At 28.5% G+C, this 120,278-nt stretch overlaps 3 protein-coding genes across 3 annotated transcripts; 2 read left to right on the top strand and 1 right to left on the bottom strand.

Moving 5' to 3' along the window:
* Window positions 1-11,633: 11,633 nt before the first annotated feature.
* LOC101238090 (exonuclease 1) lies at window positions 11,634-66,026 on the top strand. Its single transcript, XM_065794101.1, has 12 exons — window positions 11,634-11,977; window positions 12,234-12,357; window positions 18,086-18,223; window positions 18,377-18,586; window positions 22,775-22,956; window positions 29,857-29,947; window positions 30,077-30,371; window positions 38,547-38,709; window positions 54,053-54,887; window positions 55,739-55,766; window positions 57,587-57,731; window positions 65,839-66,026. Exons 1-12 carry the CDS (start codon window positions 11,697-11,699, stop codon window positions 65,864-65,866), a joined length of 2,520 nt encoding a protein of 839 aa, XP_065650173.1. The 5' UTR covers window positions 11,634-11,696; the 3' UTR covers window positions 65,867-66,026.
* Window positions 66,027-70,983: 4,957 nt separating this feature from the next.
* LOC101237992 (methionine-R-sulfoxide reductase B1-A) lies at window positions 70,984-77,788 on the top strand. Its single transcript, XM_065794100.1, has 3 exons — window positions 70,984-71,109; window positions 71,240-71,403; window positions 77,659-77,788. Exons 1-3 carry the CDS (start codon window positions 71,055-71,057, stop codon window positions 77,770-77,772), a joined length of 333 nt encoding a protein of 110 aa, XP_065650172.1. The 5' UTR covers window positions 70,984-71,054; the 3' UTR covers window positions 77,773-77,788.
* Window positions 77,789-80,379: 2,591 nt separating this feature from the next.
* On the bottom strand, window positions 80,380-84,443 carry LOC100202494 (conodipine-P1). The gene is made up of 2 exons (XM_065794099.1): window positions 83,964-84,443; window positions 80,380-80,899 (listed from the first exon to the last, which is right to left on the bottom strand). Exons 1-2 carry the CDS (start codon window positions 84,138-84,140, stop codon window positions 80,495-80,497), a joined length of 582 nt encoding a protein of 193 aa, XP_065650171.1. The 5' UTR covers window positions 84,141-84,443; the 3' UTR covers window positions 80,380-80,494.
* Window positions 84,444-120,278: the final 35,835 nt, after the last annotated feature.

Below are 120,278 nucleotides of genomic sequence, written 5' to 3'. Positions count from 1 at the left end.
GTATGATAAATGAAATCCCTTGAGTTCAAGTTAATAAAATATTTTATTGAATAAAATACGTTACTAAGTTGTGGTGTTATTTCGCAGCGTTTAGTGCCGAGCAATGTTACTGATGTAGAGTCAGGTTGGTTTGTCTAGCTTTTAATTAAACACATAATAATGTTCTTTAATATTTAACGTAATCAATGTTTAATCAATGAATAAACAATGCGTAATTATTGCTATGTTTACATTCAAATATCATAAGGTATGTGCTATTGTTGCAGTGTTTTGTGTTGATAGAGCTAGACGATATGGTATGATAGCTATTTTTTTATTTTTATCTCTTTGTTTTTCGGTATTGGCTGGCTGTACTTGGTTTTTCTTAATTGAACTTTACTGATGTTGAGTAACCTTTTAAGTTGTTGTCGTTAAGACATTACTGAAAAGGAGCAAAACTAAAAAGATTAATTTTAGATAAATTTGTATTCAGTTTTCAGATAGTATATCAAGATATATCAAGTTATTGTTGTTAATGATTCATTCAAAATACCCGCCTTACAGGTTGCTTGCTGCTAGTATATGGTGATAAATATTTTAAGTATCCAATGTTTTTGATGTAAATTCATCAACACTGGATTTAAGTTATTTTTCATAACTTATATGGCTCTTTTAACGTTTGTTAGAATCCATGTTTTTTTAAACTCATGTTGAATTTTTTTACTTTTACTTTTCCGGTAAGCACATTGTAAAATCCTAGGCCGTGGTCAGAGAAATGAAGAAAAGGAAGTATATAACTTACTGCTATGAAAACTTTATATGTAACTCTGAGCCCAATCACTCTCATATGTGTCATGCACATAATTAATCAAATCTGTATCAGACATTTTCAACACCACAACAAAAGTTTCAATGTTATCTTCAACTATCACACAAAATTCTCCTGCTTACATGCATTTCAACTTTCTATGACAGTTTATATCTGGTAATAAATCATACATTTTATTATTTTTAATATATCTCTCAAGTAAATCTACTATTTTTATACACATGCTTCCATTATATATGTTAAATCTTACACTTTGTTATTCTCAAAATATGATTTAATTTAAGTGTAACTGTTGTTCAACGCATTTAGAAGCCATTTTGTTTTAAAATATTTTCATTACTTATCAACAACTTCAACGTTTTTACAAAATATTGTTCGCTATATATAGCATTTAAAAATATAACTTGTGACTCTTGTCAACAATTAATGATCGTTATACAAAACGTTATAATAACAAAAATATGCAACGTGTGACTTTACTTAAATTATTGACGCACATTAAAATCTCCCCCAGCCCAACATTAGCTCATACATAATCATGATACTTTCGGTTAGGAAGCACTCTTCTCCCATAGCAATTGAACCAAACAGGCTGTAACTCTGTCTCACAATTTGTTGGATAGTTTTGATCAGAACGGTTCATACTATTGTCAGTTTCCCCATCGTCTAGGGAATTTATTTGAAAACTTGGATCTTCTATTACGTCGTGTTTTAAGTTCGTTTCGGGAGGTTTAACCAGTGTCAGATTGTAATCGTCATCAGTTGTTATATTCTTTTTTGTCTACACGACAATGCTGCAGATGAGAAAAATGTCGGAGCAAAGTATGTCCGTTGACTTCAACTTCAGCTTTCAAACCATTTTGCAGTGCCACTATACTTCCTTTTAACCATCACTGTGTACGCGGCGTCAAATGCTTGGGCTTCACCCACACTTTATCGCCAACTTTTCATCCTTAAAAATTTGTTAGGAATTTTTGTGTTGATTCGACTTTATCGATTCCAGGAATTCAGACGCGTTTGTATTGTTGGTAAAAGATTTCAAAACGTGTGCCGTGTTTTGATGAAACGTTGTTAATTAAGAATACAGACATGGGTATTCCACATTTTACTCTCGTATTTGTTCTTTTTACCGTACGATGAACTCTTTCAACAATTCCATTTCCCGATGGTTTTTCAATAGCTCAATAAATAAGTCTTATTTTCCACTTTGACGCCATAGCTTGCATAGTCTAAGATCTAAACGACTTAAAATTATCAAGGAGAACTTCGGAAGGAGGTCCAAGCAATGATCATATTGTTTCTAACGATTGAACAACCATTGTTGCACTTTCGTCGCCTAATGGTGTCCACAACGTGTATCTGCTTGGGCTACAGTCAATACAAGTGAGATATAGCAACGAACCAACGTGAGTAACATCGCTGACTACTCTTTCCCAAACTTTGCCGACAAGATTTCCTTTATCCCACGAAATCACATTAGAATCAATTGAACTGCATTCATCACATTCAGCGACAACTTGTTTTACTGTGCCTCTGTTAACGTGGGTTCCAGCACGCGAGCATAACTCCAACTCTTGGAAACTCCCATACGTGCTATTAAATGAACTTATTTAATCTGCTAATTGTTGTCCTTATAAATGATATTACGTACTTGCGTTGCAACTTTGTTTTTTATCCATTTTATTGGCACTCGTGTGAGTTCATCAGCGATATTTTTTGTTATTGGTACCCATTTGACATTTACATTTATGGCGTAATCCTTGACCAATTATCCAAATATTTGAAGCCTTCGTCAAACTAGCATTTCACATGCTAGTTTTTTAATAATGACAATCTCGCGTCCTCTCTTCTAAAACATTTCCTTTGTAAATGGATTTACTGTTACTCCCAATCCTAGTGGACGAATTGGGTTTTCGCCAAAATATTTAGGTGTTTTTGCGTGAAGACCCATCTCTTCATATGTGCCAACAGCTTTCTTCCATTTCCATTGGTTGCTAAGGTGTCATCAATGTATCCTCTTGTTGATTTTGCCAGTGCAGAATTTTGTTGGAGAACATATCGTAGTATTGAGCTCATCATCACAGGTGATAGGTTCAAACCAAAACCCAAACGTGTCAGCGCATATCGTTGATCTTTGTAATTAACAGTTTAATAAGGCCAATGTCGTTTGTGCACATGAATTTGTAGGCTTGCTCTTTTCAGATCCATCACCGAGTTGTTGCTATTTTATTCATGAGTCTCTAATCTCTCATTGCATCGTTGATGACATCCCTATCCCCTGTAGAGGCTTTTACATAAATGTTATCTTCTTTTTATTATCTTGAATGACACACATCAACGGTAGTAATCCTTCAGCTTTTCGCATAATTTTGTCGTCATATTTGATAAACATGACTTCTTTGATCCATTCATTAATTTCGTTGTTGAACGCCTCTCAATGTTGGTAAGATACGTTATACCGACTTGTATAACAACTTCTTCACATCGAATTATTCCGCCCATTGTTGCAACATCCACTACAAGATTCACTTTATAGTCAGATGGCAGTAACTTCTTGGAGATAATTGATTGCGAACAACCAGTATCCACAAGCGATGTAGCTTTTCTTCCGTTTATTACCAAGTCAATAGTTGGTAGTATTGTTTCGGGACGAGTTCTTGTAGAAATACCTAATACGAATTCGTCCCATTTAAGTTTTCTTAGTTTTGTCGACGTTTGTAGCTGTCCTTCGCAGCATGTTTATGCGAGCATTTCTTTCATAAAGAAGTACATTCACGTGCAAAGTAACTTAACGGTTCGCAGTTGAAACATGGCATTTCTTTCTTCTTATATAACTTTTTATTCTAGTCCCAGTTGTTCGGTAACTTGCATTTACTTCTTCATTTAAAGATAGCCATGCCGCATCTAATCTAGTTTGTACAACCACGGATGCAGTCTTGACACAATCGTCAAAGCTCAACGCACCTTCTCCCCAAAGATCATTGTTTTCATTAGTTTATTCATCCTACAATACATGCAGAGGCGATTTTAGAGAAGGAGGGGGTTTGCGGGGGTTCCATCCGCACAAACACAAAATAAAAAAATTAAAATATATGTATAAAAATCATAATATGTTCCACACCCACGGTATAAAAAAATTCACAATGTTTATTATTCAATCACATAAACTTATTAGTTTTGCGGATTTTCAAAGTTTTCGTTAAATCAAAGAGTTATTATATTATTGATAACTTAAATAGTTATATATAATATATATAATATATAATAACTTAAATATATAATAACTTAAAAAGTTAAATAATAAATAAAAAAGTTATTATATTATTAATAACTCTTTGGTTAAACTTTATAAACATTTTTTTGATTTAAAATAGAAGTTTTTAAAGAACAATTTTTTGACTTTGTCCAACCCCTTTTAAATTTAAATGCCATAAAATGTGCTAACTAATGTATGCCTAACTATTGCAAAAGAAAAATTAGGCCTGGGATACAACTTACTCTATTGGTAACTGTGGTCCACAGAATCAGGTTAGAAATCTTATAAAACATTTGGCAATATATACTATGCAATGCAATATTGCATAGTAACGTATAGCAGCTGTGGTATAGTAGTTAGAGTTCTGGCTTCAGCTCTGGTCTGCATCTGATAAGCATCATTGGTAAGGAAAGAGGCGTGAAATTCCCGGGTAAATGCTATTACGCGGTGCTCTGTCGTAAGACCGCTTGGACTACTAAGAGCACCTAAATCACTAATAAATAAATATTATTTTCTTTGTTGACCAGTGTTGACACAAAATCCCAGTCAATATAAAAACTTACGCGTAACATATGTAGTTGATTATTTGTTTGTTTAATAATGGCTAACTTGTGTTTAATTGAAATTCGCGCCAATTTAATTTAAAAAGATGATAAAGCTTCATGCTCCACTCAAATAACTTCAAATAAAATAATACATATATTATTATATTATTTTAAAAAACTCTATAACTTTTTTATATCATTTTAAAATAATGGGTAAAATTTGCAAAATAATATTCCGATTATGCGATTAAATATTACAATTTAATTGCAACTTAGCAAATTTTACATAATAGCAACACAGTATTTGCTCATTGTTTTTATTTTCTCTCCGAAAATTTCTAAAATAACTTTTACTGTAAAATAGGTGACTAATAAGTTTTATTTTATTTTTACATATTTTTTAATTCTAGTAATACAAGTGTCATTTTTTTCCAATATATTGAAATATGTAACATATTTTACGGAAAACTTTAAATTTCTAAACAACCTCGTTATGCAGTGTTTTATTAAACCTAATGAATTGTTCTATTTGCTATATAAAATAAATCATATTATCAATCATGGTATGGTTTGGGGGCCAAAATTGACAATTATTATCTGCCTATCTATTTTTCTATAATAGACTATTTCTAAATTATCTTATCAAAACATATATAGCAGAAAATTTTTATTTAAAAGTTTATGGTCTTTTTTCAAAAAAATATTTCTTTATAAATGTGTTAGTATAATCTGAACTTAGTTTAAGATATAAATACTCATGCTTTTTTATCATCAATTTTACACTGGTTCTCCTAAAAGGAGATCAAATTTTTCTGTTGGGGTTGTTGGTATGATAGTTCAGTATATTTTATTGTCATTTTGAGGACCTTTTTCACGTTCTCACTGTTTGAGCAAAGACTACTTAGAAGACTACATAGAAGGTTTAAATATCTTTAATATGAGTTGCAAAACAAAACAACCCTAATGTTTGTTGTAAAATCTTTAATAAGGAGTTTGTGTTTTATTTGGGGCATGTAGAACTCCTTAGCTGTGTTGTTGATTTAATTAGGTAAATAAAAATCTAAATCTACTCTTGTTTTTGTATCACAATAAAAATACTGATTGTGATCTGAAAATTTAGTAAACACCCATTTTTCAGATCATGGGTAAATAGCAGTTATTAAAAAAATTTAAGGCTAATACAGTAATGGCAAATATTGCATAAGTAGTTAGAAAATAGCATTATCCTAATATATATACATATACATTATGTATATGTATATATATTAGGATGTTGACTTTTGAGTAAATTTTTAGTATCTTCAATTTCCTGTATAAAAAATAAACAAACTATTATTTCAAAAGGTTTAAGAGTAACTGAAAAGTCATTCGTTTTGTTTACTTTTTAAAAATGGTCACCTTCCATGACCCTTGATTACTGATATATATATATATATATATATATATATATATATATATATATATATATATATATATATATATATATATATATATATATATATATATATATATATATATATATATATATATATATATATAAATATATATATATATATATAAATATATATATATATATATATATATATATATATATATATATATATATATATATATATATATATGTATGTATGTATGTATTTATTTATATATGTATATATATCACAATAACAAAACAGTTGGATCAGCATAATTATCATGTTCGTCTATCTAATTTAGAAAATCTTTAGAGCAATTAGTATACTTATTAAATCTGGCAAAAATAAATAGTTAAAGTTGCCATGATACTTGAAAATAAATAAAAGAAGTCATTTTTCTAAACATAAGTTGATGTATTAATTGCTACAGTTTTGTCAGTTCAAAACAATTGGTCAGACACATCGGCAATCTACATTGATTTTTTTGGAACAATCTCTTTTCCCACAAAACAAAGACCCTCTAGGCATGTTTCTTTAATGTCTGTGTAGTATCCAGAATTCCCAGACAGGTTATCAGGTGCAAAACAGTTTTTCTCATCATTGATGACTGTTTCTCATCATTGATGACTGATTTTGTGTTATTAAGCTAATTAAAAAGTTTTCTGCTTCTTTTTCTTCTTTTATTTGTTGTTCAATGATGTATTTAGGAATCTTGGATAAATATATTTTTTGGAAGTTAGATATATATTTTTTTTATTTAATGATTAATTGTTGATTGATTTACTTCGAATTTAGCACCCAATTTTCTCTGACTAATCCTTTTTCTGTTGTTGACAACTTAAGTTTTAAAATTTAAAATGTTTAAATTTAAAAAAAAAATGTTGACAACTTTAGTTTTATATTTAAAATGTTTTGAAAAAGATTCTTGTTCTGCTGCATTTAAAATCATTTTAATAAATTTATTTTAAATAATAAAATAAATATTTAATAGATTTTTTATACATGCACATCAAATCGTATGATTGTTTAATTAACGAGAAAAAGTAAACTAATTTTTGTCCAATGGCTTATGCAATTTTCTAATATGCAACCTTACTATGGTGGAACAGAGACTCAAACTTTGCAGTAAGAGCAGATCCAACAACATAAACAATATATTTTTGAACCTTTTATAGAAAAGAAAAGACGTTACAAGAACCAACCCAAATACGGCAACAGTATTCCATACAAAGGCGATTAAGAAATTTGTAGAGGTAGAAAATGATATCAGGAGTTTTATTAATATACATGGGAAAGGAGTTTTAATAATTTTCACAATTTTTTCACTCATCAAGCTTTAATCTCCAAAGTTTATGTAAAAAATAATTTCAATAACAAAAGCAGTTGGCATTTAAATGTTTAACAGTAAGTTAAAGTTTAAATGTTTAAATTTTTAAGTTAACTAAATTCTTTTAAAAGTTTGAAAATTTTGTGGTCATTCAAGAGATGAAGTTTTTTGTAAATAAAAATTTGTAAATATTTTTGTCTATTGATGATTGAGTAAATCTGAATAAAAAATACAAGCTAAAAATTTTAGGAAAGATTAAAAACTTAAATAAAACTCTTTTTTTTTCCAGCTAATCGTTATTGCAATAATCTAGATCTTCCTATATTTATGAACTCTAACATACTCGATGAGTCATCTACCCTTTATCTTCTAGGATTAACTCTTATTTCCGATCTTTCTTAGAAACCATACAGCAAATTGATTGCAAAATTAGCATCTGCTAAGGTTGCATCTCTTTATCGTGCTTGCCACTTTCTTATTCAGAATTCTATTTATCTCTATAAATCTCAAATCCGTCTTTGTATCGAATACTGTTGCCATTTCTGGGGCGGACCTTCTAATGATGCCCTTTCTCTTTTAGGCAAGATGCAAAAACACATTGTAAACATAGTTGGACCTGCTTTTGTAGCCAACCTCCAACCATTATCACATCGTCATAATTTAGCTTCTCTTTCTCTTTTCTACAAATACTATAATGGGCACTGCTTTAAAGAGCTAGTGTCTCTTGTGCCATCTACTAAAATTCATTTTTGTGTTACTCATCATTCAATTAAGTCTAATCTTTATACTGTGACTGTTGTACTGTACACTGATTAAATGCTTCAAAAATTTTTATATGTTTAGTTTTTTTCCTCGAACATCAGTTCTTTAGAATTTGCTTCCTTTGCCTTGTTTTCCTTATTCATATAATTTGCAATCATTTAAGTCGTCTGTTATACCTTATCTTTCTCTATAAACTTTATCTTTTCTCTTTCAGTAACTTCCAACTCTGATAGTGTTTGCTTGCAGCCTTGTTGGAAGTGAAGATTTAAATTGGATGAATTTTTAATAATTTGTTTTTTGTGGATAATATATTTAGTTACTTTTTTCAAGTTTTTAATTAATACAAAACTTGACTTAATGATTAATAGCTTATAACGCCATAAACAATAAACTGTTAGGTTTCCTCATTCATGCTAATCAATCAAGTTGTAACAACCAGTTCCTTTTGTGCCTTAACAATACACACCCAAAAAACTAATAGTGACACCAATGTGCAATATTGTACTTTTAATACATTGATATTTTACAGCTGTTTATGGAATTCTCTGAATAGCTACCACAGAGAGAATCCTATAATAGGAGATAACAGAAAGAGTTGCATAGCCACTAACAGGGTTAACTAACAGGCACAAGCAAAAACTCATGAGTAAAGTCACAATAATCAAGCTTCCATCATCCTATCAGGTAACAGTTATACAGGTTTTATATCTATGCCAGTCTGTTGAATGAAGAAGGGCTCATTAACATAAATTTTCTGTATACCACTAAAGTCTTTACCTAGGAGGTTTTCAACACCAAAGTAATCAGATGCCTTCAACATCCACCTGGTATGAATTTTTTTATTGATACAGAATCTCTAGTCTTTACCCAGAGCACCAAGGCCTTTAGATATATAAAGTCAGAGTAAACTTCTCCTTCAGCTAGAAAAGCAAATCTTAAGTGGCATATATACTAAAAGTATATTTGCCACTTAAGGTTTTTAGTTAATATTTTTTTATTTTTCATTTGTACTTGGTTTATGTTTATCTAATTTAGTTCATATAAATTTTTTTGTTACCTTGTTTTTTTATTTTGTTTTATTTGTCTATTTTGATTTTTGTAATTTTGTCTTTAACTTGTTACTTTATTTTTTTGTTTTTAAATATCTTATGATTAGTTTTTAACTATTTGAGTGTCTCCTGATATCCTACATTGATTTTATTTCAAATTTTTAACTATTTGAGTGTCTCCTGATATCCTACATCGATTTCATATTTTATGTTTGAATAAATAAATGAATGAAATGAATGTAGATAAAAATAACTTGTTTCAATTCAGATTCTAAAAATACAAAAAATAATTTAGATTCTAATATGAAAGGTTTATCAAATTTAAACAACTTTGATGAGAAAATAATAATAATATTAAATGTATAAAAAAGTAACTATACTAACTTATACAAATAAATTAATATAATTAATTACACAGCAAACAATTTGTTTTTTAAATTGCATTTCACATTTTGATTTCAAATATGCAACTAATTTTTTACCATCACGTCAAGTTGTATAGATATTTGGGTTCAGATCTTTAATATATGGGGTAAAGTCCCTAATATTGTCAAAAGAAAAGTTGTGCAAAAGTATGTTAACCTGGGTCTCAAAAAAAGCGTATTTTTATAGAGATTTTAGAAAACATGCTAGACATTCATATCACTCTAGCATCTATATCTAAAGTGATTTCCTGTCTAGACTCTTCTACAGCTTGTAGCCCGGACAACATACCTGTTATTGTCTTGCAGAAGTGTTCTCCGGAGCTGTCATCTATACTCTCAAAACTATTCAACAAGTGTATATCAGAGTCTTGTTTTCCAGCCTGCTGGAAAGCGGCATCTGTTATCCCTAATTTCAAAAATTCTGGAGAGCGATCTGATTCGTCTAACTTCCGTCCCATAAGTCTTCTTCCTATCATAAGCAAGGTTTTTGAATCTTTAATTAACAAACACTTAATTTCTCATCTTGAATCTAATGACTTACTTTCTGACCATCAATATGGATTTCGATCTTCTCGTTCTACAGCTGATTTGTTAAAAGTAATAACTGACAGGTTTTATCGTGCATTATATGAAGGTGGAAAGGCCATCGCTCTTAACATTTCATAAGCTTTTGATAAAGTTTGGCATGCTGGTCTTCTCCATAAGCTTTCTTCTTATGGTGTATCTGGCAACATCTTTAAGATTATTGAATCCTTCCTTTCCAATCGTAGCATAAAAGTTGTCCTTGATGGACAACACTCTTCTTCTTGTTCTGTAACTTCAGGGGTTCCTCAAGGTTCTATCCTTGGCCCTATACTCTTTTTAATTTACATTAACAATCTTCCAGATATTCTCACATCAAAGGTGGCATTGTTTTCTGATGATACTACGATTTATTTTTGTCGTGATAAGAAACCAACACCCTCTGATTGCTTGGAGGGGGCATTTGAGCTTGAAAAGGATCTCACTTCTGCTACAGCATGGGGCTCACAGTGGCTGGTGAACTTTAATTCAGATAAAACTCAATTTTTTTCAGCCAATCGTTATCGCAATAATTTAGATCTTCCTATATTTATGAACGGTGATGTACTCGATGAGTCATCTACTCTACATCTTCTAGGATTAACTCTTACTTCCAATCTTTCCTGGAAACCATACATCGGATCTTCTAATGATGCCCTTTCTCTTTTAGACAAGGTGCAAAAATGCATTGTAAACATAATTGGACCTGCTCTTGCAGCCAACCTCCAACCATTATCACATCGTCGTAATGTTGCTTCTTTTTCTCTTTTCTACAAATACTATAATGGGCACTGCTCTAAAGAGCTAGCGTCTCTTGTGCCATCTACTAAAATTCATACTCGTGTTACTCGTCATTCAATTAAGTCTCATCCTTTTTCTGTGACTGTTCCTAAGTGCTCCAAAAACGCTTATTTGTCTAGTTTTTTTCCTCGAACATCAGTTCTTTGGAATTCACTTCCTTCATCTTGCTTTCCTGATTCATATAATTTGCAATCTTTTAAGTCATCCATCAATCGTTATCTTGCTCTACAATCTTCATCTTTTCTTTTCCAGTAACTTCCAACTTTAATTAGTGGCTGCTTGCAGCCTTGTTTGAAGCAAAGATGTTTAAAAAAAAAAAAAAAAAATTTTTCCTTAAAATTTTTTGGCAAAAAAATTATTTGAAAAAATGCTAAAGACTCTTAAAAAAATTTTCTCTTTAACATCTCTAAAATCTCTATGAAAATACGCTTCTTTTGAGACCTGGGTTGACATTATTTTGAACAACTTATTTTTTTGACAATGGTAGGGACTTTACCCCAAATACTAAAGATTTGAACCCAAATATCTTTACAACTTGACGTGATGGTAAAAAATGAGTTGCACATTTGAAATCAAAATAAGAAATGCTACATAAAAAACAAATTGTTTTCTTGGCACCAGAAAAAAATTTTGTTTTTGTTGACCTTTTTTATTAATTGCTTTAATTTTTTAATGACATTTTTTTATAGCAAACTCATTTAATTCAGAGTATTTTTAATAAACAAAAATAATGGTTCCTGCACTGTAATGGGAATACTTGGACTTTTGCCCCTTTTAAAAGACATTCAAGTTAAAACATCAGTTTCAAGTTTCAAAGGACAAACAGTTGGAATTGATGCATATTGTTGGCTGCATAAAGGTTGTTATGCATGTGCAAAAGATGTTGTTTTGGGGCAACCTACTAAAGTTTATATTCAATATGTTATGCGAAGAGTCAACATGCTTATCAACTATAATATAACGCCAATACTTGTTTTTGATGGTGGACATTTACCTGCAAAATCAGAGAAAGAAAAAGAGCGAAGGGAGTAAGTAAAGATTTTTATAAATTTAAAAATCTTGTTTCTGCTTATTGAATAATATTCAGATGTAACATTTTAGTAGAATTATTAAAAAAATGTAATTTTAAGAAAACATAAAGATTGTCGATATTTATTTTTTTTAATGTAAAGAATATTGATATTTTTAAAAAATGTAAAGAATATTGATTTTTTTTAAAGAAAACATAAAGATTATTGATATTTATTTTAAGAAAACATAAAGAATATTGATATTTATTTTAAGAAAACGTAAAGAATATCGAGCACGAGCATTAGAAGCACTAAGAAATGGCAATTCAAAGGAAGCATTTGAAAGTTTTCAAAAATGTTGTGATATCACACCAGAGATGGCTGCTAATGTAATTCAGGTACTTTTTGTTCCCACTTTTTGTGCATGCTAACTAAAATTAAAATTTTTTATTGAGGCCAAGTGGGTTGATCATAACAAGTTGTCTCAAATTCTGTTAATTTTATTTTATTTACTCTTTAGGTCATGTGTTTTTTATTTTTTTATTTTTTGGTTGTTATTTTCAACATAAAAATTTTTCAGACTAAAAATATAAATAAAGTGCTATTTAAGTTAAATAAGTTTTAAATATGTTATAATAGCATATATAATACCATATATCAAACTGTTTGTATTATGTCTAGCTATTACATGAAATTTCTGCAGTATCTTTTTATAGTACAAATTTTGTTAAAATTATCTTTTTCAGTGCAAATATGGGGCCGTCCATAAATTGTTAAGCTTTGAAAAATGTTAGTTTTTAGGTTGGCATTTTTTATACAAGTAAAAAAAAATTTTTCCCCGCCCGACATAGTATTTGACCTTTGGCATTGTAGTTCTGTTTACTCTTTTACTTCTGTTTTCGTCCTTGTTGCTATATTTTAATTAAAACCTGTTTTTTTGATTTGTTAGCAACATTCGATCTAGCTATCTATGACGGTGTTAAACTTTGTATGGTTTTGTTGTTTCTATAATTTGTATATATTTCTATATCTTATCGGTACCAATTTTAGTAACTTGTTGTATTTATAATAAAGCTTTATCTAACAGCATGTATCACATTGGTAGTGCAATTGAGTATTTTGTGGTTTTCTATTAAAATATAATAATTTTATATTATCATTTGTATTTTAGTCTGTTGTTTTTTGTCATTTTGTTAAAAAAATTTTTATTTATATTTTGTTCTATATATTTATCTTATTTTATATGTATGTGTGTGTATGTATGAGTGTGCGTGTGTGTGTGTGTATATATATATATATATATATATATATATATATATATATATATATATATATATATATATATATATATATTATACATAATAAGAACTACATACAATTGATACTCTCAAAACTTAACATGCATAAGCCTAAAGATATAGACGGCATTCACCCACATGTTCTCAACAAATGTTCTTCATCTCTGATGTGCTAATTACTTATATATTTATAAAATCAATTTCTGAAATTCAAGTCCCAGCCGCATGGTTGGAAGCTAACATTGCACCGCTTCACAAAAAAGGATCCAAACTTGATGCATCAAACTACAGACCCATTTCTTCAACTTCTGTCTGCTGCAAAATCCTAGAACATTTTGTAAAAGATTGTTTGACTGAGTATCTATGTGCTAATAATCTTTTATATCAAAAGCACGGTTTTGTGCCAAATAAATCATGCATTACAAATTTATTGGAAACAGTCAGTCAGATCTCATACTCAATGGCAAGAGGCTATAGTGTAAATGCTATATATCTAGATTATGAAAAAGCATTTGACACACCTCCTCATAATCTTATGCTTCACTAACTTTCTGATTATGGTATCTCTTAAATGCTTCTTAATTGGATAAATTATTTTCTTTCTAACAGAACACAATGAGTTGTCACGGGTTCCGCTACTTCAGATTGGTTACCAGTCACCAATGATATCCCACAAGGATCTGTTCTAGGACCTTTTCTATTCATCATATACATCAATGACATTACAGACCTTATTAGCAATCCAATGAAGTTATACGCCAGCAACAGCAAAGTTATTTCCACCAACTTGACACCTGAGAGCCCAGCTTTGCTCCAGAGAGATATAAATCATATCATGTCTTGGACTCTAACCTGGCACTTACATCTTAACTACAAAAAGTGCCTTATTGTATGTTTTAATGAAAGTAAAAGTCCTAATCACCAATACTATATCTTGACACAGTAAGTGATGCAGCTTCTCGATTCCTCTTACAACAAAAGAGATCTTGGCATTTGCATTTCACACAACCTCAAATTGGACACTCACATTGAAATAATATCATCAAAAGCTAACTCTGGTTCAACCAAAGAAACCTTTTATCTATAAAAATGCTCATGTTTGGAAGAGACTATACACATTCCTTGTCAGACCTCACCTCGAGTATGCTGCTCCTGAATGGAATTCTCTTACTGCATGCAACATCAAAAAACTTGAAAAATTCCAAATCCGGTGTTGGAGTTGTCTAGTAAACCTGTTGAAAGTACATTTTCTTGCACAATTTGCTCTAAGAAGTGCTTACAAGGCTTACAAATTCAAAACATCAAAGTATTCATTTGGATTTAACATTAAAAAATCCTTATCTTACCTTATCTTCTCAGCAAATTTAAAAGTCTGCTTGATAAAAGCATTACTACCTTGGTTGACGATGAATGCTATCCTGATTTGTATAGAAATGAGTTAAAAATTAATCATGCAATACTATTAGAAATTTCACCACAAACCCTATCTCTATTAGGCAACAATAGCTAGTTTTAAAGATAATGGCGATGCAGGAAAGTTTTATCCTCAATTTTACAAAGATATTATTCATGATAGAGGAATTTTCATTAACAGTCTCACTAAAAAAATAACTAGACTTCTTGGCTATGAACTATGCAATCATGTTCTTATTTACTGGTAAAACAGAACATTCTTTTAAGAATCCTGAAACATCCACTGAGTCTAACCAAAAATTTTCAAATGCTAAATATCAAGGTGGTTTGTGGATAGTGTCTCCTCCAGTTTTTGAAATCTTTACAAAAGTTGAGGTTCTCTCTCTCAAAAAAAAAAAAAAATCAGTTCTAAATCAAAAATTGATTTAGAACTGATTGTAACAGAAACTTTAAAAAATAGTGTTGTTATGGCAAGCATATCTGAACTTCGTAGTCTTTGCACAAATCAAGTATCCAAAGAACTGCCTCTAAACTTATTTTATTATCTGGTTACATTTTATGTTAGAGTAAGATCTTTTTCATATGCAAAAGAAAAATTAAGTATCCACAAACTTAAAAAGAATTAAACAAAGTCAAAATCACTTCATTCATAAATGAAAATAACATCGATTGGATTCAAATAAATTCTTTATTATCACATTCAAAAACAGCTATTTTCATAGCCATAAATTTCTCAAAAGCATACTTGGCATAGTAACTCTGTTATTTATTTGTCATAAAAAATATTAATTTAAAAAATGTTTTGATTTGTTTATCTCCAAAGGATCCTTATAAAATGTAGTACAAAATTATAATATACACACAATAGTTTGAAATTTATAATAAACAAATATTTTCAGGTTAACTTTCTGCTTTGACTGACTTGTAGAGAGAGAGTGTTGTTTCATTAAGATCAGAACTGGGTATTTTTATTGTGATACTACCTCTAGGAAGATGGCCATCCAAGGTTAAGGAGCTCTTACCTCGGTCAGGTATATATATATATACTCACATGCTTAATACATGCAGAGAATGTATAATAATTATTTGAAAATATTACCATCCTTAAACTCATGAAGAATAAAACTTTAAATGAAATTATGACTAAAAATCAAAACAAGAAAACAAATATTCAAAAAATTTAGAATTTATATTAAAAAATATTTTATATATAAAAAAAAATTCTAGTCCTCTCTTGTTTAACCATTTGAGATTATATGTATATAGGACAGCTCTGAGCTCAATTAAGTCAAGATGAAATTATGACACCATACATCTAAGTGAATAGGTATCAAGTAAACGTTTTTGTTAAGGTTTCTTAATTTAAAGATAATGTAAATATGCTAAAAGCAGACATTGAACCAATGATCTATTGCTTCCAATGCAAGCGATCTAACCACTACACACATAAAGGCTCCCCCATACACCCAATAAGGGGATGGGACAGCAAATTTAAGTAGCTTTTTTCAATTTTTAGAGGTCCCTTAACCAAATTTGAGGAGCTAATAATCTAATACCTAATACTTGAATGTTTTTTAAAATTATGGTGTCCTAATGACAGGTTTTGGGAAAAATATATTTTTTATATATCCAGTGGTACCTATGAAAAATAGATGAGCTTTAAGAAAGTCACCCAGTATCACCCCTCACAAATACAATTTCATTGTTATCAGAGGTTCTATAAAAAATCCTAATATTTAAATAATATCCTTATTAGAGGTTCTATAAAAAGCATCATAGGTGCTTGTTTACATTATAACTAAAGTGAAACAAACAAAAAAACAAGTCTGCAAAATAAAATTTTTATTTATTATTTTAACAATCAATTAACTGATCAATATTTTATGCCATTTATTGTTTTTTAAAAGATTTGTGGCTATGAAAAATGCCCTTTTTATGCAAATTCATTTATTTGTTTTCAGCAGTACAAGGAGAAGTAAAAGTTTGTCTGCCTGTTCTAATGTTGCAAAATTAACAATAGAATTGCCCAAATCAACATAACCAGTTATTTCTCTAAAATGTTTATCCCAAACAAGATTTTTTTGAATTTTCTTGAACTGAAAAATGTTTGACTTTATCTTTTAAATCTTTGATTATATTTTTATTAAATCCTAACTTCGGCTTCATGTAATTTTTATAGTCACATAATCGCCTTCAACTTGGTAAAACTAAGAAACCAGAATTATTTTTCTCATTTAATTGTACTGCTTCATAAGCAGCTGGTGATTTTGCAGCTAATCCCTAACAGTAACGTTAGGGATTAGCTTAGCTTTTTTTTCCCCTTAAATCATTCCCTAGCAGGAATGATTTAAGGGAAACTCATTTCTAGATGAAAATAAATTAAACTTTTTTGAATAACGATGTTTAATATATAGATTTGATTTTAATGCAAATGCATCAGTTATACACAGACTAAATGAAGTACCAACATAAATAAGATTTGAAGCTGAAATAGATCACATTGATCTTTTATATTTTGTATATATTAAATGATCATCTGGAGCTAAGAATATACACAAATGGTAGAAGCAAGACTATCATCAACATATATTTCATATCGAGGACATAAGTGGATTGTGTCATAAAGTTTAAATTCTGCCACAACAGGACTCACACTCACTGTCCAGTCACAAATCTTCAACTTGATAATACGATTTAGGAACTCTTCGTATGATTTATATATAGTTTTAAAAGTAATAATACTATTTGAAATCATTGAAGCATCTCAATGATTTAAAATAGTATTTGAGCCATCAAATTTATATCTTTAATACGATCTTTAAGAATAATGGCTATTAGATTTTTCCTCCAAGAAGTATTAAAACTATCGTTAGATGCAGGAATTTTAAATATTGAAACTCCCTTATGCCTCCTAGAAATACTGGATCCATAAATAGAACAATTAGCGCCGGGCATTTAAAGATGGCATAAGAATTTAAAATATAGTTAAACGTGCCATAAGAATTTAAAATATAGTTAAACGTGCCATAAGAATTTGAAATATAGTTATATGTGCCATAAGAATTTCAACTATATAAAACTAATAAAATCTTTTACTTTTTTTTAATTCATTTTAAAAATTGTTTTAAACAATATTTTTGTATATAATTCCATAGGTTTTAAATCTACTAGATCTTAAACAATATTTTCGTATATAATTTATTATTTTTTTTGATATCTTATATATAATAATGATTTGTTGTTTATCAATAAAACTGTATTTTACTAATAATGAAGACTTGAAAACATGTCTTTCTTATTTGAACAATATATATTGTATGTATGCAAAATGTTCTATTTATTTAAAACATGTTGATTAATGAAAATAATTTTAATAGAAAAGGTGTATCAATATTTTTAAGCATTCTTATTGCAGGCTTGCTTTGAGATAAATGTGCAATGTATTGTGGCTCCTTATGAAGCAGATGCTCAGCTTGCTTTTCTTATGAAAAGTGGAATTACACAACTTACTATTTCTGAAGATTCTGATTTGTTATTATATGGGTGTAACAAGGTTTTTAATTTTTGTTTTTAAAGATTCACAGTTTTTTATCGAACAGATCAAAATTAAAAATTGAAGAATTTTTTACAGTTTTAAAAATTTAATTTCTTTACATTTATTTATAAATAAAAAAAGATTTCTTACAATTTTAATTTTTTTAAATAGGTATTATATAAGATGTCTTCTGAAGGTGATGGAATGCTTGTTGATATTGACAACCTGTCAAAAGTTCGCTCTGTGCAGCTGTCTTCTTTTACTTTGGATAACTTTCGTCAAATGTGTATGCTTTCTGGCTGTGATTATCTTCCATCAATTAAAGGTATGGGACTAAAGAAAGCACATCAAGCTCTCAAAAGACATTCTAATATTAAACAGGTTTGTTTATGTTTAAATATTAAAACTTTGAATTTTTTAATTTTTATTTGGTAACTTAATTTTTATATACAAATATTATAGAAAGATGGCTATTCTAGATAAATAATAGAGAAGTGTGGCAGAGCTGTACTGCCCCCAGGTACTACAGCTCTGCCCCATTCGTTTTTAAGTATCTTGTGCATTTTTGTTGTTGTTGTTGCATTTTAATTACAATATTTAAAATCAACAAAGATTCATCAGAAATGATTTCTGATGAATCTTTGTTGATTTTAAAGTTTTTGATTTTAAAGTTGTTTAAATATATATATATATATATATATATATATATATATATATATATATATATATATATATATATATATATATATATATATATATATATATATATATAAATATATATATATTTATATATATATATATATATATATATATATATATATATATATATATATATATATATATATATATATATATACATACATATATATCATGTTGTTAAAAGCATGAAGTTGTAATCCATAAGCACAAGGTTCGAATCCATTGAAGATTTATTTTCATGACATTATTATTATTTTTTATTTTTTCAATATTTGTACAACAATGTAGATATTCTACTTAATGAAATGAAATATTAACTAACTTTTTTTTAAGATCCTTATTTTCTCACATACTAAATAGAATTTTATATAAAGTTAGTATAATATATTATAACTTTGCAATATTTCTTTATTATTGTTTTATTCAGCTTTTTACATAAAAATAAAATTTAAAGTAAAATTTTGTTTTAAGTAAGAAAAGGTTTTTTTGTGTAATTTATTTATTTTGAATTTCTCTTTAACTCAATAAATTGATTTAATGCATCATTAAACCATGGACTTTTATTATTATTATTATTATTATTACTATTATTGTTACTTTTATTATTACTATTATTATTATTACTATTATTATTATTATTTATTATTTATTATTATTATTATTAAACCAGAGGTATTAATATTTTTTCTTCATGATCTACTTTTGTTCATTAAAACAGTTTACTGATGTTTTCGCAAGCAATGAATGAAGGTTTTTCAGGAATAATTTGACTGGTTTTAAGATACTGAATCAGCAGCCTCCATTTAGTAACAGACACATTGATGATTTTGGGAGTAATCCATTGATTGTTTTTAATTATAAATGGTTTGGTGGTTGTTTGAACATTTCTGTTAATAGTTTTATTATAATTGTTTGTAAATGTATTTTCCCAACCGAAAGCGTGACTCCATATAATTCTCTTAATTGAGGTTCAGTCATTAAGAACATTATCAATGTTGATTAAATTTAATTAAAGTACAAATACATATACATTCATTCCTATTTGTATTTGAATTCCCAAATTCAAATACAAATACATGTAATTGTTGTTTTCAAAATACAAAAGTATTATTTGTATTTTATGTTAAGAAAAAGATCAAATATTCTGAACTTTATTTTTTAGTTTTAAACTAAAGATCAATTTTAATTAACTTTATTAAATCTTTATAATATAAAAATTTAAGTTCCAATCTTGTGTCTATATACAAAATTTATATTCCAATCTTGTCTATATAAAAATTTAAGTTCCAATCTTGTCTCTATATACAAAATTTCAATAAAATATTAGTTTTAGTACTTTCAGAGCACTAAAGCTATATAATATATACTTTGACATATTTTGATGGTCAAAATGGTGATGGCACTTTAATAATTTTTTTTTTACCTTTATTAACTTTATTAATTTTATTTACTACTTATCTAAAAATTAGGTAATTTTAACTTATTAAACATTTGTTTTTAATTTTAATGGAAAATCTTCAAGATATTTTCTATTTAAAAAAACATAAAAAACAAAAAATAGACTTTCTTTGACTTTTTTTAATGGTAATTAACCTTCCCAAGCCTGAGAAGGCCACATGAAGTGGCTACTTAATTCTGGTTATAACCCTCTCAACTCTATAACTCCAAAACACGAAGATAAACAAGACCGCTGCACAGAGAAACAAGTTGAGTGCGGAACCACCAGGGAAATGTGGGAATCAAACTTGGAACTTTTTGCTTATGAAGTGAGCGCTCTACACCACTATTTAAATTGTTACTGTTTTTTACGAGGAAAATGTTTCTTTAAATAATTTTTTTTTAATTTTTTTTTTTTTTTTAACTTAGTAAGAAGTAATTGAACAACAATTACTGAAATCAACAATTACTGAAATGATTTGATGAGCAATTAAAGAACTTGAAAATACTGATAAAATATAAGAATAAAAACTAGTCTGTTTTAAATAAAATAATAAAAACAATTCTTTTGAGAAATATATCTTAAAAATAAGTTTTAAATTATTTTAGTGTTAAAAATAAAAAAAATTATTTGTTACAACAAACAAAAATGATTTTTAGATCCATATTGATTCCACTGGTACCCTCATCATGCGATTTGAACTCTTAGTTGCATTTTCATACTTTTTGCAAGTTGATTTTCTTTATCACACATAAAATAAAATCACCAAGAATTTGGTGATTTTATTTTATTTCTGGGTAACTTGATTTAGTTGACCTGAAGAAAAGGAAATTGGCATTTAAAAACCTTTATCAGGATTATGCAAACTTTGAAATCCAATTATTATATCCAAGGAATAAATCGACTTTTGAAGTGTGTTGTTGACTTTAACATTTGCAGTGTAATCATAATATTTTTCCAACAGAATTTCAAGAAGTTAGAATTGTTATATAATGTAGAAAAATTTATAAAGTATTTGTTTTTGTTATAGCTACAAAATTAAAAATTAGTTTTATATGCTTGGATATAATAGTTGAATTGCAAAATGTGCATCATGTCAATCCTGATATCATAGAGTTTCAAATGCCACCTTCCTATTTTCCAGGACAGCAAATCAAGCTATAATGATTTTTTGACTGGGGCGTAATAAAAATCTATCGGTTAATCAAAAAATATTGATTGTTAGTTCCTAATTCAAAACATATAAAGTTTTTTTAATTAAACGTATATATAGCTATAATTGTTTATGCAACACAATGATCGCAAAAGGTGATCAATGAAGTCGTCCAGTTACATAGACCGTTATGTAGTCATAAAAGATGTGATAATAGAAATAGATTGTATATGATATTATTGGGTGAGAATCAGCAATAAATGTAAAAACTATATAATAGGAGGAATAAACCTATGCTGCTCAGGGGGAGGCGACACACTCTTATCTTTAAACTTTACTCACTCACACTCTAATCAACTTTAACAAATGATAAAATAATGGCTTATGAATTAAAATGTCTATATAAGTCTGCAGATACAAAATGAGTGCTTGTGTGACTAAAAGTATTGTACAATATACAACATTAAAATAAATAGATTAAACTGTAAGAAAAATTATAATAATATAAAAAGAAAAATAGAAAATATGCTACCCTTATGGTTTGAACTCTGAATCTTCCGTTTACGATACAATGCACTACTCCACCAAGCTATAGTGTTGATATATGCATGTCAAAAAAAAAAAAAATGTAATTTATAAATGTAGTATAATTCATAGTTTAAAAACAATACAAGTAATAATAGATAAAAGCTGACTGCTACCTGTACTATATCAGTATAGATGTAGTGACCAACAGTATAGATGGTGCGTCAGTATATTGTTAATATCATTAAAACAAGCCATGCATTATTGCCATTACATTTTTTTAACCAAAATTATGAAAAAGTTTCAAATATTTGTTATACGTTTATTACCAAAATACTGGTTTAAGGCCAATCCATTACCTGTGTTTCAGTACTTGAAAAAAGGCAGAAATACTGGTATCAATACTACTGATATTAGATGCACTAGTTGTTGGCTAATTTAGATGACTCAAAGCTCTGATCAGTTAACTTATTAATAAGCATGCCCAATTGAATGCATCAAGAGCTACGCTAAAAGCATTTTAGTGGCAGTACTTGTTATTACTGTCATATGACATTTAATTATAAATTAGTCATTTAACAGAAGTGTTATTTACCTTTGTTTGGAATTTTCTTGATATGATTCCATGGTTTTTTGTAATTTTTTTATTCTCTTTATTTTTTTCATGTTGTTCATACTCTGTACCATTTTAAATTTTTTTATTTAATGTAATCCACAGTACTTTGTATCATTTTTTTTTTATTTCTCTATTTAGTGTATACGTTCTTTCAAATGTAATCCACAGTACTCTGTACCAGATGAATATGAAGATAATTTTCGTAAAGCTGAGCTAGTGTTTAAATATCAATTGGTATTTGATCCTATTCGTAAATGCATTGTCCCTCTTAATGAACCTGATGAAGAATTAAATCTTGAAGACACTCATTATTGTGGACCGTATCTTTTTTGTTCTTAAAAGTTTTTTGCAAAAACTTTATTAAGTAAATAAATAAATTAAAAGATTTCTAACCCAGTCTCTAAATTAAAGCAAATATATAATGCAATAATAATACAATTTATATATATATATATATATATATATATATATATATATATATATATATATATATATATATATATATATATATATATATAGCAGCCGTAGCGCAGTGGTAGTGCACTTGCCTCAGAAACAAAGGATCGGTTGTTCAAACCCATCTTTTGGCAAGTTTTGCGACATCGGTTAGGAAGGAGGCTAGAACTTCCAATTAAATGCTTATCTGCGGTACTCTGTAATAAGACCGTAAGGACTTCTTAGGCCACTTAAATTTTTTTTGTTATTTCACCTTCCCAAGGCCCAGAAGGCCACTACAGATGAGGAGGCTACTTAATTGTGGTTATAACCCTCTCTCACCTCTATAACTCCGAAACACGAACCTTGACGAACAAGGCCGCTGCGCGGAGAAACAAGTTGAGCGCGGTACTACCAGGGACATGGTGGGGATTGAAATCGGAACCTCTCGCTTATGAAGCGAGCGCTCTACCACTACACCACTACCGTATATTATATATATATATATATATATATATATATATATATATATATATATATATATATATATATATATATATATATATATATATATATATATATATATATATGTATAGAGTGAGAGTTGGTTTGCTGGAATGATTCATTTTTTTTGTCTGAAAGCAACCAGTAATGTTTTTTTTTTAATTTTTATTTAAGGAACAAGAAGTTTTTTTAAAGAATTTAAAAAATAAATATATACATGTTTGAACTTCAACAAAAATGAATCAATAAAAGAAGCTTTTCTAGCATATAACTTTTTTTTTTTAGGCCAATATATAGCAAAAATTAGGAAACAAATAAGAAATATATAGGGCCACCATGCCAGGCTCAAATAATTCTATGATATTTTCAAAAAACATGTGAAATACAAGAAAAATGTTTATAAAGTTTAAATTTTGCAATAAGCTTCTAAAAAACTGCAATCAATATTTACTTTAATACAGTGCAAACTGTATACACTTAAAAGTTAGAAAATACAATTTCCTGTTTTAGAATGCATAAACATATCTATAAAGTTTTTCAATTAAAAATCATTAAAGGAATATTTGAGGCTCAAAGTTCTCAAATTTTTGGAAACCCAAAATTTGAGAACTTTGACCTGTTTTATTAAAGAAAAGTTTATTGAATTGTTTTTTTGCAAAGTTTGTCACATATAGGGGAGACCGGGGCTCGTTGGCCCACGGGGTAGGTTGGCCCATTCGAGTTTATTCAAAGGCTAGACGCTTTAACTAGCTGGGAATCTAAGTGAAGGTTGTTAGTAATTCAATCCTTTTTTCAAAAAAAAATCATATTTATTGGACCATATTTGAGTGTGTAATGCCGTTTTAATAATTTTTCATACATCATAGTAAATTTTGAAAAACTTGTTTAATGTGTTTATACTCACTGACGTTTGACAGTACAGCATTATTTAAATGCCATATTTAAAGGTTATAGTGTAAGGATTATTTTAGTATATAATGTTCCACAAAATTAGTTGACAGTTTAAGGCGAAAGTTGTTCATACTCTAAACATGACAATGGGGCAGATTGGCCCGATGCAACTGGGGCACATTGGCCATGTGGCCGACTTGCCACGTAGATTTTAAAAATAATTGGGGTAAATTTGTGACGGAAAAACTGTTTTTGTTATAAAAGTATTAAAACTGGTAAAACATATTAGATCCGAAATTAGCCTCATAATCAAATAAACATTTGTTTTTATACGTTTTTTTGGGTTTTATACGTCGATTATAAGAAAATATCACTGGAATACATTAGATTTAAATTTAAATAAATTATCTCATTATAAAATGTAATTTTATCTTAGATTTACATGTCTAAACTTAAATATTGTATATATTTATATATTTTTATTATATATATATTATTTAACATATAATATAACTTATATATGTAAATTTAATTGATATTTAAACTTTTACATACTAGTTATACTTACATATATAAATTTAATACTTTATACATAATACACTTAACTTTTCATGCTTAACACTTAAATTTGTATATGATGTATAAATTTAATATGGCATGAGTTATGTAAATTATTAATGATTAAAAGTAAATAAGTATTTTAAAAAATAAAAATATAAAATGTAATTTTTTAAATATATAAGTATGCGGGTGGGCCAACCTGCCCCGATAACGGGGTATTTAAAAAGTTTACTCAAGTAAAAGTAAAAAGCAGTTAATTAAAAATGTACTCACAGTAAAAGTTTTCTCAACACCCATTTTCAGTTAACAGACGTGTTTAATTACAAAACATAAACAATGTGGTCTGTTCTCTTCTGTAATCTTTTTCTGTAATATTTAATTTCCGTTTAATAAAAAATTTTAATTTTCAAACAAAACTTGAAATTCAAGCATATTATACTTATGAAATTTCGACTTATTAAACCCAAATTTTTTTTTCTCTCACTTTATTGCAAAACAGTTTAATTAAAAAAAAACTGAATGAAAACACTTGAAAATCGTTGAATGAAAAAATTAATTTTTTACTAGTCTGCTAGATCAATAAGTCTTGAAAGAAAATGATATCTAATAAGTTTAGTATTTTTTTTTAGTTTACAAAACAATAATAAACTTATTAATTTACAAAATAATTCAAAATTTTTTTGCAAAAGTATTAAGTTTAAAGTTTTATTGCGATAATCTTTTCCTCAATTTAATAATATATTACTACTATTAATTGTAATAATTCTATTTACTTAGTTTTATTTAAAATGTGTTTATGTTTTTAATCTTAAAAACTGCATAAAATAGCAATAAAACAATGTAGCAAAGTTTTTTTATATTAACACTTTTTGAGCAGATTGGGTATTTGTACCCATTGCACGGACTGCTGTTTATCAGTGGGTCGGGTATTAGTATCCGATTTTTTATTTATTTGAAAAACCACCACCGAAAATTTAATGAGTTATTTGAGCGAGTAATCAAACAAAAGTAACTAAGTTGCAAACAGAAGTAATATAAAACAGAAGTCGCATAACTAATGTTTAGTTTTATAAAATGTTCGGTTATTAAACTTATCTGTTTATTTTATTTATTGTATACTTAAATACCATATTTTATTTATTATATTTTATAGATTATATTATATTGAACATACTTGTACTGTATCATTTATATATTTTATATTTGTTATGTTTTATTTATTATATTTCATTTATGATGTTTAATATTTTATTTATTATATTTCATATTTTGCATATTATTATTTTATATACTTTAAATAAAACTATTTAATAAATTATTTGCATATTTTGTTCAAAAAATAAAACTCTATTGATAAATTTATATGTCTTATTGTTTTTTAAACTTTAGTAGAATAACCACTCACTAAAGTATGGTATTTAAAAAAACAGTTTCCCTTATGACGAGGCATTTCACAAAAACTGGCACATGTAGCAGGTTAAACTTTTTTTCCTATGCACAACACAAACACGACACTCTTGCTGTCAAATTACTTTTATGCCACCTGTAAAAATGTTAACCAATTTATGTTTTTTTGCATCTTTTGGCAATCTTCCGTTAGGATCAATTCTTCTGGATGGAGCTGATGTACAGAATGGTACAGAATGATTTTCACTTGGTACAGAATGATTTTCATTTTCCATAGTAAATTCGCTTATCTATTCTTTTGTTATATCATGTAAAAAAATTTTATACTTTTTTTTCGAATTTGGATTTAATATTTTATAAACTCTAAATGCATTAAATCACAGTCCATTTAGTCCATTAATTTGTACAACGCAGTAAAGAGTATTACAACAAATATTGATCGAGGTGATCAACACCTTTCATATATTTGTTACAAAAAAAATTTTATTTGTCACCCAATCAATATTGTGGCTTTCTTCAATATCGGCTGAATTTATAGTTGCAATCATAAAACTCTATAACCCCTAAACACGAACCTCGATAAATAAGGCCGCTGCGCGGAGAAACAAGTTGAGCGCCGTACTACCAGGGACGTAGTGGGGATCGAACTCAGAACTTCTCGCTTATGAGGTGAGCGCTGCAACACTACTGCACAGTATATTGTTTTTTTAGTCTAATTTTTTTTTTTTTTCTTAAGAAACCATTGAGTTTTTTTTTTCTTTTTAAAAATTACCCGCTAGGCAATAAAGTTGCGCTTGTTTGAGTACTTGCTTAAAAAGTGTTAATAAAAACCTTTGATCTTGACAAAAAACTTTGCAGTATTTTTTTGTTTTATATAGCTTTTTACAATAAAAACTCAATACATTTTTAAAATTTTATCATCAGTATGAACAAGGTATTAAACAATTTTTTATGACCATTTAAATATGATGGTTTAAATATTTTAGTATTTGTTTTTTTACTTTTTTAGCTATCATGTTAGTTAAAAACATTTACTGAAAGTAATATTGTATTAGTATTAAATATTTTTCTTGCAAATTACATTATAATAGCAACTTAAGTTTTCAATTGCAACTAAAATTTCAATTACAACTAAAATTTCAATTATAACTAAAATTTCAATTACAACTAAAATTTCAATTATAACTAAAGTTGTAAATTATAACACCAAGTTAAACTGTTTTAAACCCAGCCAAATGAGAATATTATGAGAATGAATATGAAATATATTATCTTAAAAAATTAAATATGAAAGATATTATGTTAAAAAAAAAAAAGCATTTACAAACTAATTTTGTATCAATGCAACCCCCCCCCCCCTCTCTCCTTGCTGCAAAGCGGCAGGCAAAGTAGAGGTGGGGGAGGAGGGGGTTTAAGTTTTGGGGATTAAATTTTTTTGCATTAATTTAAACCCTGTTGCAGTTAATTAAGAAATCATCTGATTTGTTAGAATGAGTCGCTGAATTCGAAAAATAAGCAGTAAGACCTGTTTTATCGTTAAAGTGGAGTAAAAAAGAATAAAGCATAAAATAATTTTTGGTTGGTTTATCAAACATTCTTTTAAAGTCAGTTTAAAATTTTTTCAGGGAATTTATTGTTAATGTTTGATGTTTGTGAAAAAAATTATTTATAACGCTATATTAACACTAACAATATTTTCAAAAAGAAGTCAAGAAAAAAAGGATTTAAGTGAGCTTGTGGTCATGTATCAAGTCAATAAAAAAGTTTGTATGGATATCAAACATAAACAGCAGAAAGTAATTAGTATGTTAAAACAACAACCAACCAACCAATTATATGTTACACATATGTGCTGCATGAATGAATAAATATTCAATTCTTTAATAATATTATGATATTTTCTGTTTTAAAATAGTGTTATATCAGTTTTAATTGCTGCGAATGGTGATGCAAATTGTATCATTGACCAAATGATTAAAATATAAACTGCACAATACTAGTTTTTGAAAAAAAAATTTTAAATTATGTTAAACACCGGTTTAATAATTTTTAAATATCAGTTTAATTGCTTTCTATTTTATTTATTATTAAACTATGTGGTATTTTACAAAAATCAGTTAGATCAGACTATTTATAAATGAAATACAGCCTGATAAAAATGATTAGTAAGTGATGAAATATCACATTTATCACAACCTTTTAACTGATAGCAACAAAATTCCTGCACCTGTTATAATGAAGCTACATTTGTTATAATAAAGCAACTGCTGTTATAATTAGGGAAAAAGAAAAAAGAAAAAAAAAAGATAATTCAATATGATTATTGTTTTTGCATGAGTTTTTATAAAGTTTTATATGTTTGTTTTTTTAAATGTTTTTTTCAATTATACTTGGACCTTAGTAGCAGACAATATCTTTCTATGTTGATTTCTTGCAATGTTATAAGTTTATTCTCAAGAGAGTGAATAAGATTAGTGATATATGTTAAGGTAAATAAGATTAAAGAAATGAAAATTATTAAAAAGTTGCAAACAAAAAAGAAAACCATGGGGTAGGGTGAGGGATGACTTAAAATCAAAGAAGAAAAAAAAAAACTTATGTGTGTGCCTGAATCCATGAGCTTATAGAAGAAGTGCGGTTTTTAGCAGAGACAAAGTACAATAGCCCACAGACCATCACAAAGAAAATCACACCAAAATCAGCTTTAAATTGTTAAAAGATTTTTTAAATTGTTAAAAGTTTTTTAAAATCTGAAATCTTCAAAATCTGGTATATTCTAGAAACAAATATCTTTTCCCAACTTAACAATAATTATTTATGTAATCGTATTAATTCATCACCCTGTATTTGTTGATTATTCAAAAAAACTGAAATTTTTCTAAATTTATTTTGCACTAGAAATGTGTTGTTTTAAAGTTACTTTTTTGAGGAGGAAATGGAGCCATAGCAAATCCACTAAACTTTTTTCTCAAAATCTGATATTGCAGCATTCATCAGTATTTTTTTTTTTTTTAAATCAATATTTGCAAACAATTTGCTGACCAACTATTATGATAACCAAATATAAACAAAAATTATACCAGGTAAATATAACCATTAAAACTGTTTGGTTTGTTAAAATTAATGCTTGTAAATTAAATTGAAGCTTAAATACATAGATGTAAATATTAAAGAATAAATTTATAAAAATTTATTAACTATGAGATATAACTAACTATAAATAAATTATTAATAGTTTCTTTACTCACACAATGTATTTACAATTGCCAATACATATGCTTAAGCCACAATGATGTTAATATGCTCTGCTTATTCTTCATCGTATTTAATGATATTTACATTTTATTTAAGCTTTTGTATGGTTCTTTATATTTAATGTTGCATGCACATAGTATTAAATCTTTCTTAACAAGAGTTTTTAGTAAAATTACAGATGATCTGGCATTAAACATTGCTTTGGGTAATATTGATCCTATCAGTCACAAAAGGCTTTTAAATTTGACAGATTTTGCTGTATGAAAATGCTTCATAGATTTTTTTATAACTATTATTTGTATGATTACGTTTCATCAATTTTTTTTTATTAATTTATGATTAGTTATTAAAAGATTCTTCATTAAAAATTTTTATATTGAACTTTAGTCGGGTAGTCCTGCAAAAAAAGTTACTCGCTCTTATCAGAATTTTGACTCACAACAATGGCTTGCAGCATCTAAAGGTGAATCAACTATTAATATAAAAAACATCAACAGTTCATCTAAATTAAGAACACAAGAGAATAGGCCCAAAGATTCTTTATTTGGTCTTCCAAACAAATCAACAACCAAAAGTTTAAATAAAAATAAATGTATTGCAGAAAATGTTGATTCAAGTTTATCAAAAGAATGCACTATGAAGATAGAAGCTAGTAAATCTTTAAAGAGATTAAGAAGTCATGGTAATTTTTTTTTTTTTTTATCAAATAAAGTTATTACTATTTTGTTAGTAGTAGAACATATATATATATATATATATATATATATATATATATATATATATATATATATATATATATATATATATATATATATATATATATATATATATATATATATATATACATATAAATATATATATATATATATATTTATATTTATATATATATATTTATATATATATATATATATATATATATATATTTATATACTACTTTATTAAATAAAGTAACTAACTAATTATAATGTTTAAATTAAACCCATTTTATTTAAATTATCAAAGAATATTATACGTAATTACATTTATATAAATAAGTAATTTTTTATAAATCTTTTCAAACTATTTCTAGGATCAATTTTGTAAACACTTTTAATTGTTGCATGCCCTTGAGCATGCAACAAAAATACTTAGTTTTTATCTACAAAACTAGGGAGGATATCTGGTTGTAAAAATTCCTCAATCCTTTTATTACATTATTCTACATGCTTAAGGGCATACCACATGCCCTTAAGCATGTAGAACATAAACTAAAATGCTGGGTTCGCTTTCAAAGCTCCCAGGATTTCTTCACAAAAATGCATTAAAAAAAGATACACATTACTTGTTGCAAATTTTTTCCTTTTACAGGTTTTGGAGGTATGTAAAGTTTATTTAGACAAGTTGGATACATACTGACAACAAATGTAGATACTTTCCTTCATAAAATGTAACAGTTGCTTTTTACATATGCCTCATCAACCATTATAATACATGAACACTGTCTGTCTTCTAAACTGTGAACAATTTTGGAAATTAAAAATATAGTATTAAGTTTACTTAGTCTTGAGGTAAATTTTGTTAATGATCATACACTAGGTAAATAAAAATCATTTTTCAAAGGCTTAAATTATGCTTGAGATACAGCCTTACACTCAATGAATCAAAGAATAATATATAAAGGTATATATATACTAAGGTGTTCCGAAAAAATTAAAGTTCAAAAATGTTGGCTCCCTGGCTGTTTTCTGGTAGCGTAAAAACCCAAAATTTTAAATTTCAGCCCATAATGTTAACCCTAACCCTTGTCCCAAGTCCCTCAAAAATATTAATTTTTTGGTTTTTTCAAAGGTTTTAAATTATTTTTATTCTATAACTTTTTGTAAATAAACAAGTAAACTCAGTTTAAACTTTTATTTTGCGCATATGTTCAGAAAAAATATAACAAGTTTAATATGGGAATTACTGGTTTTTTTCATTTTTATTGGTATTTTTAAATGCATTAAAATACATCAAAATTTTAGTAATGACCTGTCTTTTGTTTTGATGCTCATATATGTTAATTGCTTATTTGAATAAGCTATTATGATTTAATAGTGTTTACAAATTGTTAGTGTATATATGTCATCAATTATCTTTGCAATAATAGTTTGTGAAATATAAAATACATACAAAACTCCCTTGGGATAATTATGTACATGTACATAATTATCAAAAATAAATTCAAAACTTCCTTGGATTAATTATGTACATGTACATAATTATTTCAAGGAAGTTTTTTGCACATCAAGAAGCAGCTGATATTTGTAAGTGTGATAAATTAAGGAACACTAAACAAAAAGAAGAAGACTTAAAGTTTTTAGATGCTTTAAAGGATAGTAAAAAAAGTCATTTTAGACAATTGACAAAGATTGTACAAGAAAATTGCAAAGTATTAAAAAAAGGAAACAATCAAGTGAAAAGTACACCAAATAAAAAGTTATAGAGCAATTAACACAAGTGTTTTTAGAAGTTTCCAGTGAAGATGATGATCTAAATTATACAGATGCGGAATTTCTTCCCCTAAAAAAGCCTAAGAAAGAACTGTTTGATCACTTACTAATCCTTTAAAAGCTAAAGAGGTTTGTCAAATGGCTGACTGGTTGAATCTATCCCTTAATCAAGCAACAGGGATCACAGCTGCAATACTAAAAAGTAGCAGAGTTGATTTAGACATATTTCAAAAACTTTGTGTCATCAATATCATCAAGAAAATAGGGCCATGATGGAAGATGAAATAAAATCATAGTTTGTGGCTCCTGAATTTTGCGTTTTGCACTGAGATGGGTAAGTGATGGAGGAACTTCACATGAAATGGTCAGATTAGCAATATTAATTTCAGGAACTCCAGGCTACGAACAAGATAAATTGTTAGGTGTTCCAGAAATTGTGGATAGCACTGGTTCTAGTCAAGCTACAGTTTCATTTTCTTTTGTAGAGCAATGGGATTTAGCAGATAATATAGGATGGCAGAATGGTGTATGCATAAAAATTGAAATTCTTTAGAAAAAAAGTTGTTTTATTTTGCATGCAGACATCACATACTGGAAAGACTACAGAGCGCAGCCTGGCAAGCGCTATTTGGAATTCCAGGAAAAATGGGACTCTATCTTAGACAAAGATGACTTCAAATGCTTAGATGTTAAAGTCAGAAATATAAAGTTAAAGCAAAATTCTGCAATTTCTATTTTCAAAGAGCAGCTCAAGAATAAGAATTTCGAACTAAGAGATGAGGAATGCACATAACTTATTTTTATTTTACTTGGAGAAATTCCAGATAGAGGCATATATTGGCGCAAGCCTGGGGTCTTATATCATGCAAGATGGATGTTGCCAGTGATATAAACTACTAAAATCTACCTCTTTAGAGATTCTTTGGGCTATAATGAGGTAACTACTGCAGAGCTGAGAGATGTCTTTTTAATGCTCTTGTGTATGTCAAGCACTGGTTAACATGCCCGCTTGGAGTTGATACTCCTTTTAATGACTTGAAGCTTTTCAAAGAGTTACAGGACTTCAAAGTCATCAACAAGGAATAATCAAAAAGCATATCAAGAATATTTAAAAATCATTTTTGGTATTTAATCGAGGAGATTGCAGTTTTTGTCATTGTTTCCAAAAACGTTGTCTGATAATGAAAATAATATTGTTAAGAGACTCTAATTCTACCATTGTATATACAAATAAAAAAAGTTCATCATTGATTGGACAAAACTCTTGGCTTCTGTTTGAAACCCTTGGTGTGAACACTGAGTGGCTGAAAACTCCTGTGCAAATGGGAGGGTAACAAAGACTTAAAGCAATGAACTTTTTAAAAAATATTAGAATTGTTAATGATGTTGCTGAGAGCTGTAAAATTTATGCAAGACTTTTCATTGTCCCTCACAAAAGATGAAAAAACCAAGCAAAGTGTGTTAAAAGTAGTTGAAAACCACTAAAGGTGTTTTACTGATTTCAGAAAGGTAACTTTTAATAATGGTTAAACAAACTTTTACTGATGTAATTACTTTTCCTTATTTAAATCAATTTGTAATAGCTTTGTGTATTCCTTCATATTCAAATGTATAATAAGTTAGAAAATGTGTTGTTGTTTTTTAATGAGATTAATTTTGTTAGTTACTCAATATAAGAAATACCAATAATACTATATATGAGAAATACCAATAATACTATATGTGAAAAATACGAATAAACAGGGCTTGTGATGAAGCGAGCGCAATTGCGCTCCGCTCGTAAAACGCGCCCGTAAACGGTGTTTTCAAACGTTCTAGGCGCAATAAACAACGCTCGTTCAGCTTATAACGAGCGTATAAAATAACGCTCGTCCAATAGTTCAGGATTATTTTTTTATTTTCATAAAATATTTAAAAAAGATTTTTTATTAAAGATATTCTATTATCAAAGCACTAATATAAAATATAAAAAGCACTACGTCGTTCTCTTTTGCACAAACGTAATGAATGAGCAGTTTGAAGTCGTTAATAGTCACTAATTTCAATTGTGGAATGTGCACGAGGAAACACAATGTGAATACAAATATGCACAAATAAATAAGAATAGAAAATTAGAAAACCACTATAAGAAAATTGAAACTGCAGAGTATTTTTAATCTTGTGAAAATATCGAGTAAGATTTATTTGATTTATTGTTTGTAATATTCCACACATTGTTTATAATAAAAATATATATTAATAATAGAGTAATTTTTAAAATTAGTTTTTGTTTATAGTATAGGTTTTTTTATTAACTATTATTTATTTTAACTCAAATTTAAAACGATTCTATTGTTTAGAATGTTCCCAATCGCATTCGAAAAGGAAACAAAGTAATGATGTCAACATTTATTAAATGGAAAGTTATTATTCTTATTTATTATTATTTCAAATTATTCTTGTGTTATTTTTTTAAGATAAAAAAAACGTAATTTAAAAAAGAAATTTTAGAAAGAAATTAAATAATTAATTTGAATAAAAAATATCAAGAAATATAAAAACCATTAACCGTTAATTAAGTTTACAGCGTAACATTTTCAAATACATATATCAAAACAATGAATCAAAACTTAGTCACTAAATTATACTTCAATACTAAATCAATAAGAAGTTGCGTTTTTTTTTGATATTATTTTCTTATAGCATAAATAGTTAAAAATAAAATCGCGATCTGAAAATATACAAGAAGTTTGGAAGTATAAAAATCTTCTTCGTTGAAGTAGTTTCATGAGTGTGATACTAATTCAAACATTTTTTGACGAAAGAATTATGTAACAAATAAAAAAAGATATAAAAAAATAAAAAGCTTTTTATGAGCATTGCCTTCAGCAATTTTCATGATCCCGCTCGCCGACGTTATTTCGAGCGCACATAATCACGCTCGAGGAAAACATATTCTAATTTTACGAGCGCGATATAACACGCTTGACGATTTTCTTCATCACAAGCCCTGAATAAACCTGAAAAATTAGTAATATTTATGATATTTTAATCCCCACATTAAACTTGTTATCATGGCTATAATTTTTTTTTCTTGAGCATTTATGTAAAATAAAAGTTAAAACTGAGTTTACTTGTTTGTTTACTTACAAAAAGTTATAGACTAAAAATAATTTAAAATCTTTGAAAAAACCAAAAAATAAATATTTTTGAGGGACTTGAGACAAGGGTTAGGGTTAACATTTGGGCTGAAATTTAAAATTTCGGGTTTTTACGCTACCCATCACCAGAAAACAGCCAGGGAGCCAACATTTTTAAACTTTTTGTTTTCCAAACAACCTAATATATATACACTAGTGGCCATTGAAATAAAGCCAGCAGCAAATTTTTGGAAAATACACAGTTTACTCTAGCAACAAGGTCTAGCAGGCATATTATCAAATGCAATTTTAACCTTACAATAAACTGAATAAAGTTCTAGCTCAAACGATGAATAAAAGTCAGTAATTCACAGGATATCCTTTATTTTTAAGCACAGCATTAATGCGATCAGGCATGCTATGAACAAGTGTTCTACAGTATTCCGGTGTTATTTCTGTCGTCAACACATGCTTCAAAACCTCTTTCAGGTCTTTTTCTGATGTAGGACGATGTGCAGCAACTTTCCTTTTCATAATTTGCCAACAATTTTCAATCACATTTAGATCAGGTGAATTTGATGGCCAATTGGAAAGAAGTTCAATGTTGTTGTCTGAAAACCACTTTTGGACAATCTTTGCGGTGTGACAAGGGGCTGAGTCTTGTTGCATAATTGTTGCTCCTGAGATGTTCATGTGGATTTGAAGCTTACTTTCAAGAACCTCCAAGTACTTTTTGGCATTGACCTTTTCCCCTTTATTGAAGATGTGCAGTCCACACCGACCACTTGCTGTGATGCCACCCCAGATCATGACGCTTGGTGGATGTTTGACAGTTTTGATGGTGTATTTGGGATTGAATCGCTGAGAGGCAGGACGTCTGACATAATTGTAACCAGGGCCTCGTAGCTGCTGAAAGGTACTTTCATCTATGAATATGACTCTCTCCCACCACTCCCTTGACTTGTCTTTCATCGCACGGCAAAACTTCAATCGCTGGAGGAGTTGTTGTTTTGTGATTAGAGGTTTCTTCGCTGGTCTGCGAGCTACAAGACCAAAGTCATTTGACAGACGTCTCCTAACAGTCCTAGCACTCACTTGATTACCCATGTCACTAGCTAGGCTTGCAACGCGTGCAGAAGAAGTATGCGGACTAGACACAACAATGCTCTTCAAATAACGATCATCACAATGATTTGTTTTTCGTACTCCCTTGCAGTTGGAATGTCGTGAAACACCTCCAGATCTTAAAACATTCTCAACGGCACCTCTAGAAATCTTCAGTTCTTTGCAATATCATGCTGAGAATAACGCTCAGCATTCAATGTTACAATTTGCCCCTTGACAAAATCATTAATATCTGGCTTTTTCCCCATTATCACACTAAAATAAGCAATAACAACATTATAGTTTTTCAGCAAGAAATCATGAAATTTAATTAAATACTAAGCCAAACACGTGTATAATATGCATAACATAAATAAAAATGACGTCATATATAAACAAACCGAATGGCATGACGTTGTTTTACTTTTTTATACATATTTCATTTTACAGCAAAATCATCAAGTGGCTTTAATTCAATGGCCACTAGTGTATATATATATATTTATATATATATATATATATATATATATATATATATATATATATATATATATATATATATATATATATATATATATATATATATATATATATATATATATATATATATACATGTATATATAAATATGTATATATATATATGTATATTTATATATATATATATATACATATATATATATATATATATATATATATGTATACATATATATATATATATATATATATATATGTATACATATATATATATATATGTATGTATATAAAGGTAATATCTTAATATTAGGTATGCAACTTGCATATATAAGGTGTGCCTATGAACCTGTTTAGTTTGGCTTAATGCCGATTAATCAACCGATGTCATCGGCCGATTAATCGGCCAATGGTTTAGCTGATTAATTTGTTGCTGGTTACCAATAGCATAGGCTAGTAGGTTAAATCACTTCTGATGAATAGGAACATGTTAAATATGTAATTTAAATCCTTCATATTATTATAATACCCTTAAATAAATACATTAAACCTATTATTAGCCACAATCGGCATTAGCCGATGGCGCATCACTAATATATATATATATATATATATATGTATGTATATATATATATATATATATATATATATATATATATATATATATATATATATATATATATATATATATATATGTATGTATATATATATATATATATATATATATATATATATGTATGTATATATATATATATATATGTATGTATGTATGTATGTATGTATATATATATATATATATATATATATATATATATATATATATATATATATATATATATATGTATGTATGTATGTATGTATGTATGTATATATATATATATATATATATATATATATAATTTCAATATTGTTTAAAAATTAATTCAGATACAACAGAAAGTTTGTCTATTACTTTTCTGTTCTTTTAAATCATTTTTTTAAATCATATCTTTGATCTTCATAACTCTGTTGTTTTTCTTTTTTACACAATATTAAAAAAGAATTATGGTAGCATTATGCAAGCATCCTTAAACAGACTTTGCTTTTTCTAGGTATTTGATTCAATTGAGTTGCATTACTTTCTGATAATCTTACCATTTTAAATTAAAGTTTTCAAGACATTGAGGGTATATACAGTTAATGAGGCTTTTATTAATTTTTTTTTTATTTTTATTACAAACCTTTCTTGACTATAACTCCAAAACACAAACCTTGATAAACAAGGTCATTGCACTGAGAAACAAATTAAGTATGATACTGACAGGAACATGTTGAAGATTGTACTTCTTGTTTACAAAGCAAGCTACCACTACACCACTATTACACAAATAAGTTGGTTTCAAAACTTATCCACAAAAAAAACTATAAATACTAAAAACATATACTACAATATGCTTTTTATGTAACATTTTTATTAAAATTTAAAATGAATATAGGATATTTTTTGCAGTTTTTTAACTCAATATCCAGTTTTGTCACAATGTGACACATCTATGTGACATGAAGTTAAGATGCATTAAACAGAAACAAAATTAAAATTTTTATCATTTTTCTTTATTTGACCAGTAATATGCAAATACTTCGGGAGAATAACTCAATATTTTGGCGCTGTAATAAATATTTGCTACATTTTTAACTTTTGTGTTTGTCACTTAGGAGAAAGTCCAATAGAAAAAGATAAATGGTCGATGTTGTATGAAAAAGATCTTGTAGAGAATAATGTTCATCACCACAGTGTTTTCAATTCTAAGAAAAATGTGCATAAATTCAAAAATCCATTTAGACAGGACAGCTACAATTGTCAATTGACAAAAAGCAGGTAAAAAGATTTTAAGTTTTGTATGTAGGAGTTGGGTTTTTTTTTTCTAAGCTAAAATAGAGAGTACCCTTTCAATAGTTAATTTTTTTTTCAGTTCCAAATAAATAATTTTTATACTTTTTTTATATTTATACTTTAAAATTTTGTATTCATTTTTTTTTCAAAATTTTACTTATTGTATTGAAAGAGGGTCATGGTAACAACATCAGTTTTTTCCATGTCTTATAACATCTGTCCAACAACTTCTGTAAATATAATGAGGTATAATAACATCTGCCAACAACATCTGAAATTTCATTGGTGTCTGTACAAAAATTAAATGAATCTGTACAAAAATTAAATGAATATTACAGATGTAGTCACATCTTTTAAATTATCAAAGTGTAATAACATCTGTGCAACTACATCTGTGGGTTCTACAGATGTAGTTACATCTTTTAAATTATCAAAGTGTAATAACATCTGTGCAACTACTTCTGTAGATTCTAAGATGAAGTTATTTTTAAGATAAATTAACTAATAATGCATAATTTTAACCAGATGTAGTTATGTATAGGATTTTTTTCTGATGTAATTGCATCTGGAAAAAAAATATTAACTAATAATGTATTATCTTAACTAGATGTAATTACACATAGAAATTTTTTCAGATGTAACTACATCTGGAGAAAATACTTCCAGATGTTATTGGACTTGGAGAAAAGTTACCAGATATAGTTACATCTTTCTAAAGATGTTGTTAGGGTCGTTGAATTTTCAGATGATATTAAACAGATCTTATTAGTGTAAAAAAAAAAAAATACAGATGATCTTGGACAAAAGTGTACAGGTGATTTTGGACTACTCCACAAATGTTGTTTGACAGGTGTAGTAATCTTTTACCTAAAAAGATACTTTTTTGAACTAACACATCTATAGCAGTGATTTATTGTACCTTGGTTTTGCTAAAATAATTTGTAACTATTATAGAAGCACTTTGAGAAAAAAGCACATGGAGAAAAATGTTTGTCATAAAAGCAAAACAAAAAAAGAATTTTTTTTTTTTAGTCCACACATTTTGATTCTCACAATGAATTTTTTTTTTGTAAGTTTTTTATAACATTTCATAGACATTTTTCCATGGTTTCCATGGTTTCTAAACTTACTTCAATAATGTTTTATCTATTAGTCTGGTGTGATGTTGATTCACCTGTAAGTTACTATATGTATGTTTGTATACTGTATAAACCTCTGGTGCTGTGTTCACTCACTGGTAAGTTGTTATTTGTATGTTAGTGTTCTGTTTGAACATCTAGCTAGGTGTTCATTTACCTGTAAGTTTGATTGTATGTATGATTGCGTTATTAGCTCTTGTCTTGATTTTGTCATAAGTTCCTACCCAGGATGATGAATGCTGGATCTTCTTGACTCCACTCATTTCTGTTTGCACCTCTAGCTGTACCTCTCCTAGTGAGCCTAAAACTTAATTTAATTCATTCTGAGGCCAGCTGGTAGTTAGGTTTCCCAAACTCTGTTTAGCTCTCAGATAAACTAATTTCGTCAATAGCTGTAAGATATCAGTGTATTAACAGTGTTGTTTTGCACATGGATGGTGTCCCTTTTAGTGCTTTTGGTTAGTAGTTATTAATATTATTATTATTTATTGTGCATTTCTAAGCCATATAAATAGCTTAGCAATGCACAGATTGGGTTAATTAGCATCACTGACGCAACTGCATAGCTACTTGCATAGGATATCATGCTCTATCTATGAATAAACCAATCATGTTCTATCTATGAATGAAGTCTTTAACCTAAATCATGACCCAAGTACCAAAAAAAAACATAAAAAACAATTACCACCACCTCACTGTTTCACTATCACCACCACCTCACTGTTTCAATATATCTTTTACAAATATTTGTGGTCTTAGAAGTCATCAGTAAAATCTTTCATCAGTTGAATCTTAATCTTAGCTTGGGATCTCAGTGTTGATCTCATTCTTTGATTTGCAAAGACTCCAATAACATGCTTGGCTTGCGCATATACTTACACATGAATTCACCTATTTATGTGTTCTCGCTTAGCATCTCTTCATTCATTTTTCCCTTTGTTATTTACCATTCTCCTTTTTCTCGAGACCTCAATTTTCGAGATGTCATATATCCCTCTTTGAATGACTCTTAGATCTCATTTATATAAAAAATATTACATCTTGTAATAAATAAGAAATTAAATAAGACTTTATCTTGAGTCTCATAACTTACTAGTCTGTTAGGGTTAGGGTTATCCTGAAGTTATCTAGAAATCTGGTTTGAATCCTGGCAATAAATATGGTTTTTGATCTTCTCGTTCTAAAGCTGACTTGCTAAATGCTGTAACTCAAAGATTTTATTGTGTATTAAATGGAGGCGTGAGGCAAGGGCTATTGCTCTTGACATCAAAAGGTTTCAATATAGTTTGGTAAGTTAGTCTTCTACATAAGCTTGTTTTATATGATGTATGATGTAGCCTTTGACATTATTCAATCATTTTTTTCTAACAGCAGTAATAAAATAATCCTCAAAGACCAACATTTCTTCATTTCTAGTAACTACTGGGGTACCTCGAGGTTCTATGCTTGGCTCTGTGTTGTTTCTTATCTACATTAATGATCTTCCTGACAATCTTACATCTAATATGGCTTTATTTGCTGGCAACTCAAGTTTATACTCCTGTCTCAACAAAAAGTTTTCTCTTTTTGATTGCTTAGAACAGGCATCTGATCTTAATCTGATGTCTCCTCTGTAGCAACTTTTGACTTGCAGTGGCTTGTGAGTTTTAACTTCAATAAAACTCAGTTATTTACTATATACTCAGTTATAAATCTATATACTACTAACCTCTCATTACATATACAATCCATGCAAAGTTAGCATTTGTTTGGCTTCTCTTTATCATCAGAGTGTTAGCCAGCTCAATGGCACGGGGTATAATGCTGAATTCCCAGTGGATTTAAATTCCAAAATTTCAATGACCCTTTTTATAACAATAAAAATAAATATTCCCAATATTGCAAAAACACGGTAAAAAATAAATTCCTGGCTAACAGCCTGATCATGTTGGCCATTATCTTGTTGGGAGTAAATTTGTATTAAAAAAAAAAAAATAACTTAAAACATTTTTATACATCGTGTATGTGTGCAATGATCAGTATGCTGAGAAATTTCTCAGCAACAGGTACACCTTGTCTGGCTTTCTACTTTGCAATCTTCTGTACAATTCTTTAAGTATTTAAATTATTTTTTTTTTTTTTTTTTTTTTTTTTTTGCCTTACATATATTTTATTGAAACAGAAATTTTATTTTATTTTTGTAATACAAATTAATTTAATACATTACATTTACATATATTACATTTATATTACATTTTAATAGGATTATCTAAATAAACTTTAGCTTTAATTATTTGATTACTTACGTTTAAATATATTTATATTATATTTATATAAATTTGTAACATAACTCTTTGTGCAAAAGGAAAAGGTAGGTTAGTCAAAAAATGTTGAAAATGAGTTATACACATTATTTGAATAATAGTATTATTAAATATGAAGGGAAAAAGTTTAAATTTTAAATATCCCCTCAAAAAATTCAAAAAAGTTGTTACTGTACTAATTTCATATTTCTTTTGCTGTAAACTGACTCATGAATTATCTCCCTTTTCCTTTTGCACACAGAAATACAACACTTAAATTTATAAGAGTTTTATTTGTTAATGCATATATGCAGTGCTTGAAGTAAAGAAAAAAAGGTAATGGGATGTTATTTGGTAAATTAAAAATACCATTCCGCCTAATTAATGTTATATAGAGAGATTTATAAATAGGTGGCCTGATGGTTTATACTTTAAAAATGGCGACGGGATGGCATCCCACTGCATCCCGCATCACTTCAAGTATGGCATATATGTATATGAATAATACATATATATAAATGAATAATACATTCAAGCATTTTACCAATAAATATATTTGATTTTACTTTTGAATTTTAATTTTAATTTATTTAGATTTATTTATTTATCAATACAAACACTATTAAAATAAATAAACATAAATTAAACATAAACTATCACAAGTTTTGACACTTGACAACTGAGTTTTTTTGTTTTTTTAAAGAAGATCAAAAAACGCATTTTAAATGTAGCTGAACCTGTTCTAACTGCAAAGATTTTTTATTGTTTAAAAGTTTTCTCTAAGTACTCCCATGGTTGCTGCTCAAACATGACTTCTGGTTTGCAAATAAGCAGAAGGCAGTAGTAGTGTTTTTTAAATTTTTTGGTAGTGATGCCCAGCATTGCTTATTTTTGATAAAAAATTTTAAACATTGTGTTGGTTATAACAAAAACAGTTAGTTATACAGTTTTTGGAATTCACTTTATCAGTAAGCCATTAAACCAAGTTCTTGTATTAGTTATTAACAATAATAACCTGCAGAGTTAATTGCCCAATTACTTATTTTTTTAACAATGCTATCTATCAAAAGTCATCTATTAGCTCCTATTAGTTATCGTTTACCAATTTTACCAAGTTCAAACCTAGCTACCATGTGTAAATAATGCTATGTATATGCATATATATATATATATATATATATATATATATATATATATATATATATATATATATATATATATATATGCATATATATATATATATATATATATATATATATATATATATATATATATATATATATATACATATATACATAGGTTTACATTAAACACATTTTCTTCTTATTTCTTAATTTTTTATCAAACACTTTTTCTTACTTTTTTGCTCCATCAAAACTTAATTTTGTGTTAACTGTAACTTTTCCTTCAGTCTCTAAAAACTTTTATTTGTCTTGTTGTTTTTTTTTATCAAGTATTTAGAATTTATACATCAATTGTTTGGAATTCTCTCCTATTATCAGATCCTGACACAATTTATACATCAATCTTTTTGAGTTCTCTCCTATTATCATATTATCCTTACACAAATTGGTAAATTGTAGTGTGTTATACCAAGGCATTTTGAGGCTGCTTCAACTTCCGCTTTTAATTTACCAGAGTTCCTTAATAGATAGTAGTTAGCAATATAAAAGTCGTCAATTTTTTGTAAAATCAGGGATTTCTTTAAATGCTTCTTTTACTGCCAATTCAACCCTATGAATAATGCAATGGATTTTTATCAACCATGGGTGACTCTGCTGCAATTGTGGCAGTACACAGTTATGTACACCAAAATTTACACTTGCACCATCTGCAGTTGCACATATCACTTTGTTAGTATAATGTTCAGATCTTATTTTAAATAATGATGCATCTGATTCAAGTATGCTGTTTATACCATTAGTTACTGAGTTTGAGTCACTGCCACCAAAGAGTGACTTGTCCAGCAACTCTGTGACCATGTAGATCGATATACTATTTCTTTCCGTTCGAACTAAAACTAGTTCTTCTTCTTTGCCCGTTTTTCTTGCTTGACTTCCGTGACTAAGAATAGAAAAAAAGTTGCACCGTTTAAGGTTTTCAACACATTTTTCATGTACGGAGTCAGCGCAACATTTAATCATTTCTCTTCCAGTATGACTATTCTCATTTCGTTTAATTAAACTTGCGCCATTTAATTTTGCACACTTCACCTTAAATAAAAACGCAGCTATTAAAATAATAGAACTTATAGGCATATACAGGTAGAAAAATAAAACAAATAGGGTAGATTAGGGTAACATGAGCACCTTGGTTATTATGAGCATACCCAAAAACTTCCAAGATGTAAGCAGTGAAGCTAAAGTTGCTTTATAATTTTTGAATCAACTTTATATGGAACTGTGACAACAATATGGTTATAACAAGAATCAGTATAATTTGCGTAAAATTATATGTAGTAACTAGTATCTCTTGTCTAATTAAAACGCTATTCAATTTTTTGTTAAAATATTATCATTACGCATTACGCAAAATATCATCATTCGTTATTAAACATTTAGTTTTATATTAAATATTTAGTTTTGACTTTATTTTTAAAAAAAAAACATTTTTGTGTAATACGAACATGCTTAAATTACCCAGTGTTTTTAATTAAAATTACCTAGTTTGAAGTCCTAAAATTGCAGTGGTTTTGATTGCTTTTTCAATAAAAGCAAAACATAGCAAAAATTTTTAATATTTTAACAATACAAAATATCTTTAAGTTAAATTCAAAAAATTTGTAATTTTATCGTTTTCAAGGTTTGAGTTAATAAAATTGAAAAAATAAAAATGAAAAAAAAAATAAAATGAAAAAATCTTATTGTTGTTTTTTTTTGTTGTTGTTACATAAAACAAAGTAGTTTTGTTTCAATAAAAAATGGCTTATAATTTGATTTTTTAATGATTTATATAATAAATTTTGTTAATAACGATTCATTATATTCCACAAATTAGTTCAGATTGTTATGTTGTTATTTTTTATACTTAAATAAATATTATTTTTTTAAGTGATCATATTACCAAGTGGTCTGGGTAATATGAGCACTTATGCTACTTTTTTAAAACCTCTGTGTTTTTAAGAAAAATATTTTGGGTGTCCGAATATCTAAGTAGATCATAAGTAGTGACCCCTAAAAATTGTTTATTTAAAAAATTTTGGATTAAGCATAATTAATTTAGAAAAAATCCCAATTTTGGCTTAAGGTGCTCATAATACCCTATTCTACCCTAACAGTTAAATAAAATGTTATAATGGCAAAAATGGTATTTCACTCATATGTCAGAAAAAGTTTTAAATCTTACCAGAACAGAAAAATGTGAATGAGGCATTGCAGGATGGCACCCCATTTCATAGGCAATTTTTACCAGATTGCGGTAGCAATTTATCAAGATTATTTCTTTCTGTGGCAATGGATTTAAGTAAAAGCTTTTTGACAAATTCTTAAAATCCTCCTGTTAATATTTATATAAATGATTTTTTAACAGAGTTTAACCTCTATCAATTTGATTACCAAATATTATCAATTTATTTTATTTTTTTGCTTGTGAAGACATTTTTTTATGGTACAAAAAAATTAGCGGGAAGCTAATCTTTTCTAATTGATAAAACGCTCATTTTTATTTCACTTAAAATATTTTTTAAGTGCTTACTCCATCATCAAAATTTTTAAGTGCTTACTCCATCATCAACAATAATGAGTATGGCGGTAATACGATTACTAGTTATGTTTTTGAAAAGAATATAAGTTAATAACAGCACCAAATTTGCTTAACAGCAAAACGTAAATGCTAAATAACTTCAATAAAAAAAAATTGACATTTCTAATTACTTCAATATATAACAGCTGAAATAATTTATAATCAAATAGTTTTTTACTTTTAGTAAGTTACTAAAAGTAAAAAACTATTTGTTTAGTTATGTTAGTAAGTTACTTGAACATATAAATTTCGAATTTCAAATTTCGAATTTCTATATATTGTAAAAATTGCCAAGTTTGGTAACCTAACTTTAAAACATTTTTATTTCTGGCATAAAGAAGTATTTTTTAATATCCACGCACTGAAGTATAACAATAGTTGTAGCGTTTATTTAATTTGTAAGAATTAAATAATTAGAAAAAAAATAGCATTTAACATTTTATATAGAACCTTTATATTTTACCTTAGAACCTTAGAATTATATATTTTACCTTAGAACCTTAGAATTATATATAGTACATCTAGTTTGATAGAAAATCCAATTCCATCTTATAAGTTTGGTCTAAGGAGCAGCAAATTATCGTTAAAATAGCCTAAATGTGTCTTTCAATAAAATTTGGGTCTTAAAAAAATGACTTCTTCGGCCCTTAGAAAGGTTACATTATGCAATTGTTATTGCTAAAAATAAAAAAAAATTTTCAAAAAAAATATTTTGCCTGCATTTTATTATTTAAAACAATATTTACACACAAATTTTCAATAAAATAAAACAATTTAAAATAAATTAAAGACAAGTTAATAGCAGGCTGCCGAGAGCAGTCACGCTCTGGGACAGCAACCCTGATTGGTGCCTTTTTTATTAAAATTTTTCTATATTATAGATGAAGGACCTTTATTTTTTTTTTAAGGTACCTTCTTTTCATTTGGCGCCCCTTAAAAAATTGTAAAAATTAAAAGTAATTTAATTTTTACAATTTTTTTTCAATAATATTTGTTGTAACTTAGTGAATATGAATCCATAAAAAAAGATATTGTTTATTTGCGACCTTCTGATACAATTTGTTTGTTTTATTTAATTTTTTTATTTGCTTCTGAACTTTATTTTTGATTATTAGCTGTTATTTCTTTTTTTTTTATAAATAATACTTTAATTTTAAAATGTTTCTCACACACTCGTAAATTATGCGCAGTTCCTATAGCCTTTGTAGATGTGTTACGCGGTAACTTTTATTTAGGTTGTTACCTTCGTAACAGATGGTACTTTTTGTCGCTTAGTAACACGTAACTAATTGACAAAAATTTTTTGTCAATTAGTTACGGGGCGCCAAATGAAAAGAAGGTACCTTAAAAAAAAAATAAAGGTCCTTCATCTATAATATAGAAAAATTTTAATAAAAAAGGCACCAATCAGGGTTGCTGTCCCAGAGCGTGACTGCTCTCGGCAGCCTGCTATTAATTTGTCTGCTTTTAAATTGAAATGGCTTGAAACCCTTACATTTTTTGCTCCTTTATTATTGTCAAAATCTTCATTTTCCAATTGTATAGCATATTGGTGAGTCCTACTTGATATGTCTACTAGTGCTATCTTTTTTAATATTACTTGAATCATTTATAAATCGTAAGGCAGCTGCTCTTACTGCTTCATTAGTTCTTAATAAAATAGTACTTCGATGAAAAGCACACAATTTACATATGATTTTAACTACATAAGTAGTTTCTTTTTCTGTAATGGTTTCAATTTGAAAATCCTTGACAAACTCCCATCTATTAAAAGTCTTCAAAGTAACTCTCTTACTTTTCAAAGTACTACCCATATTTTAATTTTAAAAATTTGGTAAAGAATAGGAAATATAAACTTTTTATATATCCTAGTTTTCTTCATTTATATAGAAATATAAATAGTCATTAGTGAAGAATAACAACTGTCATTAAAATGTGCCTTGTTATAAATTTCATGGAGTCTGCAATGTGTGCCTTTATTAGGAAATTTCCTTATTGACGCGTTAAAAGTGTTTAGTGGAAATTATACTCTATTTTTGATTTATCTGACAAGAGTCAGATCAGGTTATCCTGCTACTGGTACCCTTTTTGTCAGATCAGGTTATCCTGCTACTGGTAACATGTAACCCAGTACAATCTGCTTCATGTCCTGCTGCCTTGTAGGATACGCCTTTTTAGGCAATGGCTAGGAGATGCCAACTCCAATATAAAACACCCCCTGCCTTGGGTCTCTTGGTTGAGTAAAGGCTAGAGATGGTGTCTCGATAAAAATACTCATCTTGGGCAGATGTTAAATGCACCCAGCTACTGTCTTGTAGAAGGCCTCCTAGGCAAAGACTTAAGGGGTAAACAGATTCTATCTGTTGACCAGCCTTGCACCCCTTCTTCATCTATTAGGCTGGCGCAGATGTATTTTTAATACATTGTTTCCAGTTTAGGATGTTGAATGCTGGATCTTCTTGACTCAATGCATGGGTTTGCTTGTGTCACTGTTTTTATGACTAGGCAACTCATTCTATTATCTCCTTATGAGGGTACAGCTCTAAAACTCAGTTTTATGGTTCTGAGGCCGGCTGGTAGTCAGGTTTCCCGAACTCTGTGGTAGCTCTCAGAGAGGCTGATTCCATCAACAGCTGAAAAATATCAAAGTATTAACAGTGCCATGTTGCGCATGGATGGTGTCCCTGTTTGTACTTTTGGTGTGCATTGCGGAGGCCACATTTGGAGCCCTTTGTTACGGCTTAGGGTTTATTAGTAGTAATGAGGCAATTGCTTGGGCTATTAAACGGTGTTCTGAGTACTATCTATGCTTTGAGTCAAGTTCTTCAAACTAATTTAAAAATGAATAAAGTACCAAAAACTATAAAACACAAAAAACCATCATCATCACCAAGTTCTCTAAACCTATCATTCACTAATATTCGTGGTCTTCGAAGTAACTTTTCTTCTGTTGAGTCTTATCTCTTGCAAAGTTCACCAGACCTACTTGCTCTTTGTGAGACTAATTTGAGTTCGGCTGTCTCATCTTGTGATCTTAGTGTTGATGGTTATCTTCCTCTGATTCGTAAAGACTCCAATAGTCACATGCTTGGCCTGGGCATTTACATTCGTAAGAATTCACCTGTTTGTCGTGAAACTAGGTTTGAATCCACAGACTATTCTTTCATGTGCTTTCGTTTAGCACCACTTCACTCTATTGCCTTTCTCTTTGTTCTATATCGCTCTCCTTCATCTCAAGACTGCACTCTTTTTGATGTTATTTCTGATCATATTGACCAAGCCCTCTCTCTTTATCCATCAGCTAATATAGTTGTTGTCGGTGACTTTAATGCTCACCACTCTGAATGGCTTGGCTCTAGTGTCAGTGATTCGGCAGGCATTAAAGCCCACAACTTTTGCCTTTCTCAATCCCTAACTCAAATAGTCAATTTTCCAACTCGCTTTCCTGACAACCCGAATCATTTACCTTCTCTACTCAACTTATGTCTTGTTTCTGATCCTAGTCAGTGCTCAGTTTCTCCACATTCCCCCTTAGGTGCTTCTGATCACAGTTTGATCTCTTTAAAAATAATATCTCATTCTTCTTCATTACCTGAATCCCCCAATTATTGAACCTCTTACAACTACAGTAAAGCTGACTGGGATTCTTTCCATGATTTTCTTCGTGATGGCCCTTGGGTAGAAATCTTTCAACTTCCTGTCGACAAATGTGCTTCTTACATAACTTCGTGGATTCAGGCTGGCATGGAATCTTTTATTCCCTCTCGACGATTCCAGGTCAAGCCTCACTCTCCTCCATGGTTTTCCTCACACTGTGCTGCTGCGATTGCCAATCGAAACCGTCACTTCCATATTTATCAGCAAAACAATTCTCCAGAAAACAGACGTCTGTTTATTACTGCTAGAAACAACTGTAAAAAGGTTTTATCTAACACCAAAACCCGCTATTCTCAGGTCATGAAATCTCGTATCTCATCTCAAAAATTAGGCTCTCGTGACTTCTGGAGAATCTTTAATAATATCAATAATAAGGGCAAATCTATAATTCCACCTCTCTTGTATGGTTCAGACTTTGTCACCTCACCTAAAGACAAAGCCGAACTGTTTGCTAAAAACTTTTCATCAATATCATCTCTTGATTCCACTAATTGCGTTCTACCTGATATTGCCAACAAACAGGTTGATCCATTGCTTGACGTTCATATCACTCCAGCATCTGTATCTAAAGTGATCTCCTGCCTAGACTCTTCTACAGCTTGTGGCCCAGACAACATACCTGTTATTGTCTTGCAGAAGTGTTCTCCGGAGCTGTCGTCTATACTCTCAAAACTATTCAACAAGTGCTTATCAGAGTCTTGTTTTCCAGCCTGCTGGAAAGCGGCATCTGTTATCCCTATCTTCAAAAATTCTGGGGAGCGATCGGATTTGTCTAACTACCGTCCCATAAGTCTTCTTCCTATCATAAGCAAGGTTTTTGAATCTTTAATTAACAAACACTTAATTTCTCATCTTGAATCTAATAACTTACTTTCTGACCATCAATATGGATTTCGATCTTCTCGTTCTACAGCTGATTTGCTAACAGTAATAACTGACAGGTTTTATCGTGCATTAGATGAAGGTGGAGAGGTTAAGGCCATCGCTCTTGACATTTCAAAATTGTTTGATAAAGTTTGGCATGCTGGTCTTCTCCATAAGCTTTCTTCTTATGGTGTATCCGGCAACATCTTTAAGATCATTGAATCCTTCCTTTCTAATCGTAGCATAAAAGTTGTCCTCGATGGACAACACCCTTCTTCTTATTCTGTAACTTCAGGGGTTCCTCAAGGTTCTATCCTTGGCCCTATACTCTTTTTAATTTACATTAACAATCTTCCAGATATTCTCACATCTAAGGTGGCATTGTTTGCTGATGATACTACCATTTATTCTTGTCGTGATAAGAAACCAACACCCTCTGATTGCCTGGAGGGGGCATTTGAGCTTGAAAAGGATCTCACTTCTGCTACAGCATGGGGCTCACAGTGGCTGGTGAACTTTAATTCAGATAAAACTCAATTTTTTTCAGCCAATCGTTATCGCAATAATTTAGATCTTCCTATATTTATGAACGGTGATGTACTCGATGAGTCACCTACTCTTTATCTTCTAGGATTAACTCTTACTTCCAATCTTTCTTGGAAACCATATATCAAATCGGTTGCAAAATTAGCATCTGCTAAGGTTGCATCTCTTTATCGAGCTCGCCACTTTCTTACTCTGGATTCAATTCTCTATCTCTATAAATCTCAAATCCGGCCTTGTATGGAATACTGTTGCCATATATGGGGCGGATCTTCTAATGATGTCCTTTCTCTTTTAGACAAGGTGCAAAAACGCATTGTAAACATAGTTGGACCTGCTCTTGCAGCCAACCTCCAACCATTATCACATTGTCGTAATAATGCTTCTCTTTCTCTTTTCTACAAATACTATAATGGGCACTGCTCTAAAGAGCTAGCGTCTCTTGTGCCATCTACTAAAATTCATTTTCGTGTTACTCGTCATTCAATTAAGTCTCATCCTTTTTCTGTGACTGTTCCTAAGTGCTCCAAAAAGGCTTATTCGTCTAGTTTTTTTCCTCGAACATCAGTTCTTTGGAATTTGCTTCCTTCATCTTGCTTTCCTGATTCATTTAATTTGCAATCTTTTAAATCGTCCGTCAATCGTTATCTCGCTCTACAACCTTCATCTTATCTCTTACAGTAACTTCCAACTTTAATTAGTGGCTGCTTGCAGCCTTGTTGGAAGCGAAGATGTTTAAAAAAAAAAAAAAAAAATCTAAATTTAAGTTTTCTTTACAATTTTATTATCTCGTTTGTTGAAGACATCGTCATCATTAACAGAGTGTCAATTAAATGTTGCGAATAACAGTTATTTGTCGGCATTCTTTCTTTCCAAAAATTAAAATTAAAAAAAATGCATTTTCCAAAAATTTAATAATATTTGAGATAATACAAAGCTATAATAGTAAATATATCTTCTACTAAAAAATAAAACGGGTAAAGATGGGTTTGTGTGCTAACTTTATTGGAAAGTCTGAATACCTTACCTTTACATATTAAAAATTAAAAGAATAATTTAAAAACTTTTTAATCAATTTTTTTTTTAAGCTTTAAGGATTTTTCTGTTCACTTTTTGAATAGTGCATAAACTGTTAACTATGTAAAGCTGCTGTTAAAAATAAATACATTTTGAATAAATAAATATTTTATATAAAGTATGACATCGCAAGACCTTATTTTTATTATATATTTTGTATTAGTTTGCTTTAAGCATGTTTGTGTTCAATATTTGCGCTTTTCAAGCAAAACGATTGTTTTGCTTGAAAAAAGCAAAACGATTGTTTTGCTTGATCATTACCATAAAACAAAATAAAAATAACATAAACAACGATAATATAAAATATAACTTTTTTTTGTTATTCACTTGTTTTTACTCTTCAATAGAGGTTTAAGGAATTTCTTTTTATTGCTATAAAAACTTGTATAAATAAATATGCTTGGGCTTGCTAAATAAAAAAATGATACATAAAAAAATTTATCGCAACATTTTATTATAAATATTTCTTTTATGGTTTTCTTTTAAGTTTCATTTAGTAACTTTGTATACAAAGCAAAAATTGAATAAACTTGTTTTTTATTACTAATAACAATAAACAATTTTATTAATGATTTTTTATAAAATTTGTCATTATTTATCAAAATATATAGTATACTATATATTTTGATAAAAAAAAGCTTAATAAAGCTTAAGTTTTTCCATTAGTAAATAGCGCATAATCTAACATAATTGTCATTCAAACTTTTTTACATAATCGTCAAAGTGGTTTTTGTAAAATTAATTACTTCTTTTATCTTACCGCTTAATAGAGCAATTTAAAAGTTAAAAAAATATCAAAGTTGCTACATGTAAATCGCTCTAGGCGTGTATCATTTATGTTAGTTTATGTTAGTGCTATATTACTCCTTTTTTTTTTTTCTTGTATTATATATGTGATGTTTTGCACTTAAAATACTGTTTAAGCCTTTTTTGTGCTTTGTAATGGCTTTTTTAGTATTGTCATCAGTAGTACTATTGTTTAATGATAAGTTTTTAGTATTGTCATCAGTAGTACTATTGTTTAATGATAAGTTTTTAGTATTGTCATCAGTAGTACTATTGTTTAATGATAAGTTTTTAGTATTGTCATCAGTAGTACTATTGTTTAATGATAAGTTTTTAGTATTGTCATCAGTAGTACTATTGTTTAATGATAAGTTTTCAGTATTGTCATCAGTAGTACTATTGTTTAATGATAAGTTTTTAGTATTGTCATCAGTAGTACCATTGTTTAATGATAAGTTTTTAGTATTGTCATCAGTAGTACTATTGTTTAATGATAAGTTTTTAGTATTGTCATCAGTAGTACTATTGTTTAATGATAAGTTTTTAGTATTGTCATCAGTAGTACTATTGTTTAATGATAAGTTTTTAGTATTGTCATCAGTAGTACTATTGTTTAATGATAAGTTTTTAGTATTGTCATCAGTAGTACTATTGTTTAATGATAAGTTTTTAGTATTGTCATCAGTAGTACTATTGTTTAATGATAAGTTTTTAGTATTGTCATCAGTAGTACTATTGTTTAATGATAAGTTTTTAGTATTGTCATCAGTAGTACTATTGTTTAATGATAAGTTTTTAGTATTGTCATCAGTAGTACTATTGTTTAATGATAAGTAATACTAATAGAACTAGTAAAAGCTATATTATTTACTTTTTTAATATATTTTTAATAAAATACATTTTTTTTTATTTGGCTTATTTTTTTCTTTTTACACACAAACACACACAAATGCAAATTTGTATTTAAAAATAAAAAAATTTGTATTTAAAAATAAAAAAGCATTTAGTATTTATCTTCTGTCAGCTTCTTCTGTTGAATCACCAGAAAAAAGTTCTTCCTGATGAATCTACAGAAGGGAAAAGTGACATTAGAAGATAAAAGTTAGAAATATATACGTTTCTGTATATGTTTACTTTCTCGTGTCAAAAACTATTTATTTATATGATAGTTATTATATTATTATTATTAATATTATTATCACTATTACTATAACAATAATAATAATATAATTTTTTTAGATATTTTAGTTCAAATGCTCAAGAAACAGTTGATAAGAAACAAAAGGTTGCTGAACCACTTTTATTTGAAAGTGATTCTTGTGATAGTCTTTCATGCAAAAGCTGTTCTTGTAATATCTTGTCCTCTAATAGCCAGTCTTGTGATAGCTGTTCTTGTAATATCTTGTCTTCTAATAGTCAGTCTTATGGTAGCTGTTCTTCAAATAGCCAGTCTTCTGAAGCAATGACAGAAAAAGGAATCGAGCTAAATGCATCACAAGATCTTAGCTCTCAAAATGGTTTTGACAATACTGAGTCATCTATTAGCTCCTATAAAAGAAATTTAAAAATGGAAGAATCAGTTCTTCCAATAATTGATAAAAATAGTACCATTTTTGTAAGTAGTTGCAAAGATATAAGCTTTAATTATTTGACCAATAAAAATTTATCTGAAGAATATCAAGAGAGTATAGTTAACTCCAATAAAGATTCATTCCAGGAAAACGCAGTTAATAGTAACTCTAATATCTTCATACAAAAATGTTATACCAAAAAAGATTTGATTGAAGAGACTGCAACTAAAAAAGAATTAATTGAAGAGACAACTAGTAAGTTTTCTAAACAAAACAACTTTAAGTATTTTACCAAAAAGAATTCGTTTGAAGAATCTGAAAGAAAAAACAGTTTTTCTGAACAGGCTAATGAATCTTCTAATTCACACATATCAAAATTGCTAAATTCATTTAAGAGAGATAAAAACATAGTACTTAGCAACAAGTGTATTGACCAAATTAGCGTTGATTTAACAGTTGATGAATGCTGTGATGAAGAGCCATTAAGTATTTTTAAAAATCAGGTACTTTCTTGTTTAACCAGTTTGCTTTCTTGTTTATCCGATTTGCTTTCTTGTTTAGCCGATTTGCTTTCTTGTTTAGCTGATTTTTGTTTAGTTTTTAGTTAGTGTTTATAATAAGATTTTCTTTTTTAATCTGTTGGCAGTTGTTATTGTAGATGAAGTCCGTTTTGCAGTTGTTATTGTTGATAAAGTCCATTTTGCAGTAGTTATTGTCGATTAAGCCCATTTTGTAGTTGTTATTGTAGATGAAGTCCATTTTGTAATTATAATACAGCAAATATAATTATGTGAGTAAAATTTTATAAAAATAAAATTTACTCATGTCAAAAAATAAAATTTTAAATGTTTTAACTGTTTAAAAAATATAAATAAAAAAAACTTTTATACTAATTTATGAAAGGGGGGAGGGGGGGCAAGTGGTTCAAGTCTTGGTATTGATGGCTTATAATTCATTGAAATATGAATCAATGAGTGACTAACATTCATTGATTCATATTTCAATGCTTATTATCAGTTGCTTATTATCAACTTTGGGTTTAAATATTTTTGGGTTTAAATATTTTTTCCAATTTCTATTTTTTTTTACAATTCATCAAATTTTAATTTTTGAATAAAAAATTAATGATTTCTTATATTTAATTTTTTGCATATTTTTTAATTCTAATTTTTTATTTTAAAACTTTTTTCTCGCTGCAAATCTATTGGACTTAAAAAAGCCTTCAATCTCTAAATTGTCAACTGATAGTAGTAAGCAAACTAAAATCAATTTTGATAAGTTTGAGTTTCGTAGAACCTTAACAATAAAGTAAGAATCTTATATTTAAAATTAAAAGTTTAAATATTGTTTTTAGATGGAAAAAGTTTCACCAATAAAAAAAGGTAATTATATATATAAATTATATGTCTAAATAATAATTTGAAATTTCCCAAATTTTTATATTTAAAACTATATATTATTTATAACTTGAAAGTTGATAATTGTAATCAAATGTTTTTGATTAAAGTTAGCATCTGCTAAGGCTGCTTCTTTTAGCATCTGCCATTTTCTTACTCCTGGTATTATTCTTTACCTCTACATATATCTTATTCATCCCTGTACAGAATGCTGTTTTTTTTTGGGGGGTTGGTTCTTCTAATAATGCTGCTTCTCTTCTAACAAGGTCCAAAACGCATTGTAAATTTAGTTAACCCTACATTTACAAACCCTACATTTACATTTACATAACCCTATATGCCAAGCCTGAGTCACTCTCCCATCATCATAAAGTTGTGTTTCTTTTTCTTTACTACAAATATCATGCTTGCTGCTTAAAGGAACTATCATCTCTAGTTCCACTAACCAAAATTCATTCTCATTTGACTTATCATTCAGCAAAGTCACATCCTTTTAGTGTATCTGTCCTTTCATGCTCCAAAAACTTTTATTCATCTAGTTTTAGTTCCCCCGCACTTCAATGCTTTGAAACCCTAACCTTTATCTTTATGTTTTCCTGACTCATACAACCTACAACTTTTTAAGTCTTCTGTCAACTGTTTCCTTGAACATTAACACTAGTCTTCTTTTTTAGTAGCTTCCAATTTAATAGAAGTCATAGTATAAAATATGTTCAAGCAGATTGTATAGGTTCCTCAAACTTTTAGAACAGTCTCTATTCTTTGCATCATTGAGACAAAATGAAACTATCGTTACACAATATTTTGGCGATATTTTATGATACCACAATTTCATTATAGCTTTTCTCAGATCTGCGAGTAATGTTGGGTTCTCTTTAAAATCTTTTGCTTTCAATTTTACTCTACAGCTTTTGATGTTCAACTGCCTGGCTCTGGGGCAACAACATTATTCACATATTCTTGGAGCCATGTCTTGACAGTTTTTGCATGGTGGCAAGTTGCTCATTTTGCATGAAAGTATCAAACTTTCTAATTTGAAACCAGTTAGAAACATTGTTCTTAAAACTTTCCAAATGATTCACGGAGTTGGTAGCCTCAACTTGCTGTAAAAGATGTGAACCAGTATGATTGTTGGCAGTGGTTGCACCCCAAATCATAATTGCCAGGCACTACATAACAGAAATTGAAATATATTGGAGATTGCAGCATGAATTTGGTGGCTTAGCTTAATACTAAGAGCCAGATTAGATTTGTGAAAGAATTTGTCAACTTGAAATCTGTATTTCCTTCACAGCCAAATGGTTTGTCGGTTTTTGGAGTGATAATTCTTGGTCTTTTACAGGATATTCATGGATCAATGTCATCTTTTGACTTGAATGATAAACAGTTGTCTTAGGCATCTTCTAATGTACAGTAATGTTAAGACTTACCATGTTAAATATTGTAATCACTAGTTTAGACTTACCATGTTACCATATTTACCAGCAAATTATGTTCAGCTCTTGTCTATAGGCTGTTGTCATCAAAATGTTCAGTGTCTGAACATACATAAGTTATAAACTAAATTAAAAGTTTAAATTATTATATTTCACAAATTTATATAGAAGGTTTTTCAAATAGCATAACTTCCTTGTAGCTTGTGCATTAAAAAGTTTATAATAATTAACTTTTAAAATATTTTGGGTGTTAATTTATTCAATTCAGCCACTCTTCATTTGATTTAGATTCAACTTAAACAATATTAACCCACCACCACCAAATTTACTACTCTCAGCTCTAAGCACTTTTTTGTTTTTTTATTATAGTATTTTCATCATCTCGTTGCAAATCTATTGGACTTAGTCGAAATAAAACAAAAAAGCCTTCAATCTCTAAATTATCAACTGATAGTAGTAAGCAAACTAAAATCAACTTTGATAAGTTTGAGTTTCGTAGAACCTTAACAATAAAGTAAGAATCTTATATTTAAAAATATAATTTTTTTTTATGTGCATATATGGTAAATAAACCTTTTATTAATTTTACAAATGTTTAATTGATATTGTATACCATCATTTTTAGAAATTTTGTAAGTTATACTTTACAAAGCTACATATGATAAACAATTTTATATTTAATAAGAGTGTTTTATAAGTTGTGTATGTGCTTTTGATTTAAATATTTAAACAAATAATATAGAAAGAATGTTTTTTACAATTTTATTTAATAGTATAATTATAAAAGAAAGAAAATAATATGTATATGTAATATATATGGCTATTCAACTTGTTTGCCATATAGCTCTTGGCAGTATTTCAATCATTTCACTACAATTGTTATAGAGAAAATGTACTTTTGTACAGCTTCCTCTATAACAATAGAACGACTGCTGCTAGATTTTTCTTGGTCCTGTACACTGCTTGTCTCCTAAGAATTTTCACACAATTTTTAAATTGTTTTATTATGAGGTGGCAGAGTGGTAAAATGATTTTTCCATTGCCTTCTAACCTCTAACATTGCCATCTAACCTCTAACATTGCCTTCTAACCTCTGACATTGTCTTCTAATCTCTTGAAAATTCTCAAAGTAAATAAAAAAAAATTTGAATTCTTTCTTCAATCGAAAGTTGTGAAGTTATGGTTTTTTATATAAATCTAAATTAATAATTAAACGTTATATATGAATATATTTTTGATAAATGTATTATGATATTTCAATTTTCAATAACAACGTATCATAATAAAATTACTGATACTTTTGATTTAGTCTAGTTTTTTTTTTTCCTTAAAGTATCATGTTTTATGTGGTCAAAAATGATGCCATACTTTTATTTTTCCATAGAAAAGGAATTTTTAGCAACAGTCACCTTTCAATTAAATTGTAAAAAAGGTTGTTGATTACTATGTGAAAAAGATTTGATAAAAATTGTGCAAAAGTTTATTGATTACTAGATTAAAAAAGATCTTATAAAAACTGATAGATAAAGCTATAGCCAGTGTTGATTGGTTTAAACCAAATGGTTTAAACCCATCTTGCCTATTTGTTTTGTATATGGCTAAAGATATATATTTATATAGAATTTAATATGTATATAGGTATATCATAGAGTGTTTATATATATATATATATATATATATATATATATATATATATATATATATATATATATATATATATATATATATATGTATGTATATATGTATATATACAGTATCGGACAAAACGAGTGCAACCAAACAACGCTAATTTAGTTTCTTTATATAAAAGTGCTGCATTTTTTCAATTTAGAGAAATAACTATGTAACTGTTTAGAGACAAAGTTCTTCAAGTTTTATTCATCACAAAGTTCATTATTTGTACACGAAAATTAATAAATTAATCAAAAGTATTAAAAAAAAGTTGATTTCCTTCTGGACAAAACAAGTGCAACTCAACAAAATGTTGACCAGGCTGTATTTCGCTATCAATATTTCGTAGCGAATCCTTTGTTGTCAATCACAGCCTTGCATCTTCGAGGCATAGATTCGATCAAGTGATCAATGAAACTTTGTGGAATCGCTGCCCAGGCCTTTTGGATTTGTTCAAACAGTTGATCCTTATTACAAACACCTTCATGATTAATTCTGCGGTTGACGATCTCCCACAGGTTCTTGATAGGGTTGAGATCCGGAGATTGAGGCGGCCAATCCATCACCGATAGGTGGTTGTCTTAAAACCACTGCTTGACTACTTTTGCAGTGTGTTTCGGATCGTTGTCTTGCTGAAAAACCCAATTTATTGGCATATTTCATTCAGCATGAGGTAACATAACATCTTTCAGGATATTTTTATAGATGAAACGGTCCATTATTCGATCGTTTCGATGTATTGGACCTAGACCGTTAGCAGAAAAACACCCCCAGACCATTACATTGCCTCCACCATGCTTCACGGTCTTATGGCAGTAACGTAAATCAAGGCGTTTTCCAGCCGGTCGACGTACACGGCAAATGCCATCGCTTCCAATGATATTGAACTTCGATTCTTCACTGAACAGGACAGTTCGCCATTTCTTCACATTCCAGTCAATATGAGATGTAGCAAACAGAGTCTTTTCTTCTGGTTTTTTAGTGAAATCAGCGGTTTCTTTGCAGGGCGTCGAGAAAACAATTCGACTTCAACAGCACGTCGTCTGATTGTTCGGTCCGATACAGGCAGCTCTAATTGCTTTTGTATCTCGACTGATTATATCCAGGGATCCTTCTTGACGGATCTGACGATCATAGAATCCTTTCTAGAAGTGGTGGAACGCGTTTCCACCTTTGTTATCTGCTGCCAACTTCCCCGTAGAACGATATTTGGAACATAGTCTTGATACGGTCCATTTTTTCACGCGATATTTATCACAAATACTTTTTTGTGACATTCCACCTACGTAATCGCCAATAATTTTCTTTCTTAGTTCCAATCCAAGACTGTCGGAAGCCATTTTTGCACTTGAAGTCATAAAAATAAATAATGATGCTTCTCAAGACTTACCGTGTTACATTTACCTTGTGATGATACAATAATGCTCTGTGGAACACAACAATTTGGTTGGATGTGGACTGTATTGATGTAATGAAACACTTGTTGTATTTCACTTCTTGTATTGATGTTCTTTGATAAAACACTTTGATAAAACTCACTTCGATAAACTGTCTTGATAACTGTCTTGACTGATTGACTTCCGTATACTGACTGAATTACATGTCGATTTACATGTCTCTTATATAGTAAAATGAACCTGTTCTGAGATTCTAGATGCTTCTTTTCAATGCTTCTGGAAGCTTCTGAATGCGTCTGGATGCTTCTGAATGCTTCTGAATATTTTTGGATGCTACTGGATGCTTCCAGATGCTTCTTCTGGAATCTTCTGGAAACTTCTGGATACTTCCTTTAATTATTAAAAAACTTCCGTGACGTTGACATGGAAAAGACTTAAGAAAATGAAACAAACCAAAAAAGTTGCACTTGTTTTGTCCGCTGCAAAATGGCACTTGTCAACGAAATTTTGCCTGTGTGCTGTCACCTGTCAGCTGATTGCTCATGTCATGGCATGCTATGACTCCAGACTCTTGAACTGTTTGCTGTGGTAGTATAGTTTGTTTCGTTTTTAAGACATGTAAAATTAGGAACACTTTTTAGCATTGTTCGATGTTGTTTGCAAATGTTTTGTCCAATAATGTTTATATATATATATATATATATATACATATATATACACACATATATACATATATTATTTATATATCAGTGACATACTTAAATTATATTTAGGAATACCATCTTTTTTTGACAAAGTGGGAGGGGGAGGGGAGAAAGTAAGTTCTTTTGGTAGCCTCCCACTCCCCACCCAGTTAAAACCGGTGCCAACGTAATGAATTTTAAATATCACTTTGCTTATGTTTACCTTTAGTTTTATCAGAGCATAATGAGTTGTTTTAAAATAGTGTCTTGTTGTAAAAGGTATCTTTGAATACATGAATTTTGCAGTAGATGTAAACATGCTTTTTTACGCAAAGAAAAACTATTTTATTTAAGATTTTAACAAATGTTCAAGTTGCGAATACTTTCTTATTTATTGAAAATAATTTTAACTATTTTAAACATTTAGTGAATATTATATTATAGTAATTTTATTATTATTTGTTATTAAATGTTCATAATAGAAACAATTTTTGGTCAATATTTACAAATAGGGTGGTATTTGCAAAATTAAAATCATAGTAATTGCATCTATTAAGTGCTTACGTCTTCTATTCGAATATTTATTGTCTATATATAATAATATATTATATATATATATCAATATATAATATATATATATATATATATATATATATATATATATATATATATATATATATATATATATATATGTATGTATATATATATACAGTGGCGGCCGGTGACAAAACACTTTGGTGGGGCCAGGAAATCATAACCAAACAATTTCGCAATGACTTGCTGTCAGCGTAATTGAAGTGTTTGTTAGAACACTAGCGTTTTTTGATTAGTTGAGAGAGTTAAGGGCTAGCTTACTTTCAAAATAAAGTATTTAATGACATTGAATCTTTTAAACCTACGTAAAAACCAGCAAAAACTCACTGAAAGCTGCCCTAATAGTTTTATTACTTTAAAAAGAGTCTCTTTTTAACTCTTTTTAACTCTTTTTAAAGTAATAAAACAGCGTTCAGCATCAGCTGTAGACACAGGCGTGGCCAAAACAATCTCTATCAACTTTGATACTTCAGAAAATGTTTCGACCAGGTTATTTTCATGCATAATTGGAATAGGGCATTAATTGTGCCGATATTACTAAAAACAGCATTTTCAACAAAATGATTAATTCCGACATCAACTTAACTTCACTTATTGTATTGGTTAGTTATTTTATATGTGATTCAAAAACAAAAGGTACTTTTACAAAAAAATTTTTTGTAACATGTTTTTTAAATATTTTTTTCATAATACAATATATATTTTACTTAAGTAAATCCATAATTCTTAAATACAACATTTACAATGTCAGTCATAAATAATAATAAACTTTACAAAATTATTTACATTGTCAAAGAGGCTTTATTTATTTCATGTAATTTAAGATAAAAACTAAACATCTGTTTGTAAGCATACATAACAGTACTTAAATGTTTATATAGTTTTAGTTGTTTGGCTTCAGCTTTAACACAAAAAAAACATTTCAGTAAAATATTCTGATTATTTTATTTCTAGGGTAATGGTAAATGTCAAATATTTTAAAATAATCTAAACTTTGTATATTTTTTTAATTAGTGCCTTTTTGGAAGTATCAATTATTGAAGCTGTATTAAGAAATGTAACAGTACCACCAGTGGTACAGTTTTTGTGATTGAAAATATAAGTTTCTTTATATCTTCTGTTGTTATAGTTGTTTGTACCTTTGTTGTATCAAACTAATAATAATATTGACTAATTTTAAAATATTTCTTGAAAACCCAGTTGCATATTTTTGCTGATAAAACTTCTTTAAAACTTGTGATTGATGCTTATCATCATGTTTGAAATTGGCTCTGGTTCAGCACCGATCTAATTAGCAACTTAAAAGGTAGAATAACTCAACTGCCACCAAACAATGTAAACAATTTTCAATAGCTGATTCATTATGCTGCAGAATATAATACATAAGCTATTTGGAAAAAATAAACTTCAGCAATCCCTCATTGAGAATAAAACAAGAATTTCAAAAGTACAAACAGTTTGTAGCTCTTATTATATTTGTAGAAATGACTTTTTTGTGTCACAATATAAAAACTTTCTAAACATTCACTTGTGATATATTTGTTCGATTAATACACAAATCAAGATTCTCATTAATATGGCTGAGCCACTATTTTTTTCCCTGTAAAAAACAAAAAACATGCGTTATAAATTTTTAAAAAAATAAAACAATAATATGTCTGAAAATGTAGTTCACTAACAAAAGTTAGTGAACTACATTTTCAAAATGTACAAGATTGTTGATTATAAAAGAAGTGCGAAACTTTTTCATAATATTTTAAAATCAATTTTCTAAACTGTTCAATTTCCCTAGAATTTCTAAACTTATAATTTTATTCTTTTTAGCATTATTATTCCTGTTATAATTATAGAATAAAACGACTTGTCCTAGAAAATCTAGTTTCTGAAAATTAATAAAAATTAATTTTTTTATACCTAACTGTATCTCTTTAAATGTTTATGTCAAACCAACATTTATACCAGTAATTTCTGTTACATTATTTTAAATATCATGTTTTTGCCATGTTCCTATTCCTATTCCTATTAATTTATACTCCTAATAACTACATGGTAAATTTTATACCTACATATCCTGGTGAAGAAGCGAATATTAACACTGTTAATATTGTTATATTAACACTTTTAATATTCACAGTAAAATTCAATATTAACAAATGTATGATTGTTTACAACATTATTTTTACAAATAAATGTTTACATTTAATATGTTTATAAAATGTTTACATTTTATAAAGTTTTCTAATATTACTGTACCTTATTGAGTCAACAAAACTTATGACTTTTTGCAGCATTAAATTCTTCACTTTTTAAATCAAGAATTAAAAATGGTGGATGAAATTTTACAGCTTAGTGATGTTTTTAAACTTCTTTACTTCTCAGGCCATTTTAATGAGGCCCTGCGGTGCGCTTTTTTGTCCCACCTGAAAGCACAATAAATTCTGCTCGCGCATAAAAAATTATATACTACAAACAAATTAAATAGGGCCAGTAAAATTGGCCCAGCCGTTATTGGCAATGAGTTAAAACAACGCTACAATACTTTAATTATTTACATTATTTACATTATATATTTATTTACATTAACAAATACTTTATTTTAAATAAATCTAGGTGTGGCCGGGCCCCTATTGACGAGCCGCCACTGCATATATATATACCTATATATAGTATAATATATTATATATATATTCAAATAGTTATTGTCTATATATAACATAATATATTATGTATTTATTCAAATAGGTATTTTCTATATTTAATATAATATATCATCTAAACAATAACTATTCGAATCAAAATATAAGCATTTAATATGCGTATTTACTATTTAATTTTCAGTTTGATTTAAATATTAGCTACTCCAGGCCTTGTTTTAAATAAAAACAGCTTTGCACAGTAGTTCATCGTGATTTTGAGGTCCTAAAATTATCTTAATTTTTTTTTTTTATTTATGGACATTATTTTTTTTTAACAAAACAAGTTTAATTTACTAATTAATAAAAACAAATCTAGAAGTGTTATTTTGTATATGTACATATTGTGAAATGTCTATTTTGTTTCAATTTTTTTGTTTTTTAATATTAAATAAAAAAATTTATTACATTTTTTTTTTGTCATTTTACAAATCTGTAACACATAAATTTGGATGCACAGTAAAAAGCTTTGTGACAGGCAATGCAGCTAATATGAAATCAATGCTAGTATTGTCATTTGAAGGAGATATAATAATAACTAAGGAGTGTCCTGCTTATTTGCTAAATTTTTTAACAAATGATCTTAACATTGTAAATGTTAAGCAATCATATTACACAGGTAATAAAATATATACAAAATAATTATCTAGCTGGAGCAAATTATAGAGATGGTAGAGGAACAAAATTACTACTTCACACTGAATTAAAACAATATTTTTTGACTATTGGGCTTTTTCATTCCAAGTTAAGAAACAAGATTGGAGTAGAAAAAGCGGCAAAGCTTGTTTTTATATACAGTACACTAAATAATGATGTATTGGTTGATGAATTACACCTGTTATGTTGATAGAAAATATAATTTACTTATTAATTTAATATTAATAAAATGATTAATGCTTTTTTTCTAATTGAAAAAGTTGACTTAAACATGGCACAGAGTCTAAACCGAAGAAACCATGTTTTTTTTGGTTTTTTAAAAAACCCGTGGTTTTTGGTTCAGGGTTGCAAAAAAACCATTGTTTTTTTTGCATCTACAGTGTTCAAGTTGATACTCTAAGTGATCTTACAATTACTCAATGGTATGATTGGTAGTATTGTGAACTGCAATAAGTTGGTAAGACGAAATGGTTTGACAACAGCTGTTTGTTGAAATAAATTGCCTAACTTTGTTTCAGGAATATATATGATATATCAATAAGTATAATACAATAACTTAAAATATATAGATTTAATAACTTAAAATATATAGATTTAATAACTTAAAATATATAGATTTAATAACTTAAAATATGTAGATTTAATAACTTAAAATATATAGATTTAATAACTTAAAATATAGAGATTTAATAACTTAAATATTTGATAAAAATTTTCTTATATTATTTTTATAACTGTACAATAAGTGCAGTTAAAAGTTGAAAAAATCGCTAAATATAAAACTATTTATATCACAGAAATGTATACAAATGTATTTTTTATTATACCCTAACATTTTGTCATTGTTTTTCTTTATCTTCTTGTCAAAACTTTGTTAAACATTGTATTTATTATTTATAAGTAATTTTTTTTTTTTTAATTTTCAGATCAGAAGATGTTTTGTGTGTTACATAGAAATTGTTAAAAGAGTCCTTGTTTCTGAAGAAACTTGTTTGAATCTTATTTTCCTTTGTTACTAGTTGTTATTTATAAAGAGCTTTATATGTTTATCGTGTATTTTTTAAAGAAAATATTTTGTAGCATGTTTAAAGAATAAATTGTATTTTTGAATTGATAATAATTTTTTTTTTTTTTTTTTGTTGAGATTTTTAAAATTTTTACAAAATAAATAATACTTATATAATACATAATAGCAATTTATACACATATACATAAATTTATATATATACAGTATCGGACAAAACGAGCGCAACCAAATAACGCTAATTTAGTTTCTTTATATAAAAGTGCTGCATTTTTTCAATTTAGAGAAATAACTATGTAACTGTTTAGAGACAAAGTCCTTCAAGTTTTATTCATCACAAAGTTCATTATTTGTACACGAAAATTAATAAATTAATCAAAAGTATTAAACGAAGTTGATTTTCTTCTGGACAAAACAAGTGCAACTCGACAAAATGTTGACCAAGCTGTATTTCGCTATCAATATTTCGTGGCGAATCCTTTGTTGTCAATCACAGCCTTGCATCTTCGAGGCATAGATTCGAATAGGTGATCAATGAAACTTTGTGGAATCGCTGCCTAGGCCTTTTGGATTTGCTCAAACAGTTTATCCTTATCACGAACACTTTCACGATTAATTCTGCGGTTGACGATCTCCCACTTGTTCTCGAATGGGTTGAGATCTGGAGATTTAGGCGGCCAATCCATCACCGATAGGTGGTTGTCTTGAAACCACTGCTTGACTACTTTTGCAGTGTGTTTCGGATCGTTGTCTTGTTGAAAAACCCATTTTATTAGCATATTCCATTCAGCATGAGGTAACATAACATCCTTCAGGGTATTTTTATACATGAAACGGTTCATTGTTCCATCGTTTTGACCATTGATGTATTGGACCGTTGGCAGAAAAACACCCCCAGACCATACATTGCTCTACCATGCTTTACGGTCTTATGGCAGTAACGTAAATCAAGGCGTTTTCCGGCTGGTCGACGTACACGGCAAATGCCATCGCTCCCAATGATGTTGAACTTCGATTCATCACTGAACAGGACAGTTCGCCATTTCTTCACATTCCAGTCAATACGAGATGTAGCAAACAGGAGTCTTTTCTTCTAGTTTTTTAGTGAAATCAGCGGTTTTTTTGCAGGGCGTTGAGAAAACAATCCGGCTTCAACAGCACGTCGTCTGATTGTTCGGTCCGATACAGGCAGCTCTAATTGCTTTTGTATCTCGACTGATGATATCCAGGGATCCTTCTCGACGGATCTGACGATCATAGAATCCTTTCTAGAAGTGGTGGAACGCGGTCTTCCACCTTTGTTATCTGCTGCCAACTTCCCCGTAGAGCGATATTTGGAACATAGTCTTGATACGGTCCATTTTTTCACGCGATATTTATCACAAATACTTTTTTGTGACATTCCACCTACGTAATCGCCAATAATTTTCTTTCTTAGTTCCAATCCAAGACTGTCGGGAGCCATTTTTGTACTTTTTTGCACATTTTTGCACAAGTCATAAAAATAATAAAAATAAATAATCACGCTTCTCAAGGCTTACCGTGTTACATTTACCTTGTGATGATACAATAATGCTCTGTGGAACACAACGTCTTGGTTGGATGTGGACTGTATTGATGTAATGAAACACTTGTTGTATTTCACTTCTTGTATTGATGTTCTTCGATAAAACACTTTGATAAAACTCACTTCGATAAACTGTCTTAATAATACTGACTGATTGACTTCCATATACTGACTGAATTACATGTCTCTTATATAGTAAAATGAACCTGTGTGAACCTGTTCTGGAAGATTCTAAATGCTTCTTTTCGATGCTTCTGGAAGCTTCTGAATGTTTCTGGATGCTTCCAAATGCTTTTTCTGGACACTTCTGGAAACTTCTGCATACTTCTGGATACTTCCTTTAATTATTAAAAACTTCCGTGACGTTGACACGGACCAGACTTAAGAAAATGAAACAAACCAAAAAAGTTGCACTTGTTTTGTTCGCTGCAAAATGGCACTTGTCAACGAAATTTTGCCTGTGTGCTGTCACCTGATTGCTCATGTCATGGCATGCTATGACTCCAGACTCCTGAACTGTTTGCTGTGGTAGTATAGTTTGTTTCGTTTTTAAGACATGTAAATTTAGGAACACTTTTTAGCATTGTTCGATGGTGGTTGCAAATGTTTTGTCCAATACTGTATATATTTATATATATATATATATATATATATATATATATATATATATATATATATATATATATATATATAAACAACTTTAAAATGTATTCTACACAGTAAAGTGCTCAATGTTCTTAAAAGAACAGAGCAATTATATATTAGTAGAAAATCACTTAACAAAATTTTTTTTCATTTTACACTGTGTTTCATCAACAAAGATTCATCAGAAATGAATGATCAAATTAATAAAACTTAAACAAAAATTAAATTACAGAAAGTCGCAAATGTCTTAACTACTGTAAATTTTCACACATTTCTGGAATTTGCTGACACTATTATAAAAAGAATTCTTTAGAAATGATTACTAATGCTTTTTATAAAATGTTTTTTTTAAAAAGGGTATTTAATGTAAATATTATTTGAACTCATTTATTTTTATAGTTTTTTAGGAGAAACTTATTTTCGTGCCTACATTTAGAAATTAATTTCGATTTTTTGTTTAATAAGCATTCTTGATTTGCATGTGTAATTATTTCAAATTTTTCTTGTAGGCATAGTATATATTTTTTGGAAATATTATTATATGCAGACGCTGTTTTAAGGACGAACCAATTCAGTATAAAATCATTAATATTTTTTTCTTTTAATTCCCATATATATTTTGACAGCATGGTATCTTTTGAATACTTTTTATTTTTGAAAGATTGCTTATGATTGGCAAAACGTTTTTTCCATTCACCCTCTGTTATGCCAATATATTGTTTATCAGGTACATTCTTGTTCTTTTAAGAACATTGAGCACTCTATTGTGTAGAATACATTGTAAAATTGTTTAAATATATATATCAAGCTTCTTATTAACATTTGTTGAGCACTCTTAATTGTATTTTAACATTCCGTGTAAATATGTAAACTAATAATTTCACTTACTCGTTGAAAAATATACCTATACTAGATGAAAAAGGTTATACTATTTCTTTGATTGAAAAAGTTGAGCATTTTATTAAAAGAATTCGTTGAAAAGCCCATTTTTTCTTAAAACCAAATACAAACACAGATGATGCATTTAACAGTAACCAAGATAGTGATAATTATGGATTTAAAACAAAAAATATCCCAACTTTTATACCTGATTTGAAAAATTTTAAAAATGACCTTTTGCGTTTAATTAAAACAATAAAAAACGAATTTCAAATTGAATTAAAGTCAGATGTTAAAAAAATTAAATGAAACCCTAATATTTTGGTTTTTGCTGATAAAACAAATAACATTTACCAACTCACAACAAAAAACTATGAAAAAATTTTACGCGACAATATTACTAGTTCTTATGAAAAAGCCCCTAAAAATATGGAAAACCCAATTAATTTAGAAGCGCAAGGTATTGCTAAAAAAATAAATCTTGATAGCAGAATCGAATCAACTGCCCCTGCCAAAGCCTTCGTAACACTAAAAGACCATAAACCAAATTTTCAAAACAAACTTCCTTGCAGATTATTGTTTCCCTCAAAAAGTGAGATTGGACATGTAAGCAAAATTAAATTGAACAAAGTTAATAATATTCTTAGAAATAAATTAATTTTGCAACAGTTGAAAAATACCACTGATGTTATAAATTGGTTCTCCATAATCGAAAATAAAAATGACTGTACATTTATTCAATTTGGCATTAATGATTTTTACCCCTCAATAACTGCAGATATTTTAGATAAGACAATTGAATTTGCAAAAAGCCACACAGTTATTCCTGATGACACAATCCGTATAATAAAACATTGTAAAAAAACCTCTATTTTAATAAGGAAACTTGGAAAAAGAAAAACATACATGACTGCTTTGATGTAACAATGGGCAGTTATGACGGAGCAGAAATTTGTTATTTTTGTTGGACTATATTTTTTAGATTTGTTAAGTAAAATAATCAATATAAAAGATTTAGGCCTTTATCGCGACGATGGTTTAATACTAATGCGTAGAAAATCTGGTCCACAGCTCGATAAAATTAGAAAAGATATTAAACAAAATTTTAAAAATATTGGCTTTCAAATCGAAATAAACATAAATTTAAAAATTGTGAATTTTTTTGATGTCACATTTAACCTCTATGAAAATTCATATAAGCCTTTCAGAAAAAAAAACGGTGAATTATTGTATATTAATATTAACTCAAATCATCCACCCCAAATTCTAAAACAAATCCCGATTTCAATTAATAACAGATTAAACCAAAACTCCTCTTATGAAAATATATTCAATTCCTCTAAACGAATATTTGAAGATGCCCTGAAAAAAAGCGGTTTTGAAAATTTTGAACTAAAATTTGACCCTGAAAAAAAGAATACAAAAAAACGAAATAGAACTAGAAATGTAATTTGGTTCAACCCCCATATACCAAAAGTGTTTCCACTAACATAGGAAAAGTGTTTTTAAAATTGGTCGATAAGCATTTCCCGCCCTCTAATAAATTACATAAAATTTTTAATCGATTTCATTTGAGTACCAGGTTGACATAATAGGTTGAAACTTTTTTTTTGAAAATATTAGGGACCCATTAAATATTCGAGGGTCTTGAGGGACCCCTTAAAATATTTTTTATTCAAAAAAATTTTAAATCTAGTGTTTTTGTATTAAATAGAACACATTAAGGGGGTCTCTGCATATATTTTTCAAAAATGTTGTTTTTTGAGACACCCTAATATACATAAATATATATTTATATATATACATATACATTTTATATATATATATGTATATATATATATATATATATATATATATATATATATATATATATATATATACATATATATATATATATATATATATATATATATATATATATATATATATATATATATATATATATATATATTGTGTATTTTTCAGCAATTTATACACATATACATAAAGTTTAGAAAACTACATTGCATAACATATTGCATAAGAGTATGACATACTGCGCTAGAGAAGATTGCCAAAAGTACAAAGATCATTTTGAGTCAGGTTTCTTTTTTTTAATCAAACCATTATATTGCACACAGTTTTAGGATATAGTTACATTTGATCACTTATCATCATGAAATACTGTGATTGTGAAATAATGAATGCAACAAAAAAAAATTTCTTTTTGTAGGTATTTATATTTGCTCGCAATGCGAAAATCCTTTGTTTCATGGAAAGTCAAAATACAAACATAGTTCTCCTTGGCCAGCTTTTACACAACCTATGCATGATTGCAGTCTTAGAAAGGAAGTAGAGACTGAGAAGCAGACATCTTCTGACAAACCTGCACTAAGGGTTTTTAATATTTAATTATTTCATAACTTTACTTACTTTTTTTACAAAAGTATATTTAAAGATGTTTTTAATAAAACAATAAATTCAAATAACAATAATATCAACAACAATAGTAATAATATTAATAATGAGATTAATAATAACAAAAATAAACAATTATAATTTTAAAATGAATTATAATAATAATTAAGTTATAGTATTTATAATTATGTTATTTTAGGTAAAATTAATTAATTAAAAATTAATTAGGTAAAATTAATTAAGGTAAAAGAATCGATAATTTATTAAAAGTTATTATGGTTATTAGTTCAAATGATTTTAGGAATTTTTGAAAAAAAGTTTTGAATTTAAGTCAGATTCATTAAGTGCAAGTAACATAAAATCTTGTGCATGTAGCATGAAGTCTTATTTGCATATCACTTATAAAATCTTATTATTTGCTTTTAAAATTTAAAATACTTGAAAAAATTTTAAATTTTCTTAACAACTTTTTGCTTTTGTATTTATTTTGAATTTTTCACAAAATTTACTTTTGGCTTTAAAAAAACTTTATTAGTTGTAAAGATTAAATCATTTTACTTTTATTTATTTTTTTCTGAAAAATTGCCTCCAAAAAGTATGGTTTAACAGATTATACTAAGTACTACTTTTCAAGATGTGCACATATGTTAGTAAAGAGAGGAGAAAAAAGTTGTAAATAAAGTAGTTCAAATCATATGGAATTCTTAATATTATGAATAAGCATATATATATATATATATATATATATATATATATATATATATATATATATATATATATATACATACATACATATACAAATACATATACAGGGCCTGTTCTAAAAAAAATTTATTTTTAATATATTTTTAAAAATTTATTTTATTATATTGCGCTTTGAGTGTACATTTTTAAAGTTTTTATTCATTTGAGTAACTTAATCCACAAAAAATTCTCATGAAACTCACACACTTTTAGGTAAATTTACAGGTGTCTTGCAACTTACATAGAAAGGGTTGCTTGTCACAAAATATATGGGGATGGTTGTCACAATTTGAAAAAAATAGGCTCATGAAGAATACACACCAGGCTTACACCAATTTATATGTTAATTGTGTTCTTCACCCAACAATTTAAAAAAACACCATTTTTAAAAACACTTATATATTCCTAAACTAAATTTGTTTATTGTGTTATATTAAAAAAAAATCATTTTTCGGTATATAGTATTTTCTTTTTTTTTTCAGTATATACCCTCTTTTTTTTTTTCAGATTATTCAGATTTATTCTTTGTATTATATAAATAAAATTTATTGGTACTAGTTTTAAATATAATCAAAACATACCAAGAAATGTGACAACCAGCCCCATAGTATGTGACAACTAACCCCGTGAGTGGGTTTGGTTGTCACATGGAAGAGGTCTTTGATAAATGATTTTACAGCAAAAAATATTTCACCTAATGTCCTAAAAATATTGTAATAGTTACCGGAAATAGTTAAATTACTTTTGTGCAAAGTTTGGCATAAAAAATAAAAGCTGAAATGTAAATGTAGCCAAAAATGTAAAAAGTGTAACAACTAACCCCGCTCTCCCTACATATATATATATATATATATATATATATATATATATATATATATATATATATATATATATATATATATATATATATATATACTACTGTGATCAAAAAGTAAAGTGAATTTTTTTATAAAATGAAAAATCTTTATTTATTCTTCCAAATCTGTATCGTCCCCCTCAAAATAATGGGCCCCCCCGCCCCCAAGCCCCAATGCACTTTTGCCAACGTTTTTTCCAGTCTTCGAAGCATGCCGAAAAGTCCTCGGTAGGGATAGCCTTCAATGCGCGTGCCGATTCACGTTGGATCTCTTCAATGGACTCAAAACGATTTCCCTGGAGTGGTCTCTTGAGCTTTGGGAACAGTCAGAAGTCACACGGTGCTAAGTCGGGCGAATACGGTGGTTGTGGAGCAACATGGGTAGAGTTTTTGGCGAAAAACTCACGAAGAACCAGTGCTGTGTGCGAAGGCGCATTATCGTGGTGCAAAATCCAAGAGTTATTGGCCCATAATTCCAGTCTCTTTTTGCGAATAGCTTCACGCAAACGTCGCATAACGCTTAAATAATATTCCTTGTTGACAGTTTGGAAGGAATTCGTAGTGCACGACACCACAATAATCAAAGAAAACAGTCAACATGACCTTGATTTTTGAGCGACTTTGATGTGGTTGCTTCGGTCTCGGCTCGCCTTTTTCACGGTATTCACTCGATTGGTCGGTTGTTTCAAGGTCGTATGCGTAGACCCAAGTCTCATCGCCAGTAATAATTTGTTTGTAGATGTCTTGATAGTCAGAAAGCATTGCTTCACACGTTTTAACGCGACGCTCTTTTTCAAAGAAATTGAGAAATTTCGGCACCAAACGTGATTTGAGTCTTCTGAGGCCCAAATGATCCTTCAAAATCGCTTGCACCGACCCAAATAATATTCCAACCATGTCAACAAGGTCTCGAATGGTTAACCGACAATTTGCAAGCACCAATTCTTAGATTTTGTTGATGTGGCGATCATCAATCGAAGTCGATGGTCGTCCGGAGTGTTCCAAGTCATCAACACGTTCTCGGCCTTCTTTGAAGTCTTTGTACCACTTGTAAACATTTTTTTGAGACATAGTCTCTTCATCGAAGGCCTTTTGCAACATTCAATACGTTTCAGCAGCAGAAATATCATTCCGCAAACAAAATTTAATAGCACTTCTTTCCTCAACAAAATTAGACATCGTGAAAATCGCCGAATGCACTTTTGGTACTTCAGAAACAAGCGTAAACAAAAAAAAATAATTATGAGTTTGACATGTAATTTGGCGCAAATGTTAATGACATTCCTACCAACTTAATAATAAAAAAGATTGGACGATTCGAATAAGGCCGGAAGTTTAAATTAAAAATTCACCTTACTTTTTGATCACAGTAGTATATAAATATATATATATATATATATATATATATATATATATATATATATATATATATATATATATATATATATATATATATATATATATATATATATTAAATGTTGACATCTTCAATAGATTTTGTTTGTATAAATAATTTTTTAAAAAACTACTTTTTATGGATTAACTTCTATTTGTTAAAAATATATTTATTTTTACAATATTTTGAGGGAATATAGATACCCTCGTTATCAAATATATTAAAAACCATTATAAAATAATATAATACAATACTATAATATTAATACAATAATATTAGGAAATTTCCTAGTGTCTCCAAAAAGAATTGTGTCTTTACCCTGGATCCCTGGAATCAGTCCTAAGTTACGAAGAGTTTTTAAAAAAGCAGGATACACACCAGTGTTTAAGTCTCCAAAAAATCTCCAAAATCTACTTAGTTCTAAAAATAAACCTACACTACCAGTTAATTCCTATCCCGGTGTTTACAAATTAGAGTGCTCTTGTGGCAAATGTTATGTTGGTGAAACTGGACTGAAGATATCATCTCGGATATGCCAGCATCAAACAAGTGCACAACAAAGGTAAAGGGAAAAATTTAGCTGTAGCTGAACATTTCATTTTTTTATAACGATTTTTAATATACTTGATAACGAGGGTATGTATATTCCTCGAAATATTGTAAAAATAAATATATTTTTAACAAATAGAAGTTTAACCATAAAAAGAAGTTTTTTAAAAAATACATATATATTTATATATATATATATACATATATATATATATATATATATATATATATATATATATATATATATATATATATATATATATATATATATATATATATATATATATATATATATATATATATATATAGATTAAACAGCCTTAGGAATTAAGGAATTAGAAAAAATAGGATGAGATTTTTTTGTCCACCTCAAACAGATTTAGATCGGCAATAATTTGCCGACCAAAATCTGTTTGAGGTCAGCAAAAAAAAGTTTGATATAAAGGTTTTACCATAAAACATAGAAAGAGGTCGGCATTACCGAATGCCGACCCTAGTTCCGAGGCCTGTATATATGTGTGTGTGTATATGTATATATATGTGTGTATATATATATATATATATATATATATATACACACACACACACACACACACACACACACACACACACACACACACACACACACACACACACACAGTATCGGACAAAACAAGTGCAACCAAATAACGCTAATTTAGTTTCTTTATATAAAAGTGCTGCATTTTTTCAATTTAGAGAAATAACTATGTAACTGTTTAGAGACAAAGTCCTTCAAGTTTCATCACAAAGTTCATTATTTGTACACGAAAATTAATAAATTAATCAAAAGTATTTAAAAAAGTTGATTTCCTTCTAGACAAAACAAGTGGAACTCGACAAAATGTTGACCAAGCTGTATTTCGCTATCAATATTTCATGGCGAATCCTTTGTTGTCGATCACAGCCTTGCATCTTCGAGGCATAGATTCGAATAGGTGATCAATGAAACTTTGTGGAATCGCTGCCCAGGCCTTTTGGATTTGTTCAAACAGTTGATCCTTATTACGAACACCTTCACGATAAATTCTGCGGTTGACGATCTCCCACTTGTTCTCGAATGGGTTGAGATCTGGAGATTTAGGCGGCCAATCCATCACCGATAGGTGGTTGTCTTGAAACCACTGCTTGACTACTTTTGCAGTGTGTTTCGGATCGTTGTCTTGCTGAAAAAGCCATCTTATTACCATATTCCATTCAGCATGAGGTAACATAACATCTTTCAGGATATTTTTATACATGAATCGGTTCATTATTCCATTGTTTCGATGTATTGGACCCAGGCCGTTAGCAGAAAAACGCCCCCAGACCATTACATTGCCTCCACCGTGCTTCACGGTCTTATGGCAGTAACGTAAATTAAGGCGTTTTCTGGTCGGTCGACGTACACGGCAAATGCCATCGCTCCCAATGATGTTGAACTTCCATTCATCACTGAACAGGACAGTTTGCCATTTCTGCACATTCCAGTCAATATGAGATGTAGCAAACAGGAGTCTTTTCTTCTGGTTTTTTAATGAAATCAGCGGTTTCTTTGCAGCGTGTCGAGAAAACAATCCGGCTTCAACAGCACTTCGTCTGATTGTTCGGTCCGATACAGGCAGCTCTAATTGCTTTTGTATCTCAACTGATGATATCCAGGGATCCTTCTTGACGGACCTGACGATCATAGAATCCTTTCTAGAAGTGGTGGAACGCGGTCTTCCACCTTTGTTATCTGCTGCCAACTTCCCCGTAGAGCGATATTTGGAACATAGTCTTGATACAGTCCATTTTTTTACGTGATATTTATCACAAATACTTTTTTGTGACATTCCACTTACGTAATTGCCAATAATTTTCTTTCTTAGTTCCAATCCAAGACTGTCGGGAGCCATTTTTGCACTTGAAGTCATAAAAATAATAAAAATAAATAATCATGCTTCTCAAGGCTTACCGAGTTACATTTATCTTGTGATAATACAATAATGCTCTGTGGAACACAACGTCTTGGTTGGATGTGGACTGTATTGATGTAATGAAACACTTGTTGTATTTCACTTCTTGTATTGATGTTCTTCGTTAAACACTTTGATAAAACTCACTTCGATAAACTGTCTTGATAATACTGACTGATTGACTTCCATATACTGACTGAATTACATGTCGATTTACATGTCTCTTATATAGTAAAATGAACCTGTGTGAACCTGTTCTGGAAGACTCTAGATGCTTCTTTTCTATGCTTCTGGAAGCTTCTTAATGCTTCTGAATGTTTCTGGATACTTCTGGATGCTACTGGATGCTTCCAGATGCTTTTTCTGGAAACTTCTGGAAGCTTCTGCATGTTTCTGGAAACTTCTGGATACTTCTTTTAATTATTAAAAAAATTCCGTGACGTTGACACGGACCAGACTTAAGAAAATGAAACAAACTTAAAAAGTTGCACCTGTTTTGTCCGCTGCAAAATGGCACTTGTCAACGAAATTCTGCCTGTGTGCTGTCACCTGTCAGCTGATTGCCATGTCATGGCATGCTAGACTCCAGACTCCTGAAGTGTTTGCTGCGGTAGTATAGTTTGTTTCGTTTTTAAAACATGTAAATTTAGGAACACTTTTTAGCATTGTTCGATGTTGGTTGCAAATGTTTTGTCCAATACTGTATATATATATATATAATATTTTTGTTTTAGATCTTTTGTGCAAAATGTGACAATATTGTTGGTCATGAATTTATTGGTGATGGACCTCAAAATTCTTCAAGATTTTGAGTTTTGTCAGATGCTCTTAAATTTGTATCAACTTAAACTGAAGTAACTAAAAGGGTGATTTTTATATTTTTTTCAGTTATTTTTATGTGTTAATAATGTGTTAATAATGTTTTGTATAGGGTAGAGCGGGGCTAGTTAAGCAATTTTTACTAAATCTAACTAATCTCATGAACAGCGTGTCGGTTTTACATAATTATATTATGTAAATTATAAAAATATATGAATGTACATGATATGGAACTTGTATAAATCATCAATACAACTATTGATAAAAGTAAAGCTTGATTTCCAATTGTTGTAAAAATGTTATACAATAGTTGTAAAAATGTTGCCGAAATCGATTTGATGTTACTTCTGCAACCTTTGTTTTATAATATAAGCTAAGTTTTTTTTTTTTTTTTTTTTATCTGCTTAACTTACCCCTTCTAGGCAAGTTAACACATTAGTTGGTTTTTATAAAGATCAGTAAGGCTTATGAGAAAAACGGGTAATTATAGTCGAAAGTCCGATAAATTGGTAAAATCAACACTTAATTGATGGCAGATTAAAAAATTTATAAGCATCTAAGAGAAAAATATATTTTTTTTTATATTATAGGTCCAAAAAAGAATGTGCTCATGCATCTCACTTGACTGGCGTCCAACAGTATTTTATTGCGCATTGTGTTATCATATATGATATTCATTACATACGATGCGTAGTTTTTAACTTCTATATTCAACTAGCTCCGCTCTATCAAACAAAACGATAAATTGAGGAGCCGAACGCGCTAAGTCACAAAAATAAAATTTTTTAGTTCATTCCATTTTTACATTCTATATACTGAAATCCATCATCTATTTAAATATTAGACCTATTAAAAAAATTTTTAGTCCTAAAAATGGTCATAAAAAATATTTCTGTTGATGCGCAACTAAAAGTAGTTAAGTTTTTCGTTGTTTTCTCAAAATGAGACTCGGACTTAGCGCGTTTTGCAAATTTTGCTCCTCAGTTATAATTTGCATAATACAGATATTAGCTACTTTTAAATACTTTTCTTTCTCGCAACTCTTTATCTTTTATATTTACTTTTACTTTGAAAAACAATCCTTGTGGATACGCAAAAAATACCAATAAAAATCCTCACAGACACACGCTAAATACCAAGGCAATCCTCGCAGGCATATATAGCTGTTTTAGTGTCTAAAACAGTTAATACTCTCCCCCTCGATAAACATAATTTGAAAATTAAAAGCAAAAAATAATATGCATTAAATATTTTTATTTTAGAATTAATCAGTTGAAGTTGGTTATTATGAAATAAAACCCGCAAATCGTCTCGTGAATGGGTTTTGTTGAAGCATTCTGGTTATATTCCTAAATATAAGAAAAAAAGCGATCAACAAAAAAAAGTTTTTCCTTTCAATCCCTTTTATACCTTCTCCTTCTCCTGCTTTTCTCGCTGAACTTTAAATGAGAAAATTGAATTCAACGTTTAAAAAAGTTTCATAACAGTTTTTCGTTTAATTTTTATTTTTAATTAAGTCGCCAAAACAATTATAGACTGCAATAAAAAATTAGAAATTTTGGCTATTGAAAATTCATGAAACTAAAAACAGCATTTTTCTAATGAATTTCGACTACTATGTCGAGATTTATTTAAAAACTCTATGTTAAATTAATGTTTGTTGAAATTAAAATTTATTTATAATTAAAATTTAAAAAAAAAAAAATTAATAACTTTACAAGACTGTAAACAATTTATTTTAATGTTTGAGCTAAGCAACTTTGAAACATGAAGACTCATATCAAGTATGTTAATATATATGAGGATGAATATAAATTAGGTTTAAGATTGAAAATAAAATAACAGATTTGACTCGTTGCTCTCCTATTTGGGGCTGGGTGGCTAATGTTTTATGGTCTATGTTGTTCTCAGTCTCCGATCACCGCATTTTTTTGCATAGCATCCGCATTCCTTATATATATGAACTTACTTAAATATAGAGTCTTCTTCATGTTTCTAAGCTCAAACATCAAAAAAAAGTTGTCTTGGCCTTTTTATATTATAAAATGCTTTTCAAACGTTTTCCTTATTCTATTGTGAAAACTTAAGTACTCTCGAGTCCTTAATACAAGGGATGGGGTATAATTTTGGTCTAGATCTATTAAACGAGGAGGTTTTAATGAAAGGGTAAGGGTGTGTTGGAATTTTTTTATGTTACAATATAAGCATTTTTTATAAAATAGTTCAGTTTAAAAATTTAAACTAATATTTTTTATAAAACATGCTTTAAACTATTTAATTCTGCCGTGGCTTGCGGTCAATTGCGCATTTGCGAACAGCTGTTTTATCAATAAGATTGCCCCCCCCCCCGCCTCCTCCTCTCCCATCTCCTTCATTTATTAAAGACTCTAGTGTACATCCTTAAAATCATCGTCTGTATCTAATTAGATTATTAGATATTAAAATAAATATCTACGCTGTATTTGGGGGTAACTCCTGATATTTCTTTCATTTTTTAAAAAGTTAACATTTTTTCATTTTTTGAAAAGTTAACATATATATACACACACTCTAGGGTTTCTCCCCAATCATTTTACTCCAGTGTTTATCCTCGTCTCTCTAATTTATAAAAGATAATAACAACTGCAAAAAGAAACTTTAACAAAAAAAAAAAATTTTAATTGATTAAATACTGATTATTACTGTTTAATATTGTAATAAATATTTCTGGTATAATAAAGTATTACCAATGTTATTAATATCTTAATTTAATTATTCATGCAAGTTTAATCCAAGATCTTTTGCGCACTTTTGATCACAATAGCTTTTAGCTGTGGTGCGATAAGCATAAATTCCGTAAGTGGCAACGCTGTAATAATATATGTCAACAGCTTGCAAGCATTTTTCCATCTCGTTTTTTAAAGTAAACCATTTTCCAATCATTTTGAATATCTCCTTTGTAGCAAGTAACAAACGTTTTGCTTCTTCTGTTTTTGTTTTGTTTGATGTTGTTTTTTCCCAACCGTTCTTCACTTTTTCATATTTTTCAATCATTTTTTCCCATAAACTAACATCTCTTTTACTTCGAGGTGTTGCAATTTTTTTTTTACAAATATTAGTCATTCCAGTTTTAAAGCGAAGATCACATTCCACTTGACTCCATCCGAACTTTACTCCCTATAACAAAAATTGTATGTTGTTATTTAATTATTAATATGTTAATTTTTATATGTTAGTATTATAAAATTAAACTCAATAAAACTTTTAAAATTAAAGTTTCAATTTTCAGAGTTAAATTTAAAACTCGGAGCATTTATTTTAAAAAAATGTTGATAATAATTATGATAAAAAAATTTATTAAAAAAAGAATTTGTAATAACGAATAAAAAAAAGCAATTGCTTTTACTCAGCGTTTTTGGAGTAATTGCTCAGCTTTACGTGGATAAAAGTTTGAGCAAAATCGCTAAAAGATTTTATTCACGTAAAGCTGAGCAATTATTCGAAAACACTGAATAAAAGCAATTGCTTTTTTTTATTCACCCGCCCTAAAAACTTTATGACTTTTTGAGTTTTAAAATACTTAAAAAAGTTATTCTAAACAGTTACTTAAATAAAAATATTTTGTTTAAAAAACGCTGTGAATAAAGAAAAAGTAAAAACTTGAGTAGTAAGTAAATAATTGTGCAATAACTAATGATTATATGATTCATTTAATCATGCATATGTTAAGTCAGTCCAAAGTTAGGCATCAAATGTACAAAAGAGTAAAACTTACTTCAAATCTAATCTCTAATAATACTAGGATTGATAACTGGAAATTATTTGATGCTGTGAACTATTTAAAACTAAGTAAAATTAATTTATGTAAGCAGTAATCAAGTAACTAGTTGGATATTTTATTTAAAAACCCCGCTATTGCATGTCTTCAGTCTCACTTTAGAACAAGACACCTTTCCTGATAAATTTATGTTACAAGGCCGTTTACAAGCATACACGTTCTAAAGTTTGAAGATGTATTCGGTGTTTCAAAATTATTTGTGTTTTTCAAAATTATCTTGTTCATTCTTAAATTATTTGATGAAAATAGATATACATTACATTTTTCACTGTTTACGCAATGACTTTGACACTGTCGACCATTTTATTTGATTATATGAATTTGATTAAATTTAAACAATTCAATATTTAACTGGCTAGAGTTTTGGTTTAGAACCTACAAGTCCTCGGTTAGACCCCAGGTCTAGCCTAATAAGCTAGTTTAATGTACTTCCGCGGTGCTCTGTGATAAGCCCGTCAGGACTTTTGGGAGCACCTTGATAATCACAAACAAAAAAAAAAAAAAAACGTTTTTATTCTTTCTACTCTGTATTCTTATATTTTCTACTAGGGCCCTGCGAATCACCTTTTTTGGTATCGAATCCAAATCAGGCGTTGATTCGCAAATCGACTCGAATTTCGAATCAAATCAGCATTTTGAGGATATCTTTGTTTTAGTTAAACTTAGATTTCTTCAAAATGCTTATTGGAATCGTGATTCAATTCAATTTGCGAATCAAGACTTGCTTTGAATCGTGATTCGATTCGAAACTAAAAATAGTGACTCGCAGGCCCTAATTTCTACTCTGTATTTTTATATTTCTCTCATTAACTTTTTTTTTTAATATAGCGGAGGCTCTAAGAAAATTACGTGGTTTCGTAACTACGAACCGTCTTAATTATTATTTTTTTAATATGTGGATGGAGATAAATCTGTTTTAGCCATATGCATTGACATTTTCTCGTGTGCAAAGGCTTAAATCTGATTTTTTTTGGAGCTTGAGATTGATGGTCTGAAGGAATAGTTTAATAAAGATTGAAACCTAGAAATACAGAAAACACTCAGTTTTCAATTTTTTCAAATGGGGAAATTGTAAAAATGCCTAAGGGATCTTCATAAATTACGACACCCACGACCAAGGTAGTTATTGTCATAGAAGAAATATATATATCTTCTCTCCTTACTCGAACCTTACAAAGCAACATTTAACTAACTTTTAAAGTTTCTTCCTTAAAAGAACCATCATGTATCATAGGTTTAATACTAATGTTTTTTTTGTTAACTTAATACTAATGTTTTTTTTGTTTATATATATATACATATATACATATATATATATATATATATATATATATATATATATATATATATATATATATATATATATATATATATATATATATATATATATATACATATATATATATATATATATATATATATATATATATATATATATATATATATATATATATATATATATATATATATATATATATATATATATATATATATATATATATATATATATATATATATATATACACATAAGATCATGTTTTTGTTAACATTTTTTCAGTTTTGATGGTTGTGTATTTGCCCATAAAAAAATTTGTATGTATATGTTCCAATGTATATGAGATTTTCTGCACTGATAGATAAGCAAACTTAATGAATCATTTTGGTAATTTTGACAAATGATTTTAGCGATTTTTGGCCAAGTTTATTTGAGAAAACCACGATAAACCAAGAAACCAAAATATTTGAGAATATATTTTTCAAGTATATTTGAAAAAACCGAAATAAATATTCAACGACAACTCTTCTAAAAATTTTATTTTGACTTGCTTTTGAGTTTTTAAATTTTAGAAAAAATCAGGCAACTTGAGAGGAAGATTTTCTTTTTGTTTTATAATTTTTGTAATTCATGAAATTAAATTTCATGTATTTCAAAAATTATTTGTAAAAATTAAACATACGAGTTTAAACATAAACTAAGAATCGATCCTGGTAGAATCGATCCTTGTGGAACTCCGCATAAAACATTCTTCAGATTAAATATTACGTAAATATTAGCTTCTTTTGATAAGCTTTTAATTCAGCAATAAATTTTATTAATTTTATTGTTTGTCTTTTTAATATATAATTTTTGTTCTTTGAGAAATATAAAGAGCTTATTTTGTTTAATTATGCAATTTTTCGTTAACTATTCGATAATTAGGAACCCGTTAAAAAATCAAGAGTCTGTAAAATAGAATAAAAGAACAATATAATAAGGTGCTATTGACTTTTAATTCAACTTATTTAAGCCTTTATTTAAATCAAAATGATATCATATGTCTTCTAAACTTAATTCTCAGATTAAAAAAAGAAAAGAAAAACAGAAAAAAATATATTAAAATTTAAATATTTCAGAAGACTTACACATCTGTAACAAATATCATGCGTCATACATGCTGGTGTAAACATTCCTTTGTACGGAAGTGGTAAATGAAAAGGAGTACTGCAACCATTTAAATGCTCGTTTACCAAACATTTTGTATCAACGTCGCTACTTTCTGCGTGCAAAATGAACGCTGAAATCAGTATAAGAAACATCATTATGGCAATAAAAATAAACGATTTGCAAACTGCTGTTTTGTAGAAAACTTTTATGCGTCACAGCTGGTAGTGCTGATTAATATTTTTCATTGTTATTCTATACTATTGTTACTAGTGTTGACTTTGTTACTAGTGTTTTCAGGAAGAATGTTACGTAATTTGTAAGTCTTTTATTGTTGTTTTTCGTGGTAAGTTAAAATATATATTTGCGATTTTTCTTTTTATATTGACATTATATAGACATTATATCAAATATTTTTTATTTTATTGTTGGCGAGTTTTTACACAAGTTTAAGATTAATCAACAACGTCGAGAAGCCCAAATGCCTAAGGCTCATAAAGGACGCAGTTTTTTGTAAATAATTTATTTCCAAGATTTGAATAGGTTTTAAATTTGAAAATTAAAAATACATGTAAAATTTTTGAAAATTTATAATTCAAATGCATTTTGCACCTTGAACTAAAAGTAACAATTAAAAGCTAAAAAAAGCATTTATCAAAATTTTTTACGAGACATTAAAAGTTTGTTAACGCTTTTATATTTAAATAATAATCTTCGGACTTAATAAAAAACCGGTTTTATTAAGATGTTTCCATACTAACTCGAGTTTTATTCAAAAAATAGAAACCGATTGTTTTGATACTGAAAATTAACCTGCTTATTTAATACCACAGTTTACCAATTATATACTTTATACAAAATTGTTTAAAAAAACAACAGTAGATGACTGGATTAAAAAAACCCACCAGTATAATATTTTGGGTATCTGTATAGATACTCAAACTATTATACTGGTGGCATCAAACCTCTACATTATATTCAGACACTGAAAATAGTTTACAACAATTTTTTTGATTAACTTTTAATAAGATACGACGAAAAAAAATTTTTTTAAGTTCTCATAAAACTCATAAAAACTATTTTACAACCTGTCTTTTTACACCTTTTATTACGGCTGATGAAGACTAAGCTGCTATTACAGATAAAGGCAAAAAATAATTGTATTAGGTTTAAAATTTATTAATAGAATAATTTAGTGATAAAAATAAATTAAATTATATGTAAGTGGCTAGACCTCTGGCTCCAATAGAACCGAAAGGTCCGAGGTTTCATGCTGTCTCTGGCCAAATAAGCAAGATGGATTAGAAAAGAGGTGTGAACTTCCTCAGTAAACTGTGGTCCGTGGTCCTCTGTGATTAGACTGTTGGGTTTTTCTGGAGCCTCATATCTGAAGAAATTAAATGAGAAATTTATTTGCATGTAACAAAATGTAAAAAAGCGACCGCGACTTAAGGTTAGTGCTTTTTGAATGAAATTGTAGAAATGTGATCGCGGCTTAGAGTTAATAACTATTGACGCAATATGTAGAAATGGCGGCCGTGGTCCAAAGGTGAAGGTTAACCACGGAAAAAAAACTAAAATGCAAAATTTTAAGTTAGAGTTCATTTAATTATGAAATATTATATACATAAGTTTTTTTCCAGATAAAAAAAAAGTAAAATAAATAATTGAACCCGCCAAAAAGAACAAAAGTCAAAAAATTTGAGTTTAAAAATTGAAATTTAACATTTCTTTATGATTTATGTTGTTTTATAATAAGTAAAACTCATAAAAGTTTTTTAATTATCAACTCTTATGTTTAGTGTCTTTAGCATCAAAGCATTTTTTTGTTGATATTGAAAGTTTTTAATAATTGGAGTCCGTTTCAAAGTTCAATTATTCGGTGGCCTGTAACTCAACCTAATTTTGAAATTTCGTAAATCGTAGATTATGACATTTTTGATTTTCAACCGACAATTTTTGGTTTTTATACTTACACCTAATTAATACATATACTACTAATTTTCCAACCTACTAAATCGTTAACCTACTGTATTTTTGACCTACTGAATATTCAACCAAATGTACTTTTAATTTTATAACTATGCCTTTCCGGTATGCATTTTGTATATTTTGTTGTTGTTTGAAAACGAGGCAAATTTGATCAGCCTTGGCGCAGTGGTTGAAGCGCTGTATTCAGAATTGGGAGGTATAAGGTTCAATGAATGCTTGGAAAACTTATTGATTGTTAATTTAAAAAAAAAAATTCGTTGTTTAAAAAAAAAAAATACCGTTAAAAATACAGACCAGATAATCGGTTGAAAATTAATTTATCTCAAATCGGTTGAAAATGAAAACCTATAAAATAGGTCGAAAAATAAATCTGTCGAAAGCAAAAACGTCATAAATCGGTTGAAAATAAAAAAGACTATAATCGTTTGAAAACAATTTAGGCCTCAGTAGGTTGTTTGAAAGTTAGTTCCACTTTTTAGCAGATGTTCTTTTTGTAGAACAACTTAGTAGGTCGAAATTTTTGAAGGTCTAACTATCAGACACGAATTATTTATTATGGTGGAAACTCAAATATAGATGGCATAACCAGAAAGTTTGAAACAATATTACTGAATTTTTTAAAGTTGAATTTCGCACAGCTATTTTGATGATAGATTTCCTTCATATAACTGTTAAATTATTTCTCTGAAAATTCCTTTAGATTTTAATGAAATTTTTTAAAAATATTTTTAAAAAAATAACACACAAAAGTGATGCTTAAATCAGGGGCAAAGACACGGGTTTAGATATGGACGGACACAATCGTCAACTTTTAAAAAAGATCCTTTAGAAAAAAAGCGTCTTGCTACTCCCCCACTTTGTGTTGTCGGCCCTGTAAAATAAAAAATAAAAAAGTATATAAAAAAAAATATAAAACCATAAAAAAATACTAAAAACTTAAAGTCGTATTTCCAAAATTATAAATGAGGAATGGACTTGCAAAACCTGATAATTCACTTTTTCAAAAAATCTGACTTGCGCACACCACTGGATAGCTCTTGTAATTTTGCATCAGGAAAATAATTCAGGACATGCAGAATCCAATATTTCTATCACAAATTCAGTAGTTAAAATTAAGTAGTCCATGCAAAACTGCATAACAAACAGATTTTCTGAAAACAATTTTGGCCAATTATCTCGAAATGACAAAAAAGTGAATTATCAGGTTTTGCAAGTTCACTCCTCAAATATTTTATAAACTTAAAAATTTTTACTCCGGTGATATTTATTTTTTTATAAATAAATCTCACCGGACAAAAAATTTTTTACTCCGGTAAAAAATATTTTTTTAGAACAAAAGCAACTGTCAGCATGCAAAGCAAAGAGATAATATCTGGAGTATTTAGAATAAATTTTTTCCTTTTTTTCCTCCCAATCTTCAACAGTACAAACACTATCCATAGTGTTTGTTAAGTAAGTGTTTTATCCATAGTGTAATCATCCAGTGTTTGTTAAGTAAGTGTCCATAGTGTAATCATCCAGAAACTTTTATTTTAGTTACTGAAAACTTTTTTTACTTTAACCATCACCTCCTAGTTTGCAATTAATACATGCTTTACCACGTTTCTTTTGTGATAAGCCCATGATATATCTTCATAATCTAAATTATGTTTTAACTATCTAAATTCTAAAAATAAAAAAAATATTAGATTAGTGTCTGAATATTTGTTTGGAATATGCAAACTTTTTGTTTTCAACTTAGTTTAGCCGGGAGGAAGAAAAAGACAATTGCGATAAACAACATTTTTAAATTTAGCCCATATTTTGTCTGGAAGTCGCAAATAAAGAAATCCTTGCAATTATAAAATTAGACAATAAAAAATAAGGATCAATAGATAGATTATACTAAAAAATTTAAAAAGTGTATTGGAGTTTTTCTTTATTCTCTGAGAGAGCATTGATGTTTTATCTTATTGAAGTTTTTGCGTTTGGCACAATATATATATATATATATATATATATATATATATATATATATATATATATATATATATATATATATATATATATATATATATATATATATATATATATACATATATATATATATATATATATATATATATATATATATATATATATATATATATATATATATATATATATATATATATATATATATACAGAGCCGAAGACACTGGGGGGTCGGGCAAATGACCTCCCCCCACCCCCCCACCCGCACACTTTTTTTCTAAAGGACCTTTTTCTTTTTAAGAAAATTCTATATATTGAAGAATTTTTTTAAAAATTAACAATTGTGACTCCCTCTCCCCCTTCCCTTCCCATCCTTTCCATTTCCAAACCCGTGTTGTCGACCCTGATATATTTATAAATTATGCTAGTGTATTCTACAAATAGTGCTCATTGCTTAAAAAACAGAGGAAAAAACACTTATCTATTTTTTTTTTTAAACAACTTTTTTCTCCATCAGTAGGTTCATCAGAAAGAATGTCTAAACATAAAGAAAATTATATTATAAAAAAAATATTACAAAGGAAGTTGGGAATTGTTTTAATTAATTATATAATAACTGTAGTTATTTTGCAATCAGAAAGTTACATCAACTACATTAAAATTAATCAATTAATTATGAAAAGAATTCTCTAGAATTCGGATAATTTTAGTTTGATCATTTGTTTTTATAATTTTTTAAAAGGTACTTATTTTCATGGCTGCATTTAGAAATTATTTCAGATTTTTATTTAGTAAAATTTCTTGATAGTCCAGTCGAGCTAGATTGTTTTTAAGAAAAAATTTTCATAAAGCTGAAACTTTGCACAGTGATTCTATGGGTATTTAGATCAGGTAAAAAAAATGCCCCATGATTTGCAACAGGAGAACCCTCTTTTTCAGAACCTATTTCATAAAGACGCATGCACAAAAAAGAAAAAAAAAAAATGTTTTTAAATATAGGCTTATGATATACCATTTTAAAGTATTTTTTATGCTAAAGAACTTTTTAAATGAATTATAATATGTAGTATAAGTCTTAAAACTTTTTTTTCGCAAACGGACGTGTTTGTAAACGGACGTATTTTTATCAATTATATTAAAAAATTAAAATATGGATTTAACGTTAAAAAACATCGAAAAGTTAATAACAACAAAGCTTGAAGAACAAAAAACTTTTATACTATCATAAACAAGCAAATTATTAAAAGAACAAGAACAAAACTTTATATTAGTAATGAGTGGAAACTTAAAAATTCTCGCGGAACGACTCGACAAACTTGAATATGAAGCAAAAGAAAGCAATTCAAAAGATGCCATCATTGAAAGAGAAATTTACGAAATTAAAGACAGTTTGAACTTTCAAGAAGAAAATATAAATAAAAAATTGGAAAAAATTACAAATAATTTGGGGTATGATATAAACTATCTAGTAAAAAAAACAGTGGACTTAGAGAACTGCTCGCGCAGAAACAATTTAAGGATCGATGGTGTAAAGGAAAAAGAAGGTGAAAGCTGGGATGATTGTCGAAACTCGATAAAAGAAATAATTAAAAACGAACTTAACATATCTGACAAAATTGAAATTGAAAGAACCCATCGTATTTGAAATGCAAGAAATGATAAGTTACCAAGAACAATAATCTTCAAACTGCTGAATTATTCAGATAAGACTAAAGTTCTCAACAACGCAAAAAAATTAAGAGAGAAAGAAACAATAGAACATCGAAAGAAACTGTGAGAGGAAGTTAAACGACTTCGTAAAGCTGGCAAGTACGCCATTATTAAATTTGATAAAATTTATTGCAGAGATTTTAAAAAATAAACATCTGTTTTAAGCGAGCGCATTTTCTAACAAGTTTTTGTTTTCTAAAAAATCATTATGCCTTATGAAACAATAGACTTTGAAACGCTGCGTTTGAATATCTTTGAAATTGCTAATAAATCTTTACCTACGCGGTAATTATGACGACTTAAGCTTTTTAAACGAAAAATACTCCGATTCTGCATATTTTGATATACAAAATTTTAAATTTGAACTAAAAAATACTATAAACAACTTTACAGCAGGGACGTGGTGGCACCTGAAAATCAGGTACGAATTTCTAGAAGAAGGGTGAAGTACTTTTAACGAGAGACAAATACGCGATCAAGGAAAATTGTATTTTTACTAAAAAAAGTTTTTAATGTATACAAAGTATTGCGTAACTCATTTGTATCAGCATAGTTTTTTATTACGTCTGAATGCGTCAAATTCCACATTTTCTCATGTTCCATTGACAAGAGAATACAATCTCCAACATGCTCTAATGTCAACCGATTTGCTGGACGAGTTTTAACAAGTTTCAGTTTGCTGAAAATTCTCTCACACTCTGCTAAATTTGTTGGAATTGTACTGAATATCTTGTATAGAACTGCAACTGAGCATCTAACAACTGCAAATACAGCATCTGACATAATCTTCAGCATAAAATCGTAAATGGTGAGGAAAGAAGGCAAATTTTTGTTATCCTTCTCAGCAGCCTTTCTTGTTATCACCACAAAATCAACCATTTCAGTAGCAAGTTTATTTAAACTGATACCAATTTTGAATTTTTTAAACACTGATTGAATTTTTTCGTGTGAATTAGAGTTATGAAAGTTATGACTAATATCTTTAATCATATTCTTCAATAAAATGTCTATGCTTTCTAAAAATTTCAGCTATGAAGAAAATTTGTCAACAAGAATTGCAGTTTCTGAATCCATTTCGGTATAAAACACTTCTGCTAGCCACCGATCTTTAGCCTGAGAAAGCCGTTCATCTTTGTTTCATCGAACAAAGATGAACGGCTTACTCAGTTCATCTTTGTTCGATGTCATTCTTTTTGCGAGTCCTTTTCTCAACAAATGTTTGCTGTTCAAGCTGAGCTTCAGTTAAAATTTTAACAGTAGATAAAATAGCATTTTGGTTAGTACTGTCCCTTAGTACTTGAAGCTTTTCCAGTGATACATCGACAGACATTATAGCGATGGAAAAATCAAGTGTTTCTCCTTGAAGAATTTTATTTAGGGGACCCAAGATAGTAAAAATTTATTGAAGAGATATAAGTCACAATTGCTTCATAGACTGAAAACGGGATAAAAGACCTTGCGCTTCACTTCGAATATATATTTTAAATTCTATGTCATTTGAAATTTGTTCAAGGCAATCGATTACTGCACGGTATAGTGTCAGCGTTGGTCTGTAACATTTTGTAAGGAACTGAAACGAACACTGTGGGTAGCAGCCAGTTCAAGAGACTGACCCATATTCTCAAGAAGAGATTCGTACTTCTTAAATATATTATTTCGTTTCCTTTAGTTTCTGTATAGATAAGGCTTTCATTTCTGTACATCACCAGGCTTGTTTTCTGTTCCAAAAGGTTAACAGAAACAACAGAAGATTTTGCACAAGCTTTCATAACCAGATTTGTTCCATGAGATCCACAATAAATATTTATTGCCGTGGGAGAACACTGTATCAAGTGCGTTGCAACTCATTTGTTTATTCTTTGCATATTGCTTGCACCATCAAAAGACATACCCACACACTTTTAAATATCTACGTTATTTAATTTGAGTTCACCTTATTTAACAGAATTTCTGTATTTGCTACACTTTTTTTTTTTGCTACAGGTTTTTGCTTGATGACTTTTAATCACTATTAAAAACCTCCTTGTTAATAAAAAGATTGCAGTTAAATAGCCTCGGTATATAATAATTTATAGGGGGTATGTATAGAGTTGTTTCAAAATATGGCAAATTGACTTTTGCTACAGTCGATTTGCCATTTTTTTTAACTCCCAGTTCAATTTAAGTTAATACGCTGCGAAATGTTTGACATTCTTTCAAAATTTTATGGGCATGCGAGACAAAACTCGTTAAAAACATGGGTTTTTCAGTGAAGCATTTCATTTTTCCGAATTAAATATTTCCGTTACATAGTCAACTTAGCTCAGCTACGATTTTGAATAAATTTATGAAGCGCTGCATTTTGACTACTTGTAACTTTCATATCTTATTTAAATTATTATTCTCTTTTGCATGAAAAAAAAAAAAAGTATGTAAAAAAGAAAAAAAAAACTGAGCTGACTTTAGCAATTGCTACATTTGCTACAGCCTGGATCTGCTCCTGATACGTAAAATTTTATTAATGTAAATGAAAACATTGTTCATTATGTTAAGTGTATCTGATGGCGAATAAGAAATTGTAACTATTGAAATTAAACAAGGAATCAAAATCGTTCAACAAGAGTAACAAATCAAATAAAATTAAAATACGCACTTTTAACAAAACTAATATAAAACAATTAAAAAAACAATTTGCACTCCTACACTGGAAGCATATTAACTTTAATGATAATGCAGACAAAATTTACCATAATTTTTTTGAAACATTTTATTCCGTGTATAACGTTAATTTTCCTATCATTGTAAAAATAATGAATCCAAAAAGTATAAACAACCCATGGGTGACCAGGGGGATTTAAAAAATCATCAAAAATAAAACAGAAGCTTTATATAAAATATCTTAAAACAAAATCATCTGCAAATAAAAAAATATATAAAGAATACAAATACCTATTTGAAAAAGTTCGTAAAAACCTGAAAAAAATTACTCAAGACTCATAGATAAATTTAAAAATAACTCAAACACACTTGGCAAATAATGAATGAAATTAGTGGTAGACAAAAAAAATGCTCAGGTTCCATCCCCCAAACGATTATAGTTGATAACAAACATATATGCGAATCGAGAGCTCATGAATTTATTAAATTCTTTGTTGAAATTGGTCCCAGACTAGCAAACAAAATTCCTTATACAAATGCTACATTTAGAGATTTTTTGGTACAAGTGGATAATTGCACTAGTTCCAACGAATTATCTTCTGAACTATCTTTTCAAGAGTTTGAAAAAGCTTTCAAAACTCTTAAAAAAATAAATCAACCGGAGCAGATGACATAAACGGTAATATAGTCAAAGAATGTTTTAAATACTTAAAAGATATCCTATTTAAGGTCTATGGAGCATCTATACGCCAAAGAGTTTTTCCTTAACAGCTAAAAATTGCTAAGGTTACACCAATTTTAAAAGAAGGTGATCAAACAAATATCAGTAATTATCGCTCTATCTCTGTCCTCTCCACATTTTCAAAAATACTAGAACGTATTATGTACAATAGATTATACAACTATCTTCATTTTAATAATTTTTTATACAACTATCAATTCGGCTTTAAAGGAAATAATTCCACAGAACATGCAGTTATCCAATTTGTACGTGAAACCTCTAACGTAAAATCGCCAAAGTTCGGCCACGATGTAACTTCGGTCATTTAAAAAAATATACAAAAAAAGCATGCAAAACTCAAATTTTACAAACCTTTTTTTCTCAAATAATATTTGTTACTAGTTCGTAAATATAAATCTATAAAAAAAACAAAAACGTTTATATGCAATCTGCTGAAATAATTCATAAGCAAAACAGCAGTTTGAAAAAATGCATGCTATTAAAATCTAAAGTAAGCAAATTATTAAAATAAATGATCATATTTAAACTTTGTATTATTAAGAATTACCAAATTAACTATATTTACAAAAAAAAAATTAATAATCTTAGAAAATTAACAACTTTTTTTTATTAAAACTAGTGAAATTTTGAAATAATCTAGCTTCGGTCGTTCACGGAAAACAACGAAGGAGACAATTAGCAGTAATATTGTGAAATGTTGATAAGTGTTGCAAATGTAAAATTTACCTGAAACTTGACCTTTAAATTTACCAGTAAATTTTGGCATTTTTATGATGGATACACACCATGATATTTTATTTTTATAACAAATTTGTTCATAATTTCAAAGTTTACTGACGGTTCTTTGAGTTCTAAAAAATATCAAGCTTGTGACAACTTTTTTGGAGATAAAATAACAGCTCCACGACAATTATGGATGCGTTGCGAACCCTGTGACGATTGGTTCTGTGGATCTTGCTGTTCTACTATGGTCAACGATACGTGCAAGGATTGATTATAAACATACAAAGCTCAGCAAAGTAGTGTTTTTTTATTAATTGAAAAAACCTTTTTAAATTAATTTAAAAACATATTTTTAATTTTTTTTACCAGTGGCCTAGGAAATGTGATAATGGTAAAAGTAATAAAATAGTTGACTAATTACAATAAAAATTAAAAATACTACTTATATTTAAAAAGGTCTATTTTTATGTGCTCCTTCTTGTTTTCTTTGGTGGCCCAAAACACTTTTTTTTTTGCCCGGGGCGACGCCTTCTTTACTGGTATTACCTGAATTCATATCATAATTTTACAATAAAACAACGTTTAAAAATTAGTTTTCATCATTTGTGACGTTTAATTTTGTGATACGCTATTAGTATTTATATAGCGACCGAACTTATGAGATGGTATTGAAAGTTCGGTCAAAGTAGATGTTTTCATTTCAAATTAAATATTGAGTACTAGTTTTTGTTTTTCATTTTTTTATTTTTGCAATATCAATTATCAATATAATTTTTTGTATGTTTCAGGAAAAAAAATTTTTTTATTTATGCGTGATAAATAAATGTTCAAAGCTTAATTGACCGAACTTAGGCGATTTACGGTTATTCTTTTGAAGAGTCTAAATTTACATTAGGTGTTTTCGTCAACCTTTCGAAAGCATTCGATACTGGCAATTATAAAATTTTATTACACAAGCTAAAGTATTATAAAATTAATTGCAAAAAAAAAAAATGGTTCAAAAGTTATCTATTCAACCGTAAACAATTTGTTTTCAGCAATAATAATCATCAAAGTATGTTTCTGAATATTTCCTGTGACATTCCACAAGGTTCCATTTTGGGACCACTATTATTCTTGATTTATATAAACTACCTAATCAAAGCCTCGAATTTAATGAGTATCATGTTTGCTTACGACACTATGTATGACACAGAAGTGAACGGACGTGTTTTTCTTGCGTAAAAAAAAAAAAAAAAGAACTAAAAAAAAACAAACCTTTTGTATTTTTTAATTAACTTTTAGTTAATTTAAAGATTCAAAAAGTTTATATTTATATTTCTTTTTTCATCGCAATTAGTTTAATAACAAAATGCATAAATTTAAAGATTCCGAAATCTCAATACAGTTAGTATAGCACATTTTTGAATCGACGGGTTACTAAAGGATATTAATACAATTAAAGCCACTTGCGAATCTTTAAAAAAAGAAAATGAAAAGTTCTCCATATTAATATTAGGAGTATTCAAAAAAATTGTGAATTATTAAAACAGTTTTTATATTAAATAAAAATTAGTTTTAACATTATTTGCCTTAGCGAAACATGGTGTCATGATAAAAATATTGAAAGCGATTCAAAATACCTAATTACAATGTGGTACACCAAGTTATAGTGGGGCAAGGAAGGTGGGGGTTTATGTATATTTATTGTTAACGCATTATCATACGAATTTATGCAAAGTTTAACATCAGCTACTAATGACTACGAATCATTATGCGTAGAAATCGTTAGCAAAACCTCAAGAAATATTATTGTACATGTATTATATAGACCGCCTACAGAAAAAATGAATGCATTTAAAGACCACATTAAAAAAAAAATTGAAAAAAAATCAAGTTTAAATAAAAGTGTGTATTTTATCGAAGACATTAACCTCAACATTTTTGACTCTGACGTTAATGAGCACATTAATAATTTCTTTAATGTCTTTTTTCAATCTGGTTACATACCATTAATCAATAAACCCACGCGTGTAACTAAGACCAGGGTGCGGATTCACAACTTTTGCGTAACTCTTGCGTAGCTGAGCTAAAGTTACGAAAAACTTACGCAAAATATTTTTTGCGTAACTATTTGGTATTCACAACTTTTTCGCAGCATTTGCGTAAAGTTAAGGTTGCCCATGAGTTACGCAAAACTTAGGCAAAAACTTACGCAAAAACTTACCCAAAATTTAAATTTTTTTTTTTTTTTATTAAGACACACAGGGCAATGTGACCAAACAGTGAATGTTTCTTTTTTAATGACAGGGCTTAATTTTACTTACAATTTTTTTTGTTTTTGTTGTTGCTATATTTTAAAATGTAGCAAAACCATATAGAGGCTTTTCAAATAATACGTATTTTTATATGGGGTGGAGGTGTTTGAAAGTGTCACCAAATATCACATGGGAGAGGGGATGGTTAGCCACAGTGTGACATGACAAAATATTTAAAATTTAAATTCTAATCACAGCGGAATAGTAAACCTTTAGCATAAAAGTACAAACTCAAAGATATATTTGTTGAAAAATAATGTCACGTTTCAAATAGGGCGGGGAGAGATTGTTTAAAATGTTACATATACAAAGAAGGGAGTCAAAAAACAGCAAAAAAATGATTCTTTGTATTTGAATTGCCCCATATAGCATATACATGCAATTACTTTTAAAAGTAATAGCTAATATAGCATAAACATTCTTTCAATCTATTTTGAGTATCTATTAGCAAAATAATCAATAATTAAATTAAAAATGGAACAAATAGGAGTCGGTTGGTTTTTTAGATGAGATATCGATTATTAACAAAATGCTACACATCTATTATTTTAAATATAAATATTACAAGCACTCATTAAGAAATAATTCGGGCATACTTATTCAAATCCAAATGGGTAATATAAATTGTATTATCTTTGGTTTATATAAGATAATTATTCGAATTCCTGTATGATGCCATCAGTGAATGCCCATTAGTTTTATTCAACCCTAACTCTAAGCTTGCAGCGAACCTTATTTGTAAACATTACTGGCTAAATAAACTAGCTAAAATATGCAGAAAACTACCATTTGAAAGAACTTTTTTTTCTATTTTTATTATAAAAAGAAACAGAAAAACAACATGAAATTGATATTTTGAGTCATTTTTTTAGCGCTCATACCGGTCCTATAGTACCAAAAAAGGTCTGGGTTCACCCCTGATCAGATCATGCAAGTTATCTTGCATCGCTTCAGGAAGTTAAAATAAAGTACTTTAGTTAAGCATAAAATTTCACGTTCATAAAAAAATGGAAGTGCTAAACTAAAGTATTTTTTTTTAACTTCTTGTTTTCATTCTTACTTCTCATACCATAAGGTATAAGAAAACATCATGATAATTTTTAAATTTTCTTTTCAGTGGTCTTGTTTTATCATATAATTGACTTGAATCAAAAACACTTTTATTTGCTATAGGGAATGACAGTTTCATCAAATAAAGAAATTGCTTCAATAAATTCAAGAAATACATTCGATTGCATTATAGTATATTTGAAACTATTTATAAACAAAATTTCTATGGTCAGAAATACAAGAAACATTTTGAAAACATAAGCAAAAGTTCAACAACTTTTCCATAACATACTATGAAAAATATATTGTATTTTTCATAATATGTTATGGAAAATGTTTCAATTGTATTAATCAATAAAAGTTGAGTTTGAATTAAAACCCACTTGTTTTTTGTAATTTTTTTTTCAGTGATATTTCAGATTGAGAATTTATGGTACCATACTTGCACGAATAAAAACATGATTTTTATATTTGATGGATAGCATTAAGTTAACTCTGTGAATCAGGTACATGCAGTATAAAAAAGTTTGACTCTTTGACAGAGCAAGTATTGATTAAATCATAACAACAAGTATTGTAGTAGGTTTTCAAGACACCAAATACAGTATAATCTAATAGCTACAGCCAGTGTGAACAATATGCTTTCATCTCAAGAGTTGTAATACTATTTTCAACACCAACAGATAATAATTTTACTGAATTGTGAAAAGCACTATCACTCCATTTGGACTAACTGGTGGATCAAGGAACTTTTTATGGAATTTCTGCTCTTTGCAATAATAAACTACACCAATGAGATTACATATAGATATACAAAAAAAAAGATCTACCAAGACAATTTAAACTGTAACAGAATATGTTTATTATTTGCAAATAACAATATTATTTACCAAGAAATTAGGCTTTAAAAAACAATTTTAAAGCCTAATGTTTTTAATAATTTAAATTATCCATATATAATAATATCTCCTAAAAATTGAAATAATTAAAAACAGAGCATTATTATTCAAAATAATTTTAATATTGTTATACCTTTAATACCTTTGAATAATTAAAATTATCGAAAAAACATAGCATCATTATTCAAAATAAGTTTAATATTTAGTTTATAATACTTTTTTACTTTAATAGCCTGATTACTCAGAGATAATTTTTGCATTATTGTATTTTGAAATAGTCTTGTTCTCATTTATAAACTTAAAAAAAAAAAAAGATTTGAAAAACTAATAAATTGATTACATATTTTTATGAATATTGTATCTATATTAGGACAAATATTTTTTTTCTCACACAGAGAGAGTGAGAGAGTGAGTCTCTCTTTCTCTTTATGCTAGTTATGCAAGTTAAAGTATATACTTTAATAATATTATTGTATATATTTTTGTATAATATAGTATAGATAGTATAGTATAGATACAACCATAAGTTAATATAGTATGGATACATCATTATGATGTATCCTTTATCCTTATGATACATCATTATGATGTATCATTATTATGATGTATCATTATGATATGATAATCATATAGCATTGATGTATGACAATAACTAGTTAAGTTAATTCATTTAATAAGTTAATGGCATACTGCAAAACTATATGATATATCCGTACTATGGTCGCTTTCCTTGTTTTAGCTAGGCTATGAGAGAGTGAACTATCTATTATATAGATTGAGTGTATATTTTTTTAACCTTAAATTTAAGGTGAAACAAGTTTTATAAAATAAGTTTATGTAGTACATCTAAATTTTTGGTAAATATACTGCTATTGTTGTTGTTGTTAAAAAAAGAAAAACTATTGTTGTATTATTTAAATAAATAATTTAACGTATAGCAGTATAAAATTAAGATAAAATTATATTTTATTGGCAATAACAAACAAAATCTGAAATCTTTCATAATAATAAAAACGCCATTTTTAAATATTATTAGATGATTTAAAGTTACGCCAAACTTAAGTCAGAAAATAGCAGACGTAACTTTTCTTGCGTAAAGTTTGCTGAGCACTTTTTAGGAAAATGTTGTGAATACCGTTTTTTAGACTTTTTGCGTAAGTAATAACTTACGTAAAAACTTCGGAATTTCGTAAGTTTTTGTTTACGCAAGGTTTGTGAATACCACTTAGCGTAACTTTGAACTTAAGCAAAACTTACGCAAACTTTACGCAAATTTTGGACTTACGAAAAAGTTGTGAATCCGCACCCAGTGCAAATCAATAGATCAAATTTTTACCAATGAATTTCTTACGTCAAAAATAAAAACCGGAATATTTAAAACGGATATTTCGGATCACTTTCCGATTTTTATTATTTCAAATAAATGCAATAAGTCTTATTCTCACAAAAGGAAAGTAACAAAAAAGCTAATAAACAATACCTCCATTAAATCTTTTCATGATATTATATCATTTGAAAAATGAGACGAAACTCTATTAAATTTAAATGCTGATGAAGCCTTTGATATCCTCTTAGGTAAGAAGATATCATAGGCTTCATCAGCATTTCATCAGTTTCTTAAATACTATAATAAAGCATTTCCCAAAGTTACAAAATTATCAACAGAAAAAAGCCTTTTAAGCCATTGATAACAAAGGGAATTGTTAAATCTTCAAAAATAAAACAGCGATTATATTGCAAATATCTTAAAAAAAGAACACTAGAAAATAAAACTAACTATAAAAATTATAAACGTTTATTTGAGTTAATTTTGAGACGTTCAAAAACTAATTACTATTCAGATTAAATAATAAAAAGTAATGGTTCACAAAACACATGGCGCATTATCAAGGAAGTAATTGGCAAGAAAAATTTAGACAGAAATGCACTGCAAAAAAATCTCAAATTCAATAATAAATTAGCTGTTGATAAATCTATGGTAGCAGAAACGCTTGATAACTTTTTTGCTAACGTTGGTATAAGTTTAGCCGCTAAAATTGAACCATCTAAAATAAGCTTTAAATCATACTTGACATCAAATAATGCTATTATGCCTAATCATGAACTTACGAAGGAAGAATTATTAAATTCAGTACCCATGTTAAAACCTAACAAAAGTTCAGGTTTAGATGATGTCAGCTGTAATGTCGTTATTAATTCACTAAAATATATAGCAATACCACTTTTACATATATTTAATTTATCTTTTAAACATGGAGTTTTTCCTGAAAAACTAAAAAGTGCAAAGGTTACGTGAATTTTTAAAAAAGGTGATCCTTCTGATGTTTTCAACTACATACCGATCTCAGTTCTTAATTGTTTTTCCAAGATTTTGGAGCGCGTAATGTATAATAGACTTTATTCCATCTTAAATGTAAATAATATTCTTTACAATAAACAATTTGGTTTTAAATCCGATCATTCGACCGATCATGCAATAATTAATAATTACAGACCTACCTCAGTACTCCCTACCTTTTCTAAGCTTCTCGAAAGAGTAATCTATAAGAGATTGTATAAGTATTTAATCCAAAATAAAATTCTAAATAAAAAGCAATTCGGTTTCCAAAACAATATTCAACTGAACACCCAATTCTAGATCTAGTTAACAATATATGTGATTCTTTTAATAAAAAACAGTTTGTTCTAGGCATCTTTATAGACCCTTCAAAAGCGTTTGATACTGAAAATCATAATATCTTACTTAAAAAAATGGAAAGCTATGGGATAAAAAACATAACCCTTGACTGTTTCATCTAAGCAACAGACATGTGTCTAAGCAACAGACATGTGTTTTTTCAGATAATTATAAAGACTACTAAGAGTTGATTGCGGTGTACCCCAAGGTTCCATTCTTGGACCTCTTCTGTTTCTTTTATACATTAACAACCTTACAAAAGCCTCGGATAAACTTAATGTAATTATGTTTGCCGATAACACAAACTTATTTTATTCCTCGAACTCAATCAAAGACCTTTATGAATATATGAAAAAAGATTAAATATATGGTTGAAACTAAAAAAGTTATCACTAAATTCGGAAAAAACAAAATACATACTGTTTCATTCCAAAAAACAAAAAATTAATATATCAACCATCCTTCCCTCACTAAAAATGGATAAGGTAAACCTTGAATGCTGTAAATGTTTACCAAATGAACATCTACTAAATTGTACTATTCATGCTTAAATACAAACTTGGACTAGCCCCATCGCATTTTTAAGATAACTTCTTTCAAGTTAACTCTAATAGATATACAACAATAGCAACAAGCAACTTCACACTGGCTAAAAGAACGACTAATTCTCACGGTTTTCTATTTCCCACCGGGGTTCGTACCTATATAAGAAAATAATATCAAAAAATATAGAACTTAAAGTATTAAATAATCCTGCCTATTTGAAAAATAAATTAAAACACCTCATACTTAATATCAATTATATTGACATAAATTAAACTTAACAACAAAATTTATACAAAAATATTAAACTTAACAACAAAATTTATACTAAAATATTTATGTGTATCACTGATTGTATACTGTTTAAACACTTTTGACTATATATAAATATAAAATAGACTTTATTTAACTATTTAAAGAGGTACTCGATGATAAGTCTTGTTAGACTTCTACGAGTTTTCCTTTACAACAACATGTATATACATGTTGTTGTAAAGGAAAATCTGAAAGTAACAAAAAAATTTCTTGTTGTTGTAAAGTGAAATTTCTTGTTGTTGTAAAGTGAAATCTGAAGTAACAAAAAAATTTCTTGTCTTCTCTTTTTTTTCTTATTTTTATTCTTTTATTTTTAAAATATACTGATTGTTTTTACGATAAGAAACACTATTAGTTTAGGTTATACTTGTAGTTTATCTTATTACAATATTTTTTAATATATGATTTATCCGCTGATTTTCATATTATTACTATTATCAAGGAACTTTTATGCTATATAATCTTACATTCATTACTCAACTTTGTTTTATTTTTCACAGACGCAATTTTTGTCTTTTATTATTATTCGGGGAATTTCTTATACCCTTCACTACATGTTTAAATCTTTATATTTTTGCAGGCGATATATATGTTTTTTTCTACTTTCAAATATTACTTGATTTTTAGTTATGAGTTTGAGTTGCGCGGGTTGTTTCATTTTCTTACACTCTAGATTGGTTAACAAAATTCGAATGAAGTATCTATGACAGCGTTAGAGTTTTTGAAGACTCTACTATGTTTTATTTCATTTTAAAAGGGTTTTTAATAGGGTATATTGCCATTTGATTGTTTTTGGTTTATTTGTGGTGGAAGTACCTATGTGGTTTAAATCGTTGACATATTGCATGGTCTTAGGGGAAAATTTATTAGTATTTTTTGTTTGCACGCTTTAGTTGTTTTAGTTTAGTTTCTGACGTTTTTATTTGAATTTTAATTTATTGTGCGTAGTTTTTTCTACCGTTGGTATGATAAGTGATTTATTTAATTATTTTTACTTATATTGTGCGTTAGGTCGACACTTTTCATATCATCAAAAAAATATTAGTGCTTTACAAATTTGGGTATGGTTGGGTTTTGGCTATTTGTAGTGAATCCTTTTTTACTTCAGTATGGAATAGGCGTAAGTCGCGGGGTAAAGCATAAGTGGCGATGACGTTTGTCTGACGAGATAAACTAGTTATAAGTGTTGATCCTCATCGAAACGCCAGTAATAATAGACGCGACTCTGAGGAGATGTTTATTACTTAATCACTACACAAATTATGTTTACATATTTTGGCATTAATGTTTTTTTTTTCCATTCTGAGGCCTTTCATTGTTGTATGCATACTTTTTATTTTTTAATGTATTTTTTGTTTTATTTATTTTTTGTTTGGTGATATATTTTTTGTTTATCTTAGTTCATATTAGTATTTATATAACAATTTATTTTTTATTATTATTGTTAGTACTGTTTAGGTGCATTGTCTGTCTTATTTATATTTTAAATATTCCTCTATTAATCTTTATTTTTGTCTTGACAACTGTTAAAATATGCTTTGTTTGAAAAATAGTCCTCCTTTATTCTAATGTACTTTATTTCTTCCCTCAGGCGTTCACTGCTCGTGTGTGACCATTCGTCGAATTTTATATATGTCAGAATTATATATATGCCAAAGTTTATAAATAGTTTTTACGATAGGAAACACTATTAGTTTACGTTATACTTAGTTATACTTGTTAAACCACTTTTTATTATGATATGTTATACCTGGTAATATTATGTTATATAAATATTTTTATTTTTTACGTTGCATTATATTATGTCATGTAGTTGTAACGTAACGATGTGTAAATTTATTGAAGTCGTAAATAAATAAAGAAGAAAAAAAAAAGATACTCGTTGTATTCTATTTTTAAGGTAACTTTTTTAAGGTAGCCATTTTAATTTGGGTTAGGGTTAAGGTCAGCGTTATATATATCAGTGCCGTGGCAAGTGGGTTGGAGGCCACCCCCGCAAAACCTGCAATAAGGGCCCCAAAAGTTAAAAACTTTTACCACTAGATATTACTAAAAAACTTTGAGATGTTGGAAGTGAGGTAAACATTGTAGATGTTGTGGAAGGAAATTAATTATTATTTCTACTTTTTTTTTTCTTAAGATAATTGAGATATACCCAATTATCTTTTTTTTTAAAAAAAAAAGATAATTGGGTGGTATCCCAAAAAAGTGGACCAACCTTCAAACTGTAAGTTTTTTTTATAACGGCTTTCCATACTTCTGCATTAAATAAATCTTTAGACAAATGCATTATGCAATCAGTCCACTAAATAATTTAATGAGCTGGTTGTTTAAATGAGCTATGCCACCAGCCCTATTAGGTATTATATGGACTGGTGTCATAATGCATATGTCTAAAAATGTATTATCTGCAGAAGTATAGAAAAACATTTTTATATAATAAAAAAAAAATATTTTTAAATAAAAAATTTTAATTTGAGGGTTTGTCTTATTAATGGAAATAAAAGTATGAATCAAACAAAAATTAAAATTCTCGTATTCTCATCTCAAAATGAAGTCAAGGGAAGGTTTAATATAGAATTTATTAAGCAATGCTAGACCAAAAAGAGTATTGGGCCCAAGTTCTACGAGGCGAATAATCGAAGTTATCAATCTCTCGTCTAGCTTTGCCATATATTGAAAATTCATATAAGTTTAGATTAATGGTTTTAAATACTTTAATTAAACAACTATCATGTAAAAATGCTAATGAAATGTATTTTTAAAATTTTACTTTCAATATTTTAAGTTAGTTTATTGTAAAAGTTAAGGAAAAGTTCCAACAGCATTAAAGTTTATGCCGTTTAAATTAATGTGCATGTTACACATTGTAATAAGTTTTTTTTACAGAAGAATGATGTCTTCAGCATAAGCTACAACACGAGTTAAGTTTCCATATATAGTAGTACCGATGTCATCATTTTTTGAAGTTTCAAGTAGCTTTTCAGTGTATATGTTATATAAGTATCAAATGAGACTGATTTAGAAACTAGGTATGAGACAGTTGCACTGCCGCAACGGTATAAAGAAGATATAGTGTTAACTATTTGGAGAGGTAGATTTTTATCAAAATAAAGTTTGTTAAAATGAATATCCCAGCTGCAGCTGTCAAAAGCCTTTTCAGGATCTAGTGAACATAAATAAATAGGCGAATTGTTGCGGTTATAATGCTTAATTGTTTCGCGTCAAACAAATTCAGCATGGGGGGTTGGGCTCTTATTATTATACTAATAACAGATATATTATTTCTGATAATTTTTCATTTTAAAAACATTATGCATATATTATAAGTGCACCATATACATAAGTGTATATAATGTTCATATATGTATATATTAATACATAACGTTTTTAAAGTGAAAAATTATCAGAAATAATATATCTAATTCGTGAACAACTTTTAGCGATTAAAATAGTCAAGTTTCATTTTATTTATAGAAACGCCAAATTTATACGTTGATTCACTTCAAATATAATATACAAACAAATTTTATAGCAACAGTTTTTATAACCTTTTAAGTAAAATATTTTATTTGTTTGTTTTTTTCATATCTTATTTGCATTTCCTACTTTCTTCATTTTAATTATTATAACTATTTACTTCTGCACACTACTTTTTTTCTTTGTTTTATATATTCTAAAAGTACAAGGTGGTTAAATGCGCGCACTTGGTGTAATAATTGAGTATACTACAAAAACGTTACTTGTAATTTAGAAAATTTTCATTCATCTTTCAAAGTTCATTCATTTGAGAATATTTTTTTTTTAACTTTCATATATATAAATGTTTGGTTGAATATTTACATATAACTTTAAATGTAATGATTACACGTATATAAAATGGTTTTATGCTCTGAAATGTAGGCTTTCAAGAAGAAAAAATTTGTTCTAGTCAGGTGAAATGAAAAATAAAGAAAAAACAAAAAATAATGAATTTTTCATTTAATTTTACCGAAAAATTATGTTACTTTCCAAGTACAATCCGTGGGTGGAAATCTGGTTTATTTTTCTACATTATTTCATGCCATATTTTTTGACATGTTTTTAGAGTTTACGTTGTTGTTACGTTGTCTTTACGTTGTAACCCTGATTAACGTATTGATTACAGTTAGTTTGGGTGGATTACGGTTACGTCGATAACCCTAACCTTGTTGGATAAAATGAAATCTTTTAGTTAGATCTAACTAATTTTGATCATTTTTTAGAATTAAAAAAACTTGTATATCGCATGCACTGATCGTAAAAGTCTTTCTTTCTTTATTTCACAATTAAAGATACTTATCAAAGATACTCACATAATACTTCAATCCAAATATTTGAACGCATAAAATGGAAAAAAAAATTTTTCATTAATGCAGCCACAATAAAGGTTTTTGAAGAATGTTTAACGAAGGAGTGTACTTTATTCGGCATGTTTGTTTTATAATTATATTTTCTTATCATTATATTTTAAGTTTTTTCAGCGTGGTTCATTTTAATTGAACTAATTTGTCGTTTTTGGTTTTGTTTATTTAATTTTTTTGTCGTTTTATTTTTCAATCTTTAGTTATGGAGTTACTAGAACGTGGTTACGGAACGTGGTTAACATTGCAAAGTTATAATTATGAAGTGATATTACTGAAGGTTTTTGATATATAAGTAGTTAAATCGTGCAAAATGGCTTTTTAATGTTTATGTTATTATGTTGGTATTCAAGTTTGTACCAAAGGTTTTACTGCTTTTTTGTTATAGTGTTATTTTTTCTTATTAATTTAAAATATTAAATTTACATGAGTTAATTTATAAGTAAAAAGTTACTTAACTTATATAATTATGCAATGTATTCTTAATTTTATGTATACTAACTATCACGTCTCCACGACAACTACACTAAGCCCTTACTTTGATGTGTTACATATTTAATAAAGATATCATTTAAGAAAATTGAAAAAAAGTTAAAAAAAAAAATTTTCCCAAAAATTTAAAAATAAAAAAGTTGATCCATATATACGCGACTTAATTAAATACGATGTTTTCATTCTCATTCTTTAGAACATATTACGTGGGATCGGGCGCATAGCAACACAGCAATTTGAAATATTTAAAGTGGGTGCTCGTTTTATCAAAAATCATACTTCAATACTGACAAGAACATTTTTTGATTAAAAAATCTACAAAACTACTGGTTTACTGAAAGAACTTTGTAAATATAAGAATAAAATGCGCCAACACTAACCAACACTTTGCCAACACTTTGCATTCTTGTTGTCAGTTTTTATCTTTACTAAGTACGGGTAAATTCTTCCCATACTTAGTAAAGATAAAAACTGATTCGTCTTCTTTCTATATGCGTAACAATACGATACATAAAAAACAGAAAACTAATCTTGTTTAAATTAGACAAAGTGATCCTGTGTGTTTCATTAAAACAAAACACAGTTTCTCGCTTACAAAGCGACCGCTCTAACACCACAGCCGTATATTTAACGATGCTTTTACGACTTTTACAATTTGAGTTTCGTTTTGCTTTAAAACTTGGGTTTTGACAAGACTATAATTATTATTATAACGATATTTTCCAAACTTAAAAAACATTTTTGTAAATGGTTATTATATAGATTTTTTATATTCATTATAAAAAAACATAAGTTATTCAATTTACATAACTAAATCTATTTCAATTTTATAAAACTCTCTCCTGAGCTTTTTAGCAGAGTTATGTTGTATGATGTTAAAGATCATTCTGTTTATGATCATTCTGTTTATGATGCACAACTTTTGGACCAGCTATTGATGAACCTCCAGACACATAAATTGCTTTTGCATGATAAATAATAAATAATATATATACAAAACCTTTGCAAAATTCTTCCGCAAATAATTTTTCCATGGAATAATTTACGAAATAAAATGCAAACAAAAATAAAAGCACATTGAATGTATGATAATTTAAAAAAATGTGTCGGAAAGATGTGTCGGAAAGATGATGCTTTACGTTACTTTGTTTATAAAAAGATACTTCCAAATTTTTGCTTTTTTTTAAATCGTGATAATATTTTATAATTAGTAAATATTTTTAGTAAAAGTCAATATTTTTTTATTCAAAACATTAAGAAATCAAACGTGTATAAACAAAAAAACGTACCTTTGATATAGCCGAATGCTAAATAAAAATAAGCTTGTTTGTAAACCTACGCTTTTAAGATGCCAAAAAAAATATCAGTTAGCATGGTAAAGAACCAAAGGCGGTTCACTAAAGGCGGTTTTAGGCTGTAAAACCCTTGTCTCACATGTTTGTCTATGGAGTTATATAATAAAATAAACCTTCCCTTTTATTTTAAACAAAAAAATAATTTTTTTAAAATCAAAAATTACTAAATTAAACGTTTTTTTTCATTTTAATTTTATGGAAAACACATCTGTATGAATATTGAAAAAACTTATATTATTTCTGTCTCAACTACTAAATTAAACACTGCACTTAACACTTACTCTGTACTAATGCGATAATTATATGCGGTAGTGGTGTAGTGGTAGAGCGCTCGCTTCGTAAGCGAGAGGTTCGGAGTTTGATTCCAACCACGTCCCTGGTAGTACCGCGCTCAACTTGTTTCTCCGCGCAGCGGCCTTGTTTGTCAAGGTTCGTGTTTCGGAGTTATAGAGGTGAGAGAGGGTTATAACCACTATTAAGTAGCCTCCTCATCTGTAGTGGCCTTCTTAGCCTTGAGGAGGTGAATTATTAAAAAAATAATAATAATAATAATGCAGTACTGCAGTATATTAGTTGTACTGAGATGTACAAGTCCATTACCCCTCATTTTGCTGATATTTAAGCAAAATGATCATAACTTTTGAAAGTAAAAAGATTGTTCAATGAAAAAACATGTCGATGAATTTAAATTTAGTGTAATATACTAAAAAAATTTATTTTTACATTTTTTCCTGACATTTGGGGTTGTGGGAGCAAACGTTTTAGGGTATTTTTATTTCCAGGCCTCAATCACTGCGATTATTTGCAAAACATTCGCGTTTACATTATATTATATTATATATTATGATCATAAACATACTTAATTTTGGAGTTTTGGGTTCATCAAAATTATTGCCAAACAGTTTTAGGATGTTCATGTATGATTTTTATGATCTAAGATTTTATTCTTAAATTTAGTTACCAGTTAAATATAATACCATGTTTTTCCCTACTTAATATTTAGAATATTTACATTATTACAAGAAAATAGTTACAATATTTAGGAAAATAATGTCTGAACATGTTTAAATGACTGATGGTTTGCATTTTTTTCAATTTTGAAAGCTTTACAACCAATAAGTACCTGCTGCTCTTTAACTGTCCCGTTTTGCCCCACCTACTTGCAAAATATGAAAAGTTTGTTAGTTTAGAGCATGGGTCGGGAACCTTTTTTAACCCAAGAGCCATAATGGCTAAAAAAAAATTCAAAATAGTAATGAAGAGCCACAAAAATACAAAATTAAAATTTTTTTTTTATTAATTTGAAATCATAAAATGAAATTCACATATTATATTAAAAAGATAGAAAAAGCTATGGTTAATAACAATTTTTATTGGTGAAATGAAGTTTAATGTGATTTCTGGATTTGAACTTTATTTGATAATTTGGTTAAATTTGGCTGATATTTCGTTGAATGCAACTGTAGTAAAACCTGCGTACTTTTATCTGTTAACTTACTTCGGTATTTACTTTTAATAAAATTCATCGATGAAAAAAAATTGTTCGCAGTTATACGTTGAACTAAAAATGGTTAATAGACCAAAAGCAAGTTTTTTGGAATTTATATAAGTATTTGGCAGTGAAGTACAGCATTGGAATATGATATCCTGTGGCATATCTTTCATGTTTTCTTCATAGATGGCGATATGTGCAAACATTACTTCAAATTTATTAGCCCAGATACTTTTATTCCGAATCTCTACAAGCTCCAAGTGTAAGTCTGCAATATTTATTTCAGGAAATGCATTTAAATCCATTAATGTCAAATTGCATTTTAATGGCAGCATTACAAACTTTAATGTTTTCTGATATTTCTTGAAATCATGAAATCTGCTTGCAAATTGGTGAACAAAAATCTCAAAAAATTGTTTACGATCAATCTTTTCTGCTTCTAAAATTATTTTTATCCTGAAGTTTCGTAAATTATTAAAATATATAAATTGATCTCCTGAAATATTGTCTAAAAATAGCTGTAATTTTTGTTCAAAAGTAATCGGTTCTTCCAGTAGCTGGGCTGATATATTTCCATTTTCTTTGCATCTTTAGATTAAGTTTATTAAAATGTTCTGTCATATCAAGCAAAAAGTAAAAATTCTGCAGCCATTCTGAATTCTTTAATAGTTTGCAATGTTCTTCATTATAATTTTTAACAGCTAAAAATTTAGTTATTTCACTTAAGCATTCAGAAAATTGTTTTAAAGTTTTTCCTTTTGACAACCAACGTACAACTGTTAATGTAACTAGTTCTTTATGAAAAAAATCCATTTCTTCTAACAATGCTGTAAAGATTCTGTGATTTAACGATTTTGCTCGGATAAAATTTACTATGGGCACAATGACTTCCATTACATTTTTCAGCTGTGGTATTGCTCCTAAAAATTTTGCAACCAAAGCTTCCTGATGTAAGATACAATGAAATGAAATAATTTCATGACTGGAAAATAGTTTGATAAAGCCTTTGTTTTTTGCAATCATAGCAGGTGCTCCATCAGTTGCAACGGATACTATACGCTCAATGTTTATACTTTTTGTTTCCAAACATTTCAAAACTGATTCTGCGATATCTTCCCCTCTCGTTTGTCCCTTCATAGGCAACAATTCAAGAAGTTCCTCTTGTACACCGGAAGCTTTAAGTATTTGATCATTACGCAACATTGAGATATATCAGTGAAATCTACAGATTCATCAATAGCCAGGGACAAAAAATGAGCCGTTTTAATATCTTCTGTTTTCATATTTGAAACCTCCTCTGCAATATTCAAAATTCGTTCCTTCACGGTTTTAGCCGAGAGTGGTATATCTTTAATCTTTGATAGTATTAAATCTTTGTTTTTAAAATCATTATATAGAATTCCAGAAACAGTATGCATGCAATCCTTCAAAAACTCACCATATGTAAATGGTTTACCAGCTTTTGCAATTTGCAATGATAATGCGAAGCTTGCTTCAGTTGTGGTCGATCCGGAATGAATATAATTTGAAAAGCAATTTTGTTGAATAGCTTTTTTTCTGCATTCACCTTTGGGATATTTTTGGGCAAATTCTTTATGCTTTTCTTCAAAATTTTGTTCAACATTGCTTGATTTATTATTCTGAAGTTTCACAAAACATATTAAACATAGAAGATTACCATCACTTTCTATAACTGCATATTTTTCAGTCTATAGTTTATTAAATCTTCTATTTTCATCCGCAACTTTTCTTTTTTTGGTGCTCATTATGATCTACCAGTTTTAATGCGTTAAAAGAAATGTAAAAAATATAATTGAATACTAAAGCTAAAATAAATAATAATTAACTTACCAGTTAATATATCAAAAAACTCAAAAATTAAATTACAATTATAAAATATATTTGAGTAATTGAAAGTCAAAATAAATAATAATTAAAATAAGTTTTTTATATATAATATAATCTCTAATAATTAACTATCGCCCTATTTCAGTTCTTCCAGTTTTTTCAAAAATTTTAGAAAGAATAATGTACAACCGAATCTACTCATATCTTGTTGAAAATAAAATTCTATACGAAAACCAATTTGGTTTCAAAAAAAATAATTCAACCGAGCATGCCATTCTTCAACTAACGCGCAATATAACTGACTCTTTTAAAGACTCTTGTTTTACACTAGGAGTGTTTATTGATTTGTCTAAGGCATTTGATACTGTCAATCATCAAATTCTGTTAAAAAAACTAATATCATATGGTATTAAAGATAAAACCCTATTATGGTTTGAAAGTTATCTTACTAACCGTAAACAGTTTGTTTACAATAAAGATTCTATATCTCATCTATTAATGAATATAACATGTGGTGTTCCACAAAGATCCATACTTGGTCCACTTATTTTTTTAATATACATAAATGATCTTCATAAATCATCAAACTTAACAACAATAAATTTTGCAGATGACACTAACTTGTTTTTGTCTCATAAAGATATTAATATGCTTTTTACTAATATGACAAATGAATTAAAAAAAGTATCTGTTTGGTTTAAACAAAATAGATTGTCTCTAAATATAGAAAAAACTAAATGGACACTTTTTTATCCACCTTCAAAAAAACAGAAACTGCCTCATATCATGCCAGACCTTTTAATTGATAATATAATAATAAAAAGAGAAAAAGTTACTAAGTTTCTTGGAGTATATATTGATGAGAATCTATCTTGGAGAAATCATATTGATAATACCTCCAATAAAATCGCTAAATGCATTGGAATTCTCTATAAAGCAAGAAATGTATTATGTAAACACCAGTTAACACAATTATATTATTCATTTATACATTGTCATATAAACTACGCGAATATTATATGGGGAAGCACTCATAGAACAAAACTAAAATCTCTTTACCTTCATCAGAAACACGCAGCTCGCGCAATAAATTTTAAAAATCGGTTTTTTCATACGAAACAACTTTTTAAAGAAATGAATATTTTAAATGTATATCAACAAAATGTCTTTAACATTTTATGTTTCATGTTTAAATGTAGAGAAAATTTGTTGCCAAACGTATTACAAAATCTTTATTGTATGAAACCTAAAAACAAATATAATCTTCGAATTAATAACAATCTTATTGCCCCTTTTTGCCATAAAAGCAAAGACCAGTTTTTTGTTTCTTATCGAGGTCCTTATCTCTGGAACAAAATAGTCTTACCAAATTTTGATTTTTCTACCCAACTGACTTTTGCCTCATTCAAACAAAAACTTAAAAGAATTATATTTTTAATTGAAAATATTTTGATTTACTTTTAATTGTTTTTTTATTTTGTTTGTTTGTTTATTCGTTGTTGTTCTATTTTGTATATTTTATTTATTTTTTAATCTTGGCTTTTTAAAATTTTATCTTGGTTTTTACATGTTTTTGCATAAAGTTGTATTATTATTATTATTTCACTTAAGACATTGTATTTTTATCAAAAATTAACCATATATTGTAAAGGGCTTCATGACAAGATCCAAATGATCTTCTAGAAGTCCTGTCGTTACTAATGTAAAAATTGTAAAATATATTTGGTTATTGTAATATTTTTAAACGGCAAAATATTTAAAAAAAAAAAAAAAAAAAAAAAAAAATAATTGTTCAAATATATTTTTGCTTTTGTACTTTGCATTCGAAGCACCATCGCATCAACGATTTGTTTCTTTTTCATTTTTAAAAAAATTGGCAAATAGGCATGTAGTACATAAAAATATGTGCAAAAAAATTTCAAAAATGATTAGTTTTCTCCTTCATTTTTATAAAATTGGAAAAAATAGACACATAAAAGAATAGTGCATAAAAATATATGAAAAACTATAAATCGAGACAAAAAATAGTGCATAAAGATATGGGGGGGGGGGGATAAGTAATTTTCTTATTCATTTTTGTAAAAATTTCCTCTAAAAAATACAAAAGTAAAAATAAAAAGAAGTTTAAATTTTTAATATGGTAAATCTATATGAGAGCCACATTTCTTCAACAAAAGAGCCGCATGCGGCTCCGGAGCCGCAGGTTCCTGATTACTGGTTAAGAGTATCCTTATTTGTATTTTAATTTTCTTATATCAATGAACTTTAAGAAATTTATAAATAATAATGTTACTTATGATTACTTTATCCGCAACTAGTTTCTCTCTTTCTTGCATTTGTTTCTTAAGTGTCCCTATATGCCCTCTATCTCTACTTTACTGCAATGTACTGATACAAATGCAATCAAAAGACAATCAAAATAAACTTAAAACGTTAGAAATAAAAAATCACACTAACAAAATATTTAAAAGTAAATTCCTAGATGTCAGTTAACGTTAATAGATGTCAGTTTTAACTTTTTATAACTGTAATTTAACTTTTTTAATAAAACAACAAGCAAGTTTTTGTGCAATTTATTAGAGTTTTATGTGCAACTTGGCATAAACTTGGTTGCAAAATATACAAAATCAGATATTATTAAAGATAATTAAAAAAGATAAATAAATTGATTTTGAAAATACAAAAACCAAAAAATATGGAGATGTTCTGTTGGTAGCGGGTCGTTAAAGCAAAAAGTTTAAAAGAAAAAAGATGTTAAAAGCGATAAAATGTGCAGCGTGAAAATGTGTATCATGTTGCATCAACAAAAGTTTACATTTCATTTGTTTTCCAAAACGTTGTAGGTTAATTTGGTATAACTGTGACAATAAAAACTGATATAAGGAAATGTCTTCTTGGCAACTAAAAGCTAACAACAAAGCAATATGCTTGCTTTAAATTGGTGCTTGATGCGGTCAACAATTTGATTCATAGCAGCAAAGGCGGTTCTGCGAATAAAATAAGGGGGACGGGGGTGAATCCTTAAAAAGTACCGACTGGCTTCTAAAAAAAAAAAAGACCTCAAACGAAAATTTACCCGACTGAATTGTGTCAAATACCAGACTAACCGACTAAATTTGTAAAAACCGACTATAACTTGAAAATCACCTTTTTTGAGGGTGGAACACCCCCCCACACACACGCCGTAAAATTGCCTCTGCATAGCAGACAAATAAATCGAAAACAATTATAGCTATACAGTTATAAAAAAAACTTGCAAAGAAACGCAGGTAAATAATTCTTTGCTAAAAAAGAGCAGGGTTAAAACAAATGTGGTTTCACGTTTATGTATTGACTCCTTAAAAATGGTAACAATGCGCTGCTAGGGAAGGGGAGTAGAGGCAAAGTAAAATATTTAACTTTTAAATGTTTTTGGGGTTTCAAAAAAACTTTTGTTTCAACAATTTTGAATATAAAAATTTTGTTCAAATACTGAAAAAATTGCAAAAAAGTGATAATTAATGTGAAATTTATAAAAAATCTAATTAAGGTCTTCTATAGTTTTAAACTATAGAAGACCTTAATTAGATGCTTCTATTGTTTTAAACTCACTCCTGCGTCTTGTACAGCAGTAACTCACTAGGCTACTCTCGAGTCCCTAATAAAAGGAGGGGGGACGTTTATTAATTTTTGAAAAATTTTCTCATTGACTCCAAACTTATTAAGACCCCCCTCCTCCTCCGTTTATTAGTTTTTACTTTTCATCAAAAAAATAAAATCAGCCTTACAAATAAGCAAATAATTATTTCGGTCACTGATAAAAAAAATTTTTTCAGTGTAAACAGGCTTTAATAACCACCGACCAAGTAAATTAGGATTTATCGGAAATGAGCTTTTAATTTATTTCTCTCTAAAGTATAAAACTTATATCAGCATGTTAAATCCTAATTCAATTATTTTAAACCAGCTATTATGCGCAATTTACCACAAGCCACGATTTAATAGATTTAAATGGTTTTATGCGTGTTTTTTAAAAAATATTAGTTTGGATTTATAAACTGAGATTTTTTATAAACATATACATTGTAACATGAAAAATTACCACCGCCCCCCCTTTTTTTTTTATTAATCATTCTCTCTTCCCTCTCCCCTCCACCTCCCTCCGTTTATTCTGGACTAAAATAACCACCCACTCCCTCCTTTTGTTCCCACCCCCTTGTATTAAGGATTCAAAAGTATTTCTAACAAAGGTAGACTATCGACGATATCAACGTGCGTATATAGTACTGACGAGGAATTATATCTTTTTGAACCACTGTTGATCTGAGCCACGTTTGGACGTTCCTCTGCATTGAAAAAAAGCGTTCCGGTGTGGCCGATGTAGCTCCACTTGTTAACACGATTTGGATAACGATCCTAATAATTTGGATCATCGGGCAATTTTTTTAATCCATATTCTGGAGTGTCTTGCATATATCTCGAAAAACAATTAGCATAGAGTTTTTAAAATTAGTCGGTAAGAGATGAAGCTCACTTTCTATTTGATTCTAAAACCTTTAGCTTTTTTGATAGATCCGTCTTATTAATGGCAAAAATATTTATTCAACGTTCATAAACTTCTAGAATGCTGGTTGTTCGAATTGATCTTCTATTGCATTAATAATTGTATCAAAAGCTTCAAAATATATTGGTTTAAAATAATCATCGACCGTTTCTGGGTAATAGGCATTACTTTTTTGTTCATTGCAACCAATGACGTATCGAAAAATGGAGTAATTCAACTTTTTTTGTTTCCTCGGCAAGGTAGGTTTTCCAATTGATCGAATTTGCTGCTTTCTTAACCAACGCAAAAAACAAATGAAAGTTGTCACCATTTTTTATATTTTTTATTGTATCAATCACTAAATATGTAGATTTTCTTGCACTGGTTGCCGACATCTTTGTCAATTTTAAGGGATTTTGTTAAGTTATCAGTCATAGCGTAAAGCTTATAAGAGAGATTGATGCAGAAAAAGAAGTAAAAGCATTCCATCTGGCTCTTGCAACCATTGATTTTTGCTTTTGTCTCTTGGTCAAGTTGTGAGTTTGAAGGTTTGTTACTAAAATTTTAGACTATTAGAGTTAAGTTTTTAAGATTTTTTTTAGCATTTTATTGTTATTCTTGAATTACAAAATCTAAATCAAGCTGCTGAAGTAGTCTATTTTCTATGCATAACAGCAGTATGGCATTTAAATGTTATTGGCCCATGGTTGATCTTAAATCGTTTTCGATAAGAAGTAAAAGAAGCTTAAGAAAATAAACGTTCTCCGCTGCAATTGCTTACTATTAAACAAAGATATTTCAGAATGGAAGGCATTTTGGAAAGCAGCTACAAGCCTAATGCTTACCAGTAAATATGAACATCTGCAGTTCACTACTTTTGCCTATACAAATTTTGTTCGCAAATCATAAGATGTCAAAGTTTTAACTTGAAACAAAAAACACGATAGCCCCATTTTTTGTTTCGCTTAATATTTCTTTTGTGCTCTTGTTGATACGCATTATTTTGATACAGAACTTTAAATTTCTGCTTTATTTCACTGAATTAAGTACGAAACTCTTGAACAAGCGTTTTAAAGGATTGCAACATCTTTGTAGCTGTATTCAAATCTAGTTTTGAATAGAATTGACCATAACTGGACCATTGATTCAGTCTCTAACTTATTCATACTTGCAGTATGGTCTTTTGCTTCCAATTGCGTGTCAGCTTTTTCAGTTGTTGATTCAGACATACTGCATCAACTGCATCGTGGTGAGCAGACCAACGTGTATCTGAAAGTCATTTCGATGTTGGTGTTCGTAAAGGAGTAAAGCCAGTTAAATGTAGATTCCATTGGTGTGTTGAAGCAGAGGAAAGCACAAACAGTTTTTGAACGAAATCAAAAAAATAAACTGCAACTGGACAGCTGTCGACAGCATTTTGACCAACAAGATTTAATGAATGTTTAGAACATGGAATATATTCAGTTAAACTGTTTTCTTTGCGAATCCAAGAATATGTAATAATGTAATAAAATATGTAATAAAAATATATGTAATAAAATGTAAATATATGTAATAAAAATATGTAATAATGCAAAACAAATATGAGTGGAAAATACAGTAAATACATAAGTATATTCCACACATATTTTATGTATTGTTAAACGATTAATAGTGAGAATTGCTCTCTACAGTTTTTAATCCTTATGCCATTCTCTTCTAAAAAAATGCAAGTGATATTTTTGCCAGGTTCTCACCAGTATGCTCACATATTGGAATAAATTTTATAAAGCCTTCAACTGGTCCGCTTGCTATTACATATCAAATTATCAATGCTACCAGTTAGCATTGATAATTCTAACTGAATGCAAAACATCAGGTGATGACATCCTGTCTACTGAGACAGAATACTATTTTGAATACTTTATTTCTTGTATGAACTGCCTCGTTAACTGGTCACTTATAATTAAAATAAATTCATCACAAATTATTGATTACATATATGATATGTGGCCTCTAGCTTTGTTAGCACGTTGTTGAATCGCGACGTTAAAGTTATCTTGTTTTATTTCCACATTTTTGAGTTTTGAGATATGACAATATAAAAAATTAAAAAATAAGGAGGCGGCATAAAACTTTTTTTTCTAACTTTTGTTTTTTACACCATTTTTTACTTATAACTTAGGTTTCAATTTAGTAGAAAAACATCATTCTGAGGTATGCAACACAAACAATAACTCAATTTGTTCAAAAAGTGGAGATGGAACAAGAAAATTCTAACGTCACAATGTGTTTTGCAATAAATGGATCATACTCTGCAAGTAACTTCAAACATCCTAAATAATTGCGATTGTTCACAGATCCAATAAATTTGTCAAATCCACAAAAAGCAAGACCTCTCAATGACAATAATTTGACTACACTTAAAATCCGTTTGAGAAAATAATGCAAATAGTTTCTTTCAGACATGTACGGTTCTACAAGACTTTTATCTATTCGCTTTCCTGTAGTTTTTATAAAAATAACTTTTTCAATACTATTTCTGTGCAAAGTACTGACTTCATAGAGACTTGCTAACAGTGACATTTCTTTGACTTTTGCAAATAGTTTATAATTAGCACAGAATATCTTACCAGTTTTTGGAGAATAACAAGGCCAATCACGCTGCACTTTCTCACCTTTTAATTGCTCTCGAAAAAACAATAATTTTGAACTACATTGTTTAAACGTATCACCTGAATATATAACCTGACGTGCTAAAATTGGTCTCAGTATACTGACAACTGGCAATTCCTTCAAAACAGAAGTAACCGCGCAAAGCATCAGTAGCTTTCCACATTTCTATATCATAAGGAAATTTTGTATCTACATTTGCAAGTTTATCACATCGCATTTCCACTTTACCTACTTTTACTTGACCTTCTAATAAAACTGGTTCATCTTGAAGTTCTTGTTTATGATTTATGTTGTTATGTTCTTGTTTTTGTTGTAGAGTTAGCTAATATCTTCATACCTAGTGGTTCATCATGATTGGTTGATTGTCAGTTTAACAATTTTCAGTTTCAATCGCGCTACTTGTACCAAGTTCAATATTCGATTCAGGTTCGGTAATGATGTTTGAGAGAACTCGGTAATCTTTTTAGTTACTGCCAGAACTTTTTTGTAACGTTTCTCTTTTTCTTTCTTAAATTTTGCTTTCTCCCATCCGTTTTTATATTCTTTTATAATTATCAATTTTTATTTCAATAAAAAGAAAAAAATTAAAGAAAAAATATAACAAGCAAACAGTATGTACTAAAAAATCTTTTTGACTGAATCGGGTGTAAACAAAATGAAAATGAGTAAAAGTTTGAGCTATGAAGTAAAATAAATTGCTTCAGTTTCAGTTTCAGTTTCTAGGTTTCCGATAGTTATAAATCCAATAGATAAACATTTTCTACAGTGTCTAGATGTTCGATAGTTAACAGGGTTCATGGCACTCAGGGAAAACCTGGAAAACCAGGGAAAGGTTTTTAAATTCTAAAAAATCAGGGAATACCTGGAAAATTCAGGGAACTTTTTTTGAAAATCTTTAAAATCAGGGAAAACTCAGGGAATGTTTTTTAGTTTTATATAAGATTATATAATAGATACAATTTTTTATTTTTAAAATAATTATTTTTTATATTTCTTTTCCTTATTAAACTACTTTTTATTACTTAAAAACCTTCCTTTATCAGATTGCTATCAATTAATTAAGAAGTATTTAACTCCTTAAAAAATTCTAATAAAAATATTAGGACAACATGGATTCAGTTGCGAAAGTATTATATCCTTTAACATTACCAAGGAAAATTATATAATTTTTACTACCCGAACTCAGGGAAAAAGTACTTGAAATCAGGTAAAAATCAGGGAATACTCAGGGAAAATGGATTTCTAAAACTGCCATGAACCCTTGTTAAATATTTAGTATGCAAGGCCGCTGAGACGAGTTTAAACATACCATTGTTGATAACTTCATGTTTTTGCCTTATTGAAGTTTTTTAAGATGGCCTTTCTATTTTTCAAAATTTTTTTCTAGGAGTGGGCCTTATTTTATAATTGTTTTATCTCTTTTTTCATGACGTGATTTTATCGGATAACGTAATTTTATTGGGGGACGAGGTTTTGGTGTTTGAGAACTTCCAGGCATGGATCAAACTCTAAGCATTTATATGTTTATATTTATGTCAAATAAGGATGATTTTCAAAAAGTTGCAATGATTGGAGCCTGGGAACAAAAAAGCCCTCAAATTTATGGGTTCAAACTTTATATAGTCATAATTTTTGAACGTACATGAAACTTAAATTTTATCGATAAATATAAGTCTAGTTGAGTATAAAATTTTTTTTAGCTTCTTGTTGCTCTCACGTTTGGGGCAGGGAAGGGGGACAAAAATTACTAAAGTTATTTTTCTCTTAAACTAATTTTACTGTTTGTGGTCCAGATAACATTCCTGTCATAGTCTTAAAAAAGTGTCTATTTTGTATAAGATGGATGTACTTATAATAGAAAAGTTATATTTTGAATAAGCTGAATGCACTTATAACAGAAAAGTTTAGTTTTGCATTAAAAAATAGCAGCGAGGCAAGACCTGTTGTTCTTGACATATCAAAGACTTTCAACAAAGTCTTGCATAATAGTCTTCTCCAATTTAAATTTGATT

This window comes from Hydra vulgaris, chromosome 03 (genome assembly GCF_038396675.1).
Source record: "Hydra vulgaris chromosome 03, alternate assembly HydraT2T_AEP".
In the NCBI taxonomy this organism is placed as follows: Eukaryota; Metazoa; Cnidaria; class Hydrozoa; order Anthoathecata; family Hydridae; genus Hydra; species Hydra vulgaris.
This window is presented reverse-complemented; position numbering and strand designations above follow the sequence as displayed.

Excerpts from the sequence above, each read along its gene's own strand:
- LOC100202494 (XM_065794099.1), bottom strand. The coding sequence starts at position 84,140 with ATGATGTTTCTTATACTGATTTCAGCGTTCATTTTGCACGCAGAAAGT. Across the intron at positions 80,900-83,963 it reads ATGATATTTGTTACAGATGT|GGAGTAAAGTTCGGATGGAG; the intron begins GTAAGTCTTCTG and ends TTTTTGTTATAG.
- LOC101238090 (XM_065794101.1), top strand. The coding sequence starts at position 11,697 with ATGGGAATACTTGGACTTTTGCCCCTTTTAAAAGACATTCAAGTTAAA. Across the intron at positions 18,587-22,774 it reads GACATTCTAATATTAAACAG|TGTATACGTTCTTTCAAATG; the intron begins GTTTGTTTATGT and ends TTCTCTATTTAG. Across the intron at positions 30,372-38,546 it reads AAAGAGATTAAGAAGTCATG|GAGAAAGTCCAATAGAAAAA; the intron begins GTAATTTTTTTT and ends TTTGTCACTTAG.